This window comes from Mchenga conophoros, linkage group LG7 (assembly GCF_057382185.1).
Source record: "Mchenga conophoros isolate Kocher_MC1m ecotype Shallow Benthic linkage group LG7, M_conophoros_male_GT1.1, whole genome shotgun sequence".
Lineage (NCBI taxonomy): Eukaryota > Metazoa > Chordata > Actinopteri > Cichliformes > Cichlidae > Mchenga > Mchenga conophoros.
Genome location: NC_140532.1, coordinates 61,258,308 through 61,380,203, shown reverse-complemented (window position 1 = coordinate 61,380,203; position 121,896 = coordinate 61,258,308). Strand labels below are relative to the sequence as shown.

Genomic DNA, 121,896 nt, shown 5'->3' with positions numbered 1-121,896 from the left:
ACAGTGATGTACACTGTCCTGATGGTATATATGTATCAATTTATCAATTGTTTGTTGCAAGACTCAGATAATTATTTTTTTACAAGTGAGACATTTTAAATGAGAATAAGAAAGTATTTCTTTGTGCCCCACTTTCCCTTTTAATGCCCTACCTGGCCCCCTGGCAACACTTTGCTAGACCCGCCCCTGCACAGTTACCAGCTGTCAGCTACTTAGAAAAGGATCCTGGTGTTATTTGTCTCTCAGAAACAGTTCATAACTTCCCTTCAACTCATTCATGTTAACTAAAAGGTAAACCTGTTTCTCCATCACAGCTCTGATGATCCAGTAAGGACATCTCCTGGTTTCATCTTCATGTTTCCCTCTCACCAGATAACCAAACCATATCATGACCAGCAGGTTTACAGCTGTGGCTCCAGCAAACATCAGCTGATAGTAGAAATTAATATTAAATAAATTCTAACAACAGCTGATCAAGCTTAAAAGTGCAGCTGTTGTTTAGCGCGACATCCGCTGGTTTCCTCTTTCTGGCGCAAAGTGGGCGATAAATAAACAAGAGAGCCGATCAGCTGATCATTGATCAGTTTCATGATTGAAGTAGAATCAGGAGAGAGAGAGGGTGAGAGGATGAGAGAAGAAGAGGCAGCTGTGCAGCGTAAACACAGAATAACTGCAGCTTTGTGTCTTTTTCATTGTAGCTGAAGTCCAGGACAAACTGTTCCTTTTCACCTAAATACGAAATACATGATATTTTCTCTGAATACGAGACGATTCTGTTTTTTATGGGACGGTTGGCATCTCTAATAATTAACCTTATGAACAAAATAAAGTTAAACATCATTAACTTCATAGCACCACCCAGCTGTATAGAAACTCCGTCATGCTAGCTAGCACGAAGTACGAAAAAGTCAGCATAACGAAAATAAACTCCAACTAAACTTGGTTCATATCTGACCCAGATGGACTGCAGGTTATAACTTCTTACCTGAAGTTCAGTTCACCTGACACTCTCGGACCAGCGGCTGCTTCGGGTCTCTGCTCCTGCCTCCCTTTTCCTTCATCCACCTGCTGGCCTCCACCACTTGCTAATGTTACTGATTTCCTCGTGTCAGCATTGTTCCCACATCATCATAATTAATGTTGTTCCAGGTTCAACATTGCAAGTGACCAATCACCTTCTTGTGACGTCATTCCTTTGCGACTTCGAAATACCCGCCTTCGAGTATTTCGAAATACAAGTGAAGAAGCGAAAAACCGCCGCCTGTCCGCCGAATTTGAAGTCAATTCGCCTGTCCGCCGAATTTAAAGTCAATTTAGGATACTTTCCTTTAATAAACGGTAAGCATTATACATATGTTCCTCACTTGGCTTGCTGTTTGTTTGCTAGCGATAGGCTACTTGACAACAGCATTAGCTAACCAGTGTTCTCTAGACCAGCGTTCCCCAACTTTTTGGGTGTTTCGTGGCCCGGGGGTTGGGTCAGGCAAAATTGCAGTAGCTTCCCTGATCATTTTACAAACATAAGTGAAGAGAATCTGGACTAAAAGGCCTAGACTTATGGTTGTGTGCTGAATCTATGAATCAAACTATCACCTGGAAACATAATTAACTGGTCCATAGCTGTGAAACTGGACATGAGTTCTTGATTCTATGGAGATTAACAGTAATCCAGAAATTTACAAATTTGTCCCAGGGACATCGCGTAGATGTTGTCCCTGGGACATCGCGTAAATGTTGTCCCTGGGACATCGCGTAAATGTTGTCCCTGGGACATCGCGTAAATGTTGTCCCTGGGACATCGCGTAAATGTTGTCCCTGGGACATCGTGTTAAAGTTGCCAGAGACATACCATATGAAAGTTTAGCTTCTTTTAGCCCCTGTTTGTTTTATATTATTTTATATATATATTTTTTTAATATTATATTTAATATTTACATTGTATTGCAAAAACCCCCAAAACAAGTTAAAATGAATTAATGAATATTGACTAATTAAACCTTCGTTATTTTTCCACCAGAAATGGACGACATAATTAGAAGAAGTGTTCTGAATGACGAAAAAAAAGAACTGGAAAAGACACACAACTTTGTGTGCATGTGTCACAATGCCAGGAGGACCCATTCAGTGTTGTGTTAGAAAAATTGAACTCATTAACCCTTCATGGACATTATAAATGTTTAAATGTTGCCTCAGGTAAAGACAGGAAAAGAGACTATTACAAATTCAACTGCATCAGAGCTGGGGAAAAAAGTCGAAACAGCTACAGAGCAGTGGGCTGTAAGGCCTATGTTTCATTTAAAGTACTCAAATGTTGGAAAGACCACACAGTCATCGTGCAGCGTACATATGATAAGCATGATGGGCATGATCCTTCGGACCCAAAAGACGCACATTTCAACAATATTTCCAGTGATTTGAGGAGGAAGATTGAGGAACTGCTTTCCCTTGGAACTAAGCCAGCCATCATACTAACCGAATGTCATAAATGGGCCAAAGAACATGGACACAGAGATCTTCACAACAGAGAGCATTTTGTCACACCACGTGACATTGACAGTGTTAGAACCTGCATGATGAGGAAGAAGCACTTTAACTGTGGAGACAGTCAAAGTGTACATACCTTACTTAATGGAAAACATCAAGAACATGTTCTCTTCTATCAACCATACACATCTGACCAAGAACTAATGATTGTTTTGCAGACACCTGTAATGAAATCAAACATGGAGAACTATGCAAAACAGTTAGTATTTGTTGACACCACGCACTGCGTTAACCAGTATTCATTTCCCTTATTCACACTTGTTGTAAGAGATGATCATGGGCATGGAGTCCCTGTGGCCTATGCTATTGTCAGCAACGAAAGTCAGAAAACCCTGGAAACTGTTCTTGGAATAGTTTGTGAGCATTTCCCAACTTCCCCGAGGTAAATAATACATTGACAGCTATTAATTTTGAAATAATTCCTTTTCAAAAAAGTTATAACATGCCAGAATCTAATGCTATAGCTGCAGCATGGGCTGCAAAAAACTTTCCTTTCCAGTTGTTAAAGTTATTCCTATAGGCTGTATGCAGTATTTTATATATCTACTTGTGAGTTGAAATGTTTAATTTGGCATTGAAGTGGTGCTTTGAGATAGCAAAAACATTTTCATACTGTTTAATCTCATTTAGTGTTTTCTTTTTTTCTGTAGAGCATTTATGGTTGACAAAGACTTTGCGGAAATAAATGCTTTGCAGAAGGTTTTTCCAGAGTCAGCTATCCTTCTATGCTGGTACCATGTCTTGCAGGTAAACCACATTGTTTTCTTTTCACGTTGTCTAAGATGCACCTGAAACACATTTTTACAACAGGGTCTTATTGTTATGATTTGCCTCATTGTGATATTCACCTACTCAGGTTAATGAATATAAAGGGATAAAATGTTGAGTGACTATGTCCATCCATTTAAGACCACAGTGCACTCATCTTCTGGTGGCTGCTTCCCAAAGCTCTTTTTGACATTTAAAAATATGTTTGCCTGGTTGATTTCTGTAATGCACAGGTCCTCTTGTCCAGTGAGTGACAAAGTTATTTTTGGACGTCAGCTTTCTTTTATGCTTTTTGTACAGCTGCTCCTCTGTCTCTCTCTCCAGATTAACTTTTTTTCTCTTACATTCACAGGCTGTTAATCGATGGCTTTCAAAATCAGAGTCCGGGGTCCATGGGCTTTCTAACACCCAAAAGAGAAATGAAATCATTTCTTTCTTTTGTAAGCTGAAAGCTTGCACATCTGTAAGTGTAATTTGTCTATTTCACATTTTGATTTCTTGATTACACTAAGAGCATAATAACTTTCAGTTGCTAAAAAAAGTTACAGAGATACAAAATACATTTTTGAAACAATTTCTAAAACTGGCTTCTTATCTTGCTTATCAAAACAAGTACTTAAGCTGTGCAGAACATCATTGTGTCACCCACTGTGCAGGAGAACTTGTGAGTGGGATTCTTTCACAGACAGATGCTGAAACCAAATATGCTTATAGGTTTAGTGTTCCTTCTTAGCCATTGTAAGGGAAGAAATAATTGCTTCTTAATACAAAAACACGACATATTATTAATAACTTAAAATTCTTAATGTTATTCAATAAAAGGAAAAGGGCTTCAATACATAATATTAAAGATTTCAATAGGTCTGTTAAATGGATTGAAATATATTCTGTTGCATCCAATTCTCTTAGGAGGACGACTTTAAAGCCACATCAGCAGAGTTCTGCCAGACATTTAAGCAATACCCTTTGGTGTGCCAGTATTTTCAGAAGCACTGGGAAGGCATTGGCCACATGTGGTGTGACTACGGCCGTCGCTTCAGTCATGCTCGTTCTGAAACAAACAATGTGATTGAAAGGTATGATTTATTATTTTGACCTCATTCAATTGTATTGCTGAAAAAAAGATATTATGCTTTAATCCAAGAGGCTAAACTGAGTAGGTTCGTCATGTCATTGCCAGAACAGGTTTTAGGCAAATCCTTTAAATTCTAGCAGCGTTTTTTATGTTATCACAACAAAAAACAGAGTAGGTGGATTTGCCTAAATCAGCTAAACCGGCACAGAGCATTCCTTTATAAAAGACGTGTGCAATAGGTATTCCAATTTTTAAAAAAATAATACAGTCTTGATTAAAACTTTAAATTCCTTCAATTACAGTTACTAATCATTTCAAATAACTGTTTTTCAGATTTTTCCACCGCCTGAAATACCAGTTTTTATCTGGCTACAAGAATAGGCGTTTGGATGATCTGATTGAAGTGCTCCTAGGGAAGGCCGACGACTACTTCTCAGTCATAAAAACCCTGCAAGATGTGGGCCGCATGAAAAACAGGTTTGCTGACACCTTGTCTCAAGTTTCAGACTCTGCTTCAAGACTGATGGAAAGTGGTTGGGCTCTTAAAATTACAGTCAAGAACAGCCATGGAGTTAATGCATATCAAGTCCCATCTGAGTCAAGAGAAGACATGGTGTATGATGTCTGCCCTGTTGAGTCCTACTGCAACTGTACATATGGCTTACGAGGACTTCTTTGCAAGCATCTAGTGTTACTTGCAAAATTAGCAGAGGCTGACAATGACATCTATCCAAACATGGAAACAGACCTTGGCAAGAATTGCAGTGAAAGAAAGGCATTACTTTGTACACTGTGAGGACTTGAAAGTGATAAAAATGCCAAGTTTGTTTGGGAAATCTGTGTTTTTTTTGCATCGGCTGAAACACTTCAGTGCACTTGTTGTACGTTCTCTCACTATAACACATGTGCTTGCCTGAAGGTGGCTTGTAGCCATTTTAAACAAATGAAAAACTCTCTGAAAAGTCCTCTATCAACTTTGAATGACACTCCTGTAGTTGAAAGCACAGACAAAAAATGCACAGAAGATGCAGTTGGAAAACTAAATGCTGTTTTAGACACAGTTAAACAGTGGGCATTCATTCCAGAGGGTATTACTGCAATGATAGATGAACTGCATACAAATGTCTTAAAAACAAAACAAGTAGGCAAAAGTATATGCCAATACGAAATAAAGACGACAGATAATGCACGCAAAATTAGGCCATTGTATTCTAGCAAGAAACGTTCGGCCAGCATCGACATTCCAACAGTCTGAAAATGAATGTGAACAGTCGATAACCACTGAAAGAGAGACATACTCTGGAGAAAATGAAAACCTTTTGGAATACAAAACAAAAAAGAGAAGAGTTAAAGCTAAGTATATGCACAAGTAGACTTTTGTGTGACATTTCAAAGGGACTGCATCCATTACTTCTGTTTATTGAAACCTAAAGCTGAATAGCTGTCTTAACTTTCTGCCAAGGAACAGATGAAAAGAAATTGTTTGGTCTCTCAAGCAGTTGTTATTTATGTGTGTTATTCATTACTTTGGCTTGGTTGCTGTTTTTGATACAAATTCATCTGTGCCCATTGTAATATTTTCATATGTTACTATTTTTATATTGCTATGCATTATAAATAAAGGATTACTTATTACTATTAAAGGTCTGCATTTGTAATTGTTGGTATTATTTATAAAATATGCGCTCTTAAGTTTTTTGCTCCATAAAACGATACCTGTCACTTTTTGGACATAGAGTATCAGCTGTTGAGAATCCTGGCTCATACAAAATAGAAGTAAAAGGTTTCAACATCCAGCCTTTTTATGATTAAATACAAAGTGTAATAACAGAGTTATTGGGGTGTGATTTTGTTAATAGTTAGTCTTAAGTATAAGTTTAATAGTAATGAGTAAGAAAATATAGCCAGAATAATGGAATGAGACTAACACCTGACCTCACACTGAGATTTGGTATGAAGTGGCATGTTTGTGCTAATGCTGACATTGGGGCTCAGAGTTCCTCTGTGTGTATATATTTGTGAACGTTAACTTGGCTAATGTCCAAGGGTTTGACTGCTTTCCTGTTGGATTGTATCACAAAGAACAGGGATAAGAGCACCAGTGGCCGTGCACACCCTCATCTCTCTCCTTCACCCGATCATTAGTGTTGGAAACTGGCATTAGCTCAGAGTAGATTAGACTTCAGTATAGTGCAAGTGATTTGATTTCATGATTATTTGATTCAGTTTTTTCTGTGTTCAAGCTCAATTACTTTAATAAAATATGTTGAATTCAAACAAATAAATAAACTGTGGACATTACCCTTTTAAACCTTTCTGAAACAAGACAGGTAAAAACCAGTGTATAAAAGTTTACATAGGTATAAATAGCTCTAACACTTTACTCCAGCCTGGCGTCCACACATGTGGACATCACATTTTGGGTTATTTAGACCAAAATACTAAATCTTGATCAACAAGTGCCTGATATACAGTTATGAGGACATTATACTGCAACTGTTCTATCGAAATTTCAAATTAATGTCCTCATATGTGGCTCTCATTTTTCTCAGAAACAAAAATTAGGTAAAAAAAACCAAAACCTGGTAATTCTTTCTTTTTACATTCATCGGGTTCCAATCGGCCCAAATATCAAAGAGAAATTAAAAATGCATGCCATGGAAGATTTCGGGTCTTAGGGGGTTAAAATGACCAGACCCCTCCGGCCTGTTTTCCAGGCCACTAAATTAAACCCAGTCAATTACCAATTGAACAGAATAAAAACCCACGAGGTCCACTAATAGTCCAAAAGTCCAAATCTTTAATAGAAAAGACAGGCAGAACTCAAACAAACAATAATCCAAACGAGGAGCATATATACACACTGGAAAGTAAATAATTATAAGTTATTAAATCAGACTAATTAAATACAGTAAAACTAATAAGGGAAGACGAACACACGGGAAATAAAAATAACAGTGTAAACATACCAAAACTCAAAATAAAACAGGAAAGCTACTACAAACCGAGTGTGACACAATTACATTCATATTGAAACATATGTGATAATTTTCTTTCTTTGTAGCATTTTTAAGATATGTGTTAGAACAGTCATTATGCTGTTTGGATTAGGAACCAATCATTTTTGCCAAATAGTTAACACAAACTTAGAACAACAATGAACAATTTTCAAGATTCTGATTTACAGAACAAACAAAAGTCACAAAAGGTTTCATTATTTAAGAGACAAGATTAAGTTTTTCACACAGGAATGAAATGACAGAATCCAGTGCAGCGGGGCCAAAGGTGTGTGTCAGCAAACTGAAGGTTGAGGAATCAGTCAGCTCATGTTTAAGATTGTGTTGGATTTTGAGAAGAGTCTGTCTGTTATTAGAAAGTAAGATTAACAATGTTACACCAATAACCCAAATACGGGGAAATGACAAATAATACCAAAAAAGATACAACTTTCATATTGTTTTACTAACTTACTTTGTCATATCAGCACTTGAATGGTCGATGCCTTTACAGACCATGTCTGTTGTGACATCGCAGGCCAATCTTCCGGCAAACCCGAGGGCTAGCTCCCCAGCCTCCTCTTCATTCAGAACACTAAACACTGTTACTTTAGTTTTGGCCTTCTTAGGCCTGTCAAGAATCATTGCGGGCAGTTTGGCTTTACGGCCCTAAAAAAGAAAAAGTGCAAACACCAAAAGAGCAGAGAGAGACACACACACGCGCACAAAGTTAAATGCTTTTGTTTACATGGTGTAATTGTGTATATGTTGCAGCAAATGCACAATTTCCAGCCACATTGTCACTTCATTGATACGAGTAACCCGGATTTATTTCAGGTGACATCAAAATCACGAAATGTATACCTACCCCAATCAAACCTCTGAAAACATGAACTGACATGTTCTCTGCGTTGATTCTGCGCTTGATCTCGTCTTCTGTTATTGTGTAGGTTTTCTTTTTTGAGCTTGGTACAGATAAGCGACCATGCACTCTGTAAACTGTACTAGTTCCTTCTGAATCAGTTTGGAATTCTGTATCTGCATCGATCCTGTCAACATCATCAGCAGCAGCATTATCTGTACTCAGACTTGTGCCGTATACTTCTGCTTCTTTTTCGTTGTCTTCAGTCTGTGTACCTTCATCTCTTTCAGTCTGTGTACCTTCATCTCTGACTGTCAGTCTTCCTATCTCACTGTTACTTGTCGATTTGCTGCAGATGTTCTCTCCCTTAGGAACTTTTCCTTTGTCATTCGCTGCCTGATGCTTTCCCTGATGACATTCTTCACTGGCTACTTCTATTGCTCCTCCTGTATAGCCACCCACTATGCTGCACAACTCCTTTCCCTCTGCTGTGCTGCACTGTGCTGTTACATAAAGAAGAATGATATAAACAGCACTATATCAATTTAATTGTGAAGAGAAATCCCCACAATACGACACAGTTATGTCTAAAATAGTTTTGTGTAAAAACTGGATCTTGAAACGTCCACTTTAATTACACAGTCCTGGTGTGCAAAGGCAAAATTACGAAAAAAAATTTCACTTTAAACATTTTTGGACATTGTTTAGTTATATTGTGACTTACTCTCACAGAAGATACAGATGCCACAAACAGACTTTGAACAACGCATGTGCTTGTATGCACCACATTTCTGGCACTGCACCTGTGAATTAAAAAAAAAAAAAGAAGAAGAAATAAACAAACAAAAAACAAATGAACAAAGTCCATTAAATAAACAATCTATATGGCTAAGGACATGTCATAGTGTACCCGGTCTTTGGCTGGAATCACACACCAGCACTGACTGCACTTCCTAGTTCGATCTGCAAAATATAATTTGTTTAAGTACAAGTTACATTTTCCAATGTTAGAGAAAAAGAAGGCAGCTAATTTTATCTTTACCTATTGAGGAAAATAAGTAGTGGCAAAGTCGGGACCTGAGCTTTGTGATTTCAGTGTTGTACTCCTCCACTTGTGTTTTACCGTCAATGAGAGATTGGGCAAACTAATAATTGACGAAGAAGAAAAAAAAAAAAAAAAGAACAAAAAGAATTAGATTAACAAAGAAATGTTTGTTTGTTTTGGTCCTCTTGGGTATGTCACAAAACTGTTTTGTAAAAAGATGGATATGGTAGGCTTGGGCCTTGAGCTTTCCTAATGAGGGACACTGAAAAGTATCATGCACTAGAGAGAGTGCAAAATCTGTGCAACTTACAAACAAGGTCCAGTGGCTGCCGTTTTCCAGACAGGCTCCAATCAATTTCTCATACATCTGAAAGATGTTTTTCTGGAAATAAAAATAATGTGACAAGTATGTTTTTCTGTCAAGAATGACACTGCAAAACTGCAAAAGCTTGTCAGGTGAGACATGTAATTAATTCTGCAGATACACAAACATATAGAAAGTGTCATTTTTGGTTTACATTAATTAATTTCTATAGTGTGTACAAAACAAATCAAGACCACAGACTCAACACGCACCACTCAATTTTTGGTGTTCTTTATCAGTTGGCCAAGACAGAAATGTTTTAATCTGTGTGCATTGCTTTTGAACAAGTCTTTACACAGAAAAGGTTTCAGAAAGGTATTTTTCAGGTTCTTCTGACAAGGCTTCAATTTTGGAAAATGCTGTTTGTTTATAGTGGCAACTTATAAACCCTTTGTGATAAGAACATAGTTACCACAGTCCAAGTCATACCTTCAAAAAGTATGCACTTTGTGCTCTTGTGGACCCATCCAAAATTTTTCCAGTGATTTGGCTTGGTATTGGATAAATGTGAGGGAAATTCTATAAAAATAACATAAATACACCTATGTTTTCAAATACATTACAAAAAACGTAAACATGCTATGTCATTATGATCAAACAAGCTTTTCAGCATACCTCACACTGCAAATAGATTAGGCCATCTATTACCTTATAAAACAAATAAATAAATACATATAAATAAAAACAGAACTAAGGAATACGATTCATTAAGTAAATTGTACAATAAAGTGTATTTAAAGCAGAATTTAACATTAGTTTTATGACAACATAAAAGGATTTTTATGTCAAGAGGTACCTCATCTGAAATGGGGGAAATTGGCACGGGGCATTGCCGTCCTGGGAAAAGCAAAGCATATGTTGGATCAGAAAGCACTGCACATTTTATACTGTGCTTTACTACTGCCATATATGAGCTACTGTGTAGAGGTCTGGGGAAACACATACAAAAGTAACACACAAACAATAACTATAATACAGAAAAGGGCCATTAGATTAATAAATAATGTAGGGTACAGGGACCATACAAATGCACTCTTTGTCAAAATGCAAGCTATTAAATTCCAAGACTTGGTGAAGCTTAAAACAGCGCAAATAATGTATAAAGTCAGAAATAAATTGCTTCCCAAAGAAATCTGTAAATTGTTCATAGAAAGAGAAGGTGGGTATAACTTAAGAGGGAAATGGAATTTAAAAATACAAAGTGCTAGAACAACTTTAAGAGCTATGTCAATCTCAATTGCAGGAGTTAAATTATGGAACAGTCTAACAGAAGAAATAAAAGACAGTCAAAACATAAAACAGTTTAAAGTAAAATATAAAAACCTAATTTTAAATAAGTATAAGAATGAAGAAAACGGGGTTAACCCAGGATGGTAATGTTGCTGGTAATGGTGTTGCGGTTCTTTTTTGGTTGTTTTTTTGTTTTGTTTTGGTTTGTTGTTTTTCCATAACTTGTGTATCTGCAAATATACACATTCTGTATTTTTCATATGAAAGAAACTATACTGTGGTGGGGCTTGCTAATTTCTTGTTTTTGATTTATGTATGTTATGTTTTGTTTTACTTCATATGTTTATATGTTTCATATGTTGTTTGTTTAATTTAAGACAAAAAAAAATTAAATGAATGAGAGGTAAAACTTGAGGGGGTAGGGACAAATAAGTAAATACTTCAGCCTACTCCTTTTCAAACAAATAATGGAATGATATTTTGTAATGATTGTGAAGGCACATGTTTGAAATGTTTGAAATAAAAATGAACTGAACTGAACTGAAATGTTAGTCTGGTCAAACAGGGATTTCAAACTTGAAATACCAATAGAGTTTGGTCCAGCTACTCCCACAAGGTAATCTGTGAGAAAGCATATGCTGTAGTCAACAGATATCATTTTCTTTTTGCATGCTGCAACCATCATCCATTTCAGTCTTCTAGGAGCTTTGTCTGGTTGTAGTTCTTTTTTCTCCTCCTCTCCCCTCATCTATTAATTAAATTGTTTTCTGACCTTCCTAACTGTTTCCGACCTGTCTTCCCAATGTGATGTTTAAGCAATATATGTATGGTCAGAAGGGGGTGAAATTTTCATTGCAGTTGTACGTGTAACATTGCATGTGATAATAAAAGGCTTGATTGGTTGATTATTCAACATGAGTTGACATTTACCTGACATTGTGAAGGAGTCACAGTTTCTGTAAGGGTGTAAGAACATAACATGTGGATTTGTTACACTTCTTTTTCACAAGTTAATAACAATCAATAATTTTCATTCCATTATTTACAAGCTATCACACGATGTCCCAGGGACAACATCTACACGATGTCCCAGGGACAACATCTACACGATGTCCCAGGGACAACATTTACACGATGTCCCAGGGACAACATCTACACGATGTCCCAGGGACAACATTTACGCGATGTCCCAGGGACAACATTTACGCGATGTCCCAGGGACAACATTTACACGATGTCCCAGGGACAACAATTACACGATGTCCCAGGGACAACATTTACACGATGTCCCTGGGACAACATTTACGCGATGTACCAGGACAAATTTGTACATTTCTGGATTACTGTTAATCTCCATAGAATCAAGAACTCATGTCCAGTTTCACAGCTATGGACCAGTTAATTATGTTTCCAGGTGATAGTTTGATTCACAGATTCAGCACACAACCATAAGTCTAGGCCTTTTAGTCCAGATTCTCTTCACTTATGTTTGTAAAATGATCAGGGAAGCTACTGCAATTTTGCCTGACCCAACCCCCGGGCCACGAAACACCCAAAAAGTTGGGGAACGCTGGTCTAGAGAACACTGGTTAGCTAATGCTGTCGTCAAGTAGCCTATCGCTAGCAAACAAACAGCAAGCCAAGTGAGGAACATATGTATAATGCTTACCGTTTATTAAAGGAAAGTATCCTAAATTGACTTCAAATTCGGCGGACAGGCGGCGGTTTTTCGCTTCTTCACTTGTATTTCGAAATAATCGAAGGCGGGTATTTCGAAGTCGCAAAGGAATGACGTCACAAGAAGGTGATTGGTCACTTGCAATGTTGAACCTGGAACAACATTAATTATGATGATGTGGGAACAATGCTGACACGAGGAAATCAGATCGTCCGCTCCGCGATGCCGCCACACGAAGTAACGAATAACGAGCCTATTTAAATCCCAGTAACGAGTAACGCGTTCCCGGTTTTGGCATAATAACTAGTTACCGTGCTCGTTACCACAATAATAACGTAATTACTGTAACGCGTTACTTAATAACGGGTTAGTCCCAACACTGCTGTTAACATAGCCTCTTTTATCCACCTCTCGCGGAGACGATTACAGTAGTTAAATTTAGTGATATCTTTTAAAAGTGGTCTTACTTAATATACCAAATAACTGATGTTTTGTTCAATATTGTGGAGTTTAGACACATGAGGCTATTTGCAGCGGAAGGTCAAAATAACTCATTGTCTTTGGTTTCCTTACTTCCCTACTACTTTCAGCTGTGCTATATCATTGCAGACAGAATGTACCAGCCGCTTCTCACTATTTACTTCCAGAATACAGTCGTTCTATTATCTTTTTAAATAAGGGGTGAGGCTCAGCATGCCCTCCCACTCATCTCCACAACAACTGTCACATGATTTCACTTCCACAAACACGCGGTCATGTTGATTTTAGTAGGCAGTAAAACAGGAAATATTTAAGTTTGCCCTTCAAAATAAAATGCGATTCGGGGCTTCTGTCTTGAACAGTTTCAGGCTAAATACATTTGTCTTGAGCATATTTTCCTTTTGTACTGCACAGTAGCTTTAGTTATTTAAATAACAGTTATCCTGGTTATTGGCGGTATGATTTTAGATGGAAGTTCACAAATCCTGATTAAAGATGGGGATGCCACTTGTGAACAGAGTGCTTTAATATAAAATATCTGCTGACACCAAGGTCTTACACATGCATTCAGGGCTTCCTGTCTCACAATCTTCACATGCATCTTAATTTCTTTCCATCTAACACCATGCATGCGTGAGAGATCATTTGAAAAAGCAAACCGCCACAGGTGATGTTTTGTAAGTTAATCACCTTTTATTTTGAAGGCAGCATTTGTGATCTTCTACTCTTATGTTGCGGAAATTGACATTTCTGGACGGTCCCTGTTACGCCACTTACCACACCGTGTTTATTACCTGGGACGTTGAAGGGCGCGCAGTGGCTACCTTTCAGTGTGACATTCCTCTCCTCTCGTGGTCCTTAGCCGTGAGCATGACTCTGTGTCTGGGATGTCTGTCCGTTCTCGTGGCTCTTGCTTTATCAGTTTATGTTCTGCAAAAACTCTGCTTCCCATACTTTTGGAGAGATCTTCTTTTTCTGCAGAAAGTCGTCAGATACGGTGTGAAACTGGAGGTATTCAAGCTGACTTCCAGCGTGCGCACGGTCCTGGACAGGTTCCTCCAGCAGGTACAGCGCATCCCGGACAAACCGTTTGTAATCTACGACGGGAACGTCCACACCTACCGGGACATTGATCGGCGTAGCAATAGACTGGCAAATGTGTTCCTGGAGAAAGCCAACTTGAGGAAAGGAGACTGCGTTGCCTTGCTCATGAACAACGAGCCCGACTTTTTGTGCGTTTGGTTCGGGTTAGCGAAGGTCGGCTGCTCGGTTGCTTTCCTCAACACTAACATCAAGTCCAAGTCTCTGTTGCACTGCTTTAACTCCTGTGGAGCTAAAACTCTAATAGTTGGTTCAGGTAAAAGTCTCATTTCATTGAAGCGGTATACACCACAGTGGCTCTAGAAACAGTTTTATCTTCATGTACAGCATTCAACATTCTTTCTCGATATTTTAATATTGTGTATTGATAGTTTTCTCTATATATATTACGCAATATCTTTTATTTTTGTCTCAAATTTGTCCTTGCAATGTAGCACAGGAGCTTATTCTGCCAGTAAGCTTTGTGTGTGTTTCTATAATTAAGTTAATCCACTAGTAGGTACAAGTTCAAAATGATATATTAATGCTAAAATATCATTTCTATCGTCCATTAGTTTAAATGGTATTTTATTTACATTTTATTACTATTTATTATTATTATTTATTATTATATTTTACTTGCTTTCCTGAACAGGGAAAAAACGTTTTAGTGGTTGACTGTAATGCTTGACTAATTTCTGCAGACTGAAATTCGGGTCTAAAATGTGAATTTGTTGTTGTTTTAAACACGTTTTTGACATATTTCCAAAATATTTGTTTTCTTCTTATTAGGAGAAGTGATCTAATACGTTTGTTAAGCACTGTAGATTTACATAAGAAGCAAATTTACACAAATAAAGTAGCAGATATTTGCCAGTATAGAAACAAACAGGTATGCTGTCCACCAGGGTTTCTGCATCTTCAGAACCCAGGCTGGCTGTTACCAGTTTTACCACATTTTCCAGTTAGGTAAGGGTGGAAGCCGCAACACTAAAGTGCGGATTTATTAATGGCAGATATACGTTTTAAAACGTGCATGCAGTTGTAGTGTAATTGTAACTTTTCCCAGTTCTGATAGTCAGGCACATCTTTGACAACTTTCATGTTCTGAACTGCAGGTATCAAACCTGGCTTACTTTCACTTATGGATGTCATGATTAATTAACTTTTCCCTTAAGTAGCCTTAAGTGAAAATCATATGTACTTAATGCTACTTATGCATATTACTTGACTCAGTGTACTTAGTTACTTCCCTGAACTCACAAGTGAACCAACACCTGTGAGTAACACATGAATAATAGATGACAAAATAAAATTTGATGAACTTAATAGCTCCTCATTAAAATCTTGTAACTTGCTGATCCCTTGTAAGATTATTATAAGTTTGTGTAATGTTAGCTGCAATTTAAATATAGATCATTCCACAAATCCACAAATCTGCTTTGGGATGGAATTTATTCAGAAATTCAATGGATGGATCAAAAAAATTGGTGATAAGCAAATATATGTTTAATACAAATTAAGTTTCACTGAAAGTTTCCTGTTTGTACATGTAATTGGATTAACCATGTCGTAATCATGTGACAGAGTGACAGATTGCTCAACCAGACAAACATGATGTTGTCATAAATGCTGTCCTCACTACAACCGTGGTTAGTTTTTAGAGTTTACACACCCCAGTTTTTCAAGTTTTTTATTGAAAATCGTGCAGTTTAATGCCTCATTGGATTCTGAAATGAAAGCAAAATACAAATAAGTAGTTGGAGTTAAAAAATAAATCAGAGAATCAATTTATATCAATTTATATACCAAAATGTATTCTAAACCTTTGACACATCAAAGTAGCCACCTTGTGGCAGCTTTAACAGCTGAGCACACCCTTGGCAATCTTTCTACAATCTCAGCATGTTTGTAGCAACACACCACTTTCTGCTGTAAAGTACTGTTCAGCTGATGCTCACTCGGGTATGGTACCACACAGTGGGTGCCAATGCTGCTTTTATACAGACAGAGGGGGTTGTTAGTAATCCAGCAGCACCAGCTTTCAAGGCTTGATCAACCTCCATTGCCGTAGAACAGCTTTAAATTGTGAACCCAGACTTTTTTTTGCTAGGCCCCGCCTTTGTTTTTACAGTAAAATCTTCTTATTGGAAGCATATTTGCCGATGCTTCACCTTCTGCTTTGCATTTCTGTGGGAGCCCCGTCAAAAACCTGTCTATTATGCGAGCAGTGTCCAAGGATTCCTGTTTCTTTCTTTCTTTCTTTCTTTAAATTCATGACACGTAGTGTATAGGTTAAAAAAACAAAACAAATTACCAACTTTCTCTTATGCTGAAGAAATGGCTGCTATGCTAACATAATTACAAATTATGTTTGCAATTATTAGAAATATTGTTTTGCTTCTACTATTTCTATAATTCTGTCTTCTGAATAATGGAATACATAGACAGCTTCACTGTGAAGAAACCATTACATGTGTGACTTAAGTCCTTTCCGTTCAGGTACCTGACAAAAACTTCCTGCAGGAATTTTAAGGTCAGTCATACAGAAAGATATTTGCAAACACTGATGCAGTTCCATTTTCACCTACAGTCACTACTTGCACTGTAGGTAAAAAAAAAAAAAAGGCACATAATGATCCATAAACTACAATTAAACGTTTTATTCTGTGAGATTAAGTGTCATGGTATATAATTGGCTTCCTGTTTGCAAGATGCTTCTACGTCTCACTGAGAAAACACATTTGTACATGTACATTTGCAATCAAACCTTCCTAAACCTAAATTTTCAGTTTTAGGATCAATTTAGTTTACATGAGTAAGCAAAGTCAAGGTAACCTTTTATGATATAAGTGTCTCTATGTCTTAGACTTAGTGGAAGACCTGGATGGCATCCTAAACAGTCTGCTGTCGGACAACATCCAGGTGTGGGCAATGAGGAGCTGGACCAAACACACGGAGGTGCACTCTCTGCTGGATAAGCTTGAATCTGCATCTGAGAAGCCTGTACCAGCAGCACTGCATGCTGCCACTTCTCTCAAAACTCCTACACTCTACATCTTTACGTCAGGAACAACTGGTGAGTGTATATATATATGGTTAGAGATTGACAAGGTACAACACAAATGCTACAGCAAGGGGGAGCCAGGACGACAGGTCATGGGGGGGGGGGGGGGGGGGGGGGGGGGGTGTATCGTCACCCGCATCCGAGATTGGGTACCAAGCCCCAAGCGCGCTGGAAGAAGGATCATTGAGTGCGAGAGGAAATGACCTGAGAGATGGGATCATGGCGAAGCTTGACACCTGGATCCTGCGTAGCTACGGGCAATACCTGCTGCAACCATTACCGAGGCTAACCATCTGATGTACACTACAGCAGTGAGATTCTTGACTACAAGTTGAACAGCCATGAGAAGCAGTACCCTACCTGGAGAAGGAGACTAGAGACCAAGATCAAAGTAGCACGGAGGGAGGTTAGCTAACTATCGAATCTTCAGAAGAAGGTGCCTAAGAAGCAAGCTGTCCATACCAGAGGCTTTGGAAACTGCCAAGCAAAAACTCACAGCCTTGGCCTGCCACTTGAAGAGGTACACCAGGCAGGAGAATAAACCAGCTGTTCTCCACGGCACCAGCCAAGGTGCGCTCTCATTGGCAGAGCAATATGAGAAGAGCAGCACCAAGGCTGAAGACAGTGTAATACTGGAAGAGCATATGGGATAAGGACGCAACCCATAACGGCAATGCTTACTGGTTAGTCGGTCTCAGAGCAGACCACAGCAACCTCCCTGAACAGGGTCCAGTAAGATGAACAGGCACATGGCTCAATACATGAGTGGGGCACAGAAAGGAATTAGCAAGAGTACCAGAGGCCCAAAACCCCAGCTACTGGTAGACCAAACAGTCAGCCAAGACTGCCAGAGTGAATGGAGCAATCCTCTACATGGATGACATTAAGCTGTGTGCCAAGAGTAAATGAGACATCGGTTCACTGATCCACACCACCAGGATATACAGCAACGACATTGGAATGTCATTCAGACTGGAGAAGTGTAGTTAGATGATAACAAAGAGAGGGACAGTAGTCCGAACTGAGGGGGATCACACTACCAGAAGGCAACATTACAGAAATTGATCAAAATGGGAGATGGCCCCTAGGTTGGCCGAGAATGACCGAGCTAAGATCCCGTGGGACTTCCAGATACAGACGGACAAAATGGTGGTCAAGAAGCAGAAGAAGACGGCCGTAGTGATAGACGTAGGAATACCGAATGACAGCAACATCAGGAATAAGGAACATGAGAAGCTTAAGAAATACCAAGGGCTTAGAGAAGAGCTCGAGTGTGTAAAGGGTGAAGGTAACAGTGGTCCCAGGGATAATCGGAGCACTAGGTGCAGTGACCCCCAATTATTAATTAATGAGTGGTGCTTATTTATATGTTGGGACAAATTGTACCAGTTGTCCATTGTTTTCTTTTTTTTTTTTTTTTTCTCTTCTCGCCTGTCCCATTTGGTTCTTTAGCCATCAGAATTGTTGTCTGAAGACCAACAAGGATACCCAATGGATTTACTTTGCCAAATGGATCATCGTGGCATTGCCGTATTGGTCCATTTGGTCGATCTTTGTTTTTATTATTTATTATATTTTATTTTCAGATGTTACAGACGGGACAGACATGAGTGAGAGATAGGAAAGGGAGAAAGAAAGAGGAAGGAAAGGAAAAACAGAAGGGGAGAGGGACAGTGAGAAAGGGGGGGAGAAAAAAAATAAAAATCTCCTGGATCACCTGTTGAGAGAAGAATAAAAAACAAGCAAAAAAAGACAAAAAAAAAAAACCAACAAAGCAACATACTAAACACAACACCATCGCATTAATCTAGCTAAGTGTAAACAGCAGTAAATACTAAATATTCAATGTTGTTGTGCAGCACGCAGGACAGATGTGCTTCGAAGTAGCAGCCAAGAAAGGTGTAATTTGGGTCTACGAGCAGTGAACACCCGTGTGCATACCTGTGTGGATCAGCGCGCTTGTATTCCAAAGGTTTCTCCATGTAACGATCTGCTAGGGAGTGTGGGGGGGCCACAGCCCCGTCCTCCAGGGTATGAAGCAGGTATGGAGGAGATCAAAACTCCAGACATCCAGAGGCCCCCAGAACACAAGAGACCAAGCTCTTACTGTTCCAGTAAGAGCTGAGGAGAGTCCCAGATGAGGGTTCACTCAGCAGCCGCGGAGCAGAAGCCAGGGGGGGTTGCAGTGACGCGCCCGTGAGCTCCGCCGGCCACCAGCTGTGCCTGAGTGACCGAGCCCCAGGCCGAGAGGCCGGGGGCACCCCACCCCCGAAGGGGCCCGAGCGAGCCCCAGGCTCCAGGCCCCGATAAGCGGCCGCCAAGGAGTGAGCCGGTGTGTACCTGGACGCCCATCCCCGGACACAAAGAACCACCAACGCACCGACACCTGAGGGAGTCCGCCACCGGCAGGGGAAGTGGTGGTAGGTGGAGATAGGCCTCCAAACCTTGGAGGGCCTGAGGTGTCCCCAGAGAGGTGGCGTCTGATACCCAGCCTGACATATAGACACAGACATACAGGCACACACAGACACAAACATCCATTCCCACCCTCATGCTCTCATATGCACTTACTCCACACTCAACCAACGTGGAGACAGACATAAAGAGACGCTGTACACACGATCACACTCCCCAAGCGTACTCTACGAACCGGGTCTAGGTACCCTTGCCCCTGGAGGGGGGAACTGCACCCAGACCCAGGTGGTGTTACCCTTTTCCCTGCGGTGGGGAGAGGCAGACCACCCCGACTCCGTAGCAGCAGGGAGGCCCCACACTCCAGACCGCAGTCGGACGGCCAACTCCACCTAGCCCTCCCGCTCCAGCAGGCCGCAGAGAATGGGGGTGGGAGAAGACTCCAAACCTCCCTCCACCCGCTCATTGTAGTGTTGATGCATGTGTGTTCTAAGGTGCATTTAAAACCCAGGAGGGCATGGAGCTACCTGCCAAGGAGCAGCAGGTAAGCGCATAGTCCCTCCTGATAGCCCTCAATGTCTAAGTGTATTTAAAATTGAGAGGTGGGCAACGATGCCAGGGGTGAGGTGTACACCCTGATGGTAATTTGGACTCCGTGATTGTGCCCACCCCCAAGATCCTATATGTATGTGTAATGAGAGTGTGAATAATGTGAATGTCTAAGTTGTGGGATAAAATTGAGGCAGAGGCAACCAGAAGGGGACAGAGGGGGGGTAGCCTCCTCTGCACCCTGGTGACATACCCCTACTCCAAGGCCCTGCATGTGTGGGTGGTTGTGGTGGAGCGGGAAGAGGGAGGCAGCTGGAGATGGGGAGGGAAGGAAGGGAGGGGCAGGTAACCCCTCCCTGGGGCCAGCTCCCCCGCTGACCCCAGTAGGCACTCCCACACTCCGCGACCCGCCAGGGAAAGGGGGCCCAGGCCCATCCAGACCGGGGCCCAGTGCAGCAGCGCCGCCCGGCCCCACAGAGCCCGGGACAGTCCACCCAACCCCACCACAGAGAAAACTGCACCCACCCCACCATCCACTCATCTTCCAGACTACATAAGACAATAAACGCCCAGGCTGAGATCTTCCTCCACCTCTCCTGTATCTCCCCCTCCTGCAGAGAGAGTTCCTGAAGAGAGGAAAGCTCCTGCAAGATGTGACCATCTCCCCCACCAGTTGAAGAGCCCCCCAGGTGGTTCGACGCACCGGCGGCACCCTGCTCCAGGGCCGGGCCCCCATGCACCCACCCGCCCACAACCCCGGCAACACACCAACCAGGATCCAAGCCCCCGAGGCCCGGCCCGGGCCCCAGCCCAGAGACGGAGCGCCCCCAGAACCTCACGCCCATCCCGGACCCACCCAGGGGCAGCCAGGCTACCAGGTCAGTAACCCACGTCCGTCAGCACAGACCCTCCCCTAGCCCCGCTGCACGCAGCCGCGAGGAAACAGTCACCTGAGAGCCAACAGAGCCCCCAACCGGACATGACCGCTACCCCGGGTTGAGCCCCCCAAGGAAGATGCCTCCGGGGAACCCCCCGACGCCCTAAGCCTGTCCCTACCCCCATACCAATCACAACAGTGAAGGCGGGACCAAACTATGACCCCCCACCCCCACTAGGTGATGGAGCTGATAAAAGGAGTCCAGAGCAATTGATCTGATGTGGTGGCAGAGGCTGTATCAAGACTAATGTAATCTAGTAGATAATTTCTATATTGGTTAGAATTAAGATTATTTTTATTTTTCCAGTTCATGAGGACTGTTTTCTTGGCTATGCATAGGGCAGTGAAAACCATATGGGCGATATTCTTTTCTGAAGTGACATTATCTAAGCTGCCCAACAAACACACTAAGGGGGAAGTTGGAATGTTACATTTCAGACACTTTGATAAGTCTTCACATATCTCGCGCCAAAACTTTTGCACTGGTGGACAGAACCAAAGAGCGTGGATGTAATTGTCTGGTGTATTGCCTTGACAGTGTGAGCAGTTGTTGGAAGATGTAAAGCCCATCTTGAACATCCGATGACCTGTATAGTGCACTCTATGTAGTATTTTGTATTGTATTAATTGCAGACTGGGATTTTTAATTAATTTAAAGGTTTTTAAGCAAATCTGAGACCAGAAGTTTTGGTCTAAGCTGACTGATAAATCTGCTTCCCACTTTGCAATAGGAAGGGATATTGATTCATCTAATTTAGAAAGTGTTCTGTATATTTTAGATAATAATTTGGGGGATTTAAGAGTAAGAAAATGTGCCGCACTTAGTGGTGTTTGTAATTCAACTTGACTGAGGTTAAATTTCTTTTTTACTATGGATTTAATTTGTTGATATTCTAAAAATCTTGTCTTGTTGATCCCATATTGTGCAACTAGTCTGTCAAATGGAATAAATTCTGTTCCCTCTAATATATGTTCTAAGTATTTAATTCCTTTACAACTCCATTCTGGGAAATTAATCATATTATTGTTTTGTAATATGTCAGGGTTATTCCAGATAGGTGTACGTTTGCATGGGATTAATGAAGACTCCGTTATTTTTAGAAACTCCCACCATGCTGTCAGAGAAAAGCTGATGTTGATACTTTTAAAGCATTCATGTCTTTTGATGTTTGAGCTAATAAATGAAATCTCTAGATCCTTGCATAGTGCCTGTTCAACATCTAGCCAGGGCTCAACTAAGAAGGTATGTTTTAACCATTCTGAGATTAACTGAAGCCTGTTGGCTAAGAAGTATTGGTGTTGTCCATTGTTTTCGATAAAATTACTCTTGAAGAGTGGATGTTCTATTTTATGCAGTCTGTAAAGTGTAATGTTACTCTATCTGATATACTCTTGTTATATAGCTGTGCAAGTGGTTTATAAGCAGGGTGGTTTGAGGGTTTGAGAAGCAAACTGATGAAAGTGTGATGACCAGTTCAGTACTCACAAAGAATATTATATTATATTATTAAAAAAGCGCTTCATGTGTTGGTGTCGAGCATTGTGGATGAGATCAGAAGCAGTTGCCTAGAAAAGAGAGCCTAAAATCTCAAGCCTGTATTTGGGCAGGATGGTTGTGTCGGTTGGGGGAGCATGAAGGTGATAAAATTCTGTTTTCATTTTTAATACAGTTTAAATTACTCATTCATACATTCTACAGTATTTGACATGGAAACTGTATTTGTGATTTACATGATCTAAAGTTGCACAACAAGTTAGTGAAAACATTGAAATGTTTGGAGCAAGAAAGCCGGTGCACACCACACACCAGACTCATTATTCCATCATCCCATGTGTGAAGGATAGTCAGGGGAACATAATAATTTGGGGATATCCATATACTGATGTTTAAAAGAGATTGGCTTATTGGAATGGCTGAGTCAGAGTTATGATCTTAACATAAATGTGATACTGAAGAATAAACTGCTGCTTGTGTTTAAATTAGGCCAGAAATACTGGTGAACTGAAAAGATTTTGAAGGACAAATGATCCTAATTTCCTTGTCATTGCTCAAACTGCCTGATGGATGTTTTTACTAGTTACTAAGTTTAACATTAATTTACTTTTACCAGCCTGCACTATGAAAGGTTACACAGTTTGCTTAATAAAGTACAACTATCTATGTATAGTTTTGTCATATTGTGTTTTTCTTTGTCACATGAACACAGAAACTGGTTCAACACAGGGTTTGTCCCATCTATACAGTGGGGACAATGATTTCTATCCCTTAAGCCATAAAAGTTGAGGTATTGCTGCCACCCTGGCGGGACACGCAGGTGGCATGGACACCCGAGTTTGTGAGTGCCATAACTCGAGAACTAGGCAATGTAGGATTTTCAACTTGACGGCATAGATGCATTTACTTACTCAGACAGTTCAAATCTCAGAAACCTCGACTTCAAGGTCAGAGGTAGGGATGGGCTTTTAAAACAGGGACAGCACAGAGTGGGAAAGGTTGAAAGGTTGGTGACTGGCATTATTGCATCTATGGTATACCCTCCTCTTTCATTATTGGACCGAGAGCTTCGCATCCCAAAAAGGTGTTCACTTCATTTATGCAGAATTCAAGCTTGAATTGTTCTTCAGATGGCCGCTTATTCAATCAAAAGCATGCTATTTGCTATTTTGTAAATGTAGCGTCCCAAATATAACGTTATGCGGTTATTTCCCCACAGGTCTTCCTAAGGCTGCAGTGATCTCTCACCTCCAGAGCCTGAAGGCAGCAGCAGGTTTTTGGGCATTTGGGGCAACTGAAGATGATGTAATTTATGTCACCTTGCCACTCTATCACAGCGCAGCATCCCTGATTGGTGTAGGTGGAACTATAGAGCTAGGTAGGTCTACAAATATCTCTGCATTGCTAATCCCTTCACGATTAGGGTCTGACAGTATAGCTATACTTGCTGTAGTAAGTATAGCTGTGAGAAAAAAAGATATGGTAATCGATGGTAATTTTGCATGTGAACTTTTTGCACAGGTTAAGATGTTTCCATGCAAATATTAGTAAATGAGCCCTATTGACATTATTGTTTAAGGATGTAAGCAAGATTTATCTTGGACTGTTTTATAATTCAAGATGATAAGATTACACAGAGACGTGTTCTTATGACACCCAGCAACTTGCTTTTGCTGCTTTTATGATTTAAGTTCCATGCTTCAGAGAGTTGGTTCTATTGGCATTGAATATTGAATATTGGCTGTTTTTCAGAGCTGCAGACATTGTCTACTCAGCACAATGTAACTACCAAACCTCTTTGAAGATCTCATGTTTCACTTTAACAAGCAGCTTTATTTTATGCTGCAAGATTCTCAGATGGGAATATTATTGTTGTTAAGTACACTGAAAACTGTTTCTGCAGTTTGAACATAAAAGTAATCTCGTATGTTTTTGAATTCATCAGTCGGTTCATTCTCTTCTGCTTATGGAGTAATTTCGAGGAGTTTTTGTTTGTTGTTTCATAGTATTGATGATTAACTGCTTTGCGGATCTGTTCCATCTATGCCAAAGTTAGTGATGCTGAATCCTTCACATTCTGAGATCAACATCTTGACAAGTTCTGAAAACAATCCTTGGTAAAGCTAATGCCCTGATAGTTAATATGCACATATCCTGATCAAAATCAATGCCATGCAGACTAAGCATTGGGTTAGATCCCATATGTCTAAGATTTTTAGGGCCAAGTACAAATGACCTCAGTGTTATCTGAATTTAAAAGAAGGAAATTATAGGGCAAAATCTGATCTGGTTTTTCTGTTATTGAGTGGAATCAGTGGTTTGCACCATTTGCAAACTTTCTTAAAAATCAATTATGATGGGGTCTGTTGATTGTAGACTTTTATACTGAAGTCCTCAAAAGTGTTATTGGGTTGGCTAGATGTTGCGAAGGCTGGGTTTTTTTTGTTGTTGTGTTTGTTTTTGGTTTTTTTTCTAACCAAGGAAAGAATTGACAGTGATATCTGATTTTTGGGGGGTAAGGGTTGGGCCTATAGCCAATCCAAAAATCAGGTTAGTATATCCTTAATCTTGATGGCATTACCTTGGCCTCTAGTACCAACCTTCAGAGGGTCCAAAATGCTATGAGAATACTAACAGGGACTAGAAATAGAACTTTAATGTCTCTTACGTTAGCTTCTCTTAGCCGCCTCCATGTTAAATCCAATCAAGAATGATCACGAACTCTGTTATTTTAAAAACCTCATAGTATCATATTATACCCACTGAGCACTTGACTGTCATGATGTAGGCTTTCTTGTGGATAGTACAATGGAATGCAGAGACTTCAGCTCTCAGGCAGCTCCCAGTTTGCATGTCACTACTGCATTATGTTTTGTACTTGTCTTTCTGTGGGCCAGTATAATAAAACAGAGCTTAACAGATGTATTAAAAAGAGGAATCATTCTAATTTCATCCCATAACAGTGTTATTAACTGCATTGTTGTCTATTCTACCATAGGTGCAACCTTAGTCTTGAAGAAGAAGTTCTCAGCCTCTCAGTTCTGGAATGACTGCAGAAAACATGATGTTACTATTTTCCAGTATATTGGTGAACTCTGCAGGTACCTCTGCAACCAGACAAAGGTAACCTGTTGCTGGCTGGACCCACTCACTACCCTAAATTAGTTTATTCTTGTTACATTATGGTGTAAAACCATCGTCATTTGAAATTCAAACTTTTTAACAGCCCTAGATAATATAAGTAGATCAGGGCAGGACAGATGTTGTGTCAGATGCATTCTCACTCCTGGCAATATGTTTGGCTTTGGCGTGGGGTGACATACAGAAAGTGCATGCAACAATTACTTGCTCTTCTCACCTAGGCTCAGCTGGAAATGACACAGACATTTTTTTCTGTTAATATCTCATCACAATTTTCATCCGTCTAAATATGTTACTAAACCATGAGGTTAGAAAAGGGTCCAGATAATCTGCATATAGTAATGGTTGACAGAGCAAAGGGACTAAATAAGGAGAAGCAGACAAAATTATAGATGTACCTAAAATGTTCTGTTAGATGTTCTTATAATATTACTATGTTATTGTTAGAGTTTATATCAATAAGTATTTTTCTTTTATTATTTTTAATGGAAGTTGTCATTGTAACTGCTCCACTGAGTCATTCAAGTAATACTGTTCACAACTGTGACAGAAAAATAAGCAGGACCATTGTTTACTGTTCCTGCCCTCCTTACATCATGTAGAAATGCACGCACACACAGTGTCAGGGCCAAGCTCATCCATTCATGAATTCAAAGTCCTCTTTGTACATGTTCTGTGTCATTTGGCTGTGTGGGTGAAAGGTTGGCCGCCAGTGATTGGTAAATGAAACGTACACAAGACACAAGAACCTTTTCACAAAATATGTGCTGACAAGGATGGATACTAATTACTCAATGTCCTGTTCTGCACTTTGATTATGCAAAGCAAATACCACCAGCTAAGCAAATACCATAGATGTCATCATATCGCACTGGATATTTGGCTCCAAATTCCATAGAGACTAGGACTTTAGACTAGGACCAGTTAGCTAACTGTAGCTAGTCTACAAAGGATATCCCTATTTGTATATCCTCTTTATACAATTCTTAATTATTTATGGCGGTCATATTTGTGACACTTATACTGTGTTTCTACACAGTGTAAATTATAAACCTTGCAACATGCCCTAGAAATGCACATTCTAAGTAAGGAGGACAAAGTTAATAGATATAGTCCCCTAAAACATGAGTACCTGGAACATATGCACCATCATTATTAGACCATTATCTACAGCTGCTTTCAGTACCATTGAAATGCATTTAGTCTTTTTCTTCAATTGAGCTTTCTGAGTTAACCTCAGTAATTACTTCCTCCTTAAAAAATATGTAGGACTGCTTTCTTCCATTTGTGCAATATCGCTACAATTAGAAATATCCTGTCTCAGAGTGGCTGGAAAAACTAGTTCATGGATTTATTACTTCTAGGCTGGACTATTGTAATTCATTATTATTAGGTTGTCCTAAAAACTCCCTGAAAAACCTTTAGTTAATCCAAAATGCTGCAGCAAGAGTACTGACAGAGACTAGAACGAGAGAGCATATTTCTCCTGTATTGGTTTCCCTTCATATATCAATAATCAGGCCCCGTCTTATCTTAATGACCTTATAGTACCACATCACCCCATTAGAGCACTTCACTCTCGCACTGCGGGCTTGTTGTTCCTCGAGTATTTAAAAGTAGAATGGGAGGGGGAACCTTGAGATTTCAGGCCCCTCTTCTGTGGAACCAGCTTCCAGTTTGGATTCAGGAGACAGACACTATCTCTACTTTTAAAATTAGGCTTAAAACATTCCTTCTTGCTAAAGCATGTAGTTAGGGCTGGATCAGGTGATCCTGAATCCTCCCTTAGTTATGCTGCAATAGGTGTCGGCTGCTGGGAGATTCCCTGGGCAGATGGGCAGATGGCTGCCCCTCCCCAGAATCTGGTTCTCCCTGAGGTTTCTTCCTGTTAAAAGGGTGTTTTTCCTTCCCACTGTTGTTGTGATTTGGCGCTGTATAAATAAAATGAAATAAACTGAACATGCACTTAAACATTTCTTTAAAACACATTACATAACATAGCCTTTTCCTATTTATATGCCACCCTGTCAGTGTAATAATCAGAGACATTTATTAAGTGGAAATTATTTCCCACTTAACAGTTTTTTAAATAAATGATTTCGTAATACTTTTCAGAAGTCTTGTGCTGATGTATTTGTATTTTTCTCTCCATCAGACAGAGCTTGATAAAGTTCATAAGGTGCGGATGGGAGTGGGAAATGGGCTGCATCAGGATGTGTGGCAGGAGTTCCAAAGTCGCTTTGGGAAAATCAAAATGTGTGAAGTATATGGCTCCACTGAAGGAAATCTGTGTTTCATGAACCACATTGGCAAGATTGGATCAGTAGGCCGCTCCAACTTCTTTTACAGGGTAAGTGCATGGAAATAAGCTATTCCATGTGTGTGTGACCAAGCCTACACGCTACTCTCTAGTAAACGAGCACTACCTTGGTGTGTGCTTTCATAAGAGAAGGTAGACAAAAGTAAATGATTATAATAAATCATGTTATAATGTCAAGTAATTTGACATGTCAGTAGAACTGCACAGATTCACTTCACCATCATAACAAAATAATTTCTTTATAAGGAATGCTCATTAGGGGAAGCTGCATTTCTAATGACATCAAGCTCTTAAATAAGTCTAAAGTCTTACTTGCTGGTCTTAAAACACTGAAACATCAAATAAAATGATTAAAAACATTTTTGTTTAATACAAGACTAAAGACAGATTCTGCTTTGGAATTTGTCCACAATTCTTGTGTAAAACATGTGAGTTTTATTATTCATGTTATTATTGTCATAGTAACTATTGCATGTAGTGCCCTAAGTCGAACCTCAGTAAATCTAATTTTTTGTGTTGTTAAGCCTCAAGGCAAATATGAAATTAAATATAAATATTACAAATATAAAATGAATTACTGCATCAACGAGCAATGGCTCGAGGAGGTAAAAACTGACGATTCCAGGTTGCTTTGATATGCCAGTGACCAGACGAAAGGGCTGAGAGGTGAAGGATTTGAGTCGAATAAACGGAGTGCGATGAGACATACTCCACAACCAGGCTAGTGGAGTATGGGAGAGACCGATGGAGACTAACCTACTAAGGAGAATGGAGTGAGAGATGGTGTCAAAAGCAGCACTCAGATCGAGGAGAATAAGAATGGAAAGTAAACTGTAGTCAGCTGCCATAAGAAGATCACTGGTTATTTTTATAAGCGCTGTTTCAGTGCTATGGGAGGGGCGAAAACCAGACTGGAACTGTTCATACAGATTATTATTAGTTAAGTATGAGTGGAGTTGTGTGGCAACTATCTTCTCAAGAATTTTTGAGAGGAATGGTAGATTGGAAATAAGACAAAAATTATCAAAGTTATTGGGATCTAGACTTTGTTTTGTTTTGCTTTGTTTTGCGTTTTGTTTTTGTTTTCAATATTGTGGCGATGGCAGCAACTTTGAAGGAAGCAGGAACAGTTCCAGTAGTAAGTGAAGAATAAATGATAGCAGATATGAGGGGAAGCAAAGAGGGTAAACAGGCCTTGACCAGGTTTTGACTTACAGATGAGTTCTGAAATATCAGTGACAGAGGGAAGTTGGAAAGCAGAAAAAGAGTGTGATGGGAGTGGAAATGCAAAGGAAGCGCTACGTGGAACAAACCAGGTCTTGGATGAGCAGGTAAAAATCTGGTGACCTGAAAGAAGAGTTGAACAGTGAAAACGGTGTCTTGGTTGAATCATCATTTGCACAGACCATGGTGGAGTAATAAGCAGATATTGTTTGATTAATACACTCTTTATAATACAAAACATGATTATTAAACATTTCCTTATGAATAGTAAGACCAGTTTTCTTATTATAGAGGCGTTCAAGCCGTCGGCCTTTTGCTTTCAGAAGCCTGAGTTCAGCTGTAAACTCTCTCAGCAGGGTGCTGACTGAGGGAATGATACAGGTTTGGTTTAGAGTGTGGCAACAGAGTTTAGAATATTATTGAGACTAGAGTTATAATAGGAAACCAAGTCCTCTTGGGTGAGCAGGTTATGAAAATGCAAATAAGTAGAGAAAGCAAAAGAAAGGGTGTCAGGATGGGTTTTCTTAAAATTCTGAAAAGAAATGGTACAAGGGTTCTTGGGCATAGAAAAGGTTATTTTGACATTGAAAGAAAGATCTTGCAATAGATTACCGTGATACCTCCACCACGGCCGGACTCACGAGGCTGGCAGGTGTAAACAAACCCAGGAGTGGAGTTGTTGAGCTGCGAAAAGTCATTGGGCTGTTGCCACGTCTCAGTCAAACAGAAAAAGTCAAACTTATGGTCTGTGAGGAGATTCTAGACGAAATGTCCCTTTTTCGTAAGCGAGCGGATGTTGACATTTCTTAACAATGTTCTTCACATAACCCTGTTGCTTTACTACACTTCTGCCCATCCATGAATACAGTTGGGTCTATTATTTGTTGGGCAAAGATCCTTTTAATAATATTGCCTTTCTAAACCACTGCAGATGGATTTTAAAGCAAACAGTCAATACGGGATTAATGTTCAGACAGCTTTCATTCAAGGAGTTTTACAGAAGTACTGCATTAACTTTTTAGGAGTCACAGCCATTTACATACATTTTCAGAGGTTCAAAAATGTAGATAATGGGCTCACAGGTAGTTTCATCAGCCCCATCTACAGTTGGAGCTATGTAAGTAAAACTAAATTGAACTGAATGCCCACCACCCCTGGCACAGTTGATGGTCATTTTTAACAGCTCACTGAATCAATTGCCACTATTATTCCAGTGCAAAATGTCAGTCTAAATCTAAAGTGCATGATGGTATAATTATTTCTGTGATTAAGAAAAGCAGCTTTGCACCATCTAACTCAAGAACTCTTGAAAAGATAAATTTTCAAGGTCTGAAAGTCCTCTCTCAAGGCCTGATGAAACCAAGATGAACTTAACAAATTGAGAGGAACATAAAAGTACGGGCATGGAGAGAACTCCTTCATGATCTTTAACATACTGGATTACCCATGACTGCCGCTAGTATTTACTGATTCAGTTCAGCTTTATTTACAAAGTCATATTATAAAGGAAAGACTACAATAATAAAGAGAAAAACCCAACAATCAAACAACCGCCTTTGTGCAAGTAGTTTAGAACCTGCTCAGGTTCAGATTCAAAACTGATTGGACAGCACTTCACAGTGCTAATAAATAATGACCAACACTGTATTGCAAAGGTAGCCCAAGGATATATTTAGGATATGGGATATTATTCAGTGTCAAGTCTGTCGCATCATCTCAACCCAGTAGAATACACAGCACCCTCATCAAGGTGATATTACACAAACTAAAAACTTGTCATACATTGAATATGTCATACATGTAATACTAATGTCAGATTATTAAACAACTTCTTACATAGTTATACATGTACTGTAAGTCTGTTGTGACTGTGGAGAAGAATGAGTAGTGAAGTTGCTTTACTGTGGCTTTGGTAGGTATTAATGCTGGCTGTTGTTAATCAGTGGACTTACATAAGAGTGGATCCATGTATTTGGCTCTAATCTCTGACTTCAGCTATTCTTAGATGTGTCCAGGTGACTTTTCATTTGACCCACAATGTTATAAAAGACGTTGTAAAAGAAGTTATAAAACATATGGTTAAAAGTAGTGTCAGTTCTGTAACATGCAGTTAAAATGTATTGTTTAGATTTCTTTTGTTGGTCTACAATTATGAAAACGTTATGGAATAATGAGTGTCTATTAATATAAAGTGTATTAGATTGGACCTTCTTTATACATTTTATAACTGCCCTAATTACATTCAGTTTCTAGATCACTAAAATGCGAATTACCTTGACCATTGATCAAGGCCATGAGTACCATTCACAGAAGGTTGGGGAATGGCTGCAATCACAGCATTGTAAGATGTTGAAAGATGACTCCCGCTTCCATTCAGAGATTGAGAGATGGTCTTTCCCTTTTCATCTGTCCCCGCTCAAACCAGCTTCCCTCCCTGTCCCATGTGTACATCCTCATCGTTGTAAGAGTACACTGTAGGTGTAGATGGACTGTAGAGTCCTGGCCTGACGAGTTGTCTCTTTTGTGTTGTTGGCACTAACAACTATGCTACATTAAAAGTGACTTAAATCCCCTTTCTTAACTATTCTGGTGCTCAATTTCAGCTTTAGTTTGTCATCTTGATTATACCTAAAAACATAAATGCACTGAGTTGTTGGCGTGTGATTGGCTGATTAGATAAGCACTTTGAGTTCTCAGGTGGGATAGAAAAGCACTATCCTAGGAACTTGTCCATTTAACATACTGTATGTGTGTTAATAAGCAGCTGAACAGATGTATCTAATAAAGTGGCTGTATTATGAGTATATATAAAAGGCAAATAACCATATTTGTTTTTTTATTAATTTAATATACTTTGAAAAATATAAGTCTTGAAAGTAAGTCTTTGTAGGTGGCATAGATGTCCATCTGATCACATAACTTGTCAATCAAATGTCTTGTATTAAACAAAAACAAAGACTCATGTACTTTTAGACCCATCTATAAAAGTAAATATTCTATTGAAATTATTAATAGTACCTTCAGTTATTTGTCTAAAAGTGGGGAGTAGTTTACATATTTATGTATCATACCTGTTCTGTGCAAAGCCTGAAGCCACTTTTTATTAGTGAGAAACTAGGACAAACAAGATAGCGCTAGAAAACACAAACCTTAAGGCTAATTAATACAGAGAACAAATGCAAAAGCAGAATATGAAAATCTGTTAATTCCAATTCAATCCATTTAGATACATTTAGATACATTTGAGGTCAATTCAATAGTCAGTCATCATTTTCTGTTGCATCCTCACCCTCCCTGACACACACACACACACACACACACACACACAGAGCAGCTTACATTTGCTCAGTAAATATTAAACCTTTTGATGTGATATTCTTGAGTTTAGACATTTAAAAACATGATTGAGGTCTTGAAGTGATTCAGAGTATGTGAGCTTTGTTATTTATTCTGAATTCTTCTGACCATAAATCTGCTTTTCTTATATCAGTCATTTTGTTTCTAATGTTTATTTAATAGATACTCAAAATGTTTTACACGCATTTTAATTTGTCCTAAAACATTCCGTATTATCATTCTCCTTAATCTTTCGGCTGAGCATGTACGTCATCATGCTTTGCTGGCATTTTTCATATTTAGCAATGTACTGTTTGTGTTTTTCCCATGAAATGCAGATTAAATGTGACACTTCTGCATTGTTGTGTGATTCAGCTTTCAACAGTTCTGCACTTTGGCTTTCAGGAAAATTGTGTTTTAGCAGCTTCAACAATTTTCCCAAATATTTCAACAATTCAGCTCAAGTCATTCAGCTTTTAGCAATTCACACTGCATTTTCTTTAGTAAATGCATTCTCTAGTTTCTTTATATTTTGCTAGGAAAATGCTAAATGTGTCCAGCTGTCAACTGAAACATATACAAACATGTAAATACAATGTACAAAGCAAAGCAGAGTTTTTACAATTCTAATGGACCTGAAGGTCAATATTCGGCATCAACACTATTGTTCGTCAACACATCTGAAATCTCTTAGGCAAGCTTTCTTGAAATTTCTTTTAATAGTTTTCAAATTTTCAGCTAATTACTCTTGAGGATGTGTAAGTGTAGACACAACACTGGTTGTTATATGTTAGTCTGGCTCCTTAAAAACAACATATGAAGAAACAAGGGTTTATTCATACAGTTTTCATAGTTTCATTGTATCTAGTTTTCCATATTGTTTATAATTTGTATGTGAGCATTTCCTCTGTAGTTGTGAAAATCATTGGGCTAAATTGTAAGAACCAATCCATTAATTATTTAGCATTTAGTTTCATTACCTATTGGTTAACAAAAGCTTGACTGACTGACTGACTGACTTTTGTCATTCCTTCTATACACCAACACTGTACATTACAACAAAAATACCTGCCTGGCTCTGAATACAGCAGGAAAGGTACAAGCTGCAGAATCTTGCTGTTCTGGTACGAATGCTGCAGAACCTCTTCCGAGATGTCAGGAGAGAGAACAGACCATGTTGGGGATGAGAGGGTTTCTGTAGGATTTTGTTTGCTCTGGTCAGATAGCGTTTCTGCAGAATGTCCTGGATGGGGGAAAGTGAACACACATTGATCTTCTCTGCTGTCCCCACCCTCTCTACAGATTTCCAGTTTGTGGCACTGCGAGCTCCCAAGCAAACAGATATGCACATAGAAAGTGTTAAGGATAGGAGAGGGTGGGTGAGCTCTCCTCAACCGCTGCAAAGAAGTGCAGGCAATGCAGAACTGTCTTAGGAAGAGCTCTGATCTGCATCACTGAGTGTCTGTTTTCTGTACTTCCAGGAACTTGGTGCTACAGACCATTTCCACTGTTGCACTATTGTTTAGAAGTGGTGTGTGCTGGCTTTACATATTAATGCAAATGTATATGTTTAAATGCCCTTAAAGACATTTAGCATTAAGCAGATCTGTGGGCTAATTAGCTATTCTTATTGAAACTAGCACATTTTAATGTCTACAGTGAGTTAATGCCATCTGCTAAGATGTAGAAATTATGTATAAAGTTTTTTTTGTTTTGTTTTTTTGACAGTGACTACAAAAGGTATTGATTTTTTTTTTCAGGACTTTAAAGCTGCTTAGATACTTCTCTCAATCCACATGGTGTTCCAATCCTCATAGTTGATTACTCTGTTCATCAGTTACCCACCATAACACTATTTCCTTTTGACATTTTGTGTAGCTCCTGTTTAAGTATGATTTGGTGAAGTATGACATTGTGAAAGATGAACCAGTGAAAGATCAGTATGGTTTCTGCCGGCGAGTGGACAAGGGTAAGGTTGGAATACAAATTCATTTCTTATTCTTCCCTTTTAAACTTGAACGTTTTGAACAAGTATTTGTATTGATTTTGAACTTCTGTTATTCTTAGGTGAGATGGGGCTTTTACTTTCCAAGGTCAGCGCTATTAGCCCATTCTTTGGCTACGCTGGAAGCAAGGAACTGACTGAAAAGAAGCTGATGAGAAATGTGTTTGTCAAGGGTGATGCCTACTTTAACACAGGCGATCTCATGGCGGAAGACCATGAGGGCTTCATTTTCTTTAGAGACCGAGTCGGAGACACATTCAGGTACTTAGATAAGATGTTTACGATGTTCTTAGATTTGATTTGCATACATTTTCTATATAGACTTCTATGTAGCCTCTGGTAAAAGACCTGAGCTTGAAGGATCAAGACCATATGCTCTTGATCCTTCAAGCTCATGTCCTTCGAGCTCGGGTCTTCTACCAGAGGCCTGGGAGCTTGAGGGTCCTGTACAGTATCTTTGTTGCTTCTACGACTACGCTCTTCTGGACAGAGATCTTGGATGTTGGTCCTGGGATCTGTTGAAGCCACTTGCCCAGCTTAGGCTTCACTGCCATAAGTGCTCTGATTGCCACAGTGGCCTTTACGCTCCACCTCTTCTTGAGTTTCTCTCTCAGCCCTTGACACTTCTTGCGCCTCTCGAAAGTGTAGTTAGCTTATTACTCTGTATAGCTACATCTATCACTACAGCCATCTTCCTCCACCGTTTCAATATTGGTTAGTCATCATCAGTTTGTCTGTCTGGAAGTCCCACAGGATCTTAGCTCAGTCATTCTGAATGGGGGCATGTCCCATTTAGCCTTGGGAGTTACTAGGCGCAGATGTTCCTGTGTATTATGCAAGCCACCTGGTTATGGCATTCCATGTATGCCCTGTCTGCTAGCATCTTGCACCCTGCTGTTAGGTGCTAGATTGTGGCATCAGTGGCATCTTTGCACAGCTTGCAACTGCAGTCTTCCCGGGTGTGGTAGACCCCAGCCTGTATGGATCGTGTGCTCAGAGCTTGTTCCTGCGCTGCCACGATTAGTGTCTTTCAGTCCAGCTTTGTCCAGCCACTGGTAGGATTTCTGGATGTCAGCCACTTGGTCTATCTGATGATGTCCTCGAACAGGACAGTCCGGCCTTCAGTTAGCCAGATGCTCAGTGACTGCAGTCAGTAGATCAGCTGCTGCTTTCAGTGATCGTCGCAGCAGGGACTGTTGGATGCTGCATGCACATCTTCTAGTAGACCTTCGAAGGGTTCTTCACATAGTTCTGGTATTTGGCCACTAGGGGTTCAGTTTTCCAGCTTAGCCATGATCCTATTGCTCAGGTCAGCTGTTCTTACACTCAGTGCCTTCAACACACCAGGTGTACTTTTGGGCTTGGTGCCCAACAGCTTAGAAAAAAAGTGCTTGTGTGAATTAGTGAATGAGGTAAGTTGTGTAAAAAGCTTTGAGTGCTTAGAGTAGATAAGAGCTATATAAGAAGTCCATTTAACAGGCCCTGTTCTCATCCCTTGCTCACTTGTACCTGCTTTTTCCAGTAGCCCACTACTTATCTGTGTGTCCTGGTTCCTCAATTTGTGACACGGACCTTATCAATCCAGGTGACGTCTGAGCCACTATGGCTTTAGTTATCTCTCTCTCTTGCTTCTATGATGAGGTAGGCTTGGTTTTCTTGTTCACTCGTGAACTTGAACTCCTCTGCTTGGGGCAGTAACTTGTCATTGGCCAGTGTGGTCAGTCCACTTCTTTTCTAGTTAAGACTTGAAGGCAAGCTGTAGGTCATTTGATGAAGCCACCTGAACCACATTATGAGAAAAAAGCAGATGTGAGATCTTGAGAACAACAGAGTGTAAATCATCCACTATTTGGCTACCTTTAGCTTTTAAAAAAATATGAACAGAATCAGTGACAAGGCCCTGGCAACTCCTACGAAGCAAGGAAAAACAAGAGATCAGTTTACCCTTGGGAAAGACTTGCCAAAGGCCCACACTGAATAAGGATTAAACAAAAAATCAAAAAATTAAAAAGGACAGATGCCAGCAGTAACACAGGTTGTTACCATACGAGTGTAAAGCCTGGTCTGACACAGACTATGCTTCTACCAATTAATTTTTTCCCCCCCAATTTCAGGTGGAAGGGTGAAAATGTATCCACGACAGAGGTGACAGAGATTCTTGGGCTGGTAGATTTTATCCAAGAAGTCAACGTGTATGGAGTGCAAGTACCAGGTATCATGTCGCCATGCTTAATTATTAATGCAGTTACTAAGACTGTGAGAACTTGCAGTATAGATGTTTTCTTTTTTTAAATATCCACAATATCTACTTCGCCAAGTGCTACATTTTTGCTGTCCTTAGCCAATTAAACACAAGCAGGATGTCCATGTGGCATCAGTGAAAAACAGTATCCCTTGACATTGATCCATGTTGTTCACAGGACACGAGGGCAGAGGAGGAATGGCATCAATCATTGTAAGACCGGGCTTCATATTTGATGGAAAGAAGCTGTTTGAGCATGTAGTGAGGGATCTACCAGGATACGCTCGTCCACTTTTCATAAGGCTTCAGGTAAAATATGTTACTAAAATCAGTTTAAACATCCTGCTACTCTGAAGTAACTCAGATTGTTTTTTCCTCTCAGGAGGTCATGGAAACGACAAGTACCTTCAAACAGCAAAAGTTCCATCTGGTGCAGAGTGGTTTCAACCCCTCAAAAGTCGTTGATCCTCTCTATGTGTTGGACTACAAGCAAAAGAGCTACATTCCTCTGACAGACACGATCTACCAGAGCATCAGTGCTGGAGAGCACAAGCTATAGAACTCACAAGTATGAGTGTGACTATACAGTTTTAAATAGTGCACAAGAGTTTGAAAATGTTTAATGAATATTAAACATCTGACACATAATATGAACCTGAATGTGTTACTATGTCACAGCAATCCAATGACTAAGCCTAATGAAATACTTCAAATGGAAAACTAGAAAAGATCTTCAGATCTTTTGGATTTGATGACACTGTAGATATTAGTAGTAATAATAAATGCAATTTTGGAAGAATTCAGACAATAAATTATACCTTTTTACATCATTCTGTGTGTAATTCTGGTCAGATTTTTCCCCAATCATATCTCACTGTGCCTGCACCCTCTTTTTCATGGAACTCCTCAACCGGATTTTCTGTCAGAAAATGTATAAAATGACTACTGTCATTGTTTTGGAAGCACATTTTTTTGATGGATAGGATTTTTAAGCTCACTGACAAATATACTAGATTTCCTCAGCTCTTGTTTTGCCAGTTGGTTGATTTTAGTTAGTGCTGTCAGCGTTAATCTTGTTAAAATGATGTTAACGCCATAACTGCATTAACTCAGCAAACCTCCGTTAACGAGTTACCGGCAGATGGCCCCGTGCATGGGGCTGGACAGCGTCAACGTGTTAACGAGCTAACCGTGCTAACACGTTGACGCTGTGCAGCCCCGTCCTATTGCAGTAATCCAGAATATTCCAGAATCAACACAATGAAGTTACCTGTCTCTCTATGTCTATGCCCATACACATTTCTTCTGCATTTCTGTATAGATCAACCTGTAGATGCCCCTGGTCATGGCCTGAACATGAACAGTCAATTTATGTTTTTCTTACCAGGGCTGCAGTTCATGTGCGAAAAGAAATGCTTAATTATAGTGAGTTAATAACACTCTACAAGCTGGTGGAGCATTGTTGCTTGTCTTCGATCTCATTAGACAACAGTGTAGCAGTGATAACCTGAGCCTGTCACTCCCTTACCTCAGCAAAGTGATCGCATAAACAATCAAATAAGCTCTTTCACATTTTCTTTTTGTGATGCAGTTCATGCCATAGCCACTGGATGTCAGCACATTGCATGACTCACAGAAAGACCTTCATGGAAGCTGGTCCACTCTAAGAGAGTTAGCAGCTCTCTAAACTAGATAATGCAACAGTTTAATATGGTTTATTGTAACTTCTGGGTAATATTTTGAATATTTGTGGCAGGCATGAGACAAGGGCTCAGTTGAACTGGGCAGAGTGGAGAGAGTGTGGACCCAAATACAGATGGTGACAGACTTAAAATGAAAGTGAGCATTTATGACGGCCAAGAAAAATACAAACAAATGCAAAGAACAGAATGACTAAACTAGAAAAACCTAAACTGGAAAAAACTTTAAAACACGATATCAGAAAAAACTGTCACATGATATCAAACAGAAGCTGTCAATTCAGCTCTTCAGTGTGGGCAATCATAATGAAGCAGTTCATTCTAAGTTGTAGATTTGAGCTGCGCTTCATATTTTTGGCCACCAGATGTCACCAAAGATGACTTTTGAAAAGCTTTGCGTAATGAACCGTTTTTCAATACAAGCTTCAGTGCTTCAGAAAGCGCCATTTGGCCAACAGTACAGACATGGAACACGGAAAAATGCAGCAAGTGATGCACAGATAATCCGGCAACAAACAGAGGAAGACAAAAAGGCTTAAATACACAGATGGAAAACAAGGGAATGAGACACAAGAGGAGAGCACAGCTGGGAGAAATTACACATAGCGAGACGGGAAGGAAGCAAAACTGGAAACATTAGCAAAGGACACAAGACTATCAAAGTAAAACAGGAAACGAGACATTCACAAAGACAGACTTGAAACTGAGACATGGAGATGTGACTTGACTGCAAAACACGGGGGATGCATGAACCTGGAGGAACCTAGAAAACCAACACTAAACATAGCTTTTAGTTCATGAATAGTTTTGGTACAGTAAATATTTTTAACTGTCTAAAGCAGTGTTACAGCAAGTGCAGCGCACATAAATGAGTGGACAGGGTGATGGACACCGGTAAGAGCAGAGGAGGGGAGCTCTGTGTTTATATTAAAAACAACTGGTGTCACTGGAGTATGTAACAGTTAAGTGTTGCCAGTTCTATCTGCAATGAGAGTTTACAGTTGTCATAAAGGCTCCTGTTCTTACTTAACCCTGGATGCTAACATCACAGCAGCTTTGGACTACTTGCTAAATACTATTAATAAAGTCAAAGGAGCTTGCAAAGAAAAGCGTCTGGACTTCTTTAAATTACTTGAAGACGTTTCACCTCTCATCCGGGAAGCTTCTTCAGTTCTAAGGTCAAATGGTGGAGAGTCCCAGATATAAACCTAGTGGGAGTAACCCCCCACAGAGGGACAAAAGGACCCCCTGATGATCCTCTAATCGCCTGAGCCAAGGTGTGAAACTGGGTGTGGGTCCCAATCAGCCAGAGTTTCGGGTGTGTTCGTTGTGAAACCTGGCCCCACCTTATCATGCGAATTCCTGAGATCAGATGGCCCAGGATGTGAGTGGGCGTTAAGGCGTCTGGGAAGGGATCTCAAAACTGGATTATAGATGGCAGAGAGTTGGTGTCGTAAACCCCCGCCTCTGTTCAAAGATGGTCGCTCACAGTGGACATAGATGGCTTCTTTCACTCCTCTTTCAAACCATCTGTCCTCTCTGTCCAAAATGTGAATCTGACCTCAGGAATTCGCATGATAAGGTGGGGCCAGGTTTCACAATGAACACACCCGAAACTCTGGCTGATTGGGACCCACACCCAGTTTCACACCTTGGCTCAGGCGATTAGAGGATCATCAGGGGGTCCTTTTGTCCCTCTGTGGGGGGTTACTCCCACTAGGTTTATATCTGGGACTCTCCACCATTTGACCTTAGAACTGAAGAAGCTTCTCGGATGAGAGGTGAAACGTCTTCAAGCAACTTAAAGAAGTCCAGACGCTTTTCTTTGCTAGCTCCTTTGACTACAATGACCTGGATGACTGAGAACCTTCACAGACATACTATTAGTAAACAACAGAGGGCCGATCCCGACAGTTTTTGTAATGGGTGATGACAAAAGAGTCATTTTTTTAAAACTCCCTTGCCCAAATTTTATTAGCATATCCATCAAGGAAACAACACACTTGACCACAATAATAGTAACACTGGTTTCAAGGCTTCACCTCTCTCCCATCTCGGACTATTTGAACAGATCTCTGTTTTCTATTCCAACATACAGACAAGTTATTAACATGGTTAAACCACTCACTAGAACAATACAAGTGTGACCAGTGCAGACTTTTGAACAACTTCATGACTTCATGACCAACCGGACTATATTCAATGTGGACTGTCAGAAGTCTGCAAGACATGGCTTATCACCAAAACTAATCATACAGAAGTACGGTACTGAGACTCACACGAGTGAGCTTCATTCAATGAGCTCCTTCATCTTTCTGCTGTTAAGGGTCAGATTCTTTTGTCCCCCAACAAGAATCTAGATTTTCCACTTCTTTCCTGTAAGCCTTGATGTCATTTGAAAACTTCACAATTTATTTGATTCATGTAGTTGTAAATGAACAGTGACTAGAGGAGTGAATTGACTATGCAGCCTTGTGGTACCCTCATACTAAACATCAAGGCAGAGGAAATGTGGCTATCTAACCTAACAGACTGGAGTCTGTTGGTTGGAAATCCCAGAGTTAAGTTGCAAAGTGAAGTGCTGATGCCCAGATGTGTGGCCATCAGCTTGGATGGTACAACGATGAGAAGTCCACAAACAGCGTTCAGAGAGTAGTGTCCAGAACTTTAGTTTTATCCAGATGTGTCAGTGTGAAGTGCAGGATGGAGGCATTGGCATCCTTTGATAAAAATGTGTTGTTTGAACTGTGTTACTTATTAAATTTCACAACTGAATGACTTGAAGGCGGTTGGTGCCGTGGCTCCAGAGACCAGCTATGTGCTAATAGTCTGACACCGCTTTGAGAGGTCACACTGACACTTAATGCCCAGGTTTTCTTCCACCCCGACACTGAAAACCACTCTTAGTATTGCACTTCATTACTGTATTCCAGTGTTTTGTACAACTATAGTTTGTCTTATGCTCTTGAATGACAAGGGGTTGTTTTTGTATTTGTTTTTTGTTTTGTTTTTTTGTTTGGGGGGGGGGGGGGGGGGGGCAAAATAAGGTGCTAAAAATACAGATTAAAAATCACTAGCGATGGCTGCTGTCAATACCAGCATGTATGTATAAATATATTATAAATATATATATTTTATTCATTTTGAAATAGTCACTGTTAGAAAAAACACTTTTTTTCCATCATAAATTTTCACGTTCTTCCCATCAGGTTGATGCAGTGAGCTCTGATATGTTACTTGTTAGTAATGCTGTTAAATGCTGGGTTTTACATCTGCTCAGAGTGTGTATGGAAAAATATTTTCACCTGCATGATGTTTGTAATGGCAACCCACTTGTTTTTTGTGTAGCAGAGCATCTGGGCAGAAAGCGAGAGGTAAAACTCAATAGCAGCTGAATTTGTTAATTAGATATCAGAGAAACACAGTGTGCCATTTTCTTGAAGGATGATCAAAGAGTCTTGTAGATTGTTCCAAAATAAAAATCAATGGGTTTTTTTTATTATGAATAAAAATTTTTTAGAATAAAGTCCTAAAACAACTCATGTTTAAAATAATTTCTCCATGCTCCAAACTGCATCCCGATTGGCCATATAGTTAAAACTACAATAAAGTAAGTCCAAAACTTCTGCATCTCATTTTTTTGTACTGTTGATCACATCATCCCCGATCCGCTCAATCTGATTTAAGAGAAATACAGAAAAGCAGAATGAATCCTACATCAGACAGCATTCCTTGATCAACAGTTTAGCGACTTGCCTCTTCATTTATGAGACATTTAAGGAGTGTTATTAAAAGAAGAGGGGATGATAAACACTCATAAACACAATCCTGTCTCAACTTTTTTTGAGATTTGTTGTGTTGCGTTCAACACTTGTTTTATTTGCATTTTTGGAATTGGAACTCTAAATTCCAGTTCCAGTCCAAATGACTCTCACTCCTAACTTTTCGACCTTCTTCACTAACAAACCCCAGCTATCGTGACCCGATTTTTTTATTTTATTTATTTATTCATTTGGGGGACGGGGCTTAAATTCTGACTTTCCATTGAAGTGTTAATGTTATTAATGCTTTGTTTTGTTTTTTACTATAGTTGTGATGGTACCTGAGTCGTCGATGTCTGTTTCCTGTTTTATTGTGATAGTCTCTTACCCTGTGTAGATGTTTAGTTTTGCTTCCCCTGTTTCATTAGACAGATTTGTTCCAGCTGCGTTTCCACCTGTTGCCCATCCTCTCGTCATCCTGCATATTAAACCCCTTAGTATTTCTATGTTACCGGTCACATTGTCTCATGTTTAGCGTAGTTCTGATTTACTGGTGATCTCTTTAAAAAGAGATCAAAGGGGGAATTGTGAGATTATCCTATCCTATGTCTATAATCGAAATGAGTGAATCATTATACTGCTGTAAGCCACACCATACTCCTTATTATAGAGAGTATTAGTTTGTAGCTGTAGTTCTAGTTTGCATTATGCTTCTGAATTACAAAAGAATGTGAAAATCATTAGATTCATTAGATAGGTTTGTATTATCCTATACTGTTGATTTACTGTGAGTGAGTTACACTGTTTCATGACATTTCATACTGCTGAGTTAAGAAGAGAATACTGTGTGCAGAGAGCACAAAGCACATTCAACAGGAGCTTCACCCCCTTGTTGGAAGCAGATAGGCAGGGAGCCAAGGTCATAACACAGGCTCACTGAGAGTTAGAGGGTACGTAAGTTTAGGCTTTTTATGACTAGGTGGGGGCCACTAGAGGCTACAAGAGCTTGAGTAACCCTCCACCAGTTGGAGATTTGCTGTGTCCCTCTGCATGCATGTCTCCCCATCTGGATGGTTTATGCTCATAAAGTCTTGAATTATATGGAATAAATGATAGTTGATTGAGCATTTATACACCGAGTATTGTCCTTCCTTCAGCCCAAAGATCGAAAGAATTGGGAGGTTTTAACACTGGTTTGTAGTGATTTTGATGCAGGTGCTATTCACACATCTGTAACAAGGACTAAGTGCTACCCCTTTGAAAGAGCTAAGAGTTTTACTTGGCTATAATGGTTAATTCTGGAGATAACATGACACAGCCATGGTTTTGTCTGTAGAAATCCTTGCTGTAAAATACTTGGGGATAAGACCGAGTTCTAACAATGTAGTCAATTTCTGACATTCTAAACTGCCTTAGTTGATGGGATAAAAGTAAAGAGTGAGACCACATGAAATGACCCTATTCTTTCATCTGGATTCAACGTAAGTTTGCAGACGTTATTGGTGAATCCTGCAACTGAAGGATAAAGGTCACTTGTTAAAGGATGTCAGTGGTCACATTTTTGGACCAAAAGATAGATCGTTTGAAAGAGGAGTAAAAGAGGCCATTACAAATAAACATTATTGGACAGAGGTGGTGGCTTACGACACCAGCTATCAGCCACCTACAATGGAGTTTTTAGATCTCTTCCCAGGCGCCTCAACCCCCACTCACATCTTGCAAGAGGGGACCTCAATAGAGTGAGGCAAGGTATTACAGTGGTTTTACAAAAAACCTCTTTTCACACTTTGGCTCATGTGTTGACACACATGATTGATGGTGCATCAACAACCCTCTTAAAGGATCCCCCCCCCCCCCCCCCAGGGTTTAATTACCTGGTGCTCTCCACCTTTAGGTTTAAGAAATGAAAAAGTCAAGTGTCTTTCTTTCCAAGTTCCTTTGTTTATGTCTAACTAATATCACACGAGTTTGCAAAATACAAGCCAGCTTGAACTGTTGTTTAATAATTTCAAACACAAATACAAACACGCTTACACTTATCTCACCATCCACGCAATATATTTCCAGCTCTAACTTAATTAACCACAGCTAGAACTACATTCATTTCAAACCTGTAAATTATTGACATGATACGTCCCACATTACAAAAGTTAAATATTGCATGTATTTATGTTAAACATGAAATGTCTGTTGACATTAGTCTACTAAACAGACTAAAAATGTACTCTAGACATGACATTTTACACTTAACATGACAATGACATTAGTCTGTGGACATTTTTAAAAATGTCATGTTCATATAGAATGTTGACATTTATTTCCCTCCACATAAACATACATGACGGGGCTTAACAGTCACCTTTCCATGAATAAGTTGAGTGTGTTTGGCATATAAAGTAAGGCTGTCCTCACTGAACGTCACACTACCCTGTTAACTGAAAGGCCACAAATATAGACAAAATAAACCAAACACTGATGATATATTATACTCCACCACTCCAGCTTGAAAGTTATGGTAACATTACTCATCCATCAAACAGTGTAGATGAAATAAACAAATTACTCTTCAAGTATTACATTTCTTGTTTCTTCTTGTAAAATAATGTTTGAACACCAGGGTGTGGCTTTAAAGAAAAGAAATGATTAGAGACACAGAAAGACATCATAAATACAAATAATGATGAACAGACAGATTTAGTAAAATGTTTTATTAGAATTTAGTAAAACAAAACAGGAAATGAGTACTTAACAACTACCACAACAAAACAGGAAACAGCAAAAAAATGAAAGGAAACATTTTTACAAGTGGAAATTTCAAAATACAAGTTCAAATTGTTATTCACATTCTCTATTCTACGAGCTCTCACACTTTGCAACATATTTACCTTCAAACTCCTGGCCACTCCAGGGCAGTTCTGTCCATAGCCTCCCGGATGGCCTCCCAGCTGGCTCCGTGATTTGGTTTGTTTCCATCGCTGGCCACCCAGCCAGCCTCCCGACTTGCTTTGCTTCTGCTACTGGCCTCCAGGCAGACCCTCTAAACTGCAGTGTTCCTAGTGCTTACAACAAGGTCAGGCTGAACCCTAGAACAGTGTCTTGTATATGCTTTTATTTCTTTGCTTAAATAACCTTCATTGGCATGTTTTACTGGAGTTATTCTATCCATCCATCTCCTACTTATAACTCAATCTAACACTCTGAACTATGTCTACATACCTAAATACTGCTATTATGTGATTGGCTGATTAGATATCTGCGTTAGTGAGCTGCTAAATTAGGACATTTTTGCTCTGCTTACAACTATTTCATAAATTATGTATTGGACAAAATTAGAGAAAACGCCATCACACATTTTGGACATAATATGAAGAGAATCTTGTTCTTTCCCCAAACTCCCGTGTTGTGTCTTCTCCCAGTGTTTGTGCTCTCCGCTCCCGTGTCTCAGCACTCCCCGTGCTGGGTGCTGTCTGGCACTCCACACCTCTCGTGGAGTCTCACGTAATGTCTCACCACACTCTCAATTAGCTCCTCCGACGAGCCCTGATCAGCAGCAGGTGTGTGGTTTCGGGTGTGGCCAGTCCCCTAGCAGGGCCACACCCACCAGGCCTGAAGGTGCCTGTAGACGAGTGCTCAGATACACAGCCACCCACACACACATATGTACAATCATAGAATACATAAGTAACATAAGTCTATAACTGACATGAAATGGCTCATTATTTTACTATTAATTATCACAAGCTGTTGGTTCATTCTCTTGATTTATATTTCACTGAAAGTATATTACTGAGACTAAGTTGCAACACTTTTTTTAACTACAAGTTGTGTCACTGCCCACACCCACGTCAGAATAGGCTGCTTATGGATTGTTGATGTAAAAATAATGCTCACTCATGAGTAGCTACTAAGTAAGGTGACGGCAGACTTGCCCTCAGTCCTCTCTGTAACAGAAACAACAGCTCCTTAACCAGAGAGGAGATGTTTGTTGTTACACAAATAAGAATTATTTACATACTAAATAACACTGTGTGTTCCCATTGTGATGTCAAATGTTCATCATCATCATCATTATCATCATCATCTTTATTTATAAAGCACTTTAAAACAACCACAGCTGACTCAAAGTGCTGTACATTGGAACTAAATAATAAAATTACATAAGATATAAATATAAAATATAAAATAATTAATTAGTTTGTTAGTTTCTGTGTAATTGTGATGAAATAACTTATTATGACTCACAAAAGCCAAAGAATAAAAATGGGTCTTAAGACGTGTTTTAAAAGTGGGCAATGAAGGGGCCTCTCTAATGCGCAAGGGCAAGTTATTCCATAATTTAGAAGAAGCTCAGACAGGTAAGGCTCAGCAAGATTGTGAAAGCATTCAAAAACAAACATAAAAAATTTAAAAAAAGAAAAAAAAAAGAAAAACTCTAAAAGACATAGGTAGTCAGTGCAGCCGGCCAGCACAGAGGTTATATGCTCTCTTTTACAACCTGCTTTTAACCTGCTGCAGACGTGAGAGCAACAACTGACTAACCCCACATAAAGTGAGTTACAGTAGTCCAGACGGGAAGAAATAAAAGCATGGACCACTGTTTCAAAGTGCTCCCTGGAAAGAAAGGAATTCACTCTTGCCAGACACTTTAAATGATAAAAGCTGGACTTCTGCACTGCTCTAATTTTCTTTCCAATTAAAAATCACTGTCAATTTAAAACCAAGGTCAGTAATAACAGGTTTAAAATAAACTTCCAGGGGTCCCAAGTCAACAGAGGAGGACTCACAGGGACCATCAGGTCTAAACACCAAGACCTCTGTTTTCTTTTCATTAAAATTAAAAAGGTTTAAAGCCAACCAAGCTTTAATGTCTAGACATGTCAAGAGAGGTCTTATGGAGATGCCAACCTTCTGCTTTAGTGGCAAATACATTTGGCAGTCATCAGCATAACAATGAAAAGAGATCCCACGCCTTCTAAGGATGGAGCCCAGAGACAATAAATACAGTAAAAAGAGCAGTGGCCCTAAAATTGAAGAATTAGATGATTCGGAACTGAGAAGGCTATCAGAGAAAGTTCTATTTGCCACATAAGACCTAAACCAATTAAATGCAGTGCCGCCAATATCCACTAGATCATCTAATCGAGATATTAGATGCTGTGGTCTGCTGTGTCAAAGGCAGCAGTTAGGTCAAGCAAGACCAGAACAATGTGGTTATCAGACTCACATGCCAGAAGGATGTCATTAAAGACCCTTAATAATGCAGATTCTGTGCTATGAAGTGTTTTTAAACCTGACTGAAAAATCTTAAGGATGCCATTATTATCTAGAAAATCTTTCAGCTGACAAAAAACAGTTTTCTCTAAAACCTTGGAAAGTAAAGGTAGCTTGGAAATAGGCCTATAATTAGCTAAAACTGTGTGAACAAGACCAGGTTTCTTAAGCAGTGGCTGCACTACTGCATGTTTCAAGGTTGCAGGAACCACACAAGAGGACAGACTACTGTTAATAATGGCAGGGGCAGAATGCCCTATACTAGGAAAAATTTCTTTTAAAAATTGTGGAGGGATAGGATCCCGGGGGGAACCTGCGGGCTTAATATGGCGAATCACATCCTCTAAATTGGAGACAGTCACAAGCTCAAACTCAGTAAAAACAGCCTTAGGCTGCCTGGTTTTTAACTATTTGTGATTAATTAAATCACTACAAACCACTCAGCAGACAGATCACAGGTAATGAAGTACTGGTTAGTATTGTTTGTTCTATCTTTAGCTACCTGAGGTTACAGGTGACTTTTTTTTTAAATTAATTAATGTTGTCTTGAAAGGGACAAGTTCTACATAACTGTAACAGTATCTATACACTTTTGTTTCTTTTCTTTTTTTTTTAAGTCAAATATAAGAAGCTACAAAAAATGTTACTTAACTTGACATTACAAAAAGGATTTTTGTTAAAATCTCTAAAAGAATCTCAGAGATTCCAAGAAGGCCAGGTACCCTGAACTGTCATTCTGTGCATAAGCGCAGATGACAGTGAGGACCCCTTCCCTGACCAAAAGGTGCAGAAAGGTGATGTTCAATGTAGCAGTTGTCAGTCTTGGTAACCAGGGATCGGTTTGAAAAGGTCTCTGTCTTTGGCTGCCACCCAGCAAACGCTGCACCTAAGCGCTTCGGTGCCTCTGGCGGCTGGTGAGCCTACAGGAGGGTGTGCCCAGCCAGGCCCCATGGCCTAAGACATGGCCATCAGGTGCTCACTGGCCGCCCTCCCCGGGCCTGGCTCTAGGACGGGGCCCTGGTAACCCTATCCTGGGCAGGGTGAACTGTTCCCTTGGTCTTGTACTCATAAGGGTCTTCTGAAATACTTACTCTAGTCCCTCACTCAGGACCAATTTGGCATGAGAGATCCTACCATGGAGCAAAATCTGCCCGACAGGTGAGGGCAGTCAGCTGGAAAGCTGAGGACGCTTGGAGAACATCAGTGCCGAATCAGAAGCACTGTGTGCATAAACACTAAAGAAAAAGCAATCAGATCACTGTGTGAGTCCCTATGTGTTCACAAATGCTTATATTAATGGGTGTATTAATGGGGCAAGTTGTATAAAGCGCTTTGAGTGCTCAGGTAACCCATGGGGCCTGGCCACCAGGCGCTCTTCCTTGGGCACGATGGAGCAAGGTCTGGATCCAGGGCTGGGCCCCAGTAACCCTATCCCAGGCAGGATGACGTGCTCCCCTGATGTTACACTCATGTTTATCTTCTGAATCACTCTTTGTCTGGTCCCTCGCCCAGGATGAATTTAGGATCCCTGGGACACACAAATCCCTTCATCACAAAAACGGTAGCAATTCATGGAGGGGATAATCATTTTAATCGAATCCATTTTTAACATACTGCTATTAGCCCTGTGCAACTTATGTTAATGCCCTAATAAATAAAAATGAAAAAAGGCACTCGCTTGACACTTCAAGCAAAATGGTTTTTAACCAGAAATTAATGGTAGAATACTGTATGTTGAGAAATAAGGGTTGAAATGTGATGAAATGTTCACAGACAGATGTGTTATATGAAGAGTTCATTACTTCTTACCCTAATTACCACTACGGACTATTGTATATTAAAATAATAAATCTAAAATGTACTGATAACTTATAAAATATTATTCAAATAGTTTAAAAAACCCCTCAAAGGTAGCTTAAGAGATATGGAACAAGAAAGGAAGGAGGCCCACAGACTGCTTATGTATTGACTGAGAGTTCTGTGCTATGCGTCTGCATAAATGCAGAGAAAACTCAAAATGTTTTGGGACATGAAGGGTTTGGGCCACGCTGGGTACAATACACCGCTAAAGGGCAAACGTTATCCCATCCACATACTACAGTGAGATAGGCAATGTACAACAGACAAAACCTATACTTGTGAAGTCGTAGATGGAGCTTTGACAAAGACAAACGGACAAACAGACAAACAGCAGCACATATAGTGGTGCAGTTATGCCCTTCCCCGCCCGTCCCCAAATCCCCTCCCCTCTTCTCCGATCTCACAGGGGTCAAACAACGTCACGCCTACTCTTTGGGTATTGTCATATGTTCTCGCGACATTACCTTCCCTCTTAAAAAGGAACGCGATCACTGACACCTCGCGAGGTTCTTGTTAGTCGTTGTCCGCCCTCTGGCGATGCCGTCTGAAGTGTGTAAAATAGCAGCAAGGAAATCTCTGGGAGTCTAGGAGGAGCTACGGCAAGGTCGATATCAGCATCGTTTTCAGGGCAGCAGAAGGACCATAAGTGGCTGGGATCTAGTGCTGTGTCCCCGAGCGAGGGACAATAAATTGTGAGTTTTGGGATTTATCACCGTGGAAGAAGAAGTAGGAGAGCGACGGAAAGTTTACAATCTGTAGTCTTGTTCCGACCGTGCTAACAAGCTACCCTCACTACTCCTCCTTTCCTCGCCGCTATCCTGCGCCTTTTCTAACCAGTCAGAGCAGCGAGTTCATTTTTCCTGTAAATAGGAAGACGCTTTGTAACGGGTGGCAACCGGGTTTTTGCTCGCATCCATTATATTGTGTGGCCGAGTAAAGCGTTTGATCCACACGCTTTCCACGTTCATCTCTGTTTGCTGTACCATGTCAGCACCATCCTCTGCGTCTTCCGCTCCGGCGGAGAACTCTGCGACGGACCATGATTTTCTAGCCCCGGATGCGGGGCAGAAGCCACCCGGTCCGACGCCCAGTCAAAGCCGTTTCCAAGTGGACCTCGTGGCTGAGGCTGCGGGCGCCGCCGATGATAAGACTCCGAGCTCCGACGCCTCTGCCGCTGCCCCAGATGCTCCGAGTAGCAATCCAGCTGTCAGCGGAGAGGAAGCTAAAGGCCGGTTTCGGGTGGTGAACTTTGCGGATCCGACTGGGGTAGGCAGCGTGGACTCTCCGGAGGCAGCGCCGACTGAGGGAATGCAGAACGGAGACACGGTGATGAGCGAGACTAGCTTACATTCGTCGACTGGGGGGCAACATCACTATCACTATGACACGCACACCAATACCTATTACTTGAGAACTTTTGGTCACAATACCATCGATGCCGTGCCCAACATCGATTTCTACCGGCAGACAGCAGCACCGCTGGGGGAGAAACTCACCAGACCCACCCTGTCGGAGCTGCACGATGAGCTGGACAAGGTAAGACCACTCGCATCACCCGAAACTACTGGTTGAATCATATAGAAATCAGACTACAACTTATCTTATTATAATGGGAATTAACCCCAACTGTCAGAGTGTTCACCTTATGTATTTACAATCTCCGTTTATTGTCTTTAAACCATCACATGCCGCTCTACGTGTTATTGGTAGATGGGAACCTCTGCTTTTCCCGTGTACTCCATCTAGGTCACAGCAGTCCTGTCAGATAAAGTTGTTTTTGTTTTTGTTGTTGTGGTGTGGTTTTTGTTTTTGTTTTTCTTCTTCGGACAGATGCTCTGTAAGATGTTCAGGTCAAAATGACTGAACCCAGACTACCGCTGTGTTTGCTGGTTTGTGTCACTGTTTACGTTATTAAGAAACAAACATATCTAAAGAACATGGCAGATGTTTCCCTTGTAAATGACAGTCGCACTGAAAGCACTTTCGTGTTGCTAGTATTAATTCATTTTTAAGTAAAAACTTTATTTCTGAACTGTGGTGGTGTTTCCCCCCCTTTTCCTCTAACTGGCCTGGAGTAGCCTGTTATTGTGAAGGTTATATTCTGATAAACTTCAAAGTGACTGTTGGCAGCAGTACCCTGACGAACTGATTTTCACTAACCACAATGAACTCCAACACGGACCCAAGCTTGTATGACAAAGCCCAGGTTCTCAGTGTTTTAAATACATTTTTCCAAAAAAATATCCACTTCAGTTTCATCCATATTGCTCATCTTGTATTGCGTCCATAGCTTAACAGAACATTTGTATGCTGTGTTTTGCTCTGGTGAGAAGTCACCTTGCTTACTGGGTCAGGTTAGATTGTTGGATGTTGCGATAAAGGAAAACGGAAGAATTCTTACACTTTTATTGCGTGTAGAAGTTCTTTATTTACTACAAAGTGTTTCGAGACAACTTTTGTTATAAACTGGCGTGGTCTAAAGAAAATTGCATTAACTTTATGCTGTCTTTCAGCGCAAACCAGTGTCATCACATTTGCAAGTCAAGAATTGTTACTTGGTGCCGAATTACTGGCACCAAATCAAGTCTGTTGACACGAGACTTGATTTTCCGGTATATCATTCAAAACTAAAGCAGGACGCCTTTGTCAATGCCTGCCCACTCCAGTCGATTGTATACCTTATGAAACTTAATGAAAAGTAAAGTCTGTTCTGATCGCTTTTTTTTTTTTTTTTTTTTTTTTTTTTTTTTTTTTTTTTTAAATATATATATCTAAACATCAAGTAGTTAGTGTTGAAAAGCTGGTTTTGTTTTTTCAACTAGAACAGGGCTTCTATTGTCTTCCCCAGTCAGGCTATATTGAGACTTTATGGCAAATATTTAGTAGGCAAGTATGTTTCAACACCACAGAATTACAGCTGCTAGCAGATATGCATGATCAGCTGATGGACAATGGAATTTAATTAGCTGCTGTGGTTGGCTGATATTCATACAAGCTGCACTCTTTGGCTCAGTAGATTGGAAATAGCCTTTGAACATTAAATATCATGGGGTTTCTTTTAGTTTGAAGGTCATGGTCACCTTGGTGCTACTACTTTATCATGTCTGTCACTGAGTGTTTTGCAGTGTTTGTGTGGCACGCCCAGATCGAAATGTGGAATGGAAATTCCACCAATTGATTGTTGCTTCTGGTTGTTTTTCATGGCAATCAATGAGTCCTCTTATAAAGTTGGTAAAGTGTCTATGTGAAAGCTGAACGCATTGTCTTTATGTAATTGACTGTGGCAGCAAACTCCACTGAGAGTCTTGAGCCTCTAGTGACATGGGCCGTCAGGAACAGGCAGGTAAGTAAGTGTTGCCGTCCTGTAATGTTGAGCTCCAAAACAGCACCTTCAATAGCGCTGCGCTATGGGTCCATATTGAAGAGCTGGAAGGGAAACTGTGACAGGGAAGATTTTATTCAGTCCAGAGCAGCAGAGCATAAACACACTGTGCTTAAATATTGATGTCGCACTCAGTGCTGCTGAAGTTTGACATTAGACTGGAATATTGTACATAAAATACTGCTCTCTATACTTTTAGAGTAGCTGGGACAGTAGTTAAGGATAAGTTCAGTCTTAACTCGAGTCTTAATGGCATTTTTGCCGCAATACTTGCAAAATGTGCAGTTTCTTTCATGTCCTCTTATTGCTCCTGGATTTTAATGTGCTGAATCCAAAAACAACAGTTAAAAAAAACTATGGATAAGCTATTTAGTTTAATTTTACACCTATGCACTTTGTTTAGATGATTTTCAATCATACATTGTGAGCATAGAGATATATCTCTATCTGTATATGGTAGGTGAATTATTGTGATGTGACGCTTTCTTAATTTTGTAACAAGATTTAAAAAAAAAAAGAGATAAAGAACACTTGATGCAAACCATTATATTGGAAGGCACAGCTGGATTGTTCCACATCAAATCTCAAAAGATTTTCCCGAATTTATTCAGAGGTAGGCCAAGTCAGGATGTGGGTGTGGGATGCTGTGACACTGAGACATGCACAGTTAATCAGTTAGGTCTGACGTCTCGTGATGATGCCAGATATGAATAAGTGATTGAACATGTGATCCACATGTTTATTCATGTTAGTTTCATCACTTGACCACACATCATTTTTTTTAATAAATAGATGTTTACACAACTAAACAAAAGTAATTCAACAATGTCATGCACAAATGGAGGATGTGCAAAGGTGTCAAATTCTGAGTCGCAGTACCTTCCACAACATATCTGAAAAGAATTTATTTTTTAAAGTTTATTATAATAATCTTTAAAAAAAAAATCTGTAGCCTTATTTTGCATCATCAGATTTGTTGCTACGGAGAAGGTCAAAGTAAGACCAAGTAAGAGTAGAGGTCAAAAGTTCAAATATCCTGCAATTTAGGCATATTATGTACATGTTATAATGATGTTGTATTATAATTAAATTATATTATGATAGTATACTGTGTGTGTAGGTATGTGTGAGGTCTTAAAGACCTCTTAGTACAATCCCATATGGAAAAGAAATAGTAAAAACTTATATGTGATTACTCATGAAAGTGGCCACTTTCTCATTACTTTCATATATTGTTTTAGTAAGTATCCAAAACATACAAGTTTCATTATATAATTTTTCAAGGGATCTTATATCTGTTTTCACTCTTATATGCTTTTCATACAAGTTTCACACAAGACAGATACAAACTTTATAAGATTTATATCTTTTCCATATGGGATATCACACCGATAGAAAACTGCTATCAGACTGCTTGCTTACAGGATATTTAGAAGTAGAATGGCAGGCAGAACCTTTAACTTTCAGTTCAATTTAATTAAATAATCAGCTGCATTATTTAGTATTTTGTGATTGGTATTGTTATAGTTGTCAAAGGCTTGTTTGCCCGGTGGCCTTGTTAATTGGGTAAGTGTGACGGCATTGTAGTGCATCGGTTAAGACTGTTTATTCAGAACAAAAAAGGTTCCAAGTTACCATTTGCTACTAGGCTGGGTGCTTTCTGCGAGGAGTTTGCATATTCTTAAGGTGGATAAAATGCTTAAGGGGTTACAGTTAAGTGCTGCTGTTTTGTCAGTCTATATGGATATGAAATGTGGGATTGTAAGTTGTTGATTAGTAGAGAGGTACACATTGTAAAAGTGCCTGCTGCTTTCAGGGGACGTTGCAGGGTCGATTTGCACAATGGAACCCTTGTTTAAGTCTTACAAGCTTTTTTTTTTTTTTTTTTCCCCCCTTTTGAAGCAAATCCCTCCTGTGTTTCTAGTACCTCACAGCCCTGCAGATTGTACAGGCTGTATACAGAAACAGGAAGCGAAGGACCCCCTGGGCTTTTAGTGTGTCATTTGACAAGCAGTGGAGTCCTTTTGTCTCAGAATCAGCCATAGATGATGGTCTTACAGCTGTAGTAACAATCTCGCTCACTGGCTCGCACACGTGCACACCCTCTCTGTGTCTCTTTCTCACAGAGCCTTTTGGCAACTGCGTGAGAGAGAAAGAGCTTTTTGTCTGCAGAGGACCTGGCTTCTTCCTTATTCCCGTGTGCGTCACATAGACCCTGATGTCAGAAATAGCACAATGACCCCACCCCCTTGTGAGACGCAAGTACAGTAATTAAGCTGAGAGTAAAACAATAGCGGTATTAGCAGTAGCTGTGCGTATTCCGTTGAATTTATTTTGGCGGTAATGTATCTGTGAGAATATGTAACTATTGATGCTTTAGTTTAGATATGATAAAACAGTCCTTGAAAAACAAGCAAGTGCTGCAAAACCATCCTATTATATATACTTCTATACTTCTTATCATGACTCTCAAACTTTTGTCAGTCTCTATACTGCTTATATTGTCCTTATAGGTTGCAAATAATTTATTATGTAACTTCACCCTGTCAGTTGACACTCGTGTTTCAACCAATGTGTTTTACAGTGCTGTCACAGAAACTGTAGTTACTCTGAGACGCGCTAATAAGAGTTTTCTTAGTGTCTGTTTAGACATTATTTCCATGTTTAACTAGCCAATCAGGACATGAATTGTTTTTTGACATTAACAAAAAATGTGGGTTCCAGTTTACTTTCTAAGATACCTCAATCACCCCAGCTCTGTTGGAGTGCAACAAAATTCCACTCTTTTTTCCCCCCCCTCTTTTCAGAGGAGTGGAATTTTTTCCCTTCAAGGATCAGAACAGAATTGACCTTCATAACCACATTTCCTGTTGTCTGCAGTTTCTGCTCGGCGTATTACAACAGCTTGACTGGCCACTCCCAGCACATAAGTTTAACACTTCACAAAGCCCATACCCCACCTTGATTTGGGGACTCACTAGCAGCATGAGAGGTGAATTTTAATGTCGGGAAAAGGGGAAATGGTTTGGAAAAATAGCTCCCTGTTAAATCCAGACTCGAATATAAAATTCTCCTCGCATACCAGGGTCTTGTATAATCAGGCCCCATCTAATCTTTGTGACCTTATAGTACTGTATCGCCACAATAGAGGACTTCACTGTCAGACTGATGGCTTTCTTGTGGTTCCTAGGATATTTAAAAGCACTATAGGAGGCAGAAACTTTAGCTTTCAGGCCCCTCTTCTGTGGAACCATCTCCCAGCTTGGATTCGGGAGACAGACATCCTCTGTACTTTTAATATTAGGCTGATCTGGACTACTCACCGTCTCATTAATTCAATTCATTTCACAACAACAGTCACCTCAAGACACTTAATTATTCATTAGAACGCTCTGTCATTGTCGGGAATGCCATACAAGTGTGTGGGCGCCATAGAAACTATTGAGTACCTTTTTTTTTTTTTTTTTGAGTTGTTGCAATGAAATTCCAGCAAAAAGGACTAGCCCCCACGTCATTTTTTTTTCACTTCAATTTTCAGGGTGTCTTTGATGTTCTCTGTTCATTGATAATTCATACACATTACAAATTTGCACACCCAGATACGTCTGTGTTGCAAGTATCAGTTATATGTGGAGATGTGCCATAGCAAGGCAACTTGAATTTTTTATGAGTCTCTTAATAATTCATTATTAGTCTGATCTATCCATTCGGGAAATGAGATTTTTCAAAAAAAAAAATGCCTTGACAAACAAGCTGATGCCGTGTACTTTGACATCATTGTCATCAGAACAACCCTGCTGTTTGGTCTCACATTACATCTCCAGTTAGTCTCGTGTCTGACAGGAAATTAATGCTGCTTCCTGTTTTCTTCAATAATCTGCTCAGAAAACAGCAAGGGTCATAACTTTTCATTCACCTTGAATTGGGGACAGTTGGACAAAAAGAGCTTTGTGAGTTAACGTGTCATATTTCTAGAGAGGGGACATGTGCATGTTGTTCAGAAGGAAACAATTTGATGAAAAGGTCAAAGATGTTTAGAGGTCAACTTCATGTGCTTGCAGCCTCTCCCTTTGCTTACTTAGAGCTTGTTTCACAAGGAGAAAAATCTTATTCCCTTGATCATGGTTAGCATCATGGAAAATTGGCAAACATCCCTTTTATATCAAGTGTTTACAAATTGTCCCTTGTGTGTGCACATGCAAGCCGTATGGCAGGATGTGCCCACAGTTGGACTAATTAGCATTCTATTGCAAGATTCAACTACTCGTGGTAGCCTAGTTCCATGCACAGATGTACACAAAGCCCATGTGGTGCACAGTTAGTCATCAGTAGTGCAAAAATAAGCAAAATTGTTCAGAATGTGAGTGTCTATGAAAGTCTGAATGTTTAAGAAATGTGATGTGAAATGATAATTTTGTTTCAAAAAGAACAGCTTTTTGAAAATGTGGCATATATAAAAAGTGTTTTATGTTAACACTAAGGATCTGGTTACCCAGGACAGCTAGCTGGTTAGCAGTGACAGAACAAGTGTCTATAGCTCAAGCAGTTCTCTACTAATCGGAAGTTTGCAAGAGCAAGAAGGTCCTGAGTTCAACTCCATCATCTGGCTGGGGCTTTTCTGTGTGGAGCTTACATGTTCTCCCTGTGTTTCCATGGGTTCTCTCTGGGTACGCTGGAGATCTTATTTTATAATACATATCTTTATTATTGCTCAACCCTGCACAGACCAAGTGACTTGTCAGTGGCCGCTCACGAGGCCACTGACAAGTGGCCTCGTTGATAGTTAGCTAGTGACAAGTCACAAGTCACAGGTCACTAGCTAACTATCAACCAGTGGATAACTCTTCCAGTGGATAACATACCGATACTTACACTCTAAACTGCTAAGCAGCTCTTATCAAAAGCTTCTCTGTTTGTGGGACTCTACCTCTACCTCACTCGTCACCTCTTTTACACTCACACCAGAGTTAAATAGTAATTTGACACAATTGGGAAAACAAAAGTCTCTGCACTGTGAGGACAGGCCATTTTGATTCCGTCAGCGGCCCTCAGCAGACAGCGGAAAATCCAACACTGGGAGCGTTTCAGGACCGTAAAAGAATAATGAACTGAGTTGTGGGAGGTTTCTCCAAACAATGGTGAGATGTCTGAGGGAGTGGACATATGATCGGCCCTCTCGGCCAGTGATCATTGTGCAAGGAGGACTGTCAGCCTGAGCATTCATCAGCATCAATCAGACTCAGAAGATGCTTACCACTGTATAATATGTATAGTATGTGGAACAGAGCGTACCTGTGAACAGAGCTATGGAGATATCCTTAAGTCTTAAATGACTAACAAGCAATGCGGTCTTTCGGTTAGTATTTAGGTATGAACACAAAGCCACCAGTACAAATCAAAGATGAAAACCAGCACAATGAAACTTTAAACGGCAATTGCAACCTGACATCAGTTTGTTACCTGTTGAAGTTCAGCAGCAGCTGGCTTCACCGCAAATGACGACTTTCTTTATCACAGTGTTTGGCTGGGGTCAGCATTCATTCATCTTTAACATCACTCAGAGTTCTTTGCTAGCTTAGTGTCAGTATACTGTACATGCAGGTGCTTGCGAACACCGGAAGTTGTGTTAACAGTGTAATCTTTTTTTTTCTTTTTTTTCTTCTTCCTGGAGCAGTCTCCACTTTTTATTGCAGGATGACAGCGCAATGGCAAACATTGCGCTGTCATCCTGCAATAAAGCTAAAAATAATGTCCATATCCAAACTGTAGATTGCGTCGATCTTTTCTTCCTGCAGCACACAGTTTGTACAGATATCGATGTTTTTAAAAAATTGCATCAAGTTTTGGGGTGATGAATTACAAACTGTGGTCGGAATAGAAACGGATGCATAATACTGCAACAGAAATGCAGGTCTCTACATGCATCTCTACAGACAGCATGCTAACACATTACCACAATAATTCTAAACTATCACTTTAAAGTCTCTTTAGGTTGGTTTTCATCTTTGTTTTGTGTTGTTGGTTTTGTATTTATACGTAAAAGCTGAAGGCTCATATGTCTGTCCTCATTAGAATAGGGATTTGTGTTGGGTTGTTGAATTGTAGCCTCAGTTCTCTTTAGTATTTAGTATTTAGTATTTATTTATTTATTGTCATTGTCAAGAACAATGAAATTGCGTTTGGGGCTTCCATACAACCTTTTTTTTTTTTTTTAAGTATTTCTTTCAAACCTCACTTTGTATCTCATTATGACTAATCATGGAAGCTCCACCACCACCATGTCTATCCAACACAGACAAACGCGCCAAGGACACAGGGATCCAGTGACCCCTTTATAATAGCTCCTGGGCCCTTCTTGCTTATTTTTCCTTGCAAAGATCATAAGAGCTCTTCAGTGGTTCTAGACCAGGATATTTTACTTAACTATTTACTGACACAGCTATCAAGGTAGTCCACAAATGTGGGTTTTTCTGATTTCAGGAATATCTATTATGCTGTAATGATACATTTTTGTTGAGGAAATATATTCTTCTTGGAGAAGTTGATGCATTGCTGCATACCCACATGTTATAAAACTAGCTAGTCCCACGATTTGGGAGGAGATGTGTATTGCTGCTGATCTCATTTTCTGGGTCTCTAGGGGTGCAATACAGTGGCCACGTTATGGGCATGGCCATTGCAGGGGAGCGATCTCTGTGACTCAGTCTCTCCAGCCTGCCTTGCCAGGATAAGCAGGTTATTATTGATTCTCTGTACCAGCCATAATGGCCTAGGGGATCGTTTGAGAAGGTAAAAACTTCTATGCAGTGCGAAAACAACCGGAGGAAGATGCAGGTTAAGACTTTTGACCTCTGTCTTCCCCATAAACCCATGCCACACTATCCATTGCCTACCCGGGCTTTGTGGATATGCCAGTAAGGGAGTGTAATATAGGCTTCAGCGGTCCTACTTCCCAGCTGCCTGAGTAGCAGGGTCTGTAGATTGCCTACCAATGGGGAAAAAGTCTTCTGTTGCTGCCACACCTGCTGCTGCTTGAAGCCGTCAATCCAACCATCCACAAGGAAAATGTTCAACTTAGGAATTGTAGTGGCTGCCAGGGTCTTAGTGGGCAGCACTCACAGAGATCACTCCTCTAACCTCTCCAAGTACTTATTAACTGTTCCCTTCTTCTCTCAATAAATCGAGAGAGTCAGACACTTTCTCAGGTTCTAATCTAAGCTGTGTAATGGCCATCTTTGTTCTACCCATATACACAGTCAAGGAGGAGCACGGGTTCCTTCAGTGCCCCCCACTTCAATTTATTCACCTCTCCTCAATGCTTTGTGGGGGCAATTCAAGGAGAGAAAGACGTGTACACGTGTTTGGGTTTTTTGGGTCGCCCAAGGAGAGTGCAGCTGTCCCGGCTTTGAACTTCCATCCTCCTGGGCCCCTTGGCCGGATGGAGGATTGGTGGGCATGTGCAGTCCATTCATGGTTCTTGACCATTGTTGGCAGGGGTTACAGACTAGTTTGCAATGAAACCACCCACTTTCAGTGGTGTGGCGTTTTCAGTGTCTGCTCTCCAAAGCCATTGAGCTGGGAGCGGGACTTGGACTCTTCATCATATTTAGAATATTTTATGTATGCACTTACAGTAAAGAGGAAGCAGAGGAAAAACACACAGGTACTGTTACGCAGCCTATCTGGCCTAGGTTTCGGCACCAGTGACATCTCCCATTCAGAGTATAGAATATCTAGGCCTCAAACTTTCTTTTCAGGCCTTTCTGTAGTGAGGTGCTCAGGGACTGTTGAGGATGTGGGATTTTCAGGGTTGGGTGTCCTCCCTGAGACGTGAACCATATAGTGAGAATTTCCCTGAATGTTTACTGGCTCTAAGTCACTGGAGAGACTCTACAGTGTTCATTATTGGTGTTCCCTTTGGTACAGTTATTACGAGGCAAAACTCTGACAACAGATGGTTTGTTGACGGGGTGGGGGCTGTTTTCATGGGGGAGGCTCCAGGCCCCTTAGGGTCCGTTGTGCGTAAATATAAATTACCTGGAGCTGACTGCAGTTTTTCTGGCTTTGAGGTTTTGGTTTTTTTTGGGTTTTTTTTCTGCTGCTTTTGAAAATTTGTCCTGTCTTGGTCTGGACAGACAATACAATGGCAACACATATAAATGGTCATGGAGCCACTCGCTCTGTGACTTTGCAAAGTCACAACCTGATAGCACATATCATGTCATTAAGTGGGACACACATTCCCGGTGTTTTGAACATCAATTTGGCTCTGCTCTCCTGAGGGGAAACTACAGGGTGTTGACACTCCATCCAGAAATAGTCCACCACCTGTGGGAGAGGTTTGGCCAGGCGTCCGCAGATCTGTTCACATCATGCAAAAAAATCACAATGACCTCTGTTCTTTTCAGTAGTGACGGAGCAGTGACGGTCTATGATTTTAATAGCTCCTTACTGGCATAGCCATGGATGGCGGGGCTAGCCTATCTGCTCAGTTGCGAGCCCTTGCACAGGGACCTGGTATTTCAGTAGCATGGATAGATTTTTCATCCACATTCATATTGCGTTATTTTTGTGCCGCTATTCTGAGCGCACGAAAAAAAAATTGCAGGTGCAAGTGTTGCATTTTGAGAAGAAATTTATTTTGAGCGAAAAAAAGCTAAATTTGAGTGAACAAAATTCATTGGTGCGTGCAAAAAATGTATTTCAGTGTTTGCTATTATCCACACACACGCACAATAGCAGCTCTTCTCGCTCAGTTTTTGCATTTGCGCTTGCTCGTAATGTGTTGCTTGCACTCTCAACATTTCTGCCTGTGCGCGCTGAACTCTTTCTGTACACAGTTATATTTGTGCCACAAAACCAGCCAATCACAGACTTGGATGAAAAAAATCTGATTAGCTGTTTTGGTCTCCAATCAGCTCGAAATGACGAAATGTAATATCCCAGAATCCATTTGGTCCAAAACTCAAACAAAGCAGTGGCGGAGGAACACAGAGTGGCGGAGTTTGAAATATTACTCTTTCTGGGTCACAAAATAAACTTTTAAAAATGTTTTCATGCGAGAAAGTCACAGCTTCATGCGAGAATTCATGCAGCAATGAATTTTGATCACTCAAATTTAGCTTTTATTCGCTCAAAATAAATTTCTTCTCAAAATGCAACACTTGCACCTGCAAAATTATTATTATTTTTTTTTTTTACGTGCGCTCAGAATAGTGGCACAAAAATAACGCCATACATTCAGAGCAGGCTGAATTTAAAAGTATCTGGGCTCCCTCTGATCGTGATTGAGAGCATTTGGAGTGCAAGAACTCTTTTGCCACATGCTCACTTTATGATGGCAAATGTTGTGTATTTGAAAAAGAGTGCACAGCTAGCAATATGATTCCTTATCAGTTCTCTTTTCTAGATAAGGAGGGAACATTTTCCACTATTGAAGTGTATTTAGCTGCAGTTTCAGCAAGTCATGTTGGCTTTGGTAATGCACCAGTTGGCCAGCATTCTCTGATAAGGAGATTTGTGAATGATGTCCACAGACTGAGGCCTACTATTAAGCAACTCACTCAAGCCTTGGAGTGAGTTGTCTTAAAGGCTCTTTCACTCAAAACTGTCGTATTCCTCGGTTTGTCATCATTGAAAAGGATGTGTGAGTTGCATGCTTTATCGTTATACATTATCTGTCTGCAATTTTTCCCCAACTATAGTAAGAAGACCCTGCCCCCTAATGTTGCCTTTATGCCTAACGTTAGGGAATTTGCATTACGCATTTATCTAGGCGGTACTAAGGGGTTTATGAGAAGCAACTAGCTCTTTGTGGGCTTCCTCTAATACTGGCAAGCTGTGTCGCACCAGCCAGGTAATAAAGGCTATTGTGATGGCAATATCACAGCACAATCCCCTACTTTCATGGACATGTGGAAGAAATACCCCGTAGCCCCACAACAAGGAAGTATTCTAAAAGGGTTGGGGGACACTGTGTCCTTGAAGTGATTGGTCTGTCTTGGACATAGGTGGTGGTGGTGGACCTTCCATCATTGGTCATGACAAGAGGTGTGAGATTCCTCACATTGTTTTCAGAGAACTTGGGTTATGCTAGTAACCAGAAGTTCTACATTGTTAACTGGAAATTATGTGACATGTCAATTTACAAATGTAACATGCATTATTTTAAAGGAAAGTAATGAGTAATGTATAATAATAACTTTTTTTTTTTAGTAACAACCCCAACCGCAGTTCCCTATTCTATGATGTGCTCCTTAATTCAGCACTGCTACATGATTTGGTAAAATCCTCTCCGTGGGAGAGAGTAGCCTCCCCCCCCCCCCCCCCCCCCCCCCCCTTAAGATACAGATTGTCAATCAAAGGTCTACTTAAGGATCTTTCCTGTGTGCTTCAAGATTCACAAGAGGGTTTTTTTGTTTGTTTGTTTTTTAACTTTACTGTGCACAAGGTTAGGTTTTGTAAAACCTAAACTGCAAAATTAATTAATTTTATTTTGTGTAACTACCATTTGTGGCACATCATGGTACAGTTTTCAAAAACATCCAAAGCTCTTGATGCTTTGTCATTGTTGTGCAGAGACGGCCTTTGTGTTGTTTCAGTCATGTAGAAACTGTTCACTAACCCATTCTGTGTTGTTTTGTGCAAGTAGAATGGGGAGCTGAATTTAAAAGGCAGTGACTTAAACTTATTAAATTTGTTCCTAACACAGAGCCAGCAAGTAAATTCAACAACATACTATCCTAATACGTAGCATGTGATGGATGATCTGATATCCTCGTGTTGGTGTTGTTCCCAGACCATCATGAAAATGTTGTTCCAGGTTCAACATTGCAAGTGACCAATCACATTGTTGTGACGTTATTCTTTTGCGCGCCAAGCCATTCGTGCATTTATGAAATTCCAATGTTATCAATTCTGCTTACTGTTTATTAAAGGGTTACGGTTAGGGTCAGGGTCCGTTGATCGGCGGACAGAGGCAGTTTCACGCAGCTTTAGTACAGTTTTTTGTTTTACGCCGGTTTTTCCCGAAGTCGCAAAAGTATGACGTCACAACATTCTGATTGGTCACTTGCAATGTTGATCCTGGAACAACATTTAGTATGATGATCTGGGAAGAACACCAACACGAGGATATCAGATCAACCAGCATGTGATACTGCTTTCAGCTTCTTCTCCAGCTTTCATTACTGAGCACATGAACACTGTTTCTCCTTTTACTGCTTATATAAGATAAGACATGCTTATAAAAATAATGACCATAAATTCTCTTAGAGCCCAGCTGATGTAGGATTTATTAGACTCATACTGATTTAGTGCTGCCACAATTATTTTGACAGTCGACTAGTCTCCGATTATTTTTGCGATTAATCGACTAATCAGATCATGCATCCATTGGACATAAAACGTACAGCTTATTGCACCAGCAGCATCTGCTCTTATATAACTATCATTAGCTTACAGCTTTAAGTGTTTAAGGTATGTGCTAACTAAAAATAAAGACAAGATGATAGTTTATTAAATTTTAATAAAATTTGCAGATTGTTTCGGTGAAGTTTAATAAACTCCTTGCTATCTAAAATATAACGGGACACCGGAGTATATTCTCGAGCATCTCACACTTCTGATAATCAGCCGTCTGTTTGACGTTTACTCAGCTGTGTAAAAACTTTAACCTCAGCCAAACCGATTTACTCAGGAACAAATGAAATACTGAAAAAAGCCAAACAATAGCATTTTTAAGTTAGCTAAGTGACTTCTATATGTTTAACCTGAGTAGCGAAAGACGGCGGTGGGTTTGAAAACGATTTGCCGGGAGTCCGGTGTTCTCAGCTGCTCTAGTGAGCCTTGCCCCCGGCTCGCTATCGAGCTAGTGGGTAACAGACGTCTCCGAAAACGTCGGAGCGCTTTTGAAAATATGTGGTGTCTTGATAAACTGAGCAGATATTTGAGGTTTACACAGCTACATTCTCACCTGAAAATATGTTAAACGTTTATTGTGACCCAGAAAGAATAATAAGAGTAATATTAAAACGAACTAGCTGCCGCCATTGTTGTAAACTGAGCTGGGCTGTGCTATGAATTCTGGGACAAAGCTACTTCTTCTTCTTCGGGGTTTAACGGCAGCTGGCATCCTTGTACATGCAGTGCTGCCATCTTCTGTTTCAGTCCGTTATTACACTCTTAAATCCTACTACTTATTCCTGCGTCTTTTGTGATCTTACAAAGCTTCAAACGATGCGTCGACTATTAAATCAGTCGTCAACAATTTTGATAGTCGTGACTAGTCGACTAATCGTGGGAGCCCTAATGGATATCTAATGAGTTTTAAAAATCCAATAAAAGCAACTTTTTCAGAAAGGGAAAACATTCCATAAAACAAACATAAAAAGATTGTTGTTGCCTTGCATCCACTATCCACTATCAACTATCTTTCTCTCATCCAAAGTCAGGTTGTGGTGGGTCTATGCTAAGCAAGGTTTTCCAAATGTCTATCTTCCCAGCCACATTCCAGGTCCTCTTCAGTTTCTTAATCCAGAATTCCTCTAGATTTCTGAGCTCCCCGCCCTGTCTCTAAGGCTGAGAAACTCCTATTCATGACCTTACTCATTACCCAGAGTCATAGATTGACTGATAAAATCAAAAGCTTTGCTTTTGTCTCTCTTCACAACGACAGTCTGGCACAATACCTACATGACCCATGACGCCATACCAATCCACCTGTCCAAGTAAACCTTCCCATCACTTGTGAATAAGATATCAAATTATATTAACTCCCTTAACTCTGAATGGGCCCTTGTCACCTTTTTAGGCTTTGCCTGACTGAGCCGCACAGTTTATAGTCCGGCTCTGCCTTAAGCTTCCTCCCTAGGCCTGCCTATAGGGCAGGGCTCTGGTAAACATGTTCTGGCCAGAATAAATTGGTGCCTATGTCACATTTTAACGTAGACTAAGCCTACTTTTGAATTCTGATATATATTTAATCTTACATCTTAGGACTTACGTCATAAGTCTTAAGAGTGGTGATTTGATGAAGGCTGTTAACTTATACAGTTCGCTTTTTTCCTAGCATGGGCGATCGATCGTGGCTCAAGAGTTGGCAGTTCGTCTTGTAATCGGAAGGTTGCCGGTTGGAGCCCCGACTCCGACAATCTTGGTCGTTGTGTCCTTGGGCAAGACACTTCACCCGTTGCCTACTGGTGGTGATCAGAGGGCCCAGTGGCGCCAGTGTCCAGCAGCCTCACCTCTGTCAGTGCCCCCAAGGGCAGTTGTGGCTACAATGTAGCTTGCAATCACCAGTGTGTGAATGGGTGGATGACTAATGTAGTGTTCAGCGCTTTGGGGTCCACAGGGACTAAGTAAAGCACTACACAAATACAGGCCATTTACCATTTAGCATCCTTTCTGGCTTCAAATAGGCTGGACATTATAGCACATAAGTTGATTTAAGTCTATATTCTGTCTTTTTATGTGGATAGAATAACTGAGAAAGAGTATGTCCAGATTCTTTAACTTCACCTCAAAACAACAAGGGGGTTGAAAATTGCACAACTTGGTGTTCCAGCAGGACAACAATCCCAAACGCACGTCAAATGTGGTTTTGGAATCGCTAAAGTAGGCTGAGTTTTAGAGCTTCCCAAAGCTCTGACTTCAACTCTGTTGGAAATTTGTGGTCTTTGTTTACAGGCTGGTTCTCTGCCATGAAAAAAAGTCAATTAAATAAAACTCTACCAATTCTTCCAAGAAGAGTGGTCCAGCCACAATTATGTCAGAAGCTTGTTCGTGGCTGCTGAAAGTGTCTGGTTGAAGTGGAGCTTGTTAAGAGACATTTAACACCAGATTTGTGTTTTTAAGTAATCTCTAAGATGGTGAACATCTTTACTGAAATATAGTCTGACCAATGCTAGGTTTCCACAAATTAGTTTTAACTGTAAGTGTACTTGGAATTATTTTTTACCAGTTGAACAATGCAGTATTGTCTTTGCTTAAGTTTGATTGGAACTCTGAGAATGAGTTTGAGATAAACAAACGCTAAACTCTCATTTGTACAAAGAAGTAACAGAAGAAAATGTCTGCAGGGAACATAAGTGAAACCAGCTGGAACTTGTCATTGCAGTACGATCTGGAAATAGTTTTTCCACCTTTGTTTTTTACTCAGTATAGTAAGAATCATCCAGTTTTTCCAGTACAAACACAGAAAATGAGTCAAAATGAGGGGGATGGGGCTGCATGTGTGAACAGTTATCAAATGTCTACCATTCATGAATATGATGCTGAATAACTAGTTATGCATTCTTGAACTTTGACAAGTGTAAATGTATAAATGAATTTCTTCAATCTGTAGTAGAACAGTAAAGGGCGTTGTTTGTTTCCATTCGTCATGAAGAGTGTCCAGGAAAGAGTCTGACCTCTTTCTACAAACGAGATGCTCTCCTGATTTATGGTGTCCGTAATAGCGCAATGACATAAGCAACATGACCTGATATCACCCATAGTTAGGAATTCAATTTCATATTGCCCAGCTGTTTAAAAATGTGCCCGAAGCAGATTTATTTTACCTTTGGATCTGTTAAGCTGTCCTAATGCCACATAAAGGTATCCTCAACCACTTGTCCAAAAGCCGCGGGTGCATTACTAAATTGCAAATGTGTTGGGGCACATAATGCAGACTTGCGTCAGTAGCTAATGCTGCGTATCGTCACTGCAGTTTGAAAAGGTTACTGTATTCCTGTGGGATTTGTTATAAAGAACAATAGGTAAGAAAAGAAATGCTTCAAATGAAAGGATCATGTAGAGCTGGTGCTTTGTCATGGCCTGTTTTGTCTTTTTCCCCCCTGGATATGGTGATAATTGTTTGGACTGATTTCAAGGTAGATACTTGGAAATACTAGAGCTGGGCGATATGAGATTTTTTCATATCACGATATGTTTTTTTCATTTCAGGCAATAACGATATCTATCACGATATAAGCCAAATAACTATATTTGTAAGATTTAAATGTGCCGTTGCTCACAAGTAAAATGTGAAATAATCAGCAGCTTGTTTTGATTTAAATATTTATTTCCCATAATAAGTTCAACAGGGTAGATGTACTAAAGAAACATGAGACTTTTTCAGATAAATAAAGGCAAATATTGCAAACTACACAAAAGGCAGCCGCTAAAGCGTTTAAGTTTCAAAATAGAACAAACAAAACAGACTAAATTGTCAATTCCACTTAGAAACAAAATATTAATTCTAAAAATAAATCTTAGTTTGTTTTACAGAAGAACAGACAAAACTGACTAACTTTTGTCAATATCAAATAAACTGAGAACTAAAAGGAAATTCTCAATCTCTCCTTGTTGTATAGCTGAGCTTTTCAAACAGTTTTAACAGTTACTTTAGTCTGACAAAAGCCGAATGACGAATTAGCGCTTCCAGTCAGAGATTGAGCATGCACCGGTTTATTGCATTTCCAGACTTGCTTTCGGCACAATTTATAGTGCGCGCTACTCTTTTTGTCAGACTTGAAATAGCCGAAATACCTTCACACTACGGAACTTCTATGGCTCTTCCGTTCGACAATCTCTCCGGCATTGGAACCACCATCTATTTTCTCTTCGGTAATCTTCGGTCACGCTCGGTTGATTTTTCTCTAATCGGCACACTCATTTCCTCCGTTACCCGGGCGGCACGGCGGCTGCCTGCTTCCCAAAACAAATACACATGTGTGGCTTGGCACTTGTGCTGTACATAACAAGTCACGTGACGCTGCGGCTTTGATTGGTTCGGCTCTGCACTATTTAATTTGGATTTCTTCTTCTTCTTCGTCTTCGTCTTCTTCGAGCGGTGAGGCCTATCGCAATACATATCGTTATCGTTCTATCGCCCAGCTCTAGGAAATACTATGAAGTGTCATTTCATAATGGACATCCTTCACCATTAACAGATGCTGGCTTTTAAACTGTGTGCTGATAACAAACCTGATGCTCGCTCTTCTCTTTAGCCTGGAGACAGAGCATCCATGATTCCCATAATGCATCTCAAAGTTCTGATAGGTCTCTCCACAGCACAGTTCCATTTTGCCTGAGTCCCTTTTCAACTTTGTTGTACAAGAAATTGTGTCTATAGAGCAATTTCTGTCTACGTTTCACAGATTTTAAAATGGATTGATCCATCATCTTAATACTTTTATAATTCTGGTAAAATAATACAATTATGATAATTCAGATCAGAAGCCTTTAGCCCATCCAGCTGCCATGGCTTGATTGTAGCAGTTTTGCTGAGTCATTGAGGGGATGTTGACAGATGGTCCAAGTGGAGTGATCTTGAGGCCCTCCCTCCCACAGCTCAGCACTGCACGTGCCAAAGGCCCAGCTCACTTGAATAATTTATAACACCTATTTATACAGCCAGTGTAACAGACCCGGTCCACTGACACGTCTCTCTCTCTGTGTGCGTTTGTTCATGCGTGTGTTCTCTGCAGTACAGTATCACTTCATATTCCTGTCACAATGCACAGTGGTGTTTTTGTGTAGCCTATTTAATGAAAACGTTTTAGATGACGTCTAGATAACGAAGTGTAATCTTCACGTGCTTTATCCAAGGTGCACCCTCTGTAACTGACACTAAATGTATTTATTCACTTTGACTGTAGGGAGTCTCTCGCTTGGCTTGTAGCCAACTCGCAACCAGCGTGGCTTCTTCATAGGGCTGAACGATTATGGAAAATAATCTAATTGCGATTTTTTTTTTTGCCCCAATATTGCGATTGCGATGCGATATGCCATTATTTTTTAAGGTCTTTGTCTTCTGTATTATTAAACAAAGACAAGCAATACATCATATAGTATGGCCAATACTATATTACATTAATTTTAAACTGTTCTTTCCTGGAAGACAGACCTCTGTTATGATGACATGAGGTGATGCATGAATTGATGACTGACATTTTTATTTAACTTCTTCAATCACAACAGTATATTTGAACATACACAATAGTTTATTTTTAGCTTACAAACATCTGAGCATAAAGTGCTGACAAGGAACCCTGGTGTAAACATTAAAATGAAAGTCAGTACAATGTGCAGATTGCAGAAATATACATAAACAAAATCAGTGGCTTTACCACACTCAGTTTTTCGACATCTGTGAACTACTAGACAGTCATTCAATTAAAAAATAATATTAAATAAATAAAACTAATAAATAAAAAATACACACATCTTACTGATCTCTGCAGTCAGTAACATTACACATAAAGTGCAAACATAATAGCAATTGTATAAACACACACACAAACACGCCTTTAAAATTTAAAGGCGTGAAATTGGACGGTCTAGCCTTCTGATTAGCGTCACCGCTGTCTCGGTGGAGTTTAATAAACTCGGCCGTCTGCTTCTTGCTATCTAAAATATAACCAGACACTGGTGTAAATTCTCGACTGTCTCATACTTCTGTTTAATAAGTTTTCTGTTTGACGTTTAGTCAGCTGTGTGAAAACCAAGGAGGAACCCACCCGGGGGATTAATAAAGTTTTATTTTATCTAATCTAATAACTTTAATCTCAGCCAAACCGATTTACTCACGAACAAACAAAACACTGAAAAAAGCCCAACAATAACATTTTTAGGTTGTCTAAGTGACTTATATATTACGTTTAACCCGAGCAGCGAAACTCCGCGGTGATCTGAAAATGATGTGCCGGGAGTTGTGCCGTTCTCGGCCGCATCAGTAACCCTCGAGCTCCCGGCTAGCTGTCGAGCTGGTGGGTAGCAGACGCCTCTGAAAACGTCGAAGCACTTTTGCAAATATGGGATATCTTGATAAACCGAGCAGATATTTGATGTTTACACAACTACTTTCTCGCCTGAAAATATGTTAAAAGTTTATTTTGTGACCCTGAAAGATTAGTATGAGTAATTTTAAAACTTAGTAGCGGCCGCCATTGCTGGAAACTGGAGTTTGGCTGGGCCGCGCTATGAATTCTGGGATATGGTAGTAATTTGGACAGCCTTCGGCGCGTCGCTGTGACGTAATCGGTCTACAAATGCGGCCTCAGGAGGATGCAGCCCATGAATTTGGACATGTCCAGAGTATAATCGCAGCCTTTGCGGTTAGAAAATTGCACTTGATCATGTCGCGATATTATCGCAAATGCGATATATCGTTCAGCCCTACTTCTTCACCTGTCCTTCCTGCACCTTTCTGCTCAGTGTCTAGCTACTCTTGTAATAATCTAGTCCGTTTACTGCTCTGGCGACCAGGATTACTGAATTGAAGGCCCAGCTCTGCACTATTGCGAAAAACTCATAGCCAGGCTCCTGTATTCAGTGCAACTGTTGTTAGCATAGCCACCATTAGCTCTCACCCCAGCAGATTGTCCCATCAGCCAGGAAAGCATGATAGCTGTGTGACTGTGAAGAGGGAGCATAGCTCTAGACATAAAGATCTGGATGGCCTCTAATTACCTGCTGTTAAATTCAGATAAAACTTAGGGCATTGTATTAAACCCTAAAAATCTTAGAAACGTCTGTGTCTAACCAGATTCTTACTCTGGATGGCATTACCTTGACCTCCAGTAACACTGAGAAATGATGGAGTTATTTTTTTTTTTACCAGAATATGTGTTTCATTGTGCATATTAAGCAAATATGCAGGACTGCTGTCTGTACTTCTTCTTTTTTTTTTTTTTTTTTTTTCCTTTTTTTCTTTTTTTGCAATATCTCTAAAAGTGGAACTATCCTGTCTCAGAGTGACACTGAAATACTAGTTCAAGCATTTGTTACTTCTAGGCTGGGCCAATGTAATTCATTATTATCAGAATGTCCTAAAAACTCCATGAAAAGCCTTCCATTGAAATGAAATACTGCAGCGAGAGTGCTAACGGGGACTAGAAAGAGAGCATATTGGCTTCTCCCACTGGCTCCTCCTTACCTAATTTCACAATTTAAGGAGGACAAAGTTAATAGATTTAGTCCCCCAAAAACATATGTACCTGGAACATACACACCATTATTAGACCATTACCTACAGCTACTTTCAGTACCATTGATATTTATTTAGTCTTTTTCTCCAATTGATCTTTCTGAGTTAACTTCAGTTATTACTTCCTCCAAACTATCAACATGTCTTTTAGACCCCATTCCTACAAGACTATTCAAAGAAATGCTGCCATTAATTAATGCTTCAGTCTTAAATCAAACCTATCTCTAATAATCAGCTATGCACCACAGACCTTCAAGCTGTCAGTAGTTAAACGGTTTCTTAAAAGGCCATCTCTTGACCCAGCTGTCTTAGCTAATTATAGGCCAGCCTTCATCTCCAACCTTCCTCCATCTCAAGAATTCTTGAAAGAGTAGTCTCCAAACATCTTAAAGATCATCTGCAGAGGAATGGCTTATTTGAAGAGTTTCCGTCAGGTTTCAGAGCTCATCACAGCACAGAAACCCCTTTAGTGACGGTTACACCCAATCTTCTTATGGCCTCTGACAGTGGACTCATCTCTGTGCTTGTCCTGCTAGACCTTAGTGCAGCGTTTGATACTGTTGACCATATCCTTTTAGAGTGATTGGAGCATGCTTGTAGGTATTACAGGTACTGCACTGCAGTGGTTTGTATCATATCTATCTAATAGACTCCAATTTGTTCATGTAAATGGAGAGTCCTCTTCACACACTAAGGTTGATTATGGAGTTCCACAGGGTTCAGTGCTAGGACCAATTCTGTTTACATTATACATGCTTCCCTTAGGCAGTATCATCAGAAGACATAGCATACATGTTCACTGCTATGCAGATGACACCCAACTTGATCAGATCATGCCTTTATGGATGATCTGATAATCCTCGTGTTGGTGTTGTTCCCACATCATCATAATAAACGTTGTTCCAGGTTCAACAACATTTATTATGATGATATGGGAACAACACTGACACAAGGATATGAGATCGTACCAACTTTATCTACCCATGAAGCCAGATAACACACACCAATTAGTTAAACTGCAGGAATGTCTTAAAGACACAAAGACCTGGATGACCTCTAATTTTCTGCTTCTAAATTGAGATAAAACTGAGGTTATTGTATTCGGCCCTGAAAATCTTAGATATCTGTTAATATTGTAATCAGATTCTTACTCTGGATGGCATAACCTTGGCCTACAGTAACACTGAATGGGGACATGCAGTAAAAGCTTTAGTATAAGTTAGTAATGTGCGTTACCACAGATAACATTTTTGCCCCAATACCAAGTAAAATTCAGGTTGGTATTAGTGATACTGATCAGATCCAGATACTCTGTACAAAAACTTGATGTGTTTGGAAAATCAAAATAAAAAGTTGTGTATGTCAAACTGCACCTTCATAATGAATACAAGACATTAGACTCGTTGTTTTTATTGTTTAATTATAAAGAAATATCCTATAAGAAATCAAAAACCTAAGAAGTCATTACCTACATTTTAAAATATTCAATTAACAATCAAAAACAATAGCTCCTGTTCTGCAGCACCAAAGAACTCCACAAGTGACATCTATCAGTGATGACGGTCATCATCAATATACAGCCGTATTTCGCATCTCACTCTGTCAGGCGGAAGAAGTAGTAGTTTCTACCAATAATTTAGACAGTCCCAATAATAGTTACTTTCCACTGTGTTCCTGTTAATCATAAACAAATTTACCCCAAATACTAGTATACGTGCAGAGGGCTGGCTTGCAGATGTCCTTTGTTCTACTTCAGGTTAATAAGAAGGCAATCAATGCAGTTAATATAATACACTGTATACCCAGGGAGGATGCCAGTGGGACACTATTGTGCACAGAAGGGAGCTTCTAGTATTTTTAACAGCTACACAAAGTAAAGAAGGTGACCTGTGTCTGTAAGCCAGTGTTCCTTTTTTTTTTTAATTGCCTTTGATTTAAGCAGGAAATGAAACTCTTGTTATTTCGGAATGTTTTTGCAAGGGTGACCTGGAGAATGTTTTCGATGGCAGGAGAAACCAGAGTGCTGCAAAGAAGCCTGCAAACTGTCAAAAGAAGGGCCTTGTCTGGGTTGGAATTTCAGATTGTCTTGCTGCGAGGCATTATTATTAGCAAATGAGCCACTTTTGATGCTGTATAAAATGTGTGAATGCAGCAGTTTTTAAATCTAAAATCTGTTAAGTTTGATTAAGAATAGTACAATTACAACAAATGTTCAAACTGAGAAATCTTCATTTTCATGTATTTATTTTCAATTTAGTCCCAACAGTGTGTTTCAACAAATTTTAGACTGGGACACTCAGAATGAACAGAAACGCTCAGAAAGTCCAAACCTTAAAAACAACAAAAACCTTTATTAGAACACATCCCAGAATGACAGAGAAGAAAAATAGTGACCTGCAGTCAGTCTGTTACATATTGAAAACATTTGGCAGATTGTGAAATGTAAAGGAAGCCACAAACTGTTGAGCAGCTAAAATTTTATTTCAAGGATGAACAGGTAAACATTCCTGTCTAAATTATAGCAATTAGTCTATTCTGTTCCTCATTGCATGTAGTATGTTGTTTAATGTCATGCTGTACAGTGGGAAACATACTCTTGCATCAGTTTTATTTATGTGTTCCAAATGTTCCTAACTTTAAACACTTTCTCAGTTTTAACTTTTCATGTGCTTTGTTTGCATTTTGTGCTTAAACATCAGATTTAAATAAGGCACCAGCATTTCGCTTTAGATTACGTTTACTTCTACTTGTTGCTGACTTTGATTCAATTTTTTGTGCTTCTAAGGAACCCTTTGAGGATGGCTTTGCCAACGGTGATGAACTTACACCAGCGGAGGAGGCCGCTGCTAAAGAAGCAGCTGAGTCAAAAGGAGTGGTCAAGTTTGGCTGGATTAAGGGGGTGCTGGTAAGTCAAATTTAATTATTACTTTGCTTTGTTACTTGTGTGCAGAGTGAATATGCTGTCTTGCGATTTAAAAACTAAGTATGTCATTCTGTTAAGCCACTTAACACTGACCTTTAAGTCATTCAAGCACAGAAAAGGCACCTAATCCAGGGGATGAATGAATTTTGTCTACATATAACAGACAACTAAGCAAAGAACCAACTTTAAATTCTAATTTTAGGCCTTCATCAAGGTCAACCCTGACCCTGATGAAGGCCACAAGCCGAAACGCGTTGGTCAATCAATAAAGTTGTTCCTCCTCTTGTGTTTTTTTTTTTTTTTTTTTTTTTCCCCCCCCCCCCCCCCCCCCTCTCCACGCACCTTGGAAGCAGGTGAAGTTGTGCCAGAATTTTTTTGCCTGCACTTTAATATCCCCAAAACAAATAATAGTTGTATAAAAACAAGGTGATTCCTAAAGAGCCTAGCTGAGAATCTGGAATATCTACTGATGGTGTGCAGTGTGCCCTTAAAAATCGGAGGAAATTGGAAAAGTGCATAACAAAAAAGATGTGCCAGCCCTACAAAACTATCTTCAATAGACGAACAGTAAGTAACTGAAAGTCATATCTTTAAGAAATAGGAAAATAAATCCAGCAAAGTGTTGACACAGGACCCAGCTGGCCCTTCAAAACTGTTCCTGAAGACTAGTTAAATGACGAAGTTCATGCTGTGTGTGGGTGTTTGTTTTTGTTTGTTTGTTTTTTTTTCTCTACCAAATATTGACCTTCAGTCTTGTTAGTTGTAAACAGGCTTAAGTGCTTATGTTTCACTTATTTCCTAGTTTGTTAGTTTTTTAAATCAAAATATAAAGAAGGAAGGATGCATGTGTTTGGACAGGACTTTAGCTGCGGAGAAAGTTGGACCTAGTTTTCTTTACAATATTGCTTTAGTTCGTGCACATTACTTTTAAGGTACTGCCATAGTAATTTAATGAGGTAGTGAGCTGGACTTTTAATGGACCAATTCAACACCTTGACTGGCAGTACAAATGAGAGGTTTATGGTAATATGCCATTTTTATTTTTTACAAAGGTGCAAAGCCCACTTTAGTGACAGTTGTCCAAAGGAGTCTTGTGGTTAGTGCAAATTCAACTTTATAAACCTAAGCTGCCAAGTTGTGTTAGACAGAAGAGGCTTTCTCCAAGGAACTGTTCCAAACAAGCTTGCCTTGTTCAGTCTTTAATTGTGGCTTTAACTGAAGCCTGTAGAGTCTGAGATGTAGCTTTGTGTTTGGAAATGGTCTGCATGTCCTGCAGACAGTGATGAAAAATAACAAATTCCATGTAAAAACCAAAAATATTTCTAAAATAGTTGGAGTTTGCATTGTGTTCTTAAGAAAATGTTTTCTTATGTCAGATAGCACAAATTAATATTGATATATCTGCTATAGTCCAATATGGGCATCAGTTGGCTGTACTGCGTTTTCCATTCTGTTCTGTACTTTATCTGCAGTCCACTTACTATTATTGTCTTTCACCAGCCCAGCCAATTCATAATTGTCTGGGCATAATTGTGGCATAACCGTGGTTCAGGGGGTTGGGAAGCTCATCTGTAACCGGAAGGTTCGATGCAGCTGTGGCTACAGCTGTGGTTTGCCTGCACTAGTGAGTGAATGTGAAAGTGAATGATTAGTGAAATTGCAAAGCGCTTTGGGTGCCTAGAAAAGTGCTATATAAATGCAATTTATTATTATTATTATTATTATGCTAGTTATTTTAGCCATTGAGGGTAAAAACGGACATGTTTGAATCTAGTAAGCGGTTAAAGGATTATTCATGTTCATGTGTCTGGATATTGTCATCTTACTTCTGTTTTAATATGAGAAAGTGTTACTTCCTCTGTAATATAAACCTTGGCTTCTAATAACTTTTTTCAAGTACTGTCTTCACGTTTACTTTGTAAAATGTGATCCTCGCTGATCCCTACTGGGGAGGGGTGTTGCTTATGGAGTCTATGTGAGGAATTTTAAGTGTTTTTAAATGACATTCTGCCAGAGGGGTAAAACCTGCTTACAGTGCGAGCTCTGTATACAAAATGTGAAGTTTTTTGCAGTCACAGGCAACAAGCACTGAAAAGAGATCTGGTGTTTGATAAAATCTTTGGTTTATCACATTGTCAGAATAAGAACTTCCACAGACTTGGTTAACAGAAATCTGTTTTCACTTCAACGTTTAATGTTATCTGCTCAGTTTTTGAACTCAGAGAATATTTTTTTTTGTAGCTTAGTTTATTTATATTTAATGAAAATAAAAGGGCTCTTATTCATTGCTGTGTGAAAATAAGAACAAGCTTGTTGAACTTTGCAGTACAAATTTCAACAAGCATACAAACAAGCAAATTTTTAAAAATCTTTTTCTTTGACATTATATGTTACTGTAATAACTAATGGTGAACAAGTGCTTATGTAATGGCATTAGTAATGAATTAGTACCAGCTTGAACATGATATGATCAGTTTTAGATCCAGTTGTTTGTAGTCGACCCCCCTCCCCCGAGTGAGACTGTTTTTTACTTGGGTTTTATTTGTATAAAAGGAAAAAACAAAAAAAACATTGAAAACTAGATTTGTTTTATTGACAGCGATTGACTGTCTGTGACGTAGTGCAGGTTTGGAGATTTATTATTTTAAGTTAAAAAAAAAAAAAGTTTTAGTATTTAACTTTCTGTACTTTAATATAGACTGACAAATGTGTTTTGTTTTTGTTTTTTTAAATGGCGTCAACAGTAACACTTCTTCATCTCTGTAGGTACGCTGCATGTTGAACATTTGGGGTGTAATGCTCTTTATTCGCATGTCCTGGATTGTGGGCCAGTCTGGAATTGGTAAGTAGAAAGCTGTCCAACTTAAAGGGGGTCACCTGTAAAAAGGGGTTTGAGCTCAGTTTTCCCCAGCTGTCAAAAGTAAATGTTGGATGGTAGAAGAGTCCTTATTCTATTTTTATTTAATCTTTCTAATCTAATCTTTCATAATTTTTATTCTAGATTAGTCAGAGGTGCAAGTGTTTCACTACATCTTTTTCAGTTATAATAAGGCTACGTTCACAACACTGCAGGCGAAAGCGCATCAAATCGTTTTTTGTTTTTTTTTTTTTTTTTTTTTTTTGTTTGTTTTTTTTTTTACACCCTATGCGACCCATATCCGATCATGGTGTGACAGTGTGAACGTCACAAATCCAATATTTTCAAATCCGATCTGGGTCACTTTCGTTTGTGGTACTGAATCCGATACATATCCGATGTTTTAGAAAGCGACTGCTGTCTGAACGGTCAAGTCGCATTAAATCCGTCTTTTACATCACTGACACAAGACAGACGCCAATTATCAGCGCCCGATAAGACATCGCGAACGCTTCCTGGCCATCCAGTGAAACTGTTTGGAAGACAGCGTTGGAGAAACATGAACATTTTATTTATACTGTATAATCTGCAGATTCTGACAGAAATCTGCAACTGTCCTTTGAAGCACCGCTCCTCTCTAAAACAGCAATAAGGATCATTATTAGGTTATTTACATTATTATGTAAATGTGGAATCTGTTTGCATCCACATTAGCATTAAAATGAGAGCCAGGGTTGGCATGATACTAGAATTTCAAGCCAGATCCTGATAGCCAAGGAAATACTCGGTACCTGTTTTCATTTCTTGAATATGTTAACTTTAATTATAACTTTGGTTTAACAAAATAAGTATTTACAATTACGTTAAGTGATTTCATTTGTACAGATGGTTTACAGAAGGTAAAATGTATTTTAAAACATACTAATGAACAAAGATTAAATAATACATAAATTATATAATGATTGTAGAGTATTATGGAAAAGCTAAAAATGAATTTGGAGAAATGAATAGTAGTGTAGTATTAGTCACACACAAATAAAGAATGTATAAAAACACAGAGTACTTACTGCAAAAGATTGAACCAGTCCCTGCATTTTCAAACTGACCACACAGTAATTAAAGGAATACAAATGAATAAATTATTGTAAGAGTAGAAAGTTTTAAGCTCGTCTTCTTCTCCACATCCGTGACATCTCCCTCTCTCTTTCTCGCTTTTTCAGCATTCACACTGCTGCACGTTTACAGTCTGCAACTCCTTATATCTTCAGCTTTGCTCTTCAAACCCGAAACCTGTCTGAATTGGCTCCTCTGATCCAGATTTCACACTTTAGTTCTCCACACTCTAGACCAGACATCTGAAAGTAATTTTATATTATTGGCCACGAACAATAATTGTTTGTGCTAATAGTTAAATGGCCATTGTTAAAATGTGCACTAGTCAATTTAACATTTATGGCTTATTAATACTTCAGTATTGATACCGGGACACTACTGGCTTCTGACCCCTTACCCCTGCTGGGCAAATGGCCACCCCTCCATGAGCCTGGTTCTGCTGGGAGTCCTTCCCACTGTCACTAAAGCGCCTCTCTCAAAGGGGATCAGTGGGTATAATAAACATTGAACACATTACCAATCTAAGTAAATGTATTTCTAAGGCATAAAAGTCATGACTCCAGCTCAAATAAGCATGATTTAGAAAGCAACCCCGCCACTTAGTGCAAATTAATGTCAGCTGGTTCAGTCCCCGCAGATGGCCTATATAAAGGTCTCTCCAAAAAACAAGGTGTCACACAAGAAACATCTTTTGATGGGTAAAAATAAGCTCTCTCAAGATGTTTGTAACCTTATTACTGTAAAACGTGATGATAGCATCGTGCCAGAAGAATTTCTAAAGGCCAAAATGTGAAAGTGGAAAGAACATCATTTCAACCTAAACCAGCCACAACCAGGTGCTCCGCACAAGATTTCAAACAGAGGCGTGAAAAGAATTATCAGAAGAGTTGTCCAAGCGCCAAGAACCACTTGAGCCAGAATCAATAGTTACAATTGTTTCAAAGAAAACCATCAATAATGCACTAAACCACCAAGGCCTGTATGCTTGCTCACCATGCAAGACTCCACTGATTGCATGGTGCAAAAGGCATGTTGAAGTGTGTTTAAAGTTTGCTGAAAAAGATGGAGGCAAGTCTGTTTAATCCTGGGAGAATTTAGTCTGGTATGATGGGACCAAAATTGAACATCATGGTTTGGGGCTGTTTTTCACCACACAGCACTGGCACGCTTCATGTAATTGAAGGAAGGATTAATGAAAAAAATGACTGAGATGTTATTTAAAAAGACAAAAAAACCCAACATAAAAACGCAGCTGCCATCTACCAGGGTTATGATAAAAAAATGAAACAAGGTTTGCGGTATTAAGTATTACTTTCCAGAAAACCTAGCAAGGTGCATATGTCTCATTGCCCCTTGTTTATTGACAGTTTTGTGTTCATCACTTTTTCTCTGCTAGCTCATACTCAGCTAAGCCCAGTATTCCTAGCCTCCTGGCACTTGTTGATCATTTTCCACTTTGATGTGAAATATCACCACAACGTGAGACGTGCGACAGACATTGCTGCATTGGCTTGTCCTGTTACTTTTTACAGAGACATGAGAGTGATTGGAAGGGCTGCTAAAAACTGTTAAGTATTATGCTTTTTTTTTTTTTTTAATCAGTTCATGATGTGGTCTCTTCTGCAGCTCTTTCCTGTGTGATCGTCGCCATGGCTACAGTAGTGACAACCATCACTGGCCTCTCCACCTCTGCCATTGCCACCAATGGATTTGTAAGGGGAGGTATGTTTTACTTGACTGAATGACTGACTTTGCATGACTGACTTTGCATGACTGAACTTTTGCTAACACTCCCTGCTATTTTCAGGTGGAGCATATTACCTGATTTCAAGAAGTCTTGGCCCAGAGTTTGGAGGCTCTATTGGTCTTATCTTTGCCTTTGCCAATGCAGTGGCTGTTGCCATGTATGTGGTGGGCTTTGCTGAGACTGTTGTGGAACTTCTGATTGTAAGTCTATTAGGATTTCACATTGAATTCAAGAAAGCTGCTAATTATGGCTGATCAGTGATCAGCAGGAGTGGGTTGTCCTGGCATCATTGAGAGAGAAAAGCACATATCAAAACACTGTTTGCTGATTATTGTCATTCAATTTACCAAGTCCTTGTATTGTATCTCAGGGTATGGATGCCGTCATGACAGATGAAGTCAACGATATCAGAATAATTGGCACCATTACAATAATCATTCTTCTGGGCATCTCTGTAGCAGGAATGGAGTGGGAGGCCAAGGTATGCACAACATCCCAATTCATAGAAACTTACACCTATATGAAACTACATAAAACATGAATGTAGCCAAAGTAGTGACACTCACTGGTTGTAAAATTTGTTTTTTATAAAGACTTAAGTTCGGTCTTATTGTGTGCATGTGTGATTGTGTTGGTGTTGGGAGGTGGGGGGTCCACACAAAAATCAAAATTTGAAGGTAACACGAAAATCTTCAGTTTACTTTGTTGGCAAGCTGTTGGCAAGTTTGGCAAGCTAAACCAATACAGGATTACACTCCAAAATTTGGCAACTTAGAAAGCTGGAAAATGTTTGTAATTCTGTTGCTGCTTACTCTAGTGATCTCATACTGCCTTCATGGGGTGTTTTGTTTTTTTGTCCTTTGGGTTTTTTTTCCCCCTCTAAACTGAACAAGCCCATGTTGGTGCATGATGTGCCCGTGTGCTTGCCTCTGTTCCAATGTTGTTAATTTTGCTTGATGCTGGAAAGCTTTTAGAGTGAGTTTTTCAAAGCATGGCAGCCAAAAACGGTTTTATTGCTATATTTGTGTTATTGCTGTGTAGGGTCTTTATCTTACAACATAAAGTATCTTGAGACACGAGTTGTTGTAAGTTGGTGCTATATAAATAAAACTGAATTGCACTGAATTTTACTATGAAGGCTGTGGTAACTTGGAATCGGTACATTGCAATCCCAAATACTGAAGACACCAAATCATCCCAGACCAATGTTTACATGAGACTCGGACAACCCTGCAGATATACTACAGGTGTAGTCGATTTAACTACTACACATTAATACACTGGTTTTAATTGCTTCCTATAGGCCCAGATCTTCTTACTCGTCGTCCTTGTCACAGCCATCTTCAACTATTTCATTGGAAGCTTCATTCCTATGAAGTCAAAGGAAGCTAAGGGATTCTTGGGCTATGATGGTAGGACGTTTGTTTGTTTGTTTGTTAAAAAATAATATAAGAAACACCTCATAAATCTGAGGGCTCATGTTGGCTTTTACACTGCTGTGTCACAGTTGGCCTTTGATCTTTTTTCTGTCAGCTTCAATAATGTGGGAGAACATGGGTCCAGACTTCCGAGGAGAGACGTTCTTCTCTGTGTTTGCCATCTTTTTCCCCGCCGCCACTGGTATTCTGGCTGGAGCCAACATTTCAGGAGACCTTGCTGTAAGTCATGTGCAACCATGTGATGAATGTTGATATAGTGTCAAACCAAGTAAAGGTTTACTTTGTAGATTGTACTGTGCAGGTGAATATGACTATGCTTCCACTGATTAAGGCTGTTGAGACGGAACTCATAGCGTTGAATTGGCTGTAGGATTTGATGTACTCATCTTAAAGCCTTGTATCCAGTTATATATTGTAATCTTAAAATGTTGTTGTGGTTGGTTGTTGCAGGACCCACAGATGGCCATCCCCAAAGGGACCCTTCTAGCCATATTAATCACAGGGATAGTCTACCTGGGTGTTGCTATTTCAACAGGTGGTGTATAGTACCTGCATTTTTCCAAGGTTGTCACATCCTTTTTAAATACAAAATCTAATATGTGGATAATACTTTTTAAAAACTAGGCTCCTGTATTTTGAGAGATGCCAGTGGAAATGTGAATGACACAATCAGTTCTCACCTCATGGCAAACTGCTCCACTGCTGCCTGCAAATTTGGCTATGACTTCTCTACCTGCAAGAATGAGGATACCTGCCGCTATGGACTGCATAGGGACTTCCAGGTATCAAATAAGTGTAAAAGAATATGAATATTACAAAACAACTGTATCAGAACATGAATGTTAATGGTTTTTTAATGTAGACATCTAACTTTTCAATTTACATGTAATCTTTTGTTCAGGTTATGAGCCTTGTTTCTGGTTTTGGGCCCATCATCACTGCTGGCATCTTCTCTGCCACTCTATCCTCAGCACTGGCCTCTTTAGTTAGTGCACCTAAAGTTTTTCAGGTAAGATCAGATCCAAGCTTTAAAGTACTGTATATAATAAATTGCAGTATTGAGTGATGGAAAAATGTAAATGATTTAATTAGGTTTTCTTATAGCGTTTGATTATAAACAGCTTAAACTCCAGTGAGACAACACAAAGGCTTTTGTTTCCGCAGGCTTTGTGTAAGGACAACATCTATCCTGGCCTGCAAATGTTTGCCAAAGGCTACGGCAAGAACAATGAACCCCTACGAGGATACATCCTGACCTTCGGTATCGGTCTGGCCTTTATCCTCATTGGTATGGCTTCACTCATTGCTTGCTCGCTGGTTGCTTTTCATACTTGATCACATACAACCGTACAAAAATATTAGCTGGAAAGTAAGAGCACCGTGGTTCTCAGAACCCTTGTTCTCTTTTGTGAGAACCGGTGTTTTCACGCAGTGTTTGTTCTAAACAGAAAAAACCCACGTTGGTGCATGCTGTACTGTGCCCTTGCCTAAGGGACATTTAGAATGATGTCATGATACTAGAATTTTAATCACGATATCTATACCCAGAAAAATACTCTATACCAAAGGGAGACTTTTGACCCCATGCTGAAACAGAAGAACTAATGGCCAAGAAGTCATTTCTTAAAAAAGTTATGTTGTCAGCTTTCTAAAATACAGCAAGTAAAATAGATAAATAAGTAAATGTATTTCTAAAGGTGCTATTGACACGATGTTCTCATCAGGTGTTGGTGACAAACCATCCAATCCACACTTTCAAAGAAACCCTGTGTGATCTCCAAGTATTAAAGCCGCTTACTGAAATTTGTTTAATACTTCAAACCAAGCCTTTGTTGGCGATGACAGCTTCAAGATGCCTCCTGTATGGGAAAGCTAGTCGTAGGCATGGCTCAGATGTGATTTTTGGCCCATTCTTTTCACACAGTCTTCTTTGTATGTTTGGATTGGATGGGTTGTTGCCAATATCTGGTGAGATTTCATGTCAGTAGCACCTTTATTTACTTTGAAAACTGGTGATGTGTTCAATACTTGTTTTACCCCCTTTATTTGAGTTTAGGTTTTAAAACCTGACGAGTCTAAATATTGTAATTATTGTAGAAGAAGAACATCATGGAAAACTTTCAAATGAACCTTGGATAACGTGTAGTATTAGTTATGCTAAAATAAATATAATGAAACAGAGGGCTTGATGTGAAAAGGATTGAACCAGCAAACAATAGAATAAGACACATAATGATAACACAGTGTAATAAATTGTTGTAAAATGGTTACATTTTACGTCTTGTCCACATCTGCGACCTCTTGAGCGGACCTGGAGGGCCTCTCTCATCCAGCACTCACACTGCTCAGCCCCAGTCTGCAGCTGTATATTGGCACCTCCCCCTCTGTAGGCCTGAAACCCACCTGATTCAGCTGCTCTGCTCCACATTTCATTCTTTGTTTGCTTGAACTGATACAGAACCAGGGTCATTACTGTCCTCTGAAATTCATCCTAAAGTGTTGTCAGTTTTATGAACATGGCAACTGGTCTAAAATTTGACAATAACTCTTGTCTGTAGTTTTTGTTTGTTTGTTTTATTGCAAGCTCCTAATAAAAACACTTTTACAGACCAGTGAACTAAATTAATATTGATACAACGGCTGTTGAAAACTTTACCTTTTTAGATGCCTAAATATTTAAGATTTTACAGTAATGGCGCACTGCATGACCACATGCTGGAGTCAGCAGCAGCCGATATGTTCACTGTCTTCATCCTGAGAGTTTGAGTGTTTATTCAAAGGGTTTTGTTTTGTTTTTTTGTTTGTTTGTTTTTTTTGACTGGACATAAAATCACAGGTGAAATTTTTAACTTTTCTGAGTTGACTGGTGCTTTTCTTCTTGCAGCTGAGCTGAACACTATTGCACCCATTATCTCCAACTTTTTCTTGGCATCATATGCCTTGATCAACTTCTCCGTGTTCCATGCATCACTGGCTAACTCACCAGGTAAGATCAGTACATTTAGAAATGGGAGAATCTAAGCATAATAAAGTTCTTGATCAACATATTAAGACAATAGAGGAAGTTATTGTCATCCTAATCCAGACTGTAAAAAGGAAGCCTTCATGTCATTAGGTATAATGTTGTGTTTTTTAAAAACCAGTTACTGGTTTTCAATGAGACTGTCCTGATGTGTGTCTCATAAGAGAGGTCATTCACACTGATGACATACCAGAGGTTAGGTGGTTGAATACATTTAGGCTTAGAAGTTGATGCATCTTAGACAAAGAAAATTCAATTTGGACAGTTGATCATAAATATAGAAAGCATATTGTCATTAATCTCCTAAGACCCAAACTCTTCCACTGCATGCATTGTTAATCTCTCTTTGATATTTGGACATATTGGGGCCTGATGAATGTAAAAACAAAGAATTAACAGATTTTTTTTTTTTTTTTTGCCTTATTTTTGTTTTTAAGAAAAATGAGAGCCACATATGAGCATATTCGTTTAAAATTTTGATAGAACAGGAGCAGTATAATGTCCTCGTAAGTGGATATCAGGCCCTTGTAGAGCAAAATTCAGTATTTTGGTCTAAATAACCCAAAATGTGATGATGAGGTTAATGTTGTAACTATATTGGGACAGTACTGTTACACAAGAAGGTAGGTGATGTCTGTTTCCTCTAATGTTAGTCTTTGTCAACCACAAAGGGCTAGCCAAATGAAAGTTGTTTTTAGACTATTTACCTCCACTTGTCTGAAAGAAGAACCTCAGTTAAAGTCAAAAATCTCAAACTGCCCAGAATGGGAGATTTTCAAAAATGGCTGATACTCATGTTCTTGTTTTTACTTCTTATTTCTCTACAGTAATCCATCTATATGATGCAGTCTTTTAGTATTTGTGGAAAAAGTGTGTGGTATATCTGATGTGTTACCTGTTAAGATTAGTAACCATAAATCTTAGGTGGGATAAGATGGTCTCCTGCTCCCTTGGTACCCATCTCTCTATTCTAGTGACTAAAGTGTCAGAAATGCATACAAAACTGAACAAATAGATTCAGCTACTGATAAGGGAAAGTTCTCTTTTTTTTTTTTTTTAAACTAACTTTGGTGAAGTCACACTTTGTAGACTGATGACAAATTCAGTGATGCGTCTGGCTGTAGCTCAGGAGGTAGAGCAGGTCATTTACTAACTGGAAGGTTAGTGGCTCGATCCCTGGCTGCTCCAGTTTGCAATTTTTGGGCAAGATACCGACTCAAAGTTGCTGTCCAATGTATCCATCGGAATAAGAATATGTGTGAATGTTAGTTAGAAAGCACTTGCATAGGGGGGAAAAAAGCCCAGGGGGCGAGTTGTATAAAGCACTTTCAGTGATCATGTAGAGTAGAAATGTTCCATATACGAATCAGTTCATTTACCATTTATTGATGGCGTATATTGAGTTCTTTGCTTCCCCCTCTCTCTACACCCTCTCCTCTCTCTACACCCCCTCATCCCTCTCTCTCTCTCTCTCACTCACACACACACACACACACACACACACACACACACACACACACACACACACACACACACACACACACAGACAAACCAAAGCCTTAGCAGAACTGCAGGTACAGATTATTTTTCTCTTTCCAATTCCTCCAGCAGGTCATAAAATTACATGGACCTAAATGGTACATGACTCATTTAGCGAGTACAGAAACAGTATGATGGTGTAATAGATTTCTCTCTTTGGAACACAAACATTACTTTCAGTTCAGGGCCAATTACTTTCTCATTTCTGGGACTCCTAAAGTCCCTTCATAGACTCAGGAACGACACTGTCAATGTACCCTTTATGTCCTGTTTTTTAAAGACTCTGTCATTGTGTAACCAAACACACACCAACTGTATTCCATCACTAAAATCCCACTATTCTAGTTACTGTACTGTCCAATGAATGAATATGGTCCCTAATGTCTCGTATAACTTCTAGTAGACTGTCAACTCATTCTTTAACCCAAACATATGCCTAGATCCATCTGAAACATTATCCCTCCTCTCTAACAGCAATATTGACCGTTTTATAATAAGCTTCTTTAAATGGAGGCTGACTCAACGTTTCCTGTTCTTTAACCTCCCACATTGCTGGTCTTATTTAATTTGTTCCCAGCTGAAGTGTCTGAAAAAGAATTTCTACTCAGCCTTAACTGAATTTAATTCAGTTTTCAGTTCTAATTTTTGCACATAATACCTAAACTGTATCAAATGCAATCAAAAAGTTTTGTGACTGCTCCAATAAAAAGCAAAAGCCCTTGTCACCTTGTACCCTGATACAGTGACTGATGCAGTCAGTCCTACTGCTTTACTTGAAGTGCTCAGCGGTACCATCTGGATCTCCTTCACCATGTCAGAATTGCTTTTGACCTGATGAGCCTTCTTTGGTTTTGACTGCAGATCCACCCACTAAGGGCTGCTCTGGGGTCTAACATAACTAGACCCAACTCTTCTTACCAGTGATGAAGAATCTTGAGTTGCTTTTAAAGTAAATGCTCGTAGAATTCAACACAATGGTTCTTTTGCTCTCATGTTATGAATTACAAATGCACCAATGCAAATAGTCACAACAAGAATAACATAAGCTTTCATTGTCATTGCCAAAGGTCATGTTTCATGCACACGACCATGTTCATACCCAGCTGGAGCAGTTATGGAACTTTTTGTTTGCACCTTATATGTGACTAGCACTGTTTGTGTGGCATTTTAAATGTATTTTGCTATTTTGTGACTAATTTACATCGATGTTACAGGCTGGAGACCTAGCTTCAAATACTACAACATGTGGGTTTCCCTTGCTGGAGCCATTCTCTGCTGTGGGGTGATGTTTGTCATCAACTGGGCAGCTGCCCTTCTTACAAATGTCATTGTTATGGCTCTGTATATCTATGTCAGTCACAAGAAGCCAGGTGAGTTGGAGAGCACGCCAAATTTGGCCAAAAATTCCTCACTTTTTTTATGGAGTAAAATAATTACCAAGTACCAATATGATATAAGAATTATATATTGGTTGTCATTTAGTTAAGCTGAGTTTTATTAATGTAGCACCAGTTCACAACGACAGTTGTCTCAAGACACTAGAGAGAAGGTAAGATGACAGTTAACCATGATTTAAGATAACATGCTGTGAAGTATTTTGATAATAAGCAGTGTTCTGTCCACAGTATGGTGTTTAGCCCTAACCTGCCTATGGTTTCTCCTCCATGTTCTGTTAAAGATTTTTCTTTTTAAAAAGGAATTTCTCTTTCCCACTCTCGCCAAGTGTCTGCTGATAGGGCGTCTTATAGGAATTTTGTAATTTTTTTTGTATTCTTGTATTAATGTAGGTCTCAATTTACAATATAAAGCACCTTGAGGCAAATGTTGTTTTGATTTTGTGCTGTATAAATACAATTTTATTGTATTGAATTCATTTGCATAAGGAATATGTTGCATTAAATTGATTGGTTAATTTAAAAGTCCCTGCACACCTCAGTCTTTTATGGAACCTCTACATATCTCTGGCTTTTTCCAAAAATGTTGAGGTGTTTATGGTTTACCTTTAGTGTGAAATTTGCAAACAGAAATAATATAAGTTCATAAATCAGGTGGACAGTAGTGTAGTGGTTAGTGGTTTTTACCTTTCAGCAAGGAATCTTGGTTTGTGCTCAATCATCCAGGTAAGGAAATTCCAGAAAATTGATTCTTTTTATCTGGATGTTGCGTGTTCAATGGGAGAAACGTTTCACTACTCATCCAAGTGAGTTCTTCGGTCTTGACTGACTGCGGATTTCCCTAATGGCTATAAATTATTATTATACATTTGCACAACGATGAAAATTTGCAGCACTGACTAACAGTGAGACAGTTTCGTGATCATTAATATGCAAAGAGTTGGAAGTTGGGGAATGGCTGCAATCATAGCATTGTAAGATGCTACAGTAAAGACTGAGCCCCATCCCTACAGACACAGCCATGAGGGAAGCTGAAGAACATCATATCAAAAAGGCCCTGAGCAAATGTAGCTATCCCAGCTGATATATGTTAAATGTACCTAAAGAATGCTCCAAGTGATCCAGGAGAGAAGAAAGGCAAATTGTTTCTCAAACTGAAAATGCTACATCCAGATGAACAGAATCAACTTTCTGGGATGTCAGCCAAGAAGGTTCTGGTTTTGAATCCATAATCTGAGTGGGGCAGCTCTTTAAACTAAAAGCTGGCTATACAGTTCTAAACACACCTGTGAGAACACTCAGTTTGACATGCAGCTACACATACACTAGGCCTTTTCACTGACGTTAACACCACATGGGTCAGGTAGCCTTTAGTCCAGCAATCTGACCCATAAACACACTTGCTAACTCCACTGTGTTTCTGCCTGCATGTGTCCTCCATTCCAGATGTGAACTGGGGCTCATCAACCCAGGCTTTGACCTACCACCAGGCCCTGACCCACACTCTGCACCTTAGTGGAGTGGAGGACCACATCAAGAATTTCAGGTACCAAACACAAACGTGATTGAGCTGAACCATTCTTGCCTGCAAGTGTAGATGGCATCTGAGTTATGGAAGCACAATATTATTACTCACCATGCTTGATAAACACTCAAGCTCGGTCCACATATAAAGCGATTGCTTGGTAGCTCTCGGTTGGATGCTTATGGACATCTGGTTATGTTATCCTCTAATCTATTTTTCCCCAACGTCATGTTAGTTGATGGGTTTTCTTCATTCCCAAAGTCTCTTTAAACTTCTGTCAATTGTTTATCGTCGTGTTGTGCTAGGTTTAGCTCAGCTGCTATGCTCGATTTATGCTCACATCGTTGCGAGTGCCATGCAGTGATTTTGACGTTGCACCATGTGTCGCAATCTTTGTGGTTCTTCAGCCAGTCGTTCACCTCTGGATTTTTGCAGCCTGAGAAGAACAAAATTTGACATGATAATAACTTAGCCTTAGTGTTTCATGCAACAATTTAAATAATTTACCATCATATGGGGAAAAAGTAGAGACTTTGTGGAGGGGGAGATGATTAATTTTCAAATGTATTGAAATGTATTGAGTATATTTATATATGCGGCCTCATGTTGTGTGCATGTGTTCATTCTCTTAAAGCTTGCACATGTAACAAATTGGCTCAGTAATTGTTTTGTGGATTTACTGCAAATTTCTCATGGCAGAAAACCAAGCAGTAGTTTAAAAGGATGAATCTTCAAAATTCAAGAATTTGTTTTGTTCCTCTGAAGTTGTTCTTGCCTCTGTATTGTGTCCAATAATCCTATCATGCTAACATATTTGCTTTGATGTTCATTGCTCTGCTTCTGGTGTCTGACTGTATATGGGTGTGGGTGTTTGTGTGTTAAGAAGACTAAAGGTTACTGGGAAGGTCAAATGAAAAGTTGGCTACACATAAAGCATAAAATCAAAATATGGCGTCCCTTCTCTGCTTTTATAGATGTGGTAAAGGATGATGCAGATGCAGACTTGGTGGATGTTTTCTCTCATATGTGTCTTTTTGCAGACCCCAGTGTTTGGTGATGACTGGTTATCCCAACTCTCGTCCTGCCCTTCTGGATCTGGTCCACAGTTTCACCAAGAATGTAGGCATGATGATCTGCGGCCATATTCGCACGGTGAGCAGATGTCATTTGGCTTGTTTTTTGTTTTTGTTTTTTTGCTACTGATGAATTAGCTGTCAAATTGCTGTTTAAAAGTCAGTTTTTAGCTAGATTCATCCAGTTCTTCACCAAACTGTTTAAACCACATAGCACTGATTAGCAGGCAATATAAAAGAAGACTTTGATATGCTGTGGGAGCCTCTGGATTTGGTTGCATCGGTGGTTCTTAGACTGTAGGATGTGGAGCCAATGCAGGGGCAACCAGGAGAAAAATGTGAAATGTGTATAAGGTGTTTTCATATCTTGGAGAGGACATCTAATTGACATAATGCTTTCCCTGTTCCCTTGCTCTAACCATCAAAAAACCAATGCTTAACCCTAACCTCAGGTTATGGTAAGGTTGAGGCTAATTTTAACCCTGACACTAAAAGCACATTTTGAGCATCAAACACGCCTTCACACTCGTGGGTACTGGCATTTTGTCCCCATAAGTGAATGCTGGTCCCCACATGTTTAGTAGGAAGCCAATTTTCTGTCCTCAGATGCGCACACACAACCATAGAAGATCAATTTATGTACCTGCGCATTTTCCAATGTTTGTTCCAGGTGTTATGTTTATTTTTCTTGCAGGTGCAGCAGTTGGTGATACATTGTGCATTTCTATTTTTTAATCTGTCCTTTTATTTATTTGGATGGTGGTGGGGACTTTTTTTCCTTTTTCTAGAAAGCAATGAAAAACATATTCCAGTGAAGAGTTTTCGACAGCATGAAATAAACGATAGAGTACAATATGTCGTTTTAATATATCATCATATCGCACAGCCCTAATGTTGCACACAAAGCTAGTGAACGATTTGGAATAGCCTGGTCTTTTGTATTTTAAAAATAAGTACTGCAGAGTACTGAACGAAAAAGTCACAAAAGCAGGCAGAGATTCAGAGCAGGTGATTGAGCCGCACATTAAATTCTTCTGTTTAACTTTCACACATCAAAAGTTGTTGAAATTCGCATCTTTTCATCTTTGAAACTTAGATTTGTGGTCATTTGTTGTACAATACCAACACTGATAAATTTAAGGCTGTTGTTAATTTGGCCTCCTGTCTCCATAGGGCTATAGAAGACCAAACTTCAAAGAGCTTGCCACAGATCAGGCACGCTACCAACGCTGGCTGCTGAAGAACGAGACCAAAGCCTTCTACACGCCAGTGTTTGCTGAGGACCTAAAACAAGGCTGTCAGTACTTGCTTCAGGTAGGAAAACTAAATTCTATTCAGAGTTGTGTGTTTGTTCTTAACTCTTTGCACAGAAGCATTGTTCAAGTACTTTTTTTTTTTTTTTTGTGTTTGTTGGGCCGAGCCATCAATAGTAGAGGTTGGGGCATAATACTTGAACTGGTAAATGATGTTGTACATTATTGGTAAGTTTAACTAACTAATATTTCTGACAATGACTAGACCAGTCATGCAGATCCATGATTGAAACTTGAGACTTGAGGAACTTGAGAGTGGATAATATGAGTCTCCTTTAAGATTGGACTCATAACCCAAGTGAAAGGCTGAACACTGTATGGACTGAACTGTTTTTATTTCCTGCTCCACACTCATAGTTTTGCTTATTCTTTGGAAATGAGCCACATTTAAGAAATGATTAATCTGCGATTCCTGTTCCTGGTCCAATCAAGGCTGCTGGTCTTGGCCGCCTCAAGCCAAACACCCTTGTTCTGGGCTTCAAGAATGACTGGAGGGATGGGGACATGATGAATGTGGAGACTTACATCAGCATGATCCAGTAAGTAGAATAAGAGAAGAAAAGAATTATATAAAAGAAAAAACACTCTCTTCTTTCGACAAGTCTTCACTGTGTTCGATGGTACATCCGATGCTGTGGAAATTTTATACCCTCCTGCTTTGTAAGTGTTCTACAAACCGTGAATTTTTCTTTAGTACGCAACTCGGTAAATGTCAGGAAACTCCTACTAGGACAGCTGGATGTTACATAGGGCTAATCGGTCTCTGTAATTGTTGGCAGGTGTGTACAAAAGAAGACTGAATGCTGTGATTAAATCAAAAAGGTGCTTCAACAATTTTGTTGTTGACACTAATAAACTAATATTTCGTAGTTTAATGGTATGCACACACATGCAAACAGGTTATTGTACGTTTTATATTTTTCATATATTTCACCCTAACAGATTTATAAAATTTTCAGTGGTATAGGTTCTAGGTAACATAAAAGGTACAATTGGTCCATGCTGGAAGCTGCCAAGTTCTCTCACCATATTTGAATTCAGTGGCTGGGAACGATGTCTCTCTTACAACATATCCTGTTTTGTGCATGTCGCCAAACTCTTAGTACCCCAAACGTGGAGGCCAATAGAACTCAGCTGTCAGCAGGGCCATTAGAGCAGCTCGTTATAAGCTAACATTTTGCCAGGTAATTTTGGGCTCGAGTGTCGTAAAAATCACACTTTTCCTTAAACAGTTTGATTACACTTTCGCAGGGTACGATGGTTCATTCTTTAGGAATGTGAGTCCAGCAATGTTGGATCCACTTCAGAGAAAGTTTCACTAACACCCACTCACATTCTTGGCTGTTTGACCTCAGGAAATCACATGATAGGGTGGGGCTAGGTTTCACAGTGGGTTCACCTGAAACCTTGGCTGATTGTAACCCACACCCATTTTCACTAGAGATGGACCGATCCGATATTGCGTATCGGTCCGATACTGACCTAAATTACTGGATCGGATATCGGAGAGAAATAAAAATAAATAAATAAAAAAAACGTAATCCGATCCATTAAATATCATGAAAGCACCTCACAAAACTTGCGACATGGCGTAACTCACCTCATAACCTTAGCACGTCGGAGCAGTGTGCTCACGTGATAGAGCAGCGGTGGCGTGCGAGACTTCTCGGCGGTCTGTTTGAGCATTTGTAGCCTTGCTACCAAACCGGCATTTCATCTCCGAGGAAGTGATCCCAGAGGGAAGTAAAGCAAGTGTGTAAGTTCATCTCTGAATGTTTGAAAAGCATTCCCACATTAAGCTTAACAACCGATGGAGCGACTGCCTTTTCTCTCTCCCTCCCTCTCCTGTTGCTACTTCAATCGTGAAACTGGTCAATGATCAGTTAGAATTTAGAATTTATTTAATATTACTTTCTACACCAGGATCTTTTTCTACGTAGCTGACTGCTGGTAACTGTGCAGGGGCGGGTCTAGCAAAGTTATGCCAGGGGGGCCGATAGGGCATGAACAGGGAAAAGGGGGGCACAAAGAAATACTCTTTTTTTTTTTTTCTTATTCTCATTTAAAATGTCTAGCTTTTAATAAATAATTATCTGAATCTTACACCCAAAGTTTTATGTATAGAAGTCCATTACTGTATATAGTAACTATTAAGTCTAATATACCCTAGTAAGCTAGTACTTTTTCCTTTGGGAACCTTTCTTTCTTTCTTTCTGCCTAATATTTCCGCTAAGTACTCTTTAAAATACCAGAATAGGGAGGATGGAGTAGGTTTAAGTTCATTAGATTGATCAGTATTGCTGAACGATGAAATATTTTGGGTGCAGTGTATTTTTTTGCATACAGGTATAACAGAATAGCTTTAGTGTTTGTTTGGTTTTTTTTGTTTTCTTTTACTTTTTCTCAAGACTTGAGTATGAACTTATACAAAATGCAGCAAGATATTTAAAAAAACAACAACAAAAAAACTGATTTATTGATTAAAAAACACACTATATTGGATTCATATCAGTATCGGCAGATATCCAAATTTATGATATCGGTATCTGTATTGGACATAAAGTGGTATCGTGCCTTCTCTAGTTTTCACACCTTGGCTGGTGTGATTAGGTAGAGGATCCATGAGGGGGACACTCCCATAGGACTTAAAAATCTTGGACTCTCCACCAGTTGCTCCTAGAACTAAAGAAGCTTCTCGGATGAGAGGTGAAACGTCTTCAAGAAATTTAAGTTAAATAATTTAATGTAAGATGCTTTTCTTTCCAAGCTCCTTAGACTACGATGACCTGGATGACTGAGAAGTTTCACAGACATATTTCACTAACAACAGCTAATAACAACTAACAGAGTCTAACGGTAGCTCACAGCAGCAAAAACAGCTTACCAACAGAAAAACTAATGATATCCTTAACAACTCCTCTCATTCCCAAAAAGTTGATTCTGTTCATCTGGATGTCTAGGCCCCTTCCTCGTTTCAGAGATAGTCTTTCCCTTTTCACGTAAATGGCCTCCTTGACTCCGCGCTCAAACCAGCGTTCATCTCTGTCCATGATGTGTACATCCTCATCACTGAGAGCGTCTAGGTGTAAATAAAGTGCAGAGTCCTGGCCTGATGAGTTAGCTCCTCTGTGTTGTCCCAATCCCCTTAGGTTGTTTGGTTTCCCCGATGTATAAATCATAGCAATCCTTTTGGCACTTAACAGCGTACGCTATGTTACTCTGTTTATGCAGTTTGACCCCATCCTTGGGATGGACCCATTTTTGACACAGCATGTTTTGGGGTTTTAAAACCACAGAGACTCAATGATTAGAGGAAATGCATCTCAGCTGTCTCATACTGTTTCTATACAACTGCTGTGTGCTCTATACAGCAGTTGTCTTTCACTCTGGATTGCTTGAAGCATTCTTTAGGTGTCTTCCCAGCTTTGACAAATGTCTAGGGTGCATCTTTCTTTCTTACAAGTTTGTGATTGGAGCCATTCCCCAAATCTCTGTGAATGGCCACTGAATAATGTTTATGACAGTTTGCATATTAATGATCATGAACCTGACCACGGTTCATTGTTAGTCAGTGGTGCTAGTTTTGGTCATTATGCAAATGTACGTCTGTGAAGGTTCTCAGTCATCCAGGTCATCATAGTCAAAGGAGCTTGCAAAGAAAAGCGTCTGGACTTCTTTAAGTTACTTTAAGTTTCACCTCTCATCCGAGAAGCTTCTTCAGTTCTAAGGTCAAATGGTGGAGAGTCCCAGATATAAACCTAGTGGGAGTATCCCCCCACAGAGGGACAAAAGGACCCCCTGATGATCCTCTAATCCCCTGAGCCAAGGTGTGAAACTGGGTGTGGGTCCCAATCAGCCAGAGTTTCGGGTGAGTTCATTGTGAAACCTGGCCCCACCTTATCATGCGAATTCCTGAGATCAGATGGCCCAGGATGTGAGTGGGCGTTAAGGCGTCTGGGAAGGGATCTCAAAACTGGATTATAGATGGCAGAGAGTTGGTGTCGTAAACCTCCGCCACCGAGAGTTGGTGTTTACGATACCAACTCTCTGCCATCTATAATCCAGTTTTGAGATCCCTTCCCAGACGCCTTAACGCCCACTCACATCCTGGGCCATCTGACCTCAGGAATTCGCATGATAAGGTGGGGCCAGGTTTCACAATGAACTCACCCGAAACTCTGGCTGATTGGGACTCACACCTTGGCTCAGGCGATTAGAGGATCATCAGGGGGTCCTTTTGTCCCTCTGTGGGGGGTTACTCCCACTAGGTTTATATCTGGGACTCTCCACCATTTGACCTTGGAACTGAAGAAGCTTCTCGGATGAGAGGTGAAACGTCTTCAAGTAACTTAAAGAAGTCCAGACGCTTTTCTTTGCAAGCTCCTTTGACTATGCAAATGTACATTTTGTAATATTGGGAAACCTCCAGTCAGCTCAGACTGAAGTAATTTACATGATGACAAAATGTTTCTCCCACTGAAAACGCTTCTAGATAAACAGAATCGGTTGTTTTTGATATTACTGATATTATTCAAATATGTTCAAATACAATGTATACAAAAACTTCTTTTTACATAAACAGTAGTAGAAACATGCTAGCCATTATGGGATAGAGTGTAATTGTCATGTTTTTGATCTTTTTGATCTCCCTTGGATTAAAACAAGTCCATGAGAAATCTGTTGTCCTGTTGAACTCTAAAGCAGTCATGTGAGGCTTGAGGTGAATGGGTTCTTCATTGTAATGCGAGGATTATAGCATTAGAGCTGAATGTCACAGATTGTTCAGTCCGATAGTATTAAAATCAAAGCTAATACGCTTAAAAATTTGCCCTTTATTTTCCATTGTATGTTGTCCAGTGCAATACAATACTACAACCTGTGGCATTGAGAACGATGTTTGAGTCTTCTTGTGTGCTTGTTTATCTTTTTTCTTAAATACTCTGTGGGTTTCTTACTGTCTTTGTTTAGTTGAGGGCAAATTGCTTCAGTCCACTGTTAATGGGAACCTTTTTTTTTTCTCCCCCTTCCTTTGAAGTGATGCCTTTGACTTCCAGTTTGGTGCTGTTATCCTGCGACTGAAAGAGGGGCTGGATGTCTCCCATATCCAAGGGCAAGGTACCAAACACATGCAGAGCAGCTTATTCTAAAAAAACACTGTTGTAGTACATATGTAGCATCAGCTCAGATTACATACAGATAAAGGTTAATTAAATATAGCTGAGTGTTTTTCCAGTATTATCACATAGCATCACATAAATCAACTTAGAAGGAGAATAAGCATTCATTATATTTCCTTCTTCTTCAGTCTGCTTATCAGTCTTAAGATATTTTCAAGCATTGATTGACGTTCCAGTTTGGAACCGAACACATCAGTTCATACAATGTTCACATTCACAATACTAAGCATGAAAACTTGCAAGTGGAAAAAATGATAGTTTTCCACAGACTGAGGTGACATCTGGTTTTGTCTGACCAAAAGTCCCAGCACAGTGGCACACAATGTGTAATAAACTGTCTATACTTACTGTCAATATGCATTGTGTGGCAGAAAAACTCATCAAATCCACATCTTTGAGTGGCTGCAAACAAATATTTGACATTTTTGCTTCAAGAACAACTTGCAGGTTGGCAACCTTAGTGAATAAATGTAAAGAATTGGAATAATTTGATTTTACCACAAATTAAAAAAGCCTGGTCATAAGATTGCTGTAGTAATTATTAGGGGTGCAACGATACACAAAATTCACGGTTCGGTTCGGTTCGGTACTTTGGTGTCACGGTTCGATATTTTTTCGATACAAAAAAAATGTTCATGCCTTTTTAATTTGTCATTTATTAAAATTATAAATATATATTTTAACTCAAAAGTACAGTTTTTAAATTTAACCCTAACCCTTGTGCGTGTTTTTTATTTTGACAGCGAATGCGCACCTGCGGACCACTTATGTGCAGCCCTGGTTATTTAGCTCGTCATATTGCAGCCACAGAAATTCTTTTGTCCATGAAACCATAAAGCTGCACTTTCTTTTTGCCTTATAGTCTGATTTGTCATAACTTCTCCGTTTTGTGGTAAGCTTTTCTTTGGCTGTCACTTCTTCACCCTGACCTGTCTTATTTGGCTCAGCAGAACTAAAATATATATCTGTCTGTGAAGGTTCTCAGTCATCCAGGTCATTGTAGTCAAATATAAATCCTGCTGCTTTTACACGCTCACTCACATAAGCTCAGCGATTCTCTGCGCGATCAACCTCTCACATGTTTAAGCTGCGGGAGATTTCACTTGTCATGTTTGCATAGTAAGCTAACGATTAATAAGACGATGTCAGAGGAATTGGTGCACAAATTATCATCACTCACAGATCAGTGCTGTCGCTCTCTATACACAGTTCGCACGATTGCAAAGTGAAAGCAAAAAAACAAGCGCAAATTCAAACGCGATTTCAATATGTCACATATTGACAGTGGCTCACCGATGCCAATGACATAATTACCCAGCTACATTTCTGAAAGGATGCAAAAGCATTGACATAGATTTTTCCTTCCTACAATAGCCCGACGGGCAGGGCAGAGATAGATTTTGGTAGCCCGACTGAAAAAATCGCTAGCCCCGGGACGTTGGGCTAGCGATATTGCAAGCCCTGTATCTGATTGAGGAATCACTCATCTTTGGAAAAGAGAGTTTATTACAGAGAAATGTCTCTTTCCAAAATAAAAGCTATACTATACGCTTCTTCTGGGCTATATTCTCAGCAGCATATTAAACAGCTGTCTAAATGACTCGGCTAAAGTTAGCAGCATGCTTGCTTGTTTTTTTTCTGCTTCCACTTGTCTTTGCACTAGGATGATGTCGGCGTAAATGTGCAGTCATATTCGTTGTGTTCACACTAGTGCTTTCAGGTTAATCTCGCTGAAATGACCTTAACGCCACAACACGGCAAATCTCCGTTAACGAGCTACCGCCGATCGCCCCGTGCATGGGGCTAGACGGCCAACACGTTAACGAGCTAACTGCGCTAACACACTAGTTCCCACCCATGTAATTGAGCATTGCATGGCACATCCAACATACTGTTTTACTTTAGTGCATGACTCGCTTACCTTCAGGGTCATACGTCACATGAAAACCAAAATAATTCCAAACGCCAGATCTGAATGAGAGTGGGGGAGGTCCATGTTGTAAGGAGAGCTTAACTTCTGTCTCGCTAGCTTACCCTGCGCTCTTCCTTCTGACGATGCTGTCTGTGTTGAGCGCTCAGTGAATCTGCGTTCGACTACTCCGCCTAGGCTGCACTGTCGACCCTAGGCAGAGTAGTCGAACGCAGATTCACTGAGCGCTCAACACAGACAGCATCGTCAGAAGGAAAGTTGATAAAATAAATTACAAATTTTGTATTGTTCGATACATATGCGTACCGAACCGAAAGCACTGTATCGAACGGTTCAATATCGATACGAATATCGTTGCACCCCTACTAATTATGTATGTGAACTAGCTTAGTATATTGTTATGTATATTTCTAATTCCCCCTTCCGTTTAATTTTCTGCCAGATGAGTCGCTGTCCTCGCAGGAAAAGCCATCAGGGATGAAAGACGTGATCGTTTCCATAGACACCAGCAAAGACTCTGATGCAGATTCCTCTAAGCCATCCTCTAAGGCCACCAGCCTCCAGAACAGCCCAGCAGTCCAGAAAGGTTAGCTATCATCAGTATGACTACATAAAATCCTTCTCTGTAATCCAGGTGCGGTAGTGTTTACATTGACGTCTGCGTTTGTATTTTTGGTTTTGCATTGCAACCCTTGTGTTTTTCTACATTCCTCATGTCACTATTTAAGTTTTCTTCTTTCAGTGGCCTTCCTTATTCTGCATACACAAGCATACATATGCACTGCCCTGAGACCCACAGCTCCAGCTTCCCCGCTGTGCATATGTTTTGGGCTGTGTTTGCGTGTGTCCCCTGTTACCGTATGAGAGAGAGACTAATTCAGCTCAAACAGGCGTACAATTGTTTCCAGATTGGAGGAGTAATGAACGTTCCCAGTTGCAGCCTGAGCACTGGGCTACTTTCAACCTGGCTTCATGAAAGCTGTTTGGTTTGTTTGTTTTCTTTAAAGAAGTGAAGAGAGATGACAAAAATCTGTCTGCTCTTTTGCTCTTTCCCCACAGCCCCCAGCTGGTCGTGGCAGATGGCTGCTTTCCCCCAACTCTAGCTCTGCTCTTGGCCTTTTCCTTTTTGTTTTTTTTGCCCCACCTCAACAACCAAGTGCTCTCTCATAGGGGGTTGTTGAATTGATTAGATTGTTTCTAATATTGGAGAGTCTGTAGCTATATAGTATAGCACCTTGAACTGGTATTGGGTTCTCATTGCCACAAATATATTAAGTATTAGATACTTAGATGGCATATGTTATAGTATTAGATGATGGTAGTAGTATAGAGCAAAAACATAAAGTTGAACTAATTAGTAATAGTTCATGATTAAGCTTTTACTACCTTATTGATTGTTCATTAAAGATTCGGAGCAATATCACAATTTTTGTAGGAATTCGGAGACAAAATATAGCAAATGTTGTATTTTTTGTTCGGTAGATTTTTGTCTAACAATACTTTTATCAGCTCTTTATTTTGCTAAAGTATCCGCGTGATAAACAGTGTTTTGGGAACTGGATTAGAAATTGTTGAGGTATACAAAATAACAACACACTGGTCTGGTAAAGGTTGCTTTGGGTAATCCTTTGATTTGCTGCCAAAGCATGAACCCGTGCTGTCATTTGTACAGTTTTTGGCGAATTCCCTCCTCTCATCAGATTCCATTTCCATCCTAAGGTAATCCACTCCTGGCAGGAAGTTTCCATTCGATGCAGTTTCCTTACCGAGGCCACTCGAAGCCACTTTGATGTAACCAGACAGTCTCGGCTCACTGCTGATGGTTTTGTTCATGTTGGACATTAGGAATTTCTAGAACTCAGGGAAAAGGTTGAGCCGTGTGTTTATTAGTGTCACTAGAGTATTTCAGTGTTTGTTTGTCTCCCACTGTGGGAGGTTACAGTTAACTGCCTCTCAAACAGCTTTAGATTCTTCCTCTGGTATCCCCTGACGTACTTAACTCCATCTTGCTACGTCGCATGTCAAGGTAACATTTTACCTTAACTATAATTTTTGTTTTCTCTCCTTTTGTCTCAATTCCCAGATGATGAAGATGATGGCAAAGCTACAACTCAGCCCCTGTTGAAAAAAGGCAGGAGATCCACTTCATTTAGTTGCCTTAAACCTTTCCCCTTCTTTCCATTTTGATCTTAGTATCTTTTCTGAGCTCCTGCTGCTATGCTCCCCTCATTTCTGCCACCATTTTTTTCGCACTATATTTTGAATCCCTCTTGTACTAACATACTGTCGCCACCCTGCTGTCTCCCTTTCCCTCTGTTCCTTCTTTCTGGCCTGCTAGGTCCCTGGCTGTGGGATATAACATGTCTCTTTCTCATGTCCCTAGCGTGAGCCAACTCTAAAGCTGTACTGTATATGATGTTGCCTTTAACTTAGTCTGTTTTTCTGTAGGTAGGCGCGTGTGTGTGTGTGTGTGTGTGCGCCTGTGTTCCAACATTTCTGTTTTCTCCAAGCTGTCTTCAGTCTCTCACCTGCTTTTCTTGCCACATTCTGGAGCTGACTAATTTGCCTTAAGCTTTCTTCTTAGGATGGAAACTGCTCTCCTGTTTTCACACTTCCATTTGTTTGGTTTTTAGTAGTAATGTTTTTTTATTCTGTACCTATATCACTTAAAACTTTTAAATAATAAAATTAAACGAATTTATTTTCTAATAATAGAACATTATACTTACAAGCAATAAACAGAATTCTACTGTATACTTCATTTTCAGCTATGGGCATGTATATTCTTTATATACATGTCCATAACTGACATGTGTGCGTCCTATTGAGCTACACTTCTACCAAGCACAAAATTATTAGTTTTATTATGCCTTATTAATGAGATTTGCTTTTATTTTGTCTTTTGTTGTGGTGTGCATCCCCGCAGACAAGAAGAGCCCGACAGTACCTCTGAATGTGTCCGACCAGAGGCTGCTAGAGGCCAGCCAACAGTTCCAGAAGAAACAGGGGAAGGGCACAGTGGATGTCTGGTGGCTGTTTGATGATGGAGGTGATTGTTAGTTATATTATTGTGCGACCATTATTGATCTCAAAATTCTCTATTTGGTCTGTTATTAAAATACTGTCATACTGAACAGGTTCATAAGTATTGACATATTAGGTTACTTGTGTACTGAACCATGTACAAGTTTAGGTTAGTTTTGGGGTTTTGTTGGCCTGCATCAGTTGGACATGTAATATACTCACATTTACTTTTAGGGCTGGTTGATATGAGGAAAATCTAATATCACAATATTTTTGGGGCTAAATCACAATACACGATAAATATCACGATATGTTTAAATAACCTCCATAAACAAATGTTATTTTCAACCGTATAGTGTGTAAAATTGCACTTGTATACTCATTCAAATCAACCAATTAATATTTTTTTCTACTTTGAATTCAAAAAATCTGAATGAATTGCAATGTTTTAACCATTTTCTAACCGTCAGTTGCAATACCGCGACAGTAAGTCTCTTTCTGTGGTCAACATGAGACCAAACAAAAGATCATAGCAACAAAAAAGTCCAAGCATTCATGAGACACTCATAATCCACTCTCTCTGAAGTAATTGCATTACTAGACTCTTTCTCGAGAGTTTCAGATTATTCAATAAACTAAAGTACACTATTTTGGTATTAACCTCTCTCTGAAGTTTGCAGGCTCTGAATCGTCTATTTCCAAATTCTTATGGAGAGATAAACCCACATGTATTAGCTGAAACATGCCTATAAAGGACCAAGGATAAAGGAGGACTAGATGTGCCTAAGGGCGACCGTGGCTCAGGGGGTTGGGAATCGCATCTGTAACCGGAAGGTCGCCGGTTCGATCCCTGGGCTCTCTGTCCTGGTCGTTGTGTCCCTGGGCAAGACACTTTACCCTACTTGCCTACTGGTGTTGGCCAGAGGGGCCGATGGCGCGATATGGCAGCCTCGCTTCTGTCAGTCTGCCCCAGGGCAGCTGTGGCTACAACTGTAGCTTGCCTCCACCAGTGTATGAATGTGAGAGTGAATGAATAGTGGTATTGTAAAGCGCTTTGGGTGCCTTGAAAAGCGCTATATAAATCCAATCCATTATTATTATTATTATTATTACTACTTCTTAGCCAGTGGGCTACATTTCATCTCAGGATGGTTAAAACATACCCTCTTGGCCCTGGCTAGATGTCAAACAGCCACTATGCAACAATATCTCTGACCTACCATTCATTAGCTCAAACAACAAACGACAGTTATGCTTAAAAGCATCAATATCAGATATTCTCTGACGGCATGGTGGGAGTTTCTAAAATGACTGAGTCTTCATTAATCCCATGGAAACGTTGGGCAGGTGCTCAGCATTTGTATATGTGTGCATGAGGGTGGGCATGCATGCTTGTGTCTGTGTGTGCCTTTTTGTCTACATCTGTGTGTCAGGTTGGGTCTTGGACTCAACCTCTCTTGGAACATCTTGGGCCCCCCATCTCCATCACCGCCCACCACACCGGTGCATTGGTGGTTCTCAGTGTCTGGGGCTGGGTACTTGGGTGTGGGGGGTTCTTGGATCTCAGGTCTCTGGGCCCGGGTTCGGTCTGCTTAGTCATAGCCGTCGGAGCCTGTGGGCTCGTTGTTGTGCGCTCGTCGTTCTGGTTCTTAAAGAAAATACGTTGCTTGGCAAACATTTCTATGCAAGTAAGAGTTTGCAGTGGCTCCACCTCTGTAAAGATGTGACCAGGGCCAGCGGGAGAACTCTGGCTTTTAACACCAGCTGATGAGTGTCACTTCAGATCTGGCTCATCATCATCATTATGACATTAAGTGTCATCGGCACTAAAAAGTGCAGATACAACTGTTGACAGCATATGCAGTAGATCCTAAAAGTACTCAGGCCTCTACAATTCTGGCACCTGTAAGTTTCACATTAAGTGTCAAAGCATTAAATTTAAATTGCTGACTTTTTCTGTAATGTTCAGCCTGAAATATGTAGTTTTAAGCCCAAAAGAACATCTGTGAAGATTCTAGTTCTGATTATCTTTGTGCTGTCACAGCATCATGGGGATGAGCAGAAACAAGTAAAGCCGTATTTGGTATGTTTTGCATTCCTATTGATACGCAAAGGCAGACTCTCACCCACAAAAACACATAGACAGTATGTTCTGACAGGATCTGTCATTTTCACACTTCCCAATGATTATAAATCAGGATTGAATTCATTTTGGTAGCATCATGTTGCATTTACATTTTGAAGTGACAGATTCAACAACTGCTCATCTCAAACATGCTAGAAAAATTTGTTTGTCAAGTTGGGTTTTCTTTGTTTGTTTTTTGTTTCTGAGAAGAAGGGGAAAAAAGGGCCACTACGTTGTTTTCTGTTTGAATTTAATTTGACTCTGTTTAATGCAAAAGGGATCATGAATCGGTTTCTGCAGCACTGAGTGCTGGTCTATAGAAAGTCCAAAGGTCTGAGGTTTGGACTTTAGAGTGTACAGATCTTAAATGTTTGTGTCACAAAAGTTGTATATTGAGCAGTTTGGTTTGTTTTTATGTTTCCCATCTAGGTCTGACTCTGCTGATCCCCTACCTTCTTACCAATAAGAAGCGGTGGAAGGAATGTAAGATCCGTGTTTTCATTGGAGGCAAGATCAACAGGATTGATCACGACCGCAGAGCGTAAGTACTGTACAGGCTGACAGTTTTGTCAAGACTGGAGAGTACTGTACAAAGGAATGAGTGTCTACCCTATGAAGTCTTTTATTCAGCCTTTGAAATCAAAACGATACTACCAAAAGCCAGCACTCCAAAAAATGTAAACAAAACCAAACTATCTAAAATAATAATAATAATAACTTTCTAATATCTTTCTAATTGCCTTTTAAAAATTTAAAGACACTTGTTGTTATAAGCAGCACTAAGTAAATAAACTGAATTTAAAATTCAGTCATATTGTTAATTACACTTAAATGTAATTGTTATTAAACATAAAAGGATTCATAACATTGGATGAGAACAAGAGGAAGCTGTAAATAGCCCCGGTGCTCTTCTGCCTTTAGTCTTTTGACTAAAACATAATTTAGGCACCTGAAGTCTAGTTTTAGTCTAGGTTTAGAATGCAGACTGCTGATGGAAGTTAGTTGGTAGCTAAATCTGGCACAAAGCATCCTTTTCTTTTTAACTTATTAATGTATATTTAAGTGTGAAAGTTTGTTTTGATTTATACCAACGAGGTGTGTGTGTGTGTGTGTGTGTGTGTGTGTGTGTGTGTGTGTGTGTGTGTGTGTGTGTGTGTGTGTGTGTGTGTGTGTGTGTGTGTGTGTGTGTGTGTGTGTGAGGAAAAAAGTAGTAACATTTCCTGGGGGCACAGCAAATGTGTGCGTTTAACCTTATTGCTCAAGGGGATTAGTTATGATTTGATGACTTTCAAACTCATTCACCTGTCTATACAATTTAATTAGTTCTACGTGGATCTCTTCTTTCGGGCAGGGTCAGGGTTAGTGGACACCCAAGCTTTTGAATGTGGTAACTCGAGAACGAAGCAATGTAGGAGTTTGAAGTTGATACCATAGGTGTATCTACTGAAAATCCAGACTAGTTTGAATCTCAGTGACCTCGACCTTAGGGTCAAGTTTTCTGAAAACCTTGTAAATGCCATAATTGGAGAAGGAGGTCACCTAGGATCTTAAATAGATTTATAATAAGTTCATGAGTTTGGCCTTAAGGTCAGGGGTCAGAGGTTTTCTGAAAATTTAGCGAACGTGACAACTTGAACAAGGACAAATTCGCACCATAGGCGCATTTATCAGGAGGCTGAGGGCGACCACTGGCCACCACCAGTATTTTTATTTGTTGATACAAGTGTCATAGTTATTGTCAAAAGAAGATTTTCGTTGACAAAAACTACGACAACAATTATTGGTCAACGAAATTAACACTGTTGCAGACACGAGGAAGCTGTGCTTTACCATACATGCTGTGCAGTTAGCAGAAAACACAGTGTAGGTATGTCTTTCCTTTCAGCACCACTCTCACACATTTGTTTATAACATAAGGATGTATCCAAAAACTAGATGTCTTAAAATGCATTTTATATGCACAAAGTTCTAACCCTGACTGTTTCTGTAAAGGCTGACATCTCTCCAGGTTAATGTAAGCGCATACAACGTAAAATGTACACATAATGTATACTGCAGCATTCAACACTGCATGTTTTTGACCATAAATAGGGAAACAATCACACAAAGCTCATATTAGCTATTAAATATTATTTGTAGTGATAAAAATTAATAAAAATCATCTAAGAAGCTGACCTGCTACATATAAATGATAAATTTGCCTTTGTACTTGCTGTGTGGGTGTATGCATGCAAGTGTGTGGGTGCTCGAAAGGAGCCATACCCACATTTTCTTAAATGGATTGAATTTTGTAGGTGCTAATATTACATGTATCTTAGTAAATATACCTTATTTATTATGTGTGCTTACAAAAATTGCTCATCCTGCAGACAGACTCCACCTCCTCTGACTTGTCTTTGTTATCCTCTTAAAAAAAAATAGATTCGCTCGACACATGAAGCTGTTCTACAACTGCTACAGGTTGTGGTTGGATTTTCAGTTGCAGCAGATCTCAAGTGCAGAACGAGGTATACCGATGCCAGCTCAAGACCAGTGCTAGAGTTAGTCCATCTGTTGTGGAATGAGAGACTGGAGAAGCAGCTGAATGAAACTGATGGCAGAGAGCTGGCCAGTAGGGAAAACACAGGAACAAAAAGGGCATAGCTGACAGATTAGCAGGCGCTGAACAGTCAGTCTGAATCCAGTAAAGTTTCAAATCAGTGAAGAAAATGTGATTGAGTTCATTCTCAAAAGTTATTCTCTGGGGATGATGTGAGTCTATCCCTTACCCTCATCCCTCCTGCCAAAGAAGTCAACACGATTTTATTGGCCGGAGAATGTGCCACTCATTGTCCTGCTTTTGTCGTATGAAATTAGCTGGGTGTAGAAGCTTTTATGTTTGCGTGACTGCAAAACTATCAACAGTCTGTTTCAACAGACATCTGACATTTCAACATGTTCCTGTCTAACTTCATCTCTTACCAACAGACAGAAAGTAAAACCTGCATAACTTTTTTTTCCCCTCCAAAGCTGGGAGTCCTGCCTGCTCCTCCTGCTGGAAAGCAGCTGAACTAAAGATTTGAGACAAAAATAAAACAAATTTGTTAAAGTAAATGAATAAATGCTTGGCACTGACACTGGAAACATGACAGTCACGTAGCCAACACAATAATAACGAGCTTGAACACGTAGTCCTGTAGCCCACGACACATAGATAGCAGATGATGCTCTCCGGCACCAAGTGTTTGAAACTAAAGCTAAAGGAAATTATTCTCATAGATAGAATTCCACATTATAAACCCTGTACCACCCGCTAGTGTTCAGAGTTATTCAAAGCAGCTTCCCGTGTATCCAACCAGAGCTTCTTAGACTGCACATGTCTTGTTTAACAGCTTATTTATAGTATTGATCCTACCTCTCTGTTTTTGACATTCCTGTTACAGGATGGCTACTCTGCTGAGTAAGTTCAGGATAGACTTTTCGGACATTACTGTCCTTGGAGACATCAACACCAAGCCCAAGAAGGAGCAGTAAGTCCACTTTGTTAAGCTTCCCACTTTGAACATCCTCCACAATTGTTAACGTGTATTATGTCACACATTCAGTATCTAAAGTGCCTTGAGGAAACTGTTGGCTCTATTTGGCACGGTATAAAGAAAAGAAAACTAACCGTTTTAATTATGTCAGCATTTGAAATTCAATGTTTAGCATGTTTGAGGACAGTAAGCTGAGCTGAAAAGCAAATTACTGGCGCCCTCGTGTGGTCTGTGTGGGAAAAGACGTGTGGCTTTGAGACCATGTTGATTTGGTTTGAACAAATGATGATTTTTAACAAGGGAACATTTTCTTAACATTAATAAATCTGAAGACTGTTCAAGAAAGTATCACAGTCCAGATCCAGACATCCGCCTGGGTCTCGAGACTTGGTAATTAGTAATTTCATTTTTATTCAAAACATCCATTTTTGTTCATTTCTTTGGTGAGATGATTTTGAAAATTCAGTTCATTTCAACTTTATTTATATAGTGCCTTATCACAACAGTTGCCTCAAAGCTTTGTGTAGTTACCTGTTTTACATGAGGATTAACCATGAAGCTGTTGTGACGCAGCATGGCAGCCTTCGAGGAGATGATTGAGCCTTATCGGCTGAAAGAAGATGATATGGAGCAGGAGGCAGCTGAGAGGCTGAAGAACAGCGAACCATGGAGGATCACTGACAACGAGCTGGAGCTATATCGTGCCAAGGTCACAAGATTTCCCCGCATATTCCATTTACATGAGTCTTTAATCTCATAAGATGAAATTCTTGAGTCAGTCAAAGTTCCATATGACTTCAGGGTTCAGAGGGATTCATTCTTTGATCCTCTGCAGCCTCATTCAGTTGTTCTGTAGGGAGAGTGGAAGCAGTTCAGTGTAGCTTATACTGTGAGCGACACTGCTGCCTCGAAGTCTGTGGTGCAGTGGCTTGCGAAAATGATCTTGTTACGTGATACCTGATTGCTTGATCCTGTGGTTGTCTCTCTTTAGACCCATCGGCAGATCAGACTCAACGAGCTGCTGAAGGAACACTCAAGCACAGCCAACCTCATTGTTATGTAAGCTTGGGTTGGGTGGGTGTGGGGGGTGGGTGCGTATGTGTTTTAGTTTCAATAATACAAAGTGGGGGAGAAAAAAACATGACAATTTAAAAAAGAAAAAACTTGAATGAAAATACTCGTTGTCAGCAGATTAGACATACAAACCTCTTTCTACTGATAGCAACACCAGCTGGTTATAAGCTAACATTATGCAAGCTAATGTTGGGCGCAAATGTCCTAGAAATCACGCTTTCCCTCTGATAAACAGTTTGATTGCGTTCTCATATTATTAAACGGTTTGTTCAGTAAGCCTCAGAGGCCAGCGATGTTACGTCGTCTTCAAAGTTTCACACCAAACGGCAGCTGTCGGAAGCTACCAGAAGCAAGAACAGCAGCTCGACTGACTGTTAAAGCCCGAACCATGAAAATTCACTTTTTTTTGAAAATGGAGCATTTAATTTGAACAAATTAAAATAAATTAATCTTCATTAATATGAGTTTTATTTGTGCAATTTCAGAAGTGAGGTGGGAAAATCCCACAAGGGCTGCTGGTGTGGAGATGCTTTGACCCTCATCTTTGGGTCGCTCAAATCTTTCCTGCTACTTTGTTCACTTGCTCATTAATTTACCCCATCTAATAACAGATAACAAGATAACTAGTGCTAAAAAATGCGGGCTGAAAGTGACTATTAACATTTGACCAAGTCAACAGGCAAAACTGTGATGAACCACATTGGAAAAGGAAAGTGGAAAGCTTGCTTTGGGCTGGCGGTGATAATGATCATAACAGATAAATTTGGCTTTTAGTCACTCTTTCCTGAAAAGGCCTTTTGTGGGTTTTGTAACTTTTATAAAGAAGAGTTGATACACATTCAGTTTAAGTTAACTTTTGTTAACTTAAAGACACTTTAAAACAGTCTACACAAGACGAGTGGCTTCAATAAGTGATGCTTCTACCTAATCCTTAAATGTGCAGTGAAGTGATGAGCTTTCATTAATTTGAATTGCCAATTCTTAAACCATTATGTGTAGAGATAACAGTACCTGATTTTTAGAACTTTTCTTATTGCTCCTTTTTGGTTATAGTTTCATTGCAGTCTCTTTCTTTGCCTTTCTCTGTGCAGAAGCCTCCCATTAGCCAGGAAGGGTGCTGTGTCCAGTGCTCTCTACATGGCCTGGCTGGAGGCATTGTCCAAGGATCTGCCTCCCATCCTTCTGGTGCGTGGCAACCACCAGAGTGTCCTCACCTTCTACTCTTAAAGGGGAAAAGCCGGTGATTTAAGTCACAGCTAAAGTCTAAAGGTCCACCACATACACTCCTGAGATAGCAGAATACAAGCCAGTGATGGAAACAGTGCTGAGTAATATGAATCCAATGAAAGTGCTATTTTTTTTGTGTAAAAGTGCTATGTGTTTTGTGATGGAGGAATTTTATGTTGGGGTGGGTGCTGGTTGTAAAGTTGCCCACTCTTTTTCCTTTCTTTCTTTTTATTCCAAGATGTCTGGGTTATTCTCTCGTTGCTCTAGTTCCTTCTGATTTCCTCATTAAAGTGTCATTTTTGTTCAAGTTGATTTCTCTCAGGCTCTCTAAAGCAGGCATGCACAATATAGATGTGTTCATGATGTGGAATATATTGATGTCATACATTTTAAGTTTATCAGACCAGATGTTGTTTGCTCCAGCAATAATCACCCTGTTATGTTTTTTTTCCAAGTTGGGGAAAATGCTTTGCAACACCTTCTAAAGCCTTATGGATGTGCCTTCCAGTCGAATCGGATGAAACGGAATTAGAATCTCTATTCAGATTGACAATTTTAACAGAATTTCCTTCTTAGCTGTGCAGGTGGATTTAAAGTAGAATTTTATAAAGGGTGTCAATTTGAACACTCTTACAGTTTTGACCTTAATCACCAATATTTATTTGGGGCTTTGATTTTTATATTTTTCACTTTTTAGTCTTCCTTCGTATAAGTTGCTGAATACTCATCACAACAAGATCCTTGATCTTTTAGACACAGTTTGTAGGGGAGGGGTGCATGTGGGCATAGACTTAAAGTCTCTGTCAGAAAAAATGTGAGGCTGGGTTTTTCTTTAGCCTTTTCAGGTGGATAAAATCTCTCCCTAGTAGCTGCCGATTACCAGCTTTCTTTGGTTCTGTGGCCACATGTATTGTTGTTTCGCTGTAAAGACACTCTTCTACCCTTCAAGATGCTAGTCCAAACCTTGCCTTAATGCTAGAACTATACTATACTGTCACGATTGTCATAAGTTCTCGCTCCCTCTTAAGCCATGTTGGCTGAAGGGTTTGTGTGTAAATGCAGATATTCATCCATTATTAAGTCTCAGCGCATATGCATCTTAATCTGCATTAGTCATTTAGCCTCACTTCATTTAGTGTGCACTTGTGGCACATCCCTGTCTTTTAGCTTAATTATTACTATTGATTTTAGGGGTGACGTGGCATCACAAAAAAAAAAGCCATACATAGACATTTTCCAGTTGTAGTGTACTGTAGAGGTCACATGTATCCCCTGTTCTACTGTGACTGTAGAGAATATTGATTAACTAGCTTCAGTATGCAATAGTACAGCTGTTACTTTGGGGAGTGGTCACAGGTGTCGTCACAGAGAAAAATAACCCTGAGCCTAAAATCAATTCATAAAACTCATTGCATTTGAGTTTTGTGGGGAAAATGGACAGTAAAGTGAAAGTAACCCGTTAGCTTTTGTTAAGATTGCAAATGTTGTTATTAAAACAGCTGAGCATAAACGGGTTGGTTGGAGTGGTTCTAGCATAGATGATTATTTTAAGTGCATTGCCCTAAAATTAGTCATGATATTTTGAAGCCTCTGCATTGTGTTGTTAAATACAGCAGAGATGCACAAGTCATTGTGGGTGGTCTCGTTATTTTGAATTAAACAGCATGGACTTTGGCTCATTATGATTATGGGTGAGAAACTACTATGAAGCAAATGAAACTTTACTATATGCAATTTAAAAGAAGAATGTGAGAGTGCTTAGGTTAGTTGAATGTACACTACACTAGTAGTACCTTTTGGTTTCCATTGTCATATGTATCATATGTTTCCTGCATATACTGCAGTTAGCACAATAGTGTTCTGTCTGTCGGCTTCATTGTGCTATTAGCGTTCATGCAGCACCATTGCCCACCACTCTGTTGTTCACATGGATTATCACTACGTTAATAATCCATGTGTGTAATGTTTGCAGGGACTGTTGATAGGATTCAGTACAAACATATTATATAGATCTATACTCTTACTCACCAGAGTGCTAAATGTAGCCGGAATAAGTTTTAGTTATGTTGAAAGTGTGGGCTTGGAAAGCACTGTTAGATCATTTCGAAGGCAGTCCTACATTGTGTAACAGCCTCAAATACCAAAATTCGTCCACACCACAGCTGGTGTTCATTCTAATCCAGCTGACACTGCTTTTCAAAATAAAAGACAAAATGTATCTAAAATTTGGTGTTCCTGCAGCTGAGTGCATCCCTGTGCACTGTAACTTAAACAGTGAAACTAAGTTATGCTTAACTCAAATTATGAAGTATGACTGAATATTTCTGTATTAGAGCAAATGTAAATGAATTTCTTGAAGACTAACTGCTAAGCAATACAATTAGTGAAACAAACTGCAGTTTTTGTTTTGGTCTTTTTTTTGTTTGTTTTTTGCTGTGCATTTTGGGCAATATAAATCTGAGATTATCAATGTGGGCTGAGATGGGGATTTGGGGGCACTATTGTGTACTATAACAAAATAAAGGAGTGTATCTTTCAGATCTCTGTTCGTTGTTGTGTTGTGAGGCATTCACTCTTGTTCTCTTGTTGGTACAGAACAACATTATTACAAACAAGAACACGGGTTAAACCATTTGTATATTTAAAAAGATTATATTTGCTTATCTATCTATCTATCTATATCTGTATCTATCTGTAATTATACACACACAGTTATATACATACATACATAATATAAAAAAACACAACACTCATGTATCAATTAGAGGGGTTCTTTTTCATGTCACATTAAACGAAACAAAAATACCTCCTATCAACGTTTTCCAGCCAGCTAATGGTGTTTGGGTGTTTCCCTCATTTGTCTCGATAGAGCCTAACATCTGTCTGACAAAATTACTGCATTGTCCTCAACAGATCGAATCATATGTACGTGTAAGTCGAGGCATTATTTGAGTTCTCCTAATCATTGTTTGTATTCTTTGCCATATTCCCTGTTCCTCCTAAAGCAGGCATGTTGTTCCATGAGGGTGGATTCTAATATTTCAAAAATGATAAAATGGTCCTAAAATCTATTGGTGGTTGACATCACTAAGTTTATAGTAAGTATAAACTAACATGTAAATAAACGTAATAGTATGTACACATGGAACATGTTGGAAGGGTATTTATTTTAGTTCAGACTTTTTCTTTTTTTTTGTCTTTTAATATTTGGAGTTTTGGTTGTAATTTGATTTGCATGTAAATGGTGTTTTTTTTCTTTTGCAGTTTGTTTCCTTTTGATTTTAGCAAATTGTCTTTCTCCTTGAGTCTGTATCTGTAGCCTTTCAATGAAGAAAAAGATATGATGACAAGCGGCTCAAACCAGTTTTCTCCTGCTTTAACTCAAACGTGTAAGGCCCAGCTGGTTGAAGCAGGAATGTTTTGATACTGTTAACAGTCACAGATATGCTTTTTCTAACATTTTAACATGTATGATTACCAGTACTTTGTACATCTTTATTGCAATAAATAAACCAAATGAAACCATTAACATCTGTAGTCTGCATTTGTGGTTTGCAAGGCTTCTATTTAATTCAGTTTTATGTATTGTTTACTGAATTTTGCATAATGGATAAAGCTCCTAGAGTGTTAAAGTGAATCAGCGATCTGATCTGAGGAAGAAATCTCCTTAGGGTGGGGTGGGGGGGGGGGGGACTATTTTAGGTTTATTTGCTGTTGGGGGTTAATGGAGGTCTAATACTGTGTTACAGCAGACAACAAATTATAGGAAAAACTCTGCACAACTAAATCAATGACAGCTAGTGTATTTGTTTTTTTTGGTAGAGAAATGTATAATAAACCCTCAGCACACTGTCCCGCTTATCGCTATTTTTATTCAGTTACAGTGTTTTGGTCCATGTAACTTGCATAATGTAATATAAAAAATCTAATGTATAAAATAATAACACTAAAAGTGAAAATACAAAACCATGAAGAGAGCAATAAATTAAAAAAATAGTTTTAAGATCCTTATTGTATTTATCGTAAAAGCTCTGTGGTATAAGATGGATGGGGCAACAGAGCTCAAACACCTATTGGTCAGGATTCGATAATTATCATTTCAACACAGGGCATAAAGCCAACTGTTTAACCCAAACAAATCTGTTCCCTGCACTTTCGGAAGAAAAATACAAAACGTTTGTCTTCTGCACCTTAAAGAAAGATAACACTTTGAGATGAAGAGTTGAAAAGCATTTATAGATTGAAATGTACAAGTACACAGTTACATCTGTGGCTGGGCATCTTTATAAGTGCACCCTCACTCTTTATTTATATCAGTCTACCGCACCACATAAAGACAAAGTGTTAAATTTCAAGGGCAAATATTAATTATTTTCCTACATCATATCTTTTCTTCCTGGGCTTTCACAGTTTTTAAATAACACATTTATTAGATCACCAGCCAGTATAAATATAATCCTGCTGCTGCCCTAAATTAACATGATTAGTACTTACCAAAATATTTTATGTTTTTGTAATCACTATATAGCAAGATAATGGACCCTACAGTATTAGGAATCGGCATTTGTGGGAAGGAGGAACTCACTTTAAACAGGAAGAGACCTCCAGCAGATCCAGGCAAACCTTCACAAAACTGTGTGTTTTAGTGCATTTCAACTAATTTAAAAATTATATTTCAGCAAATACTTGACAGTTAATTAGAGAATGTGCTTTGAATTCACGACCCCCACAGATTGTAGCCAAAACATGTCCATTATGGATATGAAGCCATTAGGGTGAAAGTCAGATGTTTTTGTGGAGAACCACAGCTACTGCAACAAAAAGAAGAAGTACACAAACAATCACAATGATTGAAGAGATAATTTTACAGAGTCTTCTTCTGCGCTCTGCTTCTTTCCTCTTCAGTAAAGAATCAAATCCCGGTGTGTAGAGATCCTCGAGCCAGAAATCCAGATCTTTAGGAGTCTTGTCCTCTTCCTACAAAGAAAACAAAGATGTGAAACAGTGTATGAAAAAGTGCACCAAGATTCTTGTTGTTAGACATACAGTAAATATGTGTTTGTAACATATCTGCTCCCTTTAGCAGACTCAGGAAGAACATTTCCTGTGCATTAAAAAAAAAAAATGCACCATTCTTTTCTGCCAACAGATGCCCATTGACTACATGAGATTCCCGTTCTTTTGTTGCTTTCTTTCAAGCAGCCTGTGTACATACAAAGGCAAATGCTAATGCCTGGCTAATGAGGCTGACCTCTAAAGTTTAAGGCTTACCACCCAAAAAGACTGGCTGCTGCACCGTCAAAGAATAGTGGCACATAACGTGCTGCACAGGCCAAGGGACGGAGAGCTAACTGTTGCATTAACCTGCATTAACATTTGCCACAATCGCAAGAGTAGCGTACCACTGGTCACTTTTGAATCTTAGGATTTCTGGCAACATGGACTACAGAAATAGAAAGGCAAATCATTTCTATGTTGCATCTTTACACACAACAACACAAACAGCATCAAAGTAAGCTAAATAATGACTCCTAAATTGAAGATTTGTGGTTGTTGAACGCCATAATTTGATGGTTACACATCAACTAAAAGTGTGCTGATACATTTTGTTCAGAAATATACATGACCACTGCAAATCATAGTGTTCTCCCAGAAGCGTTCCTTCCCCTAAACATGTTTATTTACTGAAATTGAAACAAAAAAGTTTTAAGTCAACACTTGATGACGGCATTTTTTTATTTTCCTTAATATTTAAAGTGCAGCTGGTAAGCTATAAGTTTTGGGGGCACAAGTACTGTAGTAGTGACTTAGCAAATATTGACTCAGGGGTGAAGGCACACTAATGCTAGCAAGACAGGAATACTTTTAGTCCTTCAGTGGTCAGAAAAACTAGTGAAGAGAAATATATCACATTATGTTACAATATAAAAATAATCAAAGCCACCTAAAAGTGTAAGTATTAAACCATCACAGACATCATCTGGAAAGAAGCTCCAAGGGTTAAATGGTATAAATAAAAACTGGTATTTACACCAAAACGTGGGGATTTTATTGAATGAAGGACTTTTTGATGAGATCCAAAGAGTGTTTTTGGAAATCAACAACTGCAAATATGCAAAAATGCATACTTGTGGGAAAATGAATAAAACTGTTTAGATGGCAATCATCATATTAGAAGACCTTAGTCAGTGATTTTTGCTCAGCAATTGAGCCCTAAGCATTCACTTGCTCATATCTTCTTTATTTCTTTTGGTTCTTTAGTGTGCCTATACAATATATAAAATAAGTATTGAACATATCACCAATTTTGTAAGTAAATATATTTCTAAAGGTGTTATTGACAATACATTCTCACTAAATGTCAAAGAAATCACATGCAAAGAAATCAAACCATAGATTTCCATAAATAAAGTGGAATAGTAATGAAAGCACTTAACACAACTTGCTCCATTCGTCCAAGCACTTTTTTGCAATTCTGTTTCTATCTAACATCCTATAGATGCATTAGAGAGCATCTTTCCCAAGAATATTTGTTATGCAGACTGAAGCAGCCAGGGATCAAACCGCCAACCTTCCAATTAGCAGATGACCTGCTCTACCTCCTGAGCTACAGCCACTCCAGTAGTGAGAAGCATCAAGAAACATCTCATGATGGGTAAAACCAACAAGCCTGTTTCGACCATTGGAATCTTACTGTTGCAAAACATACTGATGGCATTAGTTAGAGAAGTATTTCTAAGCTAATGAAGGTTCCAGTGAGCACTGCTGGGGCCATAATCCAGAATCATGTCAACATAAACCAACAACCAAGCGCTTCTCATTAGATTTTAACTCAGACTCTAATTAACAGAAGAGTTGTCCAAGAGCCAACGCCCACTGGTGGAGAGCTACAGAAAGACCTGGAATCAGCAGGTACAATTGTTTTAAAGAAAACAATAAGTAATAATTTACTTAACTGCCATGGCCTGTATGCACACTCACTACGCAAGACTCCACTGCTGAAGAATGCATGAGACTAGTTTCTCCATACAGAAAACATCTTGAAGATGCCATCACCAAAAGAGGCTCTTACACGAAGTATTAAATTAATTTCAGGTATCTTGTTCGATGCTTTTTCCCTGTGTTACTTCTCATTATTACACATAACTTTATGGACAACTGTTTAATTTCTTTGCATTTCTGGATTGGATGGGTTCTTGCCATGACAATTTATGTCAAAATCCTTTTTAGAAATATATTTGCTTATAAAATTGGTGACATATTTAATACTTATTTTACCCGCTGTATATGCATATGCATATATATATATACATGCACAGTTCTTTGTTTACATATATGCATGTCCTCCTAGCAAACAACTGCACTAACAACTGTTTTGTGTATCCAAACAAACATTAACCTTGTTAATCTTCCACAACCTTTTTACTTTTCCACAAATTACCTGTAAATATTCTGCAAGATTGCTATGGTTTGCTTGAGTGTCATAGTCCTTGACAGTCCAGGAAGGGTGTGATGTCTCATTCTGCTCAATCACTGATTTTACATCCATGTACAGAGGGTTCTGTCTGATGTTGGTCTTCAGAGTGGATGGAGTGATGTGCTTCTCCAGGTATCTGTCCACAAACACCACAGGACTCCAGTCTGGGTGTGGCACAGAACTGCTTTTGGTTGTTACCCTTGGCTCCCTCTGTGGAGACAGAGAAGAATTCTCAATCCATCCAGCTTTAACATTTTCTATGGAGCTGTAGGCTACACTGGTTAGATAGCCTAAACCAGGGAGTCATGTAATTAAAGGCTTTCTTTTTCAGAGGAGCCATCCACAGTGAGGAAGTAAAATTATTAACAAGATTTAAAAAAAAAAAAAAAAAAAAAGCAGTCCCAGGTGTGTTAAACATACCACCAAAACTCATGCATGCTCAACATGGAGCTGTTTGTTGTCTTTCGAATTCAAAGTCAAAGTCAGCTTTATTGTCAAAAGCTCCACTGCAAATTTAAAGAGCTAAAAACAAAAGATATTTGTACTATAATGTTATAACTTAATGTTTGTTCATGTTTTTGGTGTCTTGTAAGCCAAGTATGACACAACAATGCTGTGCTCTCCTGCTCTGCTATTTCAAACTACTGTCACAAAGATCATACCTGAGAGTAAATCCTGTTCTGCCATTGTTTCTGACTGGACATTACTGCCCCAACCTGGAACATGCTGTGTGTGGCTGGCAGCATCCCAACGTCTAGCTGGAGGAATTTCTCAGGGTGGTTATTGTTGGGCAAAGCAGAAATATCCATCCTGATTCTGCTGCTCCATCCACGCTGAGCACTTCACTTGCCAACTACCTGGCTAATTCCACATACTCCCTACGTCTCACAGGCTCTGCAATAATAATTTATGAAGAGTGTGATATCTGAGGCTGTATCACTTGTGTAATGTGTGTAACCCAACCTGGCCAAAGGGTGGGGTGAAGGTGTGGGTTTGAGAGAGAGAGAGAGAGAGAGAGAGAGAGAGAGAGACCTAGTATCTGTGTCTGTGTAAAATGTCATCTGAGTAAGCAAGTAAATAAGTATGTGTTTATTTCATTTAGAAAGTTTAAGTTTATTTAATAACTTGAAATACTTCTCACATGTAAGGTCTTCAATAATCAGGCCCCCATCTTATCTTAAAGACGTGATAGTACTGTAAAATGTGGGAGCTTGTAGAATAAAAAGTGAGAATGTGGAGAAAATTGTTGGTATTTTGAAATTTTCATCTGTAAAATATTTTCACACTCTTGAAATAAAATTTTCTGTCACCACAGTAAATCTAAAATTAAAGTATCAATTGAGTCATCTAATTGTTGAAGTTTCGCAATAATATTGTAGGGTCTTTACCTTAAAATATTAGGGGCCTTGTGCTGACTGTTGTTGTGATTAGGCACTATATAAATAAAATTGAATAAAATTGAATATTGAGTTCAATTCCACCATTGGATCGGGGTCTTTCTGTGTGGAGTTTGCATGTTCTCCCCATGTTTGCGTGGGTTCTCCAGTTTTCTCCCACAGTCCAAAGACGTGCAGTTAGTGGGGATAGGTTAATCGGAAACTCTAAATTGCCCATAGGTGTGAATGTGGGAGTGCATTTGAGTGTGAATGGTTGTCTGTGCATATGTGTTAGCCCTGCAACAGACTGGCGACCTGTCCAGGGTGTACCCTGCCTCTCGTCCTAAGACAGCTGGGAAAGGCTCCAGCACCCCCCGCGACCCTGAAAAAGGATAAGCAGAAGCAAATGGATGATTAATCCATGTAGTAACTAGTTGTATTTTGTATAACTAAAGTAATAATAAAAAAATAGAGTACTATTTTTGCCATATTTTTTGAGTACTATTGAGTACTATTTTTGTGTTTATAAATTAAAATGAAAGTACCTCAAGATTCAAACAAGTCTCAGCTATCTTCAGAAAAATGACACAAGTTTGTAAGATGGGTTAAAGAAAGAAAAATACACTGACCTGTTGAAGCCACAGGGTAGCTTAACTTAAATATGCCAAAGGTTATTCATTTAAAATAAAATATTAATTTTGTTATCACAAAACAATAGTGAATGTTTCACAGAGCTTCACAAACAAGTGTAAACACCATAAATATGGTGTCTATCATATGAAACTAATAATACTGGAAAATGTCTGAGCTGAAATGCAAGAAGTAGTGCATGGTCTCCTATTCCGGCACAATGAAAACTCCTTGGAGCAAGGAGGTGGTTCTTTGTCATTAGCATAGCTTAGGAGGTAGTATGGGTCATCTACTAATCGCAAAGGTGATGGCTCATTCCTGGCTGCTTCAGTTTGCATGCCAAATAGATAGGATACTAACCCTAATTTTTTCTCTGATTCATCTATTGGAATATGAATGCGTCTGAATTTCAAATAGAAAGTACTTAAGGATGAAAATAATGCTTGTGTGTATGGGTGAAGGAGCCATGTTGTATTGAGTGCACCAGGAGAACAGAAAAGCTTATCCGGGGCTGGGTCGTGGGGGCAGCAGCCTAAGCAGAGAAGCCCAGACCTCCTTCTCCCTGGCCACCTCCTCCAGCTTGTCCTGGGGAACACCAAGGCGTTCCCAGGCCAGCTGAGAGATATTGCGGATCCTAGGTCTGCCCCATGCCCGGAACACCTCGCCCAGGAGGCGTCCTTGTCAGATGCCCGAACCACCTAAACTGGCTCCTTTTGATGTGGAAGAGCAGCAGCTCTACTTTGAGCCCCTCCCAAATTCATCACCCTATCTCTAAGGGAGAAGCCAGCCACCCTTTGGAGGAAGCTCATTTCCGTCACTTGCAATCTCGTTCTTTCTGTCACTACCCACAGCTCATGACCATAGGTGAGGTTAGGAACGTAGATCGACTGGTAAATTGAGTGCTTCGTTTTTACACTCTTTACCATGATGGACCGGTACAGCGTACGCATCACTGCAGCCACAGCACCAATCCATCTGTCGATCTCCTGATCCCTTCTCCCATCACTCGTGAACAAGACCCTCAATACTTAAACTCCTCCACTGGGGGCAGGAACTTTTCCCTGACGCAGAGTGGGTACGCCACCATTTTCCAGCTGAGGACCATGGCCTCAGATTCGCTGGAGGCTGTCGCCTGATTAAGCCAACAGAACTCATCTGCGAAAAGCAGAGATGAGATTCTGAAAACACCCAAGTATAAGTCTTCCGCCAATTGGCTACACCTAGAAATTCTGTCCATAAAAATTATGAACAGAATCGGTGTGTGGCAAGGATGATGCATGACGGGTCCAGAGGTTTGATTTGAGAGCCAACTTTATTCACACAGTGTGACTGCAGCTCTCAGCTGCAGGCTGCACAGACTCCTTGCCACTACACAGACCAACAACCCTGAATCCGAGGCTGCCCACGCCCCCAGCGGCGGCGGCAACGCTCGTCCGGAGGCCGACCACCGCAGACATGGTCGGGAGCCCCGGCTCACGGGTGGCTGGGCCGGCATATGTCGCTCCGGAGTGACTCGCTCCTCGCCCTCGGCCCCAGGTTGCGCAGACTCCCCTGGGACTGGCACCTCCGCCATCTCCGGCTGGGGCAGCCTCGTCCACTGCTTCCGGCGCTCCCGGCAGGACCAGCCCTTTGCCCGGCTGCTCCCCCTGCTCCAGCAGACGCAGACTAACGCGCGCCTCATCCCCCACCTCCGGCTGCCAAGGTACCTCCCGCATTCCTCAGTACATTCCAGTGGGGGTGGCGGCAGCGGGGCCGCCCAGTCCTGAAGCAGGGCCGCCATCTCCAACATTCTTCTTAGGTGTCGCTCGGTCTCATCCCGCAGTTCTTCCTGCCTGCGGCGCACCTCCGCCGCCTGCTCCTGCTGGGTGGCTGCCATTTCGGCCACTATCTGGGCCAGCTCCTCCCTTCCCTGGTTCAGGTGTGGACCCGCCATGCCACTTCCTGGGTTTTGGCACCACTGTGCCAAGGATGATGCATGATGGGTTCGGAGGTTTACACACACCAACAACCCTGAATCCCCGTGTCTTTAACTCGGCAGGCGTGATTGCGGATGCCATGTAGGTGCGTCTGCATGGCACCACAGACCACGCCCCACCACACGGTGACAAGTCCAGAAACAAGTCCAGACAAAGCTCTTGCAACAGTGATATAAGGATTGAATGGCCCATAGCAATGGACCAGACACCAAATACTCCTGAAGTACCTCGCACCCCCCACTCTGACATGGTCGAATGCCTTCTCTAAGTCCACAAAACACATGTAGACTGGTTGGGCAAGCTCCCATGCACCCTCAACTACCCTCGAGAGGGTAAGGAGCTGGTCGATTGTTCCACAATCAGGGTGAAAACTGCATTGTTCCTACTAACAACTAACAGACGGACTCTCCTTTCCAGCACCCTGGCATAGACTTTCCAAGGGAGGCTGAGTCCTTCCTGTGATAGTTGGAACACACCCTCCAGTCCCCCTTCTTAAAGATGGGAACCACCACCCCGGTCTGCCAATTCAGAGGTACTGTAACTGATCTCCATGCAACATTGTAGAGGTGTGTCAACCAAGACAGCACACCATCCACCAGAACCTTCAGGAACTCAGGGTGAAACTC

The 121,896-nt window shown here is 39.9% G+C and overlaps 5 protein-coding genes across 9 annotated transcripts; 3 read left to right on the top strand and 2 right to left on the bottom strand.

The window, feature by feature from the left end:
* Nucleotides 1-2,436: 2,436 nt before the first annotated feature.
* On the top strand, nt 2,437-6,034 carry LOC146571416 (uncharacterized). Of its 2 annotated transcripts, none has more exons than XM_085280596.1 (5): nt 2,437-2,926; nt 3,195-3,291; nt 3,665-3,775; nt 4,222-4,388; nt 4,721-6,034. In XM_085280596.1, the coding sequence occupies exons 1-5, from the start codon at nt 2,571-2,573 to the stop codon at nt 5,181-5,183; spliced, it is 1,194 nt and encodes a 397-aa protein (XP_085136722.1). In that variant the 5' UTR covers nt 2,437-2,570; the 3' UTR covers nt 5,184-6,034. The 2 variants fall into 2 exon arrangements, with proteins under 2 accessions (XP_085136722.1, XP_085136723.1); XM_085280597.1 differs by having other exon boundaries at nt 2,784-3,093.
* A 1,130-nt stretch (nt 6,035-7,164) lies between these two features.
* Nucleotides 7,165-12,767, bottom strand: LOC146571415 (uncharacterized). Of its 3 annotated transcripts, XM_085280594.1 has the most exons (12): nt 12,554-12,767; nt 11,815-11,840; nt 10,451-10,491; nt 10,270-10,302; nt 10,084-10,173; nt 9,601-9,672; nt 9,288-9,390; nt 9,156-9,208; nt 8,970-9,048; nt 8,252-8,748; nt 7,859-8,052; nt 7,165-7,750 (listed from the first exon to the last, which is right to left on the bottom strand). In XM_085280594.1, exons 2-12 carry the CDS (start codon nt 11,819-11,821, stop codon nt 7,606-7,608), a joined length of 1,314 nt encoding a protein of 437 aa, XP_085136720.1. In that variant the 5' UTR covers nt 11,822-11,840; nt 12,554-12,767; the 3' UTR covers nt 7,165-7,605. The 3 variants fall into 3 exon arrangements, with proteins under 3 accessions (XP_085136720.1, XP_085136719.1, XP_085136721.1); XM_085280593.1 differs by lacking the exon at nt 12,554-12,767 and having other exon boundaries at nt 11,815-11,927; XM_085280595.1 differs by lacking the exons at nt 9,601-9,672; nt 12,554-12,767 and having other exon boundaries at nt 11,815-11,926.
* A 1,056-nt stretch (nt 12,768-13,823) lies between these two features.
* Nucleotides 13,824-37,680, top strand: slc27a6 (solute carrier family 27 member 6). The gene is made up of 10 exons (XM_085280592.1): nt 13,824-14,399; nt 16,992-17,201; nt 23,802-23,960; nt 25,581-25,705; nt 27,879-28,073; nt 34,482-34,572; nt 34,671-34,869; nt 36,723-36,820; nt 37,029-37,159; nt 37,233-37,680. The coding sequence occupies exons 1-10, from the start codon at nt 13,913-13,915 to the stop codon at nt 37,407-37,409; spliced, it is 1,872 nt and encodes a 623-aa protein (XP_085136718.1). The 5' UTR covers nt 13,824-13,912; the 3' UTR covers nt 37,410-37,680.
* A 12,279-nt stretch (nt 37,681-49,959) lies between these two features.
* Nucleotides 49,960-113,340, top strand: slc12a2 (solute carrier family 12 member 2). 2 transcript variants are annotated; one of them, XM_085280590.1, is made up of 27 exons: nt 49,960-50,978; nt 74,580-74,699; nt 77,484-77,559; nt 80,314-80,409; nt 80,495-80,634; nt 80,805-80,915; nt 81,738-81,846; nt 81,968-82,092; nt 82,324-82,408; nt 82,498-82,655; nt 82,775-82,882; nt 83,038-83,161; nt 84,758-84,859; nt 87,649-87,804; nt 89,275-89,374; nt 90,394-90,505; nt 91,600-91,740; nt 92,172-92,278; nt 96,775-96,854; nt 99,289-99,432; nt 100,930-100,977; nt 101,773-101,895; nt 104,425-104,536; nt 107,418-107,504; nt 108,084-108,219; nt 108,502-108,569; nt 109,676-113,340. In XM_085280590.1, the coding sequence occupies exons 1-27, from the start codon at nt 50,427-50,429 to the stop codon at nt 109,809-109,811; spliced, it is 3,456 nt and encodes a 1,151-aa protein (XP_085136716.1). In that variant the 5' UTR covers nt 49,960-50,426; the 3' UTR covers nt 109,812-113,340. The 2 variants fall into 2 exon arrangements, with proteins under 2 accessions (XP_085136716.1, XP_085136717.1); XM_085280591.1 differs by lacking the exon at nt 100,930-100,977.
* A 770-nt stretch (nt 113,341-114,110) lies between these two features.
* On the bottom strand, nt 114,111-118,140 carry minar2 (membrane integral NOTCH2 associated receptor 2). Its single transcript, XM_085281287.1, has 3 exons — nt 117,951-118,140; nt 117,253-117,498; nt 114,111-114,788 (listed from the first exon to the last, which is right to left on the bottom strand). The coding sequence occupies exons 1-3, from the start codon at nt 118,095-118,097 to the stop codon at nt 114,594-114,596; spliced, it is 588 nt and encodes a 195-aa protein (XP_085137413.1). The 5' UTR covers nt 118,098-118,140; the 3' UTR covers nt 114,111-114,593.
* Nucleotides 118,141-121,896: the final 3,756 nt, after the last annotated feature.

Bases quoted from the DNA above. Each gene is read 5' to 3' on its own strand.
- LOC146571416 (XM_085280596.1), top strand. From the start codon at position 2,571: ATGATGAGGAAGAAGCACTTTAACTGTGGAGACAGTCAAAGTGTACAT. The intron at 2,927-3,194 runs GTAAATAATACA...TTTTTTCTGTAG, and splicing joins CATTTCCCAACTTCCCCGAG to AGCATTTATGGTTGACAAAG. The intron at 3,776-4,221 runs GTAAGTGTAATT...CAATTCTCTTAG, and splicing joins AGCTGAAAGCTTGCACATCT to GAGGACGACTTTAAAGCCAC.
- LOC146571415 (XM_085280593.1), bottom strand. From the start codon at position 11,860: ATGTTCTTACACCCTTACAGAAACTGTGACTCCTTCACAATGTCAG. The intron at 9,049-9,155 runs GTACACTATGAC...TTTAATTCACAG, and splicing joins TGATTCCAGCCAAAGACCGG to GTGCAGTGCCAGAAATGTGG. The intron at 8,749-8,969 runs GTAAGTCACAAT...TTTATGTAACAG, and splicing joins CATCTGTATCTTCTGTGAGA to CACAGTGCAGCACAGCAGAG.
- slc27a6 (XM_085280592.1), top strand. From the start codon at position 13,913: ATGACTCTGTGTCTGGGATGTCTGTCCGTTCTCGTGGCTCTTGCTTTA. The intron at 14,400-16,991 runs GTAAAAGTCTCA...TCTATGTCTTAG, and splicing joins AACTCTAATAGTTGGTTCAG to ACTTAGTGGAAGACCTGGAT. The intron at 36,821-37,028 runs GTATCATGTCGC...TGTTGTTCACAG, and splicing joins GTATGGAGTGCAAGTACCAG to GACACGAGGGCAGAGGAGGA.
- slc12a2 (XM_085280590.1), top strand. From the start codon at position 50,427: ATGTCAGCACCATCCTCTGCGTCTTCCGCTCCGGCGGAGAACTCTGCG. The intron at 90,506-91,599 runs GTGAGCAGATGT...CTGTCTCCATAG, and splicing joins TCTGCGGCCATATTCGCACG to GGCTATAGAAGACCAAACTT. The intron at 99,433-100,929 runs GTTAGCTATCAT...CTCAATTCCCAG, and splicing joins CAGCCCAGCAGTCCAGAAAG to ATGATGAAGATGATGGCAAA.
- minar2 (XM_085281287.1), bottom strand. From the start codon at position 118,097: ATGGATATTTCTGCTTTGCCCAACAATAACCACCCTGAGAAATTCCTC. The intron at 117,499-117,950 runs GTATGATCTTTG...CTGTCTCCACAG, and splicing joins AGAACAGGATTTACTCTCAG to AGGGAGCCAAGGGTAACAAC. The intron at 114,789-117,252 runs GTAATTTGTGGA...TTTTCTTTGTAG, and splicing joins ATCTTGCAGAATATTTACAG to GAAGAGGACAAGACTCCTAA.